The sequence below is a fragment of the Ascaphus truei genome, chromosome 3 (genome assembly GCF_040206685.1).
Source record: "Ascaphus truei isolate aAscTru1 chromosome 3, aAscTru1.hap1, whole genome shotgun sequence".
In the NCBI taxonomy this organism is placed as follows: Eukaryota; Metazoa; Chordata; class Amphibia; order Anura; family Ascaphidae; genus Ascaphus; species Ascaphus truei.
Window position 1 is genome coordinate 119,207,861 of NC_134485.1, and position 109,238 is coordinate 119,317,098.

At 46.1% G+C, this 109,238-nt stretch overlaps 1 protein-coding gene across 7 annotated transcripts; it reads left to right on the forward strand.

Moving 5' to 3' along the window:
- The first annotated feature begins 1,498 nt into the window (after positions 1 to 1,498).
- LOC142489152 (patatin-like phospholipase domain-containing protein 6) lies at positions 1,499 to 63,583 on the forward strand. Of its 7 annotated transcripts, XM_075589415.1 has the most exons (35): positions 1,499 to 1,583; positions 3,034 to 3,103; positions 3,545 to 3,623; positions 5,584 to 5,636; positions 24,549 to 24,586; positions 24,875 to 25,012; positions 25,219 to 25,378; positions 26,919 to 26,999; positions 28,504 to 28,632; positions 28,949 to 29,029; positions 29,347 to 29,434; positions 29,539 to 29,628; positions 30,871 to 30,962; positions 31,106 to 31,210; positions 31,552 to 31,629; positions 31,852 to 32,054; positions 38,870 to 39,001; positions 39,527 to 39,650; positions 39,899 to 40,012; positions 52,715 to 52,790; positions 53,060 to 53,170; positions 53,301 to 53,364; positions 54,000 to 54,168; positions 54,938 to 55,120; positions 55,414 to 55,532; positions 55,872 to 56,028; positions 56,325 to 56,441; positions 56,684 to 56,753; positions 57,919 to 58,035; positions 58,322 to 58,470; positions 58,775 to 58,927; positions 60,672 to 60,788; positions 61,013 to 61,106; positions 61,630 to 61,691; positions 63,271 to 63,583. In XM_075589415.1, exons 2-35 carry the CDS (start codon positions 3,092 to 3,094, stop codon positions 63,334 to 63,336), a joined length of 3,621 nt encoding a protein of 1,206 aa, XP_075445530.1. In that variant the 5' UTR covers positions 1,499 to 1,583; positions 3,034 to 3,091; the 3' UTR covers positions 63,337 to 63,583. The 7 variants fall into 7 exon arrangements, 6 of the variants coding, with proteins under 6 accessions (XP_075445530.1, XP_075445533.1, XP_075445531.1 ...); XR_012799808.1 differs by lacking the exon at positions 61,013 to 61,106; XM_075589418.1 differs by lacking the exon at positions 38,870 to 39,001.
- The last annotated feature ends 45,655 nt before the right edge of the window (positions 63,584 to 109,238 follow it).

A 109,238-nucleotide genomic window follows, 5' to 3' on the forward strand; every position in this document is an offset into this window, starting at 1 on the left:
ACTCCTGTTACTAGTTTTAAATACCTGGGCATATGGTTTGACTCCCACTTAACATTCGGGATGCACATTAATACCCTGACAACCAAGACCTATGCCAAACTAGGGGTACTCTACAGGAACAAATCCTCCCTAAGTCTCCTGGTCAGAAAACGTATCGCACAGCAGATGCTAATGCCAATTCTTGACTATGTATATGACTATAGTATACGGCTTGGCACCTCAAACCCACCTTAGCAAACTTGACACCCTCTACAACTCAATTTGTCGTTTTGTTCTCCAATGCAACTATAACACACATAACTGCGAAATGCTCAAAGAACTAGATTGGTCATCACTCGAGTCTAGGCGCAAAGTTCACCTTTCCTGTCTTGCCTTCAAATTCTTTATGGGCAAGCTACCCAGCTACCTGAATAAGCTCCTCACCCCTACCACATGCAGCACCTATCACCTGAGATCAGACTCCAAAAGACTGTTCATTGTCCCAAGGCTCAACAAAGTATCCGGCCGCTCCTCCTTCTCTTACCGTGCACCCCAAAACTGGAACAACCTACCGGAGACTCTTACATCCACCACCAGTTTAAGTCCTTTCAAATCTAAGGCTGTCACACATTTTAATGTGGTCTGTAATTGTTTCATACGCCCATAATACAAATTATCTTTAACAGTGCATGCAATGTCTTGTATATAATGTATACCCTGCTCATTATGTAACTGTATTTGTAAACATGTATTATTTGTCTTAACTCTGTACCCAGGACATACTTGAAAACGAGAGGTAACTCTCAATGTATTACTTCCTGGTAAAATATTTGATAAATAAATAAATAATGGCCGCCTTTGAGTTTCCAACACTCCTTTAGTCAGTATAACAGCAACTACAATGTAATAAAAAATGCACAAATGCGCACCAGGGATTAGTGGAAGGTAATTTATTAAAAATACACAAAAACTGAGGGGATCCAACCAATTCATCTTGGATCACTTGCGCTGACCACAAACACCTTAACTACATTCGTATGCAAATTATCCAGTTTGCAGCTCGAACTGCTGGGAACATTGGCAACAAATTATCACAAAAAGTAAAGTGTTGCAAAAACCTTGCACTGCTTGCAAAGGATGCTTTAAAACTCATTAAACATGGCAATAAGATTTTAATTAAAAAAAATGCAAAAAGAATGCTCTAATACTACATAACTAGTTTTATTAAATGATTTCTCGTGTTTTGCTGCTTCAATGTATTTACTGTAGTTACATTTCTGTGTCAGGTTGCTTGCCTGCAAGTTTTATCTACATACTGTAGAGATGTCTCAGTTGGATTTTCGAGCACTGTTTGGATGGCACTGCAGTAGCTAGCACTCAATTGGTTTACTATCCTCATGTGTCGCTGTGTCTCATTGTTCATTTTTTTTTTAGTTTTTTTTAATCTTGATTCAACACCTTTCACTCTTTATTAACAATGTATGGGTTCACAATCACACAGAGCATTCCTCTACACTTACTTGAGGTCATGTGTCGTGATGTCATTAATGACATGTGACACCAAGATGGCAGCCACCTCTAATTAACAATAACACAGTACTAGTGTGAGTATAAAAGGGAGCATTTTCTCCCACCACTTTAGATGCTTGATAACGGGCAGTTTTTGGCATGAAATGTTGAGGATCATGCACCAGGTTGTCAGCATTTCTTTATTTGTAGTACGTCTTGTACTGTTATTTCACTGCAAGCTGATATATATATATTATCACCTTGAGTAATAGTTCATTTTTCATATTTTTTTTCAAGATTTGTTCCTTTTTATATTACTTATAGGGAACTCTGTGATGTTGCATCTTATTTCTTATATTTAATGTATCTAACTGACAAATTAGAAAGGTGTGTGTACTGTACAGTATGTATTACTTTTCACTAGGGAACCATGTTTCTGAATTATGCCAGTTTTTAATTGCACTGAATTACAGATCACATTATGCGTCATTCAGTTAACCCTTTAGGCACTTTCACATATTTCATTAATTAGTTCACAGGACAATAAGACATAATATGCATTTAGTATAGGTACCTGCTGAAATGGCATTTACCTTGACGGGGTTTGCAGTCTTTAATAATTTTGCAATCAAAAGTTCACTCCTTTTGTTATTAGAGTTGGAATCAAAATTTAGAATTTAAAAAAAGAAAATTGCAAGCCAATTTGGGAGGAGCCCAGGATTTTGTATTTGTTATATCTCTGTCTATCTCTCGCCCTTGTCTATCCACTACTGGAAAACTCCTCCACAACTATACACATAAACAAAATCCTAAAGCAGGGAGGTGTGTGTGTGTGTGTGTGTGTGTGTGTGTGTGTGTGTGTGTGTGTGCACACTTCCACAAGGAGGAAGATGAAATGCTCTGCAGGGGAGATGGGTAGAAAAATGCTCAGAGGAGAGAAGGGGTACATTGTCCTGTGAAATCACACACACCCCTCCCCCCCCCCCCCCCACATTAAATGGCCACATTTAAGTTATTTTTAAAGCAGTGGGTGGAGCAACCTGGCTGCCAGAGAAAACATATTTTGTCCTTAGGCAAAGAGGGCTGTCTTGTAATCTCTGCCACTCCTAATATGGCTGGAAATCCATGCCCAGCACTCAGTGATGATGTAATTAGGAGGTGCTGGTGCTTAATTACAGATAGAGAAGGTCAGCAAAGGTGAAAAGTGCTATGCTGGGGAGAAGTGGCAATGCTCTTCATGAAAGGGAGTTGGAACAGTGTTGTGTGGAGGGAGGGAGGACGGACATGCAATGCTCTGCAGGTGGAAATAGAAGCAGTGCTTTGTTGGGAAGAAATGAGGACCAGTGCTCTGCAGGGGGAGGATGACAGAGTAATGGTCTGCATTTGTTGACTAGGAGGATAAATGCTTTGTAAATGAGGTTGTGCAATGCTCTGCAGTAAGGGAGAAGGACAAATGCTCTGCAGAGATGGAGATGGAGCAATGCTCTCCAAGGATGGAGAAGGTGCAATGCTCTGTATGATTGTAAAATGCTGTTCTCTCCTCAGGGCTGGTCCCATGACACAGGAGGGAGGGATCATGGAGGAGGTGAGGACCTAGCCGAACATGACGTCTCAGGTAACTGAAGGGAGTATTCCAGGGCAGTATCAGAGCAGGTAGAGCTCCCTGCATAAGGGATATCAGCTTCATTGGGTGCTAGCTCCTCGTGGGTGGGATTCCAAGGGAGTTTCTGGTTCAGTGGGTGGAGGTTAACTGCGTAGATTGTAATACAGACATTGGGAGGGTGGAGTTATCAGGGGAAATAGCCAAACGGATCAGACAGATGAGTCCAAGTGGGGTGGGGCTAGTGAAAGGGGGGAAGGGTTATTAACACAATTCAGAAGGGAGCAGGGTTAGTGGAAGAGGGAGTGAAGTTAGTGGGAAGAGTGGGGCTAGTAAAAAAGGTACTAATGGGGGAGCGGTTTAATGAAAGGAGCCAGAAGAGGGAAGCCGGGGAAGGAGGCACTAAAGGGATGTGTCCCTTCCTAACCCGTCCCTTTTTTTCGCTCCCTCCCTTAGGTCATAGGGCTCTTGGCTGTGGGTGCAGTCTGTGTCATTTACCTCATTCTGTGGGTCGTACGAAGGGGGAAAATAATGGGTGAGTCACATGACCCCCCCCCCCCCCCCACACGGAATTTGTCTCCTCTGAATTACCCCAACCTCTGTATTACCACCCTTCTTATTACACCCCATACTGTGTATACCCCCCTCCATACCCCAGGCTCTAGATTTCCACCTCTATTGCCAAGGCTTTGTATCTACCCCCTCTATGCTCTGTTTTTACCCCTCCTTGTATTGTATGTCTTTATTTATATAGCGCCAAACGTGTACTCAGCGCTTCACAAAGAATACAGTACAGGGAATTATAATAATATAATAAGTACAGCAAAAATCAGACAATAGGAAAGGAAATCCCTGCCCCAAAGAGCTTACAATCTAAGAGGTTTGAGGGGAAACTTACAGAGACAGCAGGTGAGGGAATAAGTGCTGTAGATGGGTGTGCTTGGCCACAATGGGTGGTATAAGTGACTGTGGGACAGTAGCCATGAGTGCAGGCTTTTGGGATGCTTGATTTGTGGGGCATGTTTTAAGGTTAGTCAGTGTTAAATGAAATGGCTAATACCATTTACAGGGGAAGAGATGGCAGGGAGGCATGGGTAAGATCAGGTGTGTATGTCTGGACTCAGGCTTAGGGGAGATCCCCAGCAGCAGGAAGGAGTAGATAGAGGGTGTGAATAGAGGATTTGTGTGGGTGTTTATTTAGGGGTAAAGAAGTTGTTGGGAGTGAGGTGTATAAATAATGGTGGAGTGGGGAAGATGGAGAGAACAGAAATGTTCACCAAGGAGTGAGGAAACAGTAAACAGAAAATGCAATAGGGAGGGCATAGTGAGGAACAGGAGGAGAGACTGACCAGTTATTGGAGGATAGGAAGAGTACAAATAATCACAGCTTTAAGAAAGTAAAGTTCTCACAGTTGTAAAGATGTTGTGTTGAGCTCAGATCCTCCTCAATCTTCACCTCCAATTTCAACTCCAAGATTAACTCTGCTACACACTTAAATGTTACACTTTGAAGTTACACAGCCGTATGGCTCACAGCCAAAGTATCCTGCCTTAAGTATGCTAAAACACAGCCACATTGACTAATAATTAAGGGAGGGGTCTGCCTAATCAACAGCCACACCAAATTGTTAATTACATTTTAGGAACTTGCAAATTGATAGTAGAATCCAGTTCACACATACTAATATTAATACATTTTAAAATCCTTATTACCATATGCTGTGTATTTACCACTTATTGCCCCAATCTCTGTACTGTATATACCCCTACTTTTTTACGGAATTGGCGGCAACCCAGTCTGTGCCAGCATTTAGCCGCAGGTGGACTCCCTTCGCCGCTGGACCCTCCTTCGCCGGCCACTTCTACTATAAGGTCAATTTTAGGGCAGGGGGTTAGTTTTAGGGTTTTTATCGGTTAGAGTATGGGGTTAAGGTTTTTGGAGTAGGGGGTAGCGTTAGTATTAGGTGGTTTTAGGGTAATGTTTAAGATTAGTGACTTACCGACTAAATGGCTGAGTGTCCTGGCAGCGGTCATTTGGTGGTGGCGAAACGACTGCGACCAAATGTGTTGGACTAGGCTGTGCATTTACCACGGTATAGACCTAAACTTTGTATATAAACCCTTTATTGCCACTCCAAAACAAAATATCTATCTATCTTAGTTAAGTTATGGTGGGTAAAACAAGTGACAAAAACCCTCCACAGCAAAGCATATAGCAAATGGAAATATTACAGTATGCTCATTGCATGTCTTAGACAGGTCTTGGGACATGCAACTGAGCATACAGTAATATTTCCTCCTATCTATCTATTCTATCTCTCTATCTATCTATCTATCTATCTATCTATCTATCTATCTATCTATCTATCTATCTATCTATCTATCTATCTATCTATCTATCTATCCCCCTTTTATTACCCCAGGCACTCTATTTGCCTTTTTTTGTGGCCCTAGCTGGGGGAATTTACCTTCTGGGATAATTTTCTTGCCCCCAGACCCGCCCTTACCAGACACTAAGCGGATGCGAGCCCAGAACATTCAGCACAAGGTAAGATAGCTGTGTGTGCTATATGGATAGATAACTGTGTGCATTTGTTATACTAGTTATGTGTAGTATAGAAGTCGACACTCTCTTTCAGTAAAAACAGATATTCTTTATTCCCTAATAACAAAAAAGCCTACTCAGTTGTCTACACACATAGCCAGAGCTAGAAGAGAAAGATCAGCACAAAGTTTCGGGGGTGATTCCCCGCCCCCCCTTTCCACGTCCTTTAAAAACAAAATGCCGGCTTAACATCACAGCACTATATACAATCCACAGGGATGTCATCGGTGATGTCCGTAATGACGTTTACTAAATAATTTGCATATAATATACAAACAATATATTAAAGTAACATTTGGGGGATGGAAAGTAATCGCAAAGGCATATGAGCAATGCAACAGACAGTCCTGATTATGTACAGACCTTTTGTTATCCATTAAGGGGACTGTGAGGGCATAATTGACAAGAGGAACAATAGGTAGTTCAGGAGAGATGAAGCAATATGTGGCTGCACTGTAAATGAGGGATATCGGAGAGGGGTTAGGTAAGATCCACTGAAGCAAGAGAACCATTTATCTGAACCAGACTGGTATTTCCACATGTTTTTAGTACCAGGACCTGCAACAGTGATACAGTATATCCCTACATATTGAAATGTCTTATGATAGGTGTATCCTTGTTTTTTAAACCTATGTCGTTTTTACGCTTATATAGCCTCTGTTTCAATGGATTTGGTTTGGTCTGTCCCACATATGCTTTCCAAACAGGGCATTTTAGCATATAAATTACGTGATGAGTATCCTGTGTAGCAAAATCTCTTATGGGGATCCTCTGACCATTAAGTGGATGTGACACAGTGTCCCCTTTAATAACACTGTTACATTGTCCAAAACGTCCACGGTGGAAGGTACGCACTGGGTACCTCATGTATGTCTTCTTTCACAAGTCTAACCTGATAGTTGGTGGTCTTTTATATGGAAATAGAGATGTATCTTTAAATAGTCCTCCAAATTCAGTCATTTTGCAAGATTTTTTTTTTTTTTTTTTAATTTAGCATATTATGTCTCTTACTATTTTTGAGTGTGCATTAAAGGTGCTAACAAATGCAATCCTCCCAGTGTTTTTATTATCTTTTCTTCTTGATTGAGTTAGCGACGCATTTGTAGTCATAAGTTTATCTTTAGCTAGTAGTAGTAGTAGTAGTAGTAGTAGTAGTAGTAGATTCCTCTCATACCCTGTAGCTAAGAATCTGTTAATTCTCCGTAGTCTCATTAGCTGGCTGTAGGAAATGTTAGAGATCATGTGTCTGGGATTGAAACGTGTAGTCATCAGCAAATTATTGTGATTGGTAAAGATCAGTTTCTATCTTCTTACCATTTTTAATTACAAATCGTCTAAGAATTATATTTCATTTGTAATATGCTCTCCTATACATTTAATGGATGCAGTGGATTGCAGGTTTCATTCATATTAGAAGTTCATCCTCTCCTAGGGTGACCAGATTTTGAAATGAAAAACCGGGACACAAAAAAAAATGATTAATACAAAAACTGGATATTACTAACAAATGAATATTATAATGATATTTATCTAATAGTGTCACCATTGATGCTGTATTATTCATTCTACCTCTTCCCATTCTCTCTCTACCTTCTCCCCCAGAAGGGCCGCCAACAGAAATCATCAGAAATCATGCCCCCCCCCCCTAAAAATATCTACTCGCTACCTAGCCCCGCCCTTAAAAAAAATGGAATAAATTCCCAGAAAGAACTAATAACAGGATTCGTTTTTTACATAACAGTCTATTTATTGTATTACACTTATACTGTACTACAATTAGTCCTTGTTACATAGTTACGTGTGTGTGTGTGTGTGTGTGTGTGTCAGATGACCTCACTAATCGGGGAAAAAAAGGCAGATGTGAATGACTTTCTGTACCCATTAACCAGTGCCTTGATGCCTCCTCTTCACAATTTCTAAGGCTAAGGACCCGCGTGGCCGCTGGCCACCAGCTCCTTTCCTCCAGTCTGGAGGTCCCCGCTGGCTCCTTCCGACGTGGCTGACTGCGTGCTGTCCCGTGTTTGTTGAGGGGGTTACGGCCTCACTGTCTCTCCCCGAGACGGGGGGGAGGGGAGGGCTGTGACATCCGCACCCCCCGAGGGACCGCACAGCTGGAGAGAGACATTATCCCCTGTCATGGCCGCGCTCCCTACCCGTCTTGGCCACACACCCCCCGCGCTGAAAAAAGTCAGCTGCAGACCGCAGATCGCGGTGCAGTGACTTGCACGTGCCGCCGGGAAGCAGGGCGGCCAGCCGGCGCGTGCAGCGGGGTTTCGGCCTAAAGCAGCAATCCCGCCTGGGATCTTGCCTGATCCGCAGTCCCTCAAGGTACTATACTGGAGGGGAGGGGTTCCTTACCTGTCTTCCGATGTCTCCCGTGTAAAACTTGAGAGTCAGATCTGGAAGAAAGCAATATAGGTTATTTCGGTGTAGGTATACGGCAGTTAAGATAAGACAGGGAGAGAGAGTGGGTGACAGAGAGAGAGACACACAGTGAGAGTGACAGAGACGGTGACAGACAGGGTGACAGAGAGAGAGAGTGTGACAGTGAGAGATAGAGTGGCCGACAGAGAGTGTGTGGGCGCGACAGAGAGTGTGTGGGCGCGACAGAGAGTGTGTGGGCGCGACAGAGAGTGTGGGCGCGACAGAGAGTGGTGTGGCGCGACAGAGAGTGTGTGGGCGCGACAGAGAGTGTGTGGGGCGCACAGAGTGTTGTGGGCGCGACAGAGAGTGTGTGGGCGCGACAGAGAGTGTGTGGGCGCGACAGAGAGTGTGTGGGCGCGACAGAGAGTGTGTGGGCGCGACAGAGAGTGTGTGAGCGCGACAGAGAGTGTGTGGGCGCGACAGAGAGTGTGTGGGCGCGACAGAGAGTGTGTGGGCGCGACAGAGAGTGTGTGGGCGCGACAGAGAGTGTGTGGGCGCGACAGAGAGTGTGTGGCGCGACAGAGAGTGTGTGGGCGCGACAGAGAGTGTGTGGGCGCGACAGAGAGTGTGTGGGCGCGACAGAGAGTGTGTGGGCGCGACAGAGAGAGAGAGAGGGCGCGACAGAGAGAGAGAGAGGGCGCGACAGAGAGAGAGAGGGCGCGACAGAGAGAGAGAGAGAGAGGGCGCGACAGAGAGAGAGAGAGGCGCGACAGAGAGAGAGAGAGAGGGCGCGACAGAGAGAGAGAGAGGGCGCGACAGAGAGAGAGAGAGAGGGCGCGACAGAGAGAGAGAGAGAGGGCGCGACAGAGAGAGAGAGAGAGGGCGCGACAGAGAGAGAGAGAGAGGGCGCGACAGAGAGAGAGAGAGAGGGCGCGACAGAGAGAGAGAGAGAGGGCGCGACAGAGAGAGAGAGAGAGGGCGCGACAGAGACAGAGAGAGAGAGGGCGCGACAGAGACAGAGAGAGAGAGGGCGCGACAGAGACAGAGAGAGAGAGGGCGCGACAGAGACAGAGAGAGAGAGAGAGAGAGAGTGCGTGACAGAGAGAGAGAGAGAGGGCGCGACAAAGAGAGAGAGAGGGCGCGACAAAGAGAGAGAGAGAGGGCGCGACAGAGAGAGAGAGAGTGGGTGACAGAGAGAGAGAGAGAGAGAGAAAGTGGGTGACAGAGAGAGTGCGTGACAGAGAGAGAGAGAGAGAGAGAGTGGGTGAGAGAGAGAGAGAGTGGGTGAGAGAGAGAGAGAGAGAGAGAGAGAGAGAGAGAGAGTGGGGTGACAGAGAGAGAGAGAGAGAGAGTGTGAGTGTGGGTGACAGAGAGAGAGAGAGAGAGAAGTGGGTGACAGAGAGAGTGCGTGACAGAGAGAGAGAGTGGGTGAGAGAGAGAGTGCGTGACAGAGAGAGTGCGTGACGAGAGAGAGAGAGAGAGAGAGTGGTGAGAGAGAGAGAGAGTGGGTGAGAGAGAGAGAGAGAGAGAGAGAGAGAGAGAGAGAGTGGGTGACAGAGAGAGAGAGAGAGAGAGTGTGAGTGTGGGTGACAGAGAGAGAGAGAGAGAGAGTGGTGACAGAGAGAGAGAGAGAGTGGTGACAGAGAGAGAGAGAGAGAGTGGGTGAGAGAGAGAGAGAGAGAGAGAGAGAGAGAGAGAGAGTGGGTGACAGACAGAGAGAGAGAGAGAGTGGGTGACAGACAGAGAGAGAGAGAGAGAGAGAGAGAGAGAGAGAGTGGGTGGGTGACAGAGAGAGAGAGAGAGAGTGGGTGACAGAGAGAGAGAGAGAGTGGGTGACAGAGAGAGAGAGAGAGAGAGAGAGGGTGACAGAGAGAGAGAGAGAGTGGGTGACAGAGAGAGAGTGACAGAGAGAGATAGAGTGGGTGACACACAGAGAGGGAGAGTGGGTGACACAGAGAGAGAGAGTGAGAGAGAGTGAGAGAGAGAGGGTGACACAGAGAGAGAGAGGGTGACACAGAGAGAGAGAGAGTGGGTGACAGAGAGAGAGAGTGGGTGACAGAGAGAGAGAGAGAGAGAGAGAGAGAGAGGGTGACAGAGAGAGAGAGAGTGGGTGACAGAGAGAGAGTGACAGAGAGAGATAGAGTGGGTGACACACAGAGAGAGAGAGTGGGTGACACAGAGAGAGAGAGTGAGAGAGAGTGAGAGAGAGAGGGTGACACAGAGAGAGAGAGGGTGACACAGAGAGAGAGAGAGTGGGTGACAGAGAGAGAGAGTGGGTGACAGAGAGAGAGAGAGAGAGAGAGAGAGAGAGAGAGAGAGTGGGTGACAGAGAGAGAGTGGATGTGGGGTGGTTGACTGACTGACACTTGGGTGGGTGGGTGGCTGACTGACGGGTGGGTGGGTGACTGGGTTGGTGTCTGTAGTCTCACACACTGTTTCACACACACACACACACACACACACACACACACACACACACACACACACACACACACACACACACACACACACAACACTGGAGGGGGGCAGTCACACGCACACACAGACACCCGGAGGGGGGCAGTCACACACAGACACACACACACACACACACAGTCACATCACACACACAGTCACATCACACACACAGAGACACACACACACACACAGAAAATTATATAAAAAAATTATTGACATTAATTATAATTAAATAAAAAATGAAAGTATTACTTAAAATGAAGACATTCCTCATTGTCATTCCTGACCTGCCCTTGAGGCTTGTTTATATAATATAAAAATTTGCAAAATAAATAGCAGGGGAAATCAGAAATAGGGTTGTGTATTATTATAAATATATATGTTGCTACTTATACTTACACTCCTCTTACAGTACTTATTGTACAGACTGTGTCACGTGTGCAGCAGCTGTGCCTGTGAGCAGCTCCAGAGTGTCTGACACATCATCTCCTGTGCTCCTCGTGGCAGTCACTGTCACAGGTCAGTGACATCACTGTCATCCCATCCTATGAATAACTGCGTCCCCCTCACCCCCCACCCGACATCCGTCCAATCCCCTGTGGTCCTGCTGAGCTGCTCCCATCCTCCTCATCAAATGGTCACCAATCTCCTGCACCGTTATTCCCTGGTGGTGTGGTGTGGACCGTGTGGTGTGCTCTGCTATTACTCCGCCTCCGCCCCCCGGCATCCTCACCCAATCCCCTGCGGCCCAGCACTCTACTATGAAGGAGTATGCCGGGGGCGGGGCATTGTAGACTGCCGGTTGGCCCGCAGGGGATTGGTTGAAAGATGTCAGGGGCGGAACTTTTGACAAAGTCCCACCCACGGCATCCTTCAACCAATCCCCTGCGGCCCGGCCAGCATTTTACCAAAGCCCCGCCCCCGCATACTCCTTCAACCAATCCTATGCGGCCCAGCAACAGACATAGCATTTTCTATGTCTAAAGCCCAACCCCCCGGCAGCATTCTATTCTACAACTGAAAAAACTCCACCAGCTGAGTCCCGCATCCTCCTCGCGCAGCTCCACCGCTGCAGACTTGCGCACCGCCGCCCGCTCCACATGTAAATACCGGGACAAGGGCAACACCTGGGACATTTCCGGGACGGACCGGCAACCGGGACAGTAATGAAAAAACGGGACTGTCCCGGCAAAACCGGGACAACCTGTTCACCCTATCCTCTCCATATTAAAAACACACCCTGTTAACTTTGGGTGTGGTGATAGGTTGCACGCCTGCTCTGTGAACTCCTTGCTGACTCTGCCTTTCCCCTTAACCTAGGGATTCCCTAAGCTGCAGGAATACATGTTTTATCCCTGTGCCACATTCTCTTTTCTGGGCTGTGCTGAAGCAGGGTATCCTAGGGGTGAGTCGCGCTGTTTTCAAGGGGAGGTATTGCCGGGACAATGTGCCTGTATGTGTCCGAGAATCGGGCATGATTCCCGGGTACATTTATGGGGCATGACAACTCCGGACCCCAACCACCAACCGGTTCCTCCGCAAATCCCCCTTCAAATTCATACCCTAGCAATCCCTGCTTGATTGCATGCCCAGAAAGGGAAAAACACAAACAAATATTTTATTACAGACGGTACATTGGAATGGTACAATGTTACTGGACCCAAGAGCTAACTCTCTTGAACCCTTATACACGGAACAGGGGTAACCAAAACGGGCTTGACCTTTTATTAAAGAGCCTGGTTACCCCCTCCTGTCACAGCGATCGCTGCGGACAGACCCCTCTGTAGCTCAGTCTTAGCTTCTTGCTCTTTAACAAACTGTTCATGGAGGAGATCATAGTCATACTTGGCACTTCGCAATGCATCTTCAACCTGGCTCAAGGAATCGTCAACCTTTTGCTCATCTTTTTCCTTTGTTGTCTCCTTTTGAATCCACGCCTTCATCACTAGAGATTCGGCCATTCCCAGGACGATTCCGCCAGTCCCTATAGGCTGCAGAACATCTCGTCTCCCTTCTGAATTACAATTTCTTGATTTCACAGGCTGATCATTAACCGTTTCTGTTACTTCCGCTGTCAGTTGCAAACTTCTTTTGTTTTTACTCTTTTTTTTTTTTTGTTTTGGTAGGCTCTGATGCATGAGCATTTCCTTGCTCGTTGGAGACAATCTTCCTCATCAAGGCATGACCATTAGCAGGTCCTAACACTACCTGATTAAAATTCTCATTTACCTCCTATGTTTGGAGGGAGAATAATCACATTGGATCTGTCCAAACCCAGTAACATGAAAAAGAACTGCTAACTTGGAAAGTGGGGAGGGGCGAGCTTAAACCCTGGGGGGAGGGGCCACTAACCTCCAAACAGCTGAGACCAGCTGGAAAAAAGTTTATAAACAAACAGAGTCCCACCAAGCTCAAGAAACCCCAAAACATACTGTGATGGTAAGGGGTAACCAGGCTCTCAAAGGTTAAGCCCATTTTTGGTTACCCCTGATCCAAGTATAAGGGTTCAAGAGAGTTAGCTCTTGTGCTCAGTAACAATGTATGCTTCAACTGTACTTTGCGTAAATAAAGTATTTTTTGTGTTTTTACCTTTCCAGGCATGCCAGCGAGCAGGGATTGCTAGGGGATGAGTTTCAAGGGGGCTTTTGTGGAGGAATTGTTGTCGGAATGTGCCTAGGTAGTCCAGGACCGGAGTTGTCGGTTCCCCATAAAATTACCTAGGAATCATGCCTGATTCCCTGATACATGTAGGCACATTGTCCCGGCAATATCTCCCCTTAAACGCAAGCGTGATTCACCACTCGGGTTCCCTGCTTCACCATTGCTCAGAAAGGTGAATGGGGCACAGGGGTGAATAAGTGTCCCTGAAGCAGAGGGTATCCCTAGGTTAAGGGGGTACCCCAGCTAGTGTCCAGGTGACCCAGAACCTGTATTGGGTTTGTGATGTGCCCCAACTGTAGATAAGGTTGTGGAGGGACTCTGAGTCCAGACTAAGTCTCAAAAGATAGTGTACAGGGAATAAGGCTGATAGGAATATAGAACATCTTTCTTATTCTATTCCCCATACCCAGAGACTTAGGAGTGTATTAACCATGCTTTATTAATATACTGTAATGTGCTGGGACTTTTGGAACCGATGCCCAAACAGACTGCCAGGGCTAACCCATAGGTGCCACCAAGTCTGCTAGACATCGGAGTTCAAAGTAGCTAGAGATGCCAACGGTGTGAAAGCCATTTGGGTAGCAGGGAAGGGCTCAAGTACCCAGGTCTTGGGAAAAATAGCAGTTGTCCGGGCTGCCATTTGCTCTGCCAGACCTAGTGGAGCCTGACCCAGTGGGTGGCATTGAGATAGACAGGGACGGAGGTGGCAACCTTGCGCATGTCACTTGGCAATTTCATATTTCCCGCAAACCCGGCTTTTCATACTGGCTTGGCTCTGATTGGCTGCTGAGAAAGTTCCCACACAATGATTGGCTGCTGAGTTCCATGAATGAAATTCAGAATACTATAAAGAATGTCTGAGCCAATGACATTGAGATTCCAAGTAGTAAAGGCACGGGCAGGCTTTTTAAATGTTGCTGTTGCGCGAATAGCAGAGCAATCGGCTTCGTTTTCAAGCCAGAAAAGCCTGCCTGCCAGATTCTAAGTCCCAACTTTTGTGACCAAGTTCACAAATTGAACGTAGGGGTCATGTTTGGGATTTGATGCCGATTTCGGTTCCAGAGGATCGGTGGTAGCTCATGGTAAAGAAAAGTCCAAGTTCTCAGAATAGAAGGGAGCGGTGGCGTGTGGAACTTCACAACAATTTGGGAACCAGGAGATTCCGGGCCAAGTCCCGGTCAGGATAAAATTCTTATTTAGAGTTCCCTGCATCTAGGAAAGTCTAGTTTTTTTTTACCCCCGACCCCCAGTAAGTGTGTCTTTTGTCTGTATTTGGTGTTCCATTGTGTGTAAGCGATATTGTGCAAATAAACGTTCATTTATTTCATTACCTTGTTTTGCTCATTGAATGATCCCGGTTAAAAAGGTGTAAATTGCCTTGTCTCCCGTTACACGCCTCCCGTGACATGTCTTGATGTGGCTTGCAGGCTTATAACGCTTTGGCCAAAGGATTGAACTGAATTACCCTTTTTCCAGAGAGTACAGCTCAACCCCGTTATAGCGCAGTCCTCGGGGGCCACCCGATCCGACCGCGCTAGAACCGGGGCCGTGCTAATTTAAAAAAAAAAATGGCCGCCGCCCGATCGGGAGGGAGGAAGGAGGGAAGAGGTGGCCGGAAGCCCTACACGTCCCCCAGCTGCGGCCCTCCGAGTCCAGCTGCAGCCTGCTCCTTACCTCCTCCCCCCACCACCGGCATCCACCCCCCTCCACCGGCATCCACTTCCTCCCCCCCCCCCCCCCCGAGTCCCCCACACCTACCAGTCCTCCGCGCCCGCCCTCCACGGCATAATCAGTTTTGGGCTTAGCCCACAAGGCCTCTGAGTTCCATCCTGCTCCTCACTCACCCCCCCTACCGGCATCCACACCAATCACCCCCCCCTACCGACACCCCCCCCTCCCCTACCGACACCCTCCTCCCTATGCCCCCCCCCTCCTCCTCCCGATGCCAGCTCCGCTCCGATCTCAGCAGCCGACACTAAAGGTAGGGAGGGGGACTGGGAGGGGGGTGTGAGTGTGGTGTGAGTGTGGTGTGAGTGTGGTGTGGTGTGAGTGCAGAGTGCTGTGAGTGCAGAGTGCTGTGTGCTGTGAGAGAGTGCTGTGTGCTGTGTGCTGTGTGCTGTGAGAGAGTGTTGTGTGCTGTGTGCTGTGAGAGAGTGTTGTGTGCTGTGTGCTGTGAGAGAGTGTTGTGTGCTGTGTGCTGTGAGCGAGTGTTGTGTGCTGTGAGTGTGCTGTTAGCAGTGTGCAGTGAGAGTGTGTGCAGTGAGAGTGTGTGCAGTGAGAGTGTGTGCAGTGAGAGTGTGTGCAGTGAGAGTGTGTGCAGTGAGAGTGTGTGCAGTGAGAGTGTGTGCAGTGAGAGTGTGTGCAGTGCAAAAAAAAATGTAAATGTTTTTTTTTTTTTTTTAATTTGGGGTCCATGCTCAAACCGCGTTATAGCGGATCGCGCTATAACGGGGTTGAGCTGTATATAGGTATTTCACTGTATTTTTGTCATATTGGATGTAGCATTGGTCATTTATGTATTTTGTTGGGAAAGACAATTAAAAATTATTGACAGAGCTTTATATGGGATTTAATAATATGAGCAGTAAATAATATTTCAAAACAATACACTAAGTGTAGACTTTAAGGGGAAGATCTTGAGCATTGTTTATGGTCATTCCCCACAATAGGAACATTTTCGGATAAGGTTATAAAAAATATTTAAATGTTCGCAAATATAAAAACAAACAAAAATGCTATTACATTACTATTTGGTAATATGGACTAATGGGGGAAAATTATTTTGTGCTAGAAAGATACGAGTATACGTGAATTGATCATTGTTGGCAGTGAGGAAAAGCCATACTGTGTCAATGGATCCAAAAGGACCCATCAACACACTTCGTGGTATTCAAATAGACACAAGCAAAAAAGCTATTAGAGCAGGTTTTCCATGGAGCGACATAGAGGTGAGCTTGATATACTGTAGGAGTGTCATGAGTTTAATGGGTGTAGAATTTGATAGTTATATAGGTTATTTTCTATTACCATTCTTTACACAGGCAATGATATGGTCCATTTTCAATTTGGGCCCTCCTCTTCCTCTTGTCTGAACTGAAACAGAAGAGGGCATCCAAAACCAAATCTAAAATAAAAATGGAAAACTATTAAAACAAAAAAAATGTAGTATAATTCTGTTTAAATTTATTTTGTGAGTTACTAATCATAAAATTCCTTTACCTTTTTTATGATTGATTTTCTTTTGCTATTAATATGTTTTTATTAGGTTTTATTTTTCATTTCCCCTTGACTTTATAAGGTCTCATTATACCTGAAGTAATTATTTTTCAGCACAATTTCCAATAACATAATTAAAAATGCACACATGGGATCATTAATATATTACTTTTTAAGGGCCTTTTTAGTCACCCTTGTACCCACTTCATGTGGTATTGATGTATAAAGTAATTGTACATCAGTTGTGCATAAAATGTACTGGGACGTATTGTACTAATTCTTGTACATCAGGAAATGATTGACTGACTACCCATTTGATGAAAGACCTTGAACAACTGTTTCAAAAAGTGACTAGTCTTAAAGCTGCAGTTGAGTCTTTTTTTTTTTTAATTAATTTTTTTACTTCAATAGTTTCATGTGGGCAATCTCTAATTACCTAAATAACTGTATAGCTGCCGGTCAATTCGTTCTCCATTTGGCAAGATCTTTAGATATGGCATATGTTTTTCTTCTGCTTCTGTCACTGTGGAAGCTCATGAATATTCATGAGCACTTCTGCACTGACATGTGCTAGAGGGAGGGCAGGGCTGACAAAGGGGTGTGCCTGGGCTTGTGACAGGACATGAAGGGACAGTGCCTTAGTAAATGGTTGTTAAAATAGAATACAATAAAATTGGTCTTTCAAAGTTGTTTTTTTTAAAACAGAAAATGCTAAAAGTATTTTTTCTTACTACAGAACTGGTTTATTAAAAAAAAAAACACATGCGGGATATTGACTGAACTACAGCTTTAAAATGCATTGTTCTATCCTGCCAGAGGTCAAAGAATATGTTTGCAACCTATTTGTAAAAATAATCAATCCTCTGTTGTTTGCCTTAGCCATAGAACCATTAGCATGCCAGATAAAGATGAACCCCAATAGTGCGGGTATTCCTGTTGGTCAGGAAGAATTCAAAATAGCTCTTTTTGCGGATGATATACTATTGACGCTCTCAAAACCTCTTACATCCTTCCCTAACCTTTTTCATGATCTATCAGAATTCGTCTCCCTTTCAGGATTAGAATTAGTCATTCCAAATCCATGGCCCTAAACTTAAATCTCCCTAAAGAATTAGTAAAATTACTCCAACTAAATTTCGACTTTAAATGGAACTCGAACCATATTAAATATCTAGGGGTCCAATTAACAAAAGATTACTCGACTTTATACAACGCAAATTTTAAACCCTTTTTCGACCAGATAGCTAAGGATTTAACCACTTGGAATTCATACATAATATCCTGGTTTGGGAGAATAACTACCATTAAAATGAATATTCTACCTAGACTCCTCTTCCAAACTCTCCCGGTTAAAATTTGTCAGAAAGACCTAAATAATATACAGAAGAAAATTTTGAAGTTTGTCTGGCAAAATAGGCGACCCAGAGTTCGTAAAGATATTCTCTATAAATCTAAATCAGAAGGAGGCTTAACTCTCCCGAACTTACAAAACTACTATAGATCCGCACAGCTAGGGCAACTCATTAGCTGGCATTCAAACCCAACCGAGAGGAGGTGGGTTGAGATAGAGGACCTAGTTTGTTCCCCATGTAAAATAAAAAATCTTCTCTGGCTCAACAAAAAGTCAAGACCACCTGAGATCTACAAGAACCCGGTGATATCCTTTGCCTGCAATCTCTGGGACTCCCTCAAAACCAAGTTCCAACTAACCGATTCCCCTTCCCTTATGCAACCACTATTCTTGGACCCCTCCCTTCCTTTTTACACAGGAAACCCGCACTCCCATACCTGGTTTCAAAAAGGACTAGAGTCAATGATATCCTCACCCAAGGGAAAGTCCCCCCATTCGCTTCGCTACAAACAAACCATGATATACCCTCCTCCGAATTCTTCAGATTTCTCCAGGTTAGGCACTATATCCAATCAATTTATATGCCAAGTCAACCCCATGCTTTAACTTTGTATGAGGACGGGTGTCTACACCAACCCCACACAAAGGGCATCATCTCCAGAATATATCACAGTTTATCCTCTATCAAGAACAACCAAACCCCCGATAAATACATGGTTTCCTGGGAAAAGGATCTTAACGTCTGTATAGATCTCGATACCTGGACAGACATCTGGGAAGATGCTTCCAAAAATTCATCATGCGTTGTAATTAAGGAGAATATTTACAAGTTAATATTCAGATTGTATATGACTCCTGCCAGGCTGCACTCTTTTCTCCCAGGCGTTTCCCCTCTGTGCTGGCGCTGTTGTGGTGAAGTGGGGAATATACTGCACATATTCTGGTCATGCCCCAAAATCCAACAAACATGGACGGAAATGTTCACCTTACAGTAATACACAAGATACTAAAAATCTCTGTCCCACACGACCCAGTATATATATATATTACTAGGAAAACCAATGGCAAATATCTCCAAAAAAAAGCTAGAGTAATATCCCAAATTTTAAATGCTACACGGTGTACAATTGCCAAAAACTTTAAACAACCGGCCCCCCCATCCTTAAATCAAATAAACAACAACATTTGGCATATAGTTTATATGGAAAAACTCTCAGCCTATCTGAATGGCTCTACCTCGCAATTCTCTGATATTTGGGCTCCTTGGTTCCGTCATGCAGGTATATCCCCATATATAGACTAGAATACTTTGAACAGAGTGATACTTAAATACATGTGATATTTAAATTGTTGAATACAGTACGATATTGGTACAAATGCTACCCCTCCCCCCCCGATCTCCCTTTTCTCCACTGTTTCATTACCAGTTTATTTGTATTACTGTATCCCCCTTTTTTGTGTGTAGTATGTTATGTTTACCTCATTTTGTATGTTTGAAAATTCTCAATAAAAATTTAAGTAATAAAAAAAATAAAAAAATAATAATCCTTGCTAGAAATTTGGGAAACGATACAAAATAAATTTAGCCTTCACTTGATTTTGTTAACTGAAACATTGCAGAATGAATGTCAACAAGTCACTATTGAAATAAGAGGTTTAGAAATATGTCAAACGTATGATGCCTATTACAAATATTGGTAAAGCTCAACCCCATTATAACGCTGTGCTTGGGATCCAAAGAATCACATCGCGCTATAAGCGGATTGCGTTAGAAATAATGTACAATTGTATGCATTGTACAATAAAGTATTTAAGATTACAAAACGATTATTGGTAAGTATTCATAAATACGAAAATTGGGAGCCACACTTGCATCGCGTTATAAGCAGATTCGCGTTGTAATGGATCGCGTTATAACAGGGTTGAGCTGTATGCATTTGGAGGACTATTTAATGATAAACCTATATTTTCATTTAAAGTGCTGCTATTATTATTATTATTATTATTATTATTATTATTATTATTGTTTAACTATCAAGGATAGACTCGTCAAAAAGCAGACATACTTAAGGTATCTAGTGTGGGTACCTACAGTACTGGTGGGTCTACATTGTGGACACTGTAATAATGTTGTTAAAGGGGACAATAGTGATCAATAGTGCCCTCCCTGTCCACTTAAATGGTACCACAAGATCTGTACATATGATATGCCTTTGCTAATACTTTATTTCCATCTGTTACTTTATTGTGTGTACATTACTGTATATGTAAATAATTGACTCCAGTGGGACTTTGATAGACTGAAAACTTAGCCAGGTAAATGGTAGATGAGGTTTAATGAAGAAAAATGTAAGATTATGCATTTCGGCAAAAAGCATAAACAGGCAATTTACAAATTAAATGGGGATAAATTAGGAGAATCCTTGATGGAGAAGGATTTAGGAGTGCTTGTAGATATCAGGCTTAGCAATAGTGCCCAATGTCATGCAGTAGCTGCAAAGGCAAATAAGATCTTAGCTTGCATTAAACGGGGGATGGATGGGAAGTGAGCATAATTATGTCACTGTATAAAGCATTAGTAATACCACACCTTGAATATGGAGTACAGTTTTGGGCACCACTCCATAAAAAAGACATTATGGAACTAGAAAAAGTGCAGAGAAAAATCACCAAATTAATAAAGGGGATGGCAATTCTGACTTATTGGGAGAGGCTAGCTTATTTAGATTTTTTTACATTAGAAGAGAGGCATCTAAGAGGGGATATAATAACTATATACAAATATATTCAGGGTCAATACAAGGAGGCTTCAAAAGAACTATTCATCCCAAGGGCAGTACAAATGACACGATCATTTCTTAAGGTTGAAGGAAAGGAGATTTCATCAGCAACAAAGAAATGTATTTACAGTAAGGGCAGTTAATGTGGAATTTATTACACACTAGCTGAGAGACCCGGCGTTGCCCGGGATGTAATTTTGGGGGGGCGGACGACAGGGTTGGGCTTCCCCCGGGTGACTGGGTGACTGACTGAATGGGTGGGTGACTGGGTGACTGACTGAATGGGTGGGTGACTGAATGGGTGGGTGACTGACTGAATGGGTGGGTGACTGGGCGACTGACTGAATGGGTGGGTGACTGAGTGGGTGGGTGACTGAGTGGGTGGGTGACTGAGTGGGTGGGTGACTGAGTGGGTGGGTGACTGAGTGGGTGGGTGACTGAGTGGGTGGGTGACTGAGTGGGTGGGTGACTGAGTGGGTGGGTGACTGAGTGGGTGGGTGACTGAGTGGGTGGGTGACTGAGTGGGTGGGTGACTGAGTGGGTGGGTGACTGCGTGAGTGGGTGGGTGACTGAGTGGGTGGGTGACTGAGTGAGTGGGTGGGTGACTGAGTGAGTAGGTGGGTGACTGAGTGAGTGGGTGACTGGGTGAAAGTGAGTGACTGGGTGAAAGTGACTGGGTGGGTGTGTGTGTGGGTGACTGGGTGGGTTGGTGTGTGGGTGACTGGGTGGGTGGGTGTGTGGGTGACTGGGTGGGTGGGTGTGTGGGTGACTGAGTGAGTGGGTGGGTAACTGAGTGAGTGGGTGGGTGACTGAGTGAGTGGGTGGGTGGGTGGGTGACTGAGTGGGTGGGTGACTGAGTGGGTGGGTGACTGAGTGGGTGGGTGAGTGAGTGGGTGACTGGGTGAAAGTGGGTGACTGGGTGAAAGTGACTGGGTGACTGGGTGGGTGTGTGGGTGGGTGTGTGGGTGACTGGGTGGGTGTGTGGTTGACAGTGCGTGGGTGGGAGACGGTGGGTGACTTACCTTGACCCCGTGGCATCTGGCTGAGGCAGGAGGTGAGTTCGGGAAGCTGGCGGGGGGCGGGGGGGCAAGAGTGGCAGGAGGCCCGCGCCGCGCTTACCCTCCGTCTGGGAGCCGGTGCACGTGAGGAGGAGGCCCGCGCCGCGCTTCCCCTCTGTCCGGGAGCCGGCGCACGTGAGGGGGAGTGCAGGAGGCCCGGACCGCGCCACGCTTCCCCTCCGTTCCTCGTTGTGAGTGAGGGGGGGAGGAGCCTGGAGTTTGCTGCTGAGCAGGAGGGCCGCGCTTCCCCTCTTCGGGAGCCGGCGCACGTGAGGGGGAGTGCAGGAGGCCCGGGCCGCGCCACGCTTTTCCTCGTTGTGAGCGAGGGGGGAGGAGCCTGGAGTTTGCTGCTGAGCAGGAGGGCCGCGCTTCCCCTCTCCGGGAGCCGGCGCACGTGAGGGGGAGTGCAGGAGGCCCGCGCCGCGCTTTTCCTCGTTGTGAGGGAGGGGGGAGGAGCCTGGAGTTTGCTGCTGAGCAGGAGGGCCGCGCTTCCCCTTTCCAGGAGCGGCGCACGGTGAGGGTGATGGTGCGGCTGGGGATGTTGCGGTGAGGTGGGGAGGGGGGAGAGAGTGAGGGGCACCGGGAGAGGAGAGGGGGGGGGGGGGTGTGGAAGGTGAGCTGCGGTCCAACTGACAGGGGAGAGTGAGGCCAAGCAGCAGAGAGTGTGTGTGTGTGTGTGTGTGTGTGTGTGTGTGTGTGTGTGTGTGTCGTCACTCCGCCTCAGGCCAATGAGAGGTGTGGGGGCGGGCGGCCCAAGGGACCAATGAGATTTCCCCTAGGGACACAGGAAGATGCAGACAGGCATACAGTGCTTTCACAAATATATAATAAGATGGAGACTGATGACAGATACAATAGATTTCTTGGAGAAAAAAAAAAAAGTTTGTCATCTTTTTAGAAAGGAAAGGTATACAAGGATATACCAAATAAGTAAACATGGGAAGGATGTTGATCCAGGGAGCAATCTAAGAGCCAGTCAGCAAGGAATTTATTTTTCCCCTTACGAGACATGATTGGATTTTTTGTTTGTCTACCTCTGGATCAATAAACAGTACTGTAAATACAAATGTAGGATAAGTATCTGTCATCTAAATTTAGCAAAGTTTGAACTTGGAGGACATATGTCTTTTTTTAACCTCATCTACTATGTAACTATGTAAACGTCAATACTGACATCACCAATGTCATCACTGTCATGGGTACTATATTCGCTGCCTTTTCTTACCTGCATTTTATACAGTGATGTGATTTCAGCAGTTTATGTAGAGCACCTAACAGGGGTGGTGTACTCACGAAACGTTGTTACAAATCTTTTCGTCTAACATTCCAGTTTTGGTTGTGTGTGTAGCCAAATTAATCCGGCTATATTTTAATATTATGGAATAAGGAATATCTGTTTTTATTGAAGAATAATAGAGTGTGGACTGCTGCATAATGTATATGTGTGTGTATGTTACTAGTTGAAGACAGCGGCTGCCATGGCCCCATCCACCTCTTTGCTGAATAAGGGAAAGGGTAATTCTTTTATATGGATAGATAACTGTGTGTGTTACACTGACAGATTACTGTATCTGTGTTTGTCACATACCATTGTGACCACCGGCACCCAAAACATCAGTCAACGTAAAAATAAATCAAAGATTCCACTAGCCACAATAATGCCTGGGTCCTCAAACCTCCAGGTGCTGGATATACAAAAATGCCCAAAGGAGAAAAAAAAAGTATGCTTCTTCCACCTGAGCCTGCTGATAAGGACACACTAGAAGAGCACCACTCAGACCTCCACCTTCAGCTGCAGTTGCACCTACTCTCCTCACAGAATATTTCACCTTGTACTATGAACTTACATGAAAGTACACAGTGGTTTTTGGGGGCGATGGGACCTGCTCCCATTCCAGAGGCCAGAGAGCTCCCAGAACACACACCAAAAAGCAAAAACCATAAAGTTCAAAACGCCTAAAAAATAAAGATTAAATCACACTCAGACATAGAGCACAAAGGAGAGTGTGACTGCCAACACTACTTTTGGGTGAGCAGGACAGTGGCCCTCATATCCACCAACAAACACTCTTCCTGTGTCCTTCGTACCATTCCCACCCCCATGTTCAGCAGGCATATCTCCAAACATCTTTTCCAGTCATCGCTGGGCAATCCCTCCAATTTAAGAGTCCTTCCACTACGGCTCTGCATAGCTCGATGTTCCGTGTCGCCTATTTATCTCGAAAAACTAATAGCGACCGTGGGCCGCACACAATGGCCTGCTCCCGGGCATGAGATGGTAGCTAAGGGAAGAACGGCAGCCGGGACCTCTGTTCATGTGTTCACTACTTCACTATGCTATGATGCTCCCAGAAGGAGCTAGCACAGCAGGCAACAAGTACAAGCAGCCCATTACCATGCCGTACAATAAATCCCAGAGAAGGGCTAGAACCCCTCCCCCTCATATTGTAGGCTGTACAATCCTGAGTGTGAAGCAGTTTACTGTAAGGTCATAAATTTCACGGGACAGAATAAAATGAATATGATACTATACAAATAAATAGAACTTGGGTTCACACTGTAAGCTGCGCCAAAAAAATGTAACTAGGCTGCCCATTATTACTTTATAACATGCATCACCGGTTAAGGGGAGCATGAGCCAATATAATAAACTAAATAGAAAAATAGGACCAAGAAGGGACAATAAAACATACACTGGGGAAAACTGCACTCCTAGTGTATGGGCAAAGTGGGTTTGGCTGAAATTGAGGGTCGAGCCCTGATGGCCCATTCCGCTACAGTGATATACTCTACTTATAGCTGTGTATGTTATACTGGCCCAAATCCATGGAGGTCCGTTATTGACTTAATGAGGCGTTAACCTAAAGTGTGTGTGTGTGTGTGTGTTATACTGATATAATTGTATAGCTGCATGCTTGTGTTACACTGGTTGATAGCTGTTTGTCACACTGTCTCCATTCATTCTCAGCTGAAGAAGAGACAGAAGGTGGTGAGCTTGAAACGGAGGTAAGAAAATTGCATGATTCAGAGGGGGAGTAGATATGAGGCACAGGAGAAGGGCCAGTAGGATGAATAGGAGGAGGGAATAGGCGGCACATGTAGAAGGTAGTAATGGAGGGGGATAGGAGGTGCAGGCATGGTTTGAGGTATTGTAGGGGGAATAGAAGGAGGGAGATATAGGAGGCAGAACAGAGGGATATTGGAGACACGAGGGTGGTGAATAGGAGACGGGTGGAGGGGGAATAGAAACTGTAGGAGGACTGATTACTTTTTTCCCCCCCCCCACCCTCTCAGGATCCGGAGGGGCTTGTGCGATGCTCCCCACATACGGCACACAGCGGCCCCTTCTGCCCTGCTTCTCCACACCCCCTCTGCAGAACATGACACCCCCACACTTCCCCCTGAGGTGCTGTACATGCTGCAGAGCGTTAGGTGAGACCCACTGAGCGTCAGAGCCAGGGAACAGTAGAGCATCACGTAACAGTATCTGTCTCTCCCCACTACCTTCCCTTTTCTCTCCACCATTTCTCTCTCCCCTTTTCCAAATCCACACTTTATGAACCCCCATTCCCCCCTCCATTTCTCCCTCACTCTCCCTCCCCTCGGTCTTTCACTTCTCTCTCCCTCCCTTCCTTTAGAGTGCTGGGTCACTTTGAGAGACCTCTCTTCCTTGCGCTCTGCCAGCACGTGGTGTATGAACATTATGAACCTGGAAGTCTCGTTTTCTGCCCGGGGCAGCCTGACTCCAGTATTTACATTGTCCTGGAGGGGAGGCTGGAGCTGTCACTGACCGACCCCGTGAGACACTATTGTGCTGTCTCTTTTATTGTCTCCCACTTTTTTCCTTTAGCTCTGACTGTCTCTTTTGTCTGTCTCTGGCTGTCTCTGTGTTCTGTTTTTATTTAGACCTGTCTTTTTGTAACTAATTGTTTTACTGCCTGTTTGTGTTTCTTTCATGTCTTTATATTTGTGTCTGTTTTTCTCTCTTGCTACCTCTGGCTGTCTCTTCTCTCTCCTTGGCTGGCTTCCTCTTCTCCTCACTATATCTGTCTTTCTCCTAGGATGGCACAGATTGGTGTATTAAAACTGTCTCTCTCTGGCTGACTTTCATGATGGTACAGAATTGTACTGTGTATGAAGACTCTCCTTCCCTCTCACTGACTCTATCTGGCTGTGTCTTAGGTCTCGGCCATGGTCAGCGCTTACTTGCTGAGCCGCGCTTGCACTTACCTGTGAGCCCCTACAGCCACAATGAGAGCGGCTTTAGTAGGGGCTCGCCTACGCTTCCGCAAGCACGCGGAAGCGTAGGTCTTAGGTAATTTTTAAATTCAAGCGCTTGCCGGAGCGCAGGGCCGGTCACGTGAGCGGTTCGCCCAATGAGGGTGAACCAGCTCCGTGACGTCACTGGCCCGCCCCCGACACGCCCCCTGACGGCGCGCTGACTAAGGCCAGGGAAAGCACCCGCTTTCCCTGAGCCTCAGCACGCCAGCAGGTAACATGGCCGAGGCCTTAGGCTGCGTCCATAGTGGTTCTGACGGGGCGAGCAATATCACTTGCACCAAATTCAAACCAATAGAGGCAATGCGCATGTGCATAGTGAGCACGTGCCAGAACAAACATATGTAGAATAATGAAAGCGCGCATACACCGCGTCCAGGCGCGTGATTTTATAACAGATTTTCAAAATTGTTCTCCCTGCGCGATGGCTGTGTCACAGCTGAGTCACGTAGGCGGGTCAGCCAATGAAGTGGAATCGCTGACGGCCACGCCTCCCTGTCGCCTCCCGATGCCTCCTGCCTTCAGTGCTGGTTTCGGATGTGCGCATCGCCCTAGTGACGTCACGAGGGAGCGCGCACTGCTGGAACCAGTATAATCAAGGCCAAACTTTATTGTCTTTGCCTTGCGACGGCCGGGTCACGTGAGTAGATCACCCAATTAGGGCGAACCAGCTCTGTGACGTCACGGCCACGCCTCCCTGTCGCCTCTGCCTGCAGGACAAAAATCTCCTGCTACAGGTGAGCGTGACGCCGCCCGAACTCACGCACGCATGCATACACCATGTACGCGGCCTTAGGCTGGCACAATAGTATATGAAAGCTGTCTCCTTTCCCTCGCTCTCCCAGGTTGTCTCTCAGGATGGCACAGAGTTGTATATGAATGCTATCTCACTCTCTGCCTCTCTTTCTGGACAGTCTCTCTATCTCTCACTGGCTGTCTCTTTCTCTTCCTGGCTTTCTCACAGGATGGCACAGAATGGTGTATGAAGACTGTCTTTCTCTGTTTCTGTCTCTTTCTCTCTCCCTCTCTCCCTTCCTGACTCTCCCTTTCTGTCTCTCAGGATGGTATAGAGTGGCATATGAAGTCTGTCTGTCCCGGTGATAATGTGCACAGTCTCCTCAGCATCCTGGACGTGCTGACGGTGAGAGGGACACTGGGTAAACACTCGATATTGGGTAAATGCCTGCTCTAGGCAGAGGAGAAGGTCACAAAGAGAGTAAATATTGCTTAGAGGGTTAAAAACTCTGGGGCACATAAAAGGAAAACAAGACTACAGGGTAAATACCCATTTTATAGTGTACATTTTCTAGGATAAATACACATTTTGTGGGTTAAATAACTGCTACATGATGCATAACAAGTATATGTGGTAAATTTCAATTTTCGTAAAACATACTGGACACCTAACAAGCTCCTATTAAACCCCCAAAATACCCACAACATATATATAAGCATAAGTGTTTTCAAGGTAAAAATACCCATTTTGTGAGGCAAATAATGTTTATAGGGTTAATCCTCCTATTTCTTCTGTAAATACCTCTTATATTGGTAAATGCCATTAATAGGGTAAGTCCTCATTCTGAATGTGAACAGAGAAAACTGCAGGTTAGGGGTAAAAATGTATGTTTCAAATGGCATGTACCTATTTTATGGGGTAAATACCGGAATAAGTATATGAAGTGATTGCAGTTTCATGGGGTAAATACCAATATACTTTTATTACCTTCTGACTAATAAGAGTGCAAGCTTTCAGGACCACAAATGTCCCTTTTTCTTTGTGATACACAAAGTTGCATTGAAATTGAAAAAAGGAAAATATAAATTGTTTAGGAATTAGGGTAAGGGTGTGAGGTGTCTGGGCAGATGGTTAGTGTAACACAGCACTGCAAAAAAGGACACGTAAATGGGTAAAGAATTAGTTAAGGTGGGATGTGCACAGAGCATAATGTCTGTATATACAGTAGGAATACCTTATTAAAAAAGGTATACACTATTTACGTATATTTTATAATGAAGCATACATCCTTTCCCCTAATTGAAACCTCTATTCAATGTATCAAAATATGCATCAGTTTGTATTAGCATGTTTTTCTTTCTACGTTCTAATATTCCCCTTCATAATTGTAACTTTCATGTCCTTGATATTATGATTAGGGTTACAAAAGTGTTCCCCACATTTGTATGATGATGAAAATGTGTATTTGCAACCTTATGATACATAGGTTTAGTACCAGTTATAATGGCATAAACACCATTTATATAAGGACAAATTCCATTTTATAGGCTGAACAACCAATTTGTTGGGTAAATAACTATTATCGCTACAGAATATTTCATAGTGTAACTACCTTTTTCTGGGCTAACCAAATACCAATTATAGGGTTAGAGTTAGTACAAGTGTTGTAGCTTAATTACTTAATACAAATATTTTTTTACTGTTGATAGTTTAGAGTGTAAATATCTTTTGTAGAGTTAATACTCCTTTTTCAGGGAAAATTATTTATAATGTTACTATAGGGTTTAAAGGGTAAATACCTGATCAGGCAAAGTAGGTGGAAATATAGAATTATAGGTTAAATACCCTTAATGTGTTATATACCTTTTTGGACACAGGGTATTTCTTAAAGGGACATTTCACTACACAGGGTCACCAGCGGCCATACCGCACAGTGACTGCGCGGGCAGCAGAGAGGAGCATATTGCTACGTTTGCCTGTGGAGGCGTTCTGTGCCATCTTCCAGAAATACCCCCAGAGCCTGGTACGGACGGTGCAGGTGAGAGAGCTCAAGCAGTGCCAGCCTCACCCATACTGTGACACATCTATATATACACACACAACATGCATAGTGCCAGCCTTACCCACACTGCTACATCATCCATATATACACAACCTGGGTAGTGCCAACCTCATCCACACACTACGGTATTAAACCATACATATATACACAGCCCGGGCAGTGCCAGCAACAACTCAACACAAATACATCATTCATATACAGTATACACAGAGTGATCTGTGACAGCCTCCCACACATTGATTTCTTCATTCATATATTACACAGCAGTGCCAGCCTCCTTCTCTCTCTGCAGATCATCGCACTCCGCCTGCAAAGGGTCACCTTCCTCGCTCTCCATCACTATCTGGGTCTGACCAATGAGCTCTTCCAACATGTGAGGCTCTGCCCACTTCTCCCAGGTTCAGAGGTCAAGGATGAGGCGTGTAGGCTCAAAGGCAGTGGGGGTTAAAGAAGTAGGAGGAATCTGTTCTGGGAGGGGACTGTTAGAAGTAGGATGTGTATTTCGGTGAAAAGGGGTCCGTTTGTGAAGGGGAGGGGCCAGTGTGAAGAGTATTGGCCTGTTATAAGTAGGAGGGGCCTATTAGAAAAGGATACCTGTGTGTGGAGGCGTGGCCTCTTAAGAGGGAAGGTTCTTTTAAATGGCGAAGGAGCTTGATAGTCATTGATCCTGCCCTCCTTGTCTCCCCCCAGGTGCCTCAGTCTGAATCCCGCCCTCCTCAAGGTCACCGGCCCCGGCCCCGGCCCCCACGCCTCTCTAGACGTATGACACAAGACCTAGGTGAGACCTCACACCACTCTCTCTGGAGACCAGACCCCCTTTCTAGACCCCTCCACTCGATATGTACATTAGACCCCTCACGCTGCTGCTCCTCCCCCTTCCAGGTGACACAACCCCTCTCCCAGAGGCTCTGCCTCATCGCAGGCGAGCGCCGTCTCTGAGCCGCTATAAGACTGGGCTGGTGGGAAAGTCAGGTGGGTATAATGGGAGAGGGTGAAATCAAGGGGGATGGAGGGGTGCAGGGATCTGCCCCCAGCAGGGTGGTGGGGCAGTGAAATGTTGGTTTATACAGATGATTAGCCAACATTATTACCCATATTAATGTGCCAGTAGTGTAAAGAAAAGGATGACCAGCGGCACGTCATTTCCTGCACGTCAACATGTGTAGCTTTGATGCAGAGCATCACATTGAATGGGTGCAATAATGTTGGCAACATATGTAAATGAAAAGCTCTGTTATGTACCTGGTAGAAATTACCTCACATAGAACAAATACTCCACTACTGGAAAGACAGGGGTGCCCAATGCTACATCAAATTGACAAAACATATATGGTAATAAGTATAAAGTTTAAATACTTCAATAATAATAGTAATTACTTGGTTATTTAGTTAAACCCTTTGGCCAAAGGGTCGTAAGCCTGCATACCAAATGTCAAGTTATAACAAAAATGCAGGTCCTAGCACTAAAACTGTGAACCCTTCCTTTTACCTCTGTATGAGGGAAGCAAGTGAGTCTTGTCCATTCAGCAAAATACCAGAACCTCCCAAGTTAAAAAGGTGGGGAGGGGTGAGCTCTGGGGGGAGGTGCCACCTACCTCCATTTAACTGTTACCAGTCAGAAATTGATTAACACACACACATTCCCAGCTAGCTCAAACTCCCACACCCACTCCACTACTGGGTAGTTATGTTTATACTTTAGCTGAATTACCTGGATTTATTGGGTGACGGTAAATACTTAGGGTTGGGTAAATACCTGCTTTAGGGCAAACACAACTCTTGTTTGTGTCCATAGAATTTTACGAAAATATAAGAACCTCATGGCCAACGTAGTCTTCCCATTTTCCTTTGGGATAATATATTCTGGTTGGGTAAATATCTACTTTTGGGTTAATACTTTGTGGGTAAATTCTTAGTTTTGGATAAATAACAACTGGGAAATGCCTATTTTGGGGTCTTTACAGTGTGAATTTTCCTTTATATGATTGTATTAAATGAATGCTTCTTTGAAGTCCCTTATAGAGGTAATTCTCCCTTTTGGGTTTTTACATAGTGAATTGTTCCTAATGTATTTATATAGATATATTCTCTATTATGCATTTTTTATGGGTGAGTAATCCCTGATGGATTTGTATAGGGTGAATTATCTCTAATGGGTCCTTTATATGGGGAATTCACCCATGCAGTATGCTGTATTGTGTGTTTCTTCTACAGGATTCTGGCGCTCTCTGGACTGTGAGTTAGAAATATCTAATTCACCCGTCTCTCTCCAGGAGGGAGAGATCCCCAGGCCTGCTACCTCTTGGGTATGTTACCCTCTATGGGGCATTTACACTGTAATTACCCCATCCAGGGTCTTTTACAGGGAAATACAAATCTTGTATATATTGGATACATATATCCTGCTTTGGGTTTATTGGATTATTACTCCTCTCTGGGGCTTCTTTAGGGCAATCACCCCTCAGAGTCTGAGGACAGAGGAGACACGGAAGAAAAGATGGAGAGATTGCTAGAAACTGGCAAGAGACAGCTAGCCAAACTACTGGACCTAAAGGTCTATCTATATCTACCTACTGTATAACTGTCTGTCTCTCTGTCTGTCTGTCTGTCTGATCTATCTGTCTGTATCTCTATATTTCTATCTCACTTTGTTTCTGTCTTTCACTCTGTTCCTTTCTTTCCCTTTCTTCTTCTTTCTTGCTCCTTCTTGTTTCTCTGTCATCTATTTTCTTTTGTCCATGCTTTTTTCTTCTCTTTCTATTTCTCTCTCTTCTTCGCACGAAAAGCCCTGTTGAAGCCAGTTTTTATGTAATAGCATCAGATCGGAGCTATCACAATTTATAGAATAAGGGCCTCTGTCTCTCTCTTTCTTTCCCATATCTCCCTCTCTCTTAGTACCCAACTTTGCTGGATAACAGGGTATCTCTACATCATGTGAAGGCTGAGACGGTGATCGCTCAACAGGGAGAGCAGGTGAGAGAGAGAACAGGGTGAGAGGAAGCTCACTATTTAAAAATATGAGTCACTCTCTTTCTCCCCTTTTTCTTTACCTCCTCTTTCTCCCATCCCTCTCTCTCCCTCTCTGTCTCTCTCACCATCCATCTCTCCCTCTCTGTCTCTCTCACCATCCATCTCTACCTCTCTGTCTCTCTCACCATCCATCTCTACCTCTCTCTCTTTCTTTGTCTCTCTCAGGATGTCGGTCTGCACTTTGTGCTTACTGGCTGTCTCCACGTATATCAGGGTGTCTCTGGCCGGGAGGACACCTGTCTCTTTGAGGCTGCCCCTGGTGAGATGGTTGGACAGCTGACAGTTCTCACCGGGGAGCCCCTGATCTTCACTATCAAATCCTTGCGAGACTGCTCCTTCCTGCGGCTCAGCCGCTCTCACTTCTACCAGTCAGTTTCACTGCAGTCTGTTCTCTCTCACTGTTTCACTACTGTCTGTTTTAGTCTTTATCCTTCTTTCTCACCCTCACTTCCATATCTATTTTTCCTTTCCCTAACTTACGTGTATCTCTCTCTCCTTTCTTTTTCTCACCTCTCTTTCTACATAGTCTTGCTCTCGTTTGTGTGAGAGCAGTCCGTGTTGGAGTGTTTGGACAGAAGTTTTTGTGAGCTGTGTCTTTATTTCTGTGTGTTGTGTTTTCTTTCACACTATTGTATTGTAGCTGACTTTTAAGTCGGTTTTAGGGCCATCACAGATAAAGCTGATAACTCCACTGTCCCCCAAATTTGAATGAATTAAAATGCTAATCAGAATGTATGACCTGAAGATTGTTGCCCAAGAGTTTGTGTCAGTGGAAGACTGTGTGTTAGCAAGGGGGGCGGGGGGAAGAAAGATTGTTGCACAGGCCATTGTGTTGTGGAAGCCGGTGGGGAAGATGGTTGTCTGTGAGAATGTAAAATCTGCTTCATGTGTGAATATGAAGATTGGAATTCTCTTAAGTTAAGACGATATGATAAGGGTCACTACATCTCATGCCCCAACATTTCTGTCAGATTTACTGTGAGGAGATGAATTAAGGCCTGAACGACCACTTAGTATTACAGTATTTAGGATGGGGTTCTAAAGGGCATATTTATTAAGTGCTGGTACGAATTATCACACCCATTCCGGCATTAACTCCCGGTTAAGTCTATGGGACTTAATGCCGGGAAGGGTGTAATAACCCATACTGGTACCTGATAAAAGTGCCCCTAAATCTGTGAAGTTATCGGTGTTTTTGTAACAAGTATACATCATATACATGCTCTCTGTAAGAGTCTGAAATAGTAAAGCACGCCTGTTTAAAGACTAGAAAAATGTTGGAGGTCTTTTGGGACGGACTGTAATAGATTTAACAGAAAGTGCTCTATCTCCCAAAAAGTGGTCAGGAGCTGATTGAAGTATTCGTTAAAATAGCCATATTCCGGACACATTCAAATGATAAGAACCACATCGATAATTCCTAGCCATAAGGGATAAACATGCGTCCAGATTAGGGAGAGTGGTAGGGAAAGGGATGCCCTGAAACGAGTCTGGATAACGCAAAAATAGTAGACTGGATTGTCAAAAAGGATATTAACCTCTCTGTCACTGAACTGTGTGGGCCGCGGACCCATTGCAAGGCTGCTCCTCTGATCTTCTTGATCTACACTGAGTCTGACGCTATGACATTTTTAATGCACCAGCGCTGATGTCATAGTGTCAGTGTAGGATAAGGAGATCAGAGCTACTCAGCCACACTATCAAGTTAGAGATTATCTCATACCTATACTTGATTTTATACATGCAATTCCCATCCAGCAACCATACTCGCCAGATCACTATATCAATTAAATCTGATTATAGCCAGAACTGATAGCAGCCAGACGATTTCTGGCAATTATCCAAGATTTATCACAGACTGATATTGTTGATCAGGAGATTTGAACACAATTGCTTGTTAGATCCCTTACACTGTCGATATCTTATGTCAGCTAATACTACCATTGTTTTGGATAAGTGCCATTATCACCATTGTTTTTATTTTTAAGCAACAGTATATAATTATCCTAGCCATGATATATTTTGAGCCATTTGTATTCTTTATACCTGGGTTTACGTACACCGTTTCCTCTATTTTATAAATATTGTATGTCCATTTAGTTAGCAGCATTGATGTTATCCTGATTGAATTAAAATTGTTTTTCTTACACTCTAAAGCATTTTTGCACTGATTAGTAACACACAACCCTTATCTGGGTTGTCTGCAATTGGGACAACACCCATATTAACAGTATGTTTATTAAAGTGCATTCAATAAAACAATTAATTTTAAAGGCAGCCTGACCACCAACTTTTACATCATTGGAAGCAAGTTCAGTCAAGGGCTTAGACTCTCTCTCCCTCTGTTTTTGCTTCAACAACCATTTACTTAGCCCCTTGCACCCTCCACGTATTAATCAGGCTGAGGCAGGAGTTAACTCTCTTCTGTTCATTCAAACATTACTGAAATGTATGTTTTACTAGATTTTAAAAATATACTAGATTAGAAAAATCCAGAATTTGTAGCTACTTGATCAAGTATCAGATCAGTTAGTTTTTATTGGTGTAGGTTTGTTTTAGAGGAATTCAGCTCTTCCAGGAGAATATTTAGAGATGCTGGGACTATTTTTCTCAGCAGGTAGCAGGCATTAGTGCAATAACACTTTAGCCCAGACTCTCTTTCACGGGTGGCTAATCCATTTAGAATGGAGGCTGCTCCTGCTGGCCGTTGTGTGTTTCATGCTGCAACACGCCAGTGTGAGCCATAACGGCTGCTACATACTGTATGTAGACCTACCCATACTTCCTTCACCCTCGATATCTCAGTTAAATGATAATCTTTGTGGTATGCAAAAATGTACTGATGCAGCCACGAGTATCCGAACACTTGCCTTCTGTGACATTTCTGCAGACAGACTAATGGCCCATCGGATTAACACAGCGGGGGTCCCTGGCAGTCCCATTCAAACTGAATGAGAGTGCCAGGGACCCCCGCTGTGTTAATCCGATGGGCCATTAGTCTGTTTGCAGAAATGTCACTGAAATGTTGCAGCATTACTGGGAGATTGCCCCAGATTTTCCAAGGCAAGTGTTCGGATACTCGTGGCTGCATCTGGAACTAGCTTTCTTTCTAGTATTATTGATCAAAATAAGCTGTATAATATAGTTACATAGTAGATGAGGTTTGAAAAAAAGACATATGCCCATCAAGTTCAACATGTGCTACATTTTGACAACAAATCTAAATCCTATATTTATATTTATAGTATTTTCATCTAGAAGAAGGCAAACAAAGAATCCCAGTGAAACATTATCTACTGATGTCTCACAAGGGGAAAAAAAAATATTTCCTTCCCGACTCCAAGAATTGGCAATCAGATTACTCCCTCGATCAACATCCTTCCCATGTTTACTTATTTGGTATATCTCTGTATACCTTTCCTTTCTAAAAAGATGTTCAATCTTTTTTTTTAAGATATGTATTGTATCTGCCATCACAGTCTTCAAGGATAATGAATTCCACATTTTAACTGCCCTTACTGTAAAGAACCTTAGAGCTGTTAAAGTTAGGCATTAGTGGATATTCACTAGAGAGAGCAGTTAGCTGTTAATGAACCTTTGTACTAAGATCATATTTTTTGTGTGTGAACATTTCAGTTCCCAAAAAGTAGTACAAACCTTCATAAAAAGTGTGTAGTATGTATGAAGATTATTGTGTAAATTCATACATATGATCAGGGTTGCCGACAGGGGGGGGGGGGGGGACAACTGGGACAGGTGTCCTGGGCCCTGTGGCTGCAGGGAGCCGGCACTGCAAGTTGGGCCCGACCTCTGGCCAGGCCCGGTTGCTGGTCCTGCTGCCACCAGGCCCTGGCTCTCCCCCAGCTTCAGGCCTCTCCATCACTCTGTCCCATGCCAAGCTTCCAATGCTGGCGCGTGATGGGCTCTCTCTGATGTCAGCGCACCGGAAGTAAGCTTGGCCCAGCTTCCGGTGCGCACCTGAATGAGAGGGAATCCCGGCGTGCGCTGATGTCACAAGCTCGGCGTGGGGTAGAGTGAGGGAGAGGCCTGCAGCTGGGGGAGAGACGGGGCCTTGGGGCGTGAGGACCCGGCAGCCGGGCCTGGCCAGAGGTCGGGCCCAACCTGCAGCATCGGCCAGCCGGGCCCACGACGCCACCAGTCCTGGCCTGACCGAAGGTAAGTCTGTATTTTTTATGTACTGTGGTGGGGGGGAGAGGGGTGTATTTTTACATGTATTGAGGGTGGGTGGGTGTATTTTTTTTTTTATATGTATTGGTGGGAGGGTGTATTTTTATATGTGATGGGTGTGTGTATTTTTATATGAATGGGGGGTGGGTGTCTTTTTATATGTAGTGGGAGTGTATTTTTTTGTGTGTGTTGGGGTGTGGGTGTATTTTTTTAAATTTTTTTATATGTATTGGGGGTGTATTTTTATATGTATTGGGTGGGTGTCTTTTTATATGTTTTGGTAGGGGGGGTGGGTCTATTTTTATATTTATTGGGGGGTTGGGTGTATTTTGTATATGTACTGGGGGGGGTGGGTGTATTTTTATTATTTGTCTGAGATGGGTGTATTTAGGGGGTGGAGTTTTTTGGTATGTATTTTGTGGGGGGGTATCGAGTGAGGATGGGGTAGTTGACGGAAGGTGGGGCGAGTAAGAGGAGAGAGGAGGTGAGGGAGGGAGTGAGGAAAAGAGGGAGTAAGAGTGAGCCGCAGAGGAGAGAAATACATGGGAAGGGGGGGAAACAGAGGGGGCTTGTGAGGTGTGAAATGGGGGTGGGTGTCGCAATACTGCCGACACAGGGGTGGGGGGGAACCACGGACGAAACTCTAGTCCTGTGAAAATAATACATTTTGTTAACCTATATATGGAAACATTAGTGCTGCGTCTAAAACATTTTGGTTGATACATAGTATTTTAATTCTGGCTAACAATATAAACAGACTTTTTAGGATTTAAGCCAGTTTCCACTTGGTGGATGATTTTGCTGTACCTTCTACTTTTTGGTGCAGAAATGAAAAATTGTTTAGTACATTCCATTCCTATTGCCAAGCAAGGTAGATAAGGGAAACTCCTTTATTGGGTGCTCCTAATACTTCCAGTGGTGCTGTGAGACAATCAATAGCATGATGTGAGCAGGGTTCCAATCCCCATAGATATATTAGGCAGTCTTAAACATCTCAGGTTCCATGAAAAAGGAAATGGTGTGGTAACGTATTCCAACTTATCAGGGAGAAAGCCTTCTAACCTGTCCGGTGAGCTTCTACTCCACCTGGCGGTCCCTCTCTGGGCGGGCTTCCAAATTCTCCCGTGACTCCACGTATCCTTAGGGGGCGGCCCCAGTCACTTCTACAGCGCACGGCTCGGCGTGCGCTGTGCTATCAAGCCCCGCCCCCCAGTCCGGCCGGTCCCAGTCCCTACCTTGTCGCGCACCTTTCCCCAGCAGTGCGCGACAGGTTTTCAGGCAGGCAGGGGAATTTGACATTATCCTCCGCGACGGAAGCGTGGCCACGCCCCCCGCCGGTGGTTCAGCCAATAAGGGCGAACCAGCCGCGGGACATCATGGCCACGCCTCCGCAAACCCACAGCCACGCCCCCTCCCATCGCAAAGCTTCCCTCTCCCTTCAGACCGCCTATCCGCGGTGTAGCGCTGTGCACGCGCCGCCCCCCCCCCCCCCCCCCGCCGGGCGCACGTGCCACAGTGAAGACTGGAGACTCAGCCTTAGAGTGTATACTTACACTACCGGCTCAGCCTCCGGTGTGTTGCTTTAGTTGGGGGTGGACCCTGCTCCGTGGCGTGCATCCGTCCCAGTCGTAGAGTCATAGGTAAGGTAGTGGGAAACGAGCACTGCAATCAGGATCAGACTGGGGGCAAAGTGCTATTCAAAAAAAGAACTTTATTGCGGCATACAAGCCAAAGATAAAATTACATGAGGAGGATCCTCCTCATGTAATTTTATCTTTGGCTTGTATGCCGCATTAAAGTTCTTTTTTTGAAAAGCACTTTGCCTCCAGCCTGATCCTGATTGCAGTGCTCGTTTCTCATTACCTTACCTATTGCCAAGCACAATTTAATTCTGTCCTCCAAAATATTTGACTAAATGCAGTTTTGACACTTAAGGTGCACACTGAGAAAATAGCACATACGTTGGCGCTCACAGAAGCACAATTAAACGTGAGATTTCCATGTGTCAAGTTTACGCCCAAAAAGCTATTTGTGATGCTTAATACTTGTGTATAAAAAGTTTCACAACCAGAATTAACCTGGGCTGTAGCTATTATAAAGTAATTTATGTTGAATCTCTAAAATTGAAACTGTGTAAAGATAATGTTATTTGGGAAATAAATGATTATCCGTTTTGAAATATTAATTAAAAATGTACTTTATTAATTAAGTATTTAATGTGTTTTATATTCTGTTTAAAAAAAACTTTTTATTAATTATTTTATACAGCAAGGGGTACAGAAAATAAAGGGGTTAGGACAAGGGGAACAGCATACAAGATCCACCAAAAAATGAAACAATTAGTACAGCACCTTTGTTTCCCAAACTTATACAGACAGTATGTGGATTTGCATAACATTCAAAAGTTGTTTATCGTTTTGTCACGTCTGGATTTGGGTGCTTTCTTGCATATATTTTTATTGTGATATTTTATTTGTTTATTTTGTATTGGGGAAATGGAATACAGAAATCGAGATAGGAGAGGGAGCCAGGCAAGTAAACCACCAGTCCTAACGCTTTTCAGTGTCCTTATCGCAAGGTATGAATGGTCCTTTGCACCTACATTACTGTATGGTCAATAGTCACTTTTTATCCGACTGAACCATCTTCCAGGGGTAATTGGCCTTGCTCAGTAGTCACAAACCCTGAGAACCCATATGATGGTGATTATCCCTTAATTCATGAATCTCAGATCTTGTAAAATGTTTTGACTCTTTGTTTCATAGGGATGCCAGTTTTTCCATTAACATAACCTCGTTGACTACTGTTTATTTATATATGCATTCATTGGTTAACATCTATTAAAAGTCTCTCTTCCTACTTTCTCTCCCCCTTTCTCACCCCTCCCTCTCTTTCTCTAACCTCCTCTTTCTGCCGACTTTCTCCCCTTGCCACCCCCCCCCCCCCCCACCTCTCTTTCGGTCTGTCTTTCCCCTTCTCTCTCCCTCTCTCTCAGGATCCTGCACTTTGACCCCCCAGTCCTCCTCTCGGTGGCTCATTCCGTTGCATGCCTGGTCTCTCCCTTCGTTCGTCAGTTGGATTTTGCTATTGACTGGATAGGGGTAGAGGCCGGGAGAGTTATCTACAGGTAAGGGAGGGGCTAACAGAGGGGGAGAGGCCAATACAGGGAAGACAACACAGGGAGGGGGCTAATACAGGGCAGTAGCAATGGTACCTCTATGACCATTCACTGGCCCACCAATTTTCTGCTTCTCTCCACATGTTTCATCTACCTCTCTTTTCTCTCCAGCCCCTCTCTCTCTCCTTTCTCCTCTGCCCATTATTGCTCTCCTTTCTCCCATGCTCCTTTCTCTTTGTGCCCCTCTCTTCTTTCTCCCCCACACTTCTTGCTCTCTACTTTATGACCCATGCCTCTTTCCCTCCCCCCCCTCTCCCTTCCTCTGTCTCTATTTCTCAAAATCTTCCTCCCCTGTCTATTTCACCATCCCCATCTCTCCCTCTTTCCCCATTGCCCTCTTTCTTCTCCCTACTGTTTGCCATCCCCTCTCTCTCCCTTGTACTCTTTCTCTTCCTCTTTAGCTGCCCTTCTAACTATAACCCACCTCTCTCCCACCCACCCTCTTTATTTTCTCCTCCACTGCTACACCTCCAGACAGGAGGACCCTTCCGATTGTACTTACATTGCCCTGAATGGGCGTCTCCGCTCTGTGATCCAATGCCCGGATGGAAAGACGTGTGTGGTGGGGGAGCATGGACGGGGTGAACTAATTGGAGTGGTGAGACTGGAGGATTCAGGGAGATAATTCCCTTAACCCATTCTCTTACCCTCTCAACCAGTCCCTCATTCTCTCCCCAACCAGCATCTCTCCTTCCACTATTCCCTCAGGTCTGTTCCCTCTCCATTTGTTTCCTTTGTCCTTGACTTATACCCATAGTCCCCCTTAACCCACTGACTTGTTTCCACCTCCCTCCCCGAGACTTGTCTTCCTCTTCCTTTGACCTCTCCCCCCATGCCCCATTCAAGGTGGAGGCTCTGACCCACAGATCAAGAGCTACATCTGTCCATGCTGTGCGAGACTCAGAGCTGGCAAAGTTACCCGAGGGAGCACTGACCTACATCAAGAAAAGATACCCACAGGTAACTGTGACGGTAGAGGCTCAGAGACTAGCATATTAAAGGTTAAGCCTGGTCTCTGGCCCCTATCTATCTGATGGGTATACAGGATTGCCCTGTACACCCATCTAACTGTGGCTCATGTGGCCAGCATTTTATGTGATTAAACCCAGTAATGTATACAGTATGTGTAAATTGAAAGCATAAAAATATGTTTTAAAGCATAGAAAAGAAAAAGATGGCGCTAAATGAGCTTGCAACAATGTAAGTAATGGTAATTATTATCACTATACAAAAGGAATGACGCCTGCTGCTGAGGTATATTGGAAGGGAGTCTTCAATTCCAACACGTATATAAAGAATAGATGACAGGAAAATATATTTCAGCGCATGGGATCAATTTAAGGAGAGAACTTAATGTCCCAGAGGCCAAGGGATTCCAAATGAGGTCTCACTGTAGATGTGTGTAGTACAAACAGTCATTTAATAAAATAAAATCAAAAACAAAAACTTGATAAAACAATTATCCCAGTTGAGTGCAAAAAAATACACCAACACAAAAATGAATATTAAATTAAAAATAAAACATTCATCTTATACTAAGCTTCTAAAAGAACAGGTGCTTGTTACTCTGAAAAGCACCCCTTACTTAAATACATTTGCATGCATAAAAAAAAAAATATGGAATAAAAATATCCTCTTTCTCACAGATATACCACTTCTTTGGCTGGTTGAAGATTTCAAGTGTTTGTATAGTTAACTATACAAACACTTGAAATCTTCAACCAGCCAAAGAAGTGGTATATCTGTGAGAAAGAGGATATTTTTATTCCATATTTTTTTTTTTTTGCGCCAACACTCCTAACATTGTGGACATCACACGATCGACGGGGGATAGCTGGAGTAAGAGATGTGAGGTGGAGTATGCAGATGTAAGACGCAAGAACGCTGAGACACGAAGCCAGCAGCGCCTTTTGGAGGCGCATCACGTGACTGCTAAGACACTTGCGGACAGAGAACTGCACTGGACGGCAGCAGAGGAGGAAGTGGAGCAGCTGGTGGGTCGCAGTATCCTAAGGACATGTGCAGCAAACCACTCGTTTAAGCCGGAGGCAACAAGGAGCAGAGAGGAACTGGTCCCACCTGTAGTATCCCACAGATACTCAGTAAAGGTAACTGCAGCCTGCACCGGGTGAGTGGAGCCAAAATATCTCTCTGCTGAGAGATCAAATACAACTGTGGAAAGTTCTGTGTGAAGAGCCAGCAACACTCCAGGTCAAGGGTTAACACCTGCACATACAGGCATACCCCGGTTTAAGGACACTCACTATAAGTACACTCGCGAGTAAGTACATCTCGCTCAATAGGCAAACGGCAGCTCACGCATGCGCCTGTCAGCACGTCCTGAACAGCAATACCGGCTCCCTACCTGTACTGAAACTGTGCGCAAGCGGGGAGACTATAGAGCCCGTTACAAATGCGTTATTCACATCAGTTATGCACGTATATGACGATTGCAGTACAGTACATGCATCTATAAGTGGGGAAAAGGCAGTGCTTCACTTTAAGTACATTTTCGCTTTACATACATGCTCCGGTCCCATTGCGTACGTTAATGCGGGGTATGCCTGTACTTAACCTGTGTATGCACAGTAGCCCATTCTTTCACTCTGTGAGAGCTGCAAACAGTGTACAAGATATCTCTTTAAGGGATCTGTGTTTCCACTGCTCTCCTACCTCTTCCCTCTTAGGCTAAGGCCCCGCTCCCTCCGTCAGCGCTCCCGCACTGCAGACAGGCGGGGCGCTGACAGACACAGACCGCGATATGCGGTCTGTAGGGAGCCGGAGCGGGAAGTGGGCGGGAGTGGGAGGCTTGAGCGGGAGGGGGGGCGTGGCTTGAGCGGAGGGACCCGCTACTCTTTCCCCCCCCCCCCCCCTTCCTCCACGGCTCGGGCTGGAGCTGCTGATTGAAGGTACAGTAAATAAAGCAACACACACACACACAGGCACTCATACACACACACACACACACACACCCACAGGCACTCATACACACACACACACACGCAGGCACTCATACATACACACACACACAGGCACACACATACACAAACACAGACAGGCACACACATACACAAACACAGATAGGCACTCAGACACACATACACAGACAGGCACTCACGCTGCTTTCACTCCACGCTCCTCCCCGCTCCCCGAAGCCTCTCCTCCTCCCGAAGCCTCCCCTCCTCATTTGCTCACAGCCACACCACGTAACGCGTCGAAGCTAGGGATTACAATTCTCTTGTATCCGCTAGCGGCTGACGCGTCACAGCGTGTAGTGAGCTGTGCAGCCAGGGGGGACCGGGACCGGCTCGGGAGGATTCCCTTGCTGGTGGGGAACGCCCGTGCAGCCGCCGTGCCGCCGGGCGCAGCGGGTCCCAGCCCTTACCCAGCCATATATACTACAAGTACAGAAATATAAAGATTGACTATCCTTTCCACCACTTACACCAACTTATCTCTTATTTTTGTAGCATGCTCTAAACGAAGAAGCTCAGTAGTACTACTTTTTTCGCCCCAATTTTTTTTTACTGCTATATACCATCAGTTTGTTTCATTGACAATATATGTTCATATCATATTCCTTGGAGGCAAATATTTAGTGATCATCTGCATTGGGTTCTGTTAGCAACACCTAGGGGGTTTACAAAGAGGATCTAATAGTCTTCATTGTTCCCCCAGGAAGGAAGTACAGGTTCACCACAGACATCACTAATATTGCAGACATTTTAAATGGTTATATATATATGCATGCAAATGTATGTAAGTAAGGGATGCTTTTCAGAGTAACAAGCGCCTGTTCTTTTAGAAGCTTAGTATAAGATGAATGTTTTATTTTTAATTTAATATTCATTTTTGTGTTGGTGTAATTTTTTGCACCCAGCTGGGATAATTGTTTTATCAAGTTTTTGTTTTGTTTTATTTTATTAAATGACTTGTACTACACACATCTAGAGTAAGACCTCATTTGGAATCCCTTGGCCTCTGAGACATTAAGTTCTCTCCTTAAATTGATCCCATGCGCTGAAATATATTTTGCTGTCATGTTTTAAATCATAGCCAGGGTCTCTGGACATGCAGGTGTCATGAGAGAGAGGATTTGGCCCGGGATAAAAGGGGTTACACCCTATTTGGCCACCCTCTACTCTCACCTGGGAAGCAAGGGGTTAACTGGACTGGGGTGCAGTAATGTGTTTTTGCCTTGCTTTAGCCATCCAACTGTTTATTCCCCTGTATAAATGTATTGTTTCTGTGCCAGTGGCTGCACCACACACACACTGGGGCTTAAGGGGTTAATGAGCTACAGTTTAGGAAAATACAAATATGTGTGGTGTCTTTTCAGAAATATCTGGGCTTCAAAAGGCTTGATTGAAGTTGCGTGTGAAAAGTACAGAAGGGGTTTAGTGTACAGTATGTTAATACCTAATTGGCAGACCAAGGGTATATTGCTGATAGAGACAGCTAGGCCCATGTCTGGAGCATTGGGTGTGAAATCTAGCACCTGTGACAAATGTTCTCTACATACGAGTCCCTGCTTCAAAGGATTTATTGACCAGGGGTTATGGGGGCCTGGGGTGTGGTTACCCAAGGAGATATCAGAATGAGTGACCTTATTAAATATAAGAATACCATGAGATGTCCTCGGCTGAACATGCTAAAAATTACATACAGAGGCGGCACACTTTATTCGAACACGGCTAGAGCCGCAAGCCGCGAGATTTCCCGGCTTTCGTGTTGAATCCCCTCGGCGTGCCGCGCGTCACCGATGCGGGGTCACGCTTTATCGGGAGCGTGCGCGCATGGCGTGCGTGCCCAGGGCTCCCTTCGATGTGGGGGATGGCGGTGGGGGGCTCCGGGGGACCCGGCGGACCCGGAGAGGAGAGGGGGAAGCCCCGATCGGAGGACCGATCCTCCGAGGCTCCGGCGCATGCGCGAGACAATGCAACGCGCGCCCGGTATCTGTCGCGGCCGAGACCGGGTAAATGTTAGAATAAACTCGGCCGCGACAGTATGTGTAACCGGAGGACCGAGCCACAAATAACGATTACAGACACATGATGTCTAGCAGGTCCTAAGAGACAGATATTAATATCTCTCTTAATTTTAGTATTACATGGTAATATTTAGTCTCATTGGGAGCGTCATGTGTGCCAGAATGTATTAATATGTCTCGCGTGCCAGTAAGTATTACTGAACTGAAGTTATGGAGTTATTTAGATAGGAAAAGCAGTTTTTAAACGTCCTTGGGTGGGAGGAGTTTTACTCTGGGGAAAACTGTCAACCTCACCACTGATTTATGTGAGGGGCTGGGTTTAGGTTGTGTTCAATGGGAAATAATTGTATAAGAACCAGGCTCAGCCTATGGGTATTGTCTTTCGTGTCTTTGTGTCATTTTGAGATCGCTGTATGAACTGCTAATCAAGATTCGTGATTATTTCATAATTCCAACTTTAAGTAAGTGCATATTTTGTCTGTTATTTGTATAATCTCGTGTGTTCACCTTTTTCAAGGAATAAATGATATTTTATCATATCTAAGCCTCGTTCAGTTCAACCCAGGTATATTTTTGATTTGTATTATTAATAGCCTGTCACAAAGTTACCGTCACAGGCTTTATTAATAAAACTTGTGGCAGCGGTGGGATTGAACTGGACCTGTATTACAGTGTACTGCGGGACCCTGTAATATAGTGGGAACTCGAAGGTAATTGCGAGTTCCTAAGGCTAAAGATATTGGACACACAGTGTACAACATATAACACAAGATATGGCACCTCCTCAGTGTTCCCCTACTTGTGAGAAGCATTGCCTCCAGTCCCAAAGTGCCGGCCATCCATGTGACTGGAGCCGGGCACCGAGACCGGAGGAGTGCATCAAGTCGGCACGGGGACCAGCAGCCGGCTAGGCTGAGAGAGAGGCGGCGATCGGTGAGCACGAAACCCGGCAGGCTGAGCAAAGATCAACAGCTGCAGTTGCTGTAACCACCAAACTGCCCGGAGAGCAGGGAATGGACCCAGCTCTGGGACGGCAGGGACTTGTGGAGGGAGCGGGTGATCGCGGAGTCCCCGAGAGTTTTACAGCCGGAGAGGTAACGGCCGTTGCGGCGGCCAGCCCATTTTCCCTAGAAGAGCTTTCACTGTTGTCTGCATGGGGAGGGATGTGGTCCCAGGCAGAGCGGAATGAGCTAATGAAGCTGGCGTTGTTCCGACCCACTTACCCCCTCCCTGAGCCCGGCGCTCAAGCAACTCCGTCCTGGACTCAGCAGCCTCTTGTGGGGGTTAGTCCACCGGCGGCGGAAAGGCTCCGGAATGAGCCCGGCGCTCGAGCAACTCCATCTTGGACTCAGCAGCCTCTTGCGGGGGGGTAGTCCACCGGCGGCGGAGAAGCTCCGGCAGAAGCGGCGTTGTTACCACTGCCACAAAGCGGGCCACAATAAAGCCCAATGCCCGAACCGTGCGTGGCCAAGCGAAGAAGCCCCTCAGGGCCAGCACTCATGAGCTGCGAAGAGATGACCCCGTTAGCGGCGGAGAGCGGCGGCCATCCCTCAGATCCCGTGGGCGAACTGGCGGCGGTGGCGGAGAAGAAGCCGCCATTTTTTGGGGGGGACGGTTGGGGTGTGCGGGAGGTGGGTGTTTCACCTTGTTTGGCGGAGTCGGCGGTTCCCAGCGATGACCGGAGCCCCACAATCCACGCCGGCGACCCTGCACCAAAGCCGGGTACCGTTGCGGCAGCTACCCGGGGCTCGCCCGTAGCGGCGACGGCGGCGGAAGAGCTGCGATTCCGGCAAAGTGCCGGAGCCCTTTCCGAGTGGGGGGAGGGACAGGGATTGCGGGAGGGGGTTATTTTACCTGGTTTGACGGGAGCCGTGTTACTCCACAAAGGACTGGGACCCTTGTCCTGCACCGTTTTACCTGTACCAAGCCCGGGCTCTGTTGCGGCAGCGGCCCGTTGCTGCCCGGCCCAGATGATGCCGGCGGCGGCCACTCCAGTCCCCCTGCAATCGGGACCAAGAAAGGCGGCGGTCTCTGCGGGGCCCAGCGAGGTAAGCCAGACCAAGTCGCACACTGACCCTGACTTATTTTTTCCTATGCCTGTACCCTGTTGTTTCACTATAGGGGTGACCGGGGGTGGCAGGAGATAGGGGCACCAGGGGAGGGGAAGGAAGGACAGCTTGTAGGGCAGCCAGGCTTCCCCATTACCTTGGCGGAGCATCAAAGGGACTCTCAGTTAAGAGCCCCCCTGTTGCAGCCTTGCTATGGGCTGGAGGTATCCGGGGCAGTGGCACAGTTAGACCACCCCAGGATCACCTACCAGCCAGGAGCTAAGGTGGGTGCATCTGCACCAGCAACCCTGAGCTCATCCCCGGTAATGGGGAGGCAGTGTCAGGGAGATGGCCTCACTCAGGTGTCCCTAGGATCCAGGTTAGTATTAGCTAGGGAGAAGCGGAGTGAGGGAAGGCTGCAGGTAGGTAGCCAGCACCAGGTCTCAGTGGGAGAAGAAGGGCCAGTGGTAGCCGGGGAGGCAAAGCAGCAGGTATGGCAGCTAGAGTTACCCATTACCCTGGCGGAGCCTCAGGGGGTCTCTCAGATCAGCAACCCCCTGTTGCAGCCTGGCTATGTGCTGGGGGTATCATGGGCAGTGGCAGACTTGTGCCACCCCAGGGATACCTGCCAGCCAAGAGCTAAGGCTGTTGCATCTGGAGAGGTGCCCCTGAGCTCATCACTGGTAAGGGATAGATAAGGTCAGGGAGGTAGGTGCACTCAGGTAGTTCCAGTGTCTGGGTTAGAATTGCCTAGGGGGGAGCGGAGTGCAGGTGGGCTGCAGGGAGGTAAGAAGCAGGAGTCATCAGCAGGGGCTGAGGTGCTGGGCCTAGGGGAGGCTAGGCAGAGAGACACTGTGGAGCAGGGGGAGATAGGAGGTCAGTGGAGTGTCAGGCAGCTGGCAGAAGCTATGGATGGGCCAGGTAGGCAGGAGGTCCCTTGTGCTGACTTACCCGGAGTGACCCCCCTGACAGATTCCCCAGGATTCCCAGAGATGGGGCTGTGGGTAGGTAGGCAGCCAGGAGCAGTAGCCAGGGCTAGGGGGGTAAAGCAGAGGGTTCTGTCCCCAGGGCAGCCAAAGGTAGCTACAGGGAGGAAGGGCAGCACAGTGGAGGGGAGAGGAGTGATACTGGCCCTAGCATCAGTGGTGGTAGCAGGTGCTTGTTTCCTGGCCTTCAGTTTTGAGAGGGCAGGGGCAAAGCACCTGGGTACCAGGAATCCCAGTACAGGATACTGGGAGATTGCCTTGTCCCAGGGGGCACAGGAGAGGGTAGGAGTCAGCACCCCAGGTGGTTTCTAGATTCCAGAAGTGATGCCACTCGGGGTGGGGACTGCCCTAGAGCCAGGGCGGAGAGACAAGGGTATAGCGGAGCAGCTACAGGTGGGCACAGGGCCAGGGCACGTAGGGTCCCTACAGGATAGGGACATAGCTCTTTCCCAGACTTAGTTGACAGGAAAGTGACGGTCTGTGCGTGATAGCTGGTCTCTCGCTGGTGCAGAGACATGCCAGTCTCTGGGCAGTATGCAGCCTGGTGTGAAATCTGGCACCTCTTACAAATGTTCTCTACACACGAGTCCCTGCTTCAAAGGATTTATTGACCAGGGGTTATGGGGGCCAGGGGTGCGGTTACCCAAGGAGATATCAGAATGAGTGACCTTATTAAATATAAGAATACCATGACCTTATTAAATATAAGAATACCATGAGATGTCCTCGCTGAACAGGCTAAAAATTACATATGTGTAACCGGGGGACCGAGCCACAAATAACGATTACAGACACATGATGTTTAGCAGGTCCTAAGAGACAGATATTAATATCTCTCTTAATTTTAGTCTTACACAGTAATATTTAGTCTCATTGGGAGTTTCATGCGTGCCGGAATGTATTAATATGTCTCGCGTGCCAGTAAGTACTACTGAACTGAAGTTATGAAGTTATTTAGATAGGAAAAGCAGTTTTTAAACGTCCTTGGGTGGGAAGAGTTTTACTCTGGGGAAAACTGTCAACCTCACCACTGATTTATGTGAGGGGCTGGGTTTAGGTTGTGTTCAATGGGAAATAATTGTATAAGAACCAGGCTCAGCCTATGGCTATTGTCTTTCGTGTCTTTGTGTCATTCTGAGATCGCTGTATGAACTGCTAATCAAGATTCGTGATTATTTCATAATTCCAACTTTAAGTAAGTGCATATTTTGTCTGTTATTTGTATAATCTCGTGTGTTCACCTTTTTCAAGGAATAAATGATATTTTATCATATCTAAGCCTCGTTCAGTTCAACCCAGGTATATTTTTGGTGTGTATTATTAATAGCCTGTCACAAAGTTACCGTCACAGCAGGGTTGAGAAAAACTTTGTTCACCCCACATTTCTGGAGAAATGGCAATTGTGGACTGGAGGGGGAAGGGTATGTACTCAGTACTGGGGATCTGTGACTCAGAGGGCAGGGTCATTGTTCAGATCAGACTCTAAGGCATCCACCTTCACAGAAAATATCCAGCTTAAACTGGATCCTGAGGTTTTAGGGTGAGTTATTGGCCTATATAGCTCCCTCTGCGATTGGCCAACATATCATCCGTGCTGTGATTAGTCCCATATGCAGCATCCACGCTCTTATTGGTCGCCATCCATTTTACATGATTTCCTATGGAGACAGGAATGTAGAAAAGGGGCGACGATCTCGGTTCCACAGAACTCTTCCTGGCTGGTGTACAGATACACTATGGATTGGACGCCGAGCGAGAGATTTGAACTTGCCTTGCTCAAACTTGCATCCCTGGCTGCCTGCATACTCTAGACTTACTATAGAAGTGGAAGCTACTCCGGGAAAGTCATTGTGGTGGTGGCGCCGGACAACTAACTGATTAGGATTTCCTCGGTATTGTGCTGGTTTGTGAGTGTAAGCTCTGTTATGATTTTGTGCTGCGCTGTTGGCTCTGACCGAAATAAACACCCGTTTATTTGATCTCTTGTGTCCTGTCTGGTGCTTGATTCCATGAAAGTGTCTTGGTCTCCTGTGACCGACTTTTCTGGTGGCAGCGGCGGGATTGTCAGGTTCAGGGCTGAACTACTCAGAGGTAGTTCGGACTGAATAGGTTCTCGACCCTCGAAACCGAAGGGCAGGGTTTCACAGACACTCCGGTCACCCTCAGAGCTTATCCACTACCTCAGTAACATCACAGACTGCCTGATATGGACAATGGTGTCCAGTTACAAGTCAGGGAGCAAAGAATTCATCCTGCTTCGCTACAAAGGGTATGGACTCCCATCAGAGGGCTGCAACAAAAAGGACCTGATACAACACCTGGTCGGGTATGAAGCCCAGCCGTGCTCGGCTCCTGCTGATCCATGTCCCAACCTGGCTGAAGCCTGGCCCCTGACCACAGAGGAAACAAGCAGCTGGAAGGATCCCTGACCCCCGGTGGTCTCCCTACCCTGGCCTCTGAGATTGTGGGAGTTTTAGCGGCATTGGTTCTAGATACCACTTCAAAGATGAAGGTGGTCATGCTAGAGGCACTTTGGGTCAGATCGGCACGACCAACCCCATCCCAGTCCCGCGCCAGCAGCCAGGGCTCTCGGACAAGCCTGCACCCCTGCCTCAGGTACCTCACTTCCTGATTCGATGAGGAGAAGAACACCATCAATGGGTCCATGCGGTCCTTGGAGCACCAGCGCTTCTGGCATAACCTGCCCAAGGCTGACTTGGTCCGATACCTATCCCCTCAGCTAAGCGGGAAGGAGACTATCCGGCAGTGAAGGAGGCACTACCAACCTGATACAAAATCATCCCAGAAACGTACCAGCTCCAGTTCAGGGAATCGGACAAAGGACCCCAGGATTCGTATCTGGATTTTGTATCCTTGTTCACCCAACATGCCAAGAGATGGGGGATCAGATGGTAAGTGAGCACTTTTAAGTCACTATTGGACCTCTTCATAAAGGAGCCGGTCGAAAGATTCACGAGCTGGAAGGGCTGCCCGGTCTGGATGTTGACATTTTGCTGGGTTTGCGATTTTGGCAACTTTGTCTGCGGCTACAAGGCCCCCACCGCTGCCAGGACTGTGAAGCTCACCCCACCAGATGTTCCCGCTACAACCAGGGAGGTAAGCCTGCAAGAATCTGAGCAAAAGGCTACCCCCCCTGAGTGCAAAACCCCCTGCCCAGCTCCGAGCCTCATGGGCTCTGAGGAACGTGCAAGAGACACCTGAAGTCGAGGCTGCTTGTATGCAGAGCAGGAGATTTTAACATGCCTTGCTCCAACTTGCTTCCAGGGCTGCCTGGATACTCTGGACTTACTACAGAAGTGGTAGCTTGATCCCGTGAAAGAGTCCTGGTCTTCTGTGACAGTAACCATCTAAATACCACTACCCACAGGTAAACAGTTGAATACCACCCAAACGCTATAAGCCAACTACCAGCAACCACATTTAACCAGTTAACTACTATTACACCCAGGTAATCAGATAACTACCACCAGCAACAAGTAACCAACTAACTGGTAATCGGTTTGTTGGTTAGTTAGGTAGTTGGTGTGATGGTAGGGGTATCCAGCCACCCATAATAAAGGTGAAGCCCGGATGGCTACCCCAATACCGTGTGTCATGACCACCTCTGCGAGGCTTATTTTGGCCAATGTATGATTTGGTTGTGTAACCCCTTCCAGAAAAGAGCTTAATCACTGTTTAATGTCTGGAAGGGGAAAACTGTATAACTTGGGAACAGGGAATGTAATGAATGTATATGGATAGAAACACACTTTAATCCCTGTAAAATGTATTCCCCATGTTTAAGTGTAGCCTGTTCCCCATGCTGTTAGAAAAGGCAGCCAGCATGTGTAAAAGTTATGTGAAATGATTTCCTTGCAGGCGGACACAGTAATTAAATTACCTGTGCTGTTTGCAAGGGAATATCGGTTCGTGGCAAATGGTGGGCAGAAAAGGGCTGGCTATCCAGTCTGGGGACGGGCTTTCAGCAGGGAGACACTTTGTTCCCCGCAGACCTGCAGGTGCCATCCTAGCGAACGATTTGGGGCTGGCCGGGTGAAGCCGTTGCTGGGACCGAGTCCCACAGCACAATTCCCATAGGTAGCTTTCAAATCTTCCACTACTCAGCCTCTCTGTCACCCAGGGGCTGTCCTGGGCACCTATGCTGATCCCTTCCTCCCATTGGTGCAGCCAGGCAAGCCCCCATCGAACCCGCGCCTGTGATTGGCTGCCCGGTCACGATCTGCGCTGGGATTGGCGGACGCTTTTTGCTCCATGTTGAGCACAGCCAGCAGGGGCTATCTAAGGAGCGTGGCCGGGACAGAGAACCAGACTAGGTGTGGAGACGATTGGAGACACGCTGGTGGACTTCTCAAAAGTGCTTTTTGTAAAAGCTACACAAGCATTGTGCTCAGAGGAGCGCCGGAGAAGCCCGACCAGCGGAGACAGAGTGTGGAGCTGCTCAGAGGCACAGTTGAGCGGGAGATGCAAAAGTGCTTTGGGCTGGTTAGCACTGAGAGAAGCACTGAGAAGCCTGGGACAAGAAGCGGACAGGGTAAGGCTTTGTCCATACTGAAAGTGAGCGGGAGCGCTACATCGCGCAAGCTGTCCTCTCCGGCAATGTGTGGACTGTAGGTTTTTGGAAAGCGAGCGAGGAGTTGGGCGCGGTCATGACGTGGGTGGGCGTGTCAAGGAAGTGTCATGCATGAGAATACGCCTTTAGCAAATAATAAAATGCATAATGCCATGCAATAACAGAAGGAGTTTGCAGAAATATATATACACTGTCATGCATGAGAATGTGCCTTTAGCAAATCATGAAATGTGATGCATTGAAATAAGCATTGTATGCTACACAAATTTTTTTTTAAACAATTATATTCAAATAATGGACAATACATTGATATTTCTGTCATGGTATGAATTAAAGGTTCACGTTTGTAAATCTCAGAAATCAAATTTTCAATAGTTGAGTTGTCCATATTCTCACAGCAAGCACAACTCAACTGACAAAAAGTCATTTGAACAGTATCCAAGCAGAATAGCTTACTACATTTTCATTGGCTGTTAGTTGCTCACATTACCATGTTGTCTCGCTGCAATAACAAGCAAGTTTCTCTCCTCTGCTTTTGGTATGCTTGTATCTCACGTGCACGTGCAAGCTTGCCATGGCCATGCACTTTGGAATACATATGTTTGTTTGTAGCGCGAACTATGTTGCTCGCTCCATATCTTGCACTATGGATGAGGCCTAAGCCTACCTGAAGCAGGCGTCCTGCACCTAGTTGAGGCTAGAGACTTCCCCCCAGACTCCCAGTTGGTGAGTGTATATTGTGTATTGTGTATTTTGTGTTTGCTGGTTCACCAGAATAAACTCGGTTTTATTCATTATTGTGTCCTGTCTGGTGTTTGTGATTCTTGGTAGTAAAAGATGTTAAAATTACTGGTCTCCCGTGACAGTTGGTTTTGTTGTCTTGATGGTAAATTAGCGAATTGATTAATTTGATTGTTAGATGGTTGGTTAGTTTGTTGTTTAGTTGAATGGGCTAGTTTTCTGGTTAATTGATGGATTAGTTATCTAGTTAGTAGACAGGTTATTTATTTTTTTAGTTTTTACCTATCTCCCTTATGCCCCATTCAGGTGGTAACAAGATTGATTCACATTTTAAGCCAGAAAATCCTGGGGAGGCTTCAGCAAAAGCAGGGAAATTACCCAGGTGAGTACCTCCAGCACTGGAGGGGGGAGGTATAGAATCTGGTACCTAAAAAGACCAGCACCTCTCTGACTAGACCGGAATGTAGAGACAGGACTTCTAGCAATGGACAAGTGGATTCAGGTCTGGTACCTCTAGATATGGGCAGTGATGCACAGCATGACACATCTAGGACTGGACAGGGGGTTACAGAGCCTATTACCTCTAGAAGTTTACATTTACTGACCCTCTTTCTCTATCTGTCCCTCTTTCTCTTTCTCTCCCTTTCTCAGATATTGGTAATGCTGTCAGTAATCTTTCCACAGTCTGTGTGTTACCTGTCAGTAATGATGTTCCTCTCACTGCGTTTACCCTGGAGCTCAAACACGCTCTGGATGCCATAGGTAAGACACTCTGCAGGTTTTTGGCAGTGGAGTGACTCTTTGTTGGTATCTGGCAAATAAGGTTAAGGGAGCAATGCTCTGCAGGGTGCGGGCAGGGAAGGGGTTAACTGAGCAACACTGCATTTTTCAGGCCCAACACTGATTCTTACAAGCGACGTCATCAGAGCCCGACTTGGAGCCTCCGCATTGGACAGGTGTGTAAGGGAGAGACTAGAACTATCTCTGTCCATGCTGTGAATACATGTCATTGTGTAGTACTGTGTGTAAGGGGGAGGCAGCACTGCTGCTACTTATGCTGTACATGTACTGGCTATACATGGAGGATGCAGTACTGGTTATGTGAGGTGGAGGCCAGTGCTGCTACCTGCTCTGTACCTATGCTGTGTATACATGGAGGGTGTAGGAGTGTGTCTGTGTGGGTGAGGGGTTGGATGGCACTTCTGCTGTGCGCCCTGTACCTGTTCTATGTATACATGGAGGGTTGTAGTACAGTGTATGTGAGAAGGAGATTGGCACTAATACTGCCTGCACCGTCCCTGTGCTATTTATACATGATTTGTGTGTGTATAAGAGGGAAGCTGGCACTGCCATTGCTCACACTAAACCTGTGCTGTGTGCACATGGAGGGTGTTGCAGTGTATGTGAGGGCAAGGCTGGCACTGCTGCTGCATGTGCTGTATGGAGGGTTTAGCAGTATGTGTGTGAGGCTGGTTCTGCCATATTAAAGCCATTGCCATTGTTTTCAAGATGGCGGCACTCTTGCTCACTCTTGCTTTGGTGACGCCTATGGCCTCCACATAAATGCCACCCCCCATCCTAATCTCCACAGCACACACGAGTGTCAGTTGTCCAGCTGGTTGGCTCATCAGGAAGATCTCCATCGCATCGTCCTGTACCAGACCGAACCCTACCTCACACCCTGGACTGTACGCTCCATCCGCCAGGCAGACTGCATCCTGGTTGTGGCGCTGGGGGAAGGCGGGCCAGCACTGGGGGAGGTGAGGGGGAACTTGGGGGTCGGGGACTGAAAAGGGAAAGGATCAGAGAAGTTCCTTAGATGGGGTTGAAAGAAGTTTCTTAGGGGTGGGGATTAATTAGATAGGGGTGAAGAATATCCTTGGGTTGAGTGTTAATAAAGGTGGTGTAAAGAAGTTTCCTCTAGGGTGTGACCTGAGAACGTAGGGGCTCAGAGAATAACTTCAAGGTGGAGTCTTTTAAAGGAGAGACTGAGAGGGGAGGAGGCACTGGGGTGGGGCTGAGAGAAGTTTCTCAAGGGCATAGTGTTAGGAGGGAGGGAGTGAAACATTCTTCTGGGGTGGAGCCAGAGAAGGAAGAAACTAAGAGAAGATCCGCAGGGGTAGAGAATTATGGAGTGGGGCTGGGAAAAGTTTACAGGGGGCGGATCCTTAGAAGGGAGGGACTGAGAGAAATACCTTGGGGATTGGAGTTTTAGGAAATGTAGGCGAATGGCTCTTTGGGGGAGAGCAAATGGGTAGAAAAGAGAAGAGATTCCTCAGGGATGGAGTTGTGGGTGCTTGGATAGGAACAGTTATGTAGGAGTAGAACAGGGTGGGATGAATAGGAGATGTTTGTTGATTATGGGTCGTCTTTGGGGCGGAGCAGTACATTTGAATCTAAGTGGTTCCTCAAAGGCAGAGGTTCCATGAACAAAGGTTTAATAAGCCTTCTGAGCAGCAGACCCTTTGTAAGGATGGCAAGGGAGTATTTGTCCCCTCCACCCGTGTGATCTTTCACCCCCTGCCCCAGCTTGAACAGTTCCTGGAGCGCTCACCTGTTCGAGCCCTCAAACAGCTGGTCCTCCTGCATCGTGAAAGTGGACCCCCTCCGTCTGGCACAGTGGATTGGCTTAGTTTGAGGACCTGGGTGTCAGGACACTTCCATATTCGTGGGCCACGGAGAGTGTTCACACGGAGAACCCCACACAGAGTGGTAACTACACCCAGAGCACAGGGAGAAAGGTGGAGAGACAAAAGGGACACACGGGGAGATAGAGGTAGAAGACAAATGAGTCAGTCTGCTCTTTCCCTTTCTCCTTTTGCCTTCTATCTCTCTTTTCCCCTCCTTTGCCATTCTCTTTCTCGCCCCATCCTATTTGTCTTCCTCCCTTTCCTCCTCACTTTCCCTCCCCTTCTCACCCTTTCTTTCCTCTTCACCCTCTCTCCCACTTCCCACCTTCTATCCCATTCTCTCTTTCACTCCCCCCTTTCTCTACTTTCTCATAGCGTGAGCTGTACATTAGTGTGCTACCAAAGAGTGCAGACCGTCACAGTGACTTCTCACGTCTCGCCCGCGCTCTCACTGGGAACACCATCGCCCTGGTACTGGGAGGGGGCGGAGCCAGGTGAGAAAGCAGAACTCCTCATTTTTAAGAACATTCTCTCTATAAGAACACCCCCTCTTCTTAAGAACACTAGATCTTTATAAGAACACAAACTCTTTATAAGAACACTCCCCTTTTGATAAGAACACTAATTTCTTCATAAAAGCAATACCTCTTTATGAAAACACATCCTCTTCATGAGAACCCTCTCCTCTTTACGAGAACACCCTCTTTATAAGACCACACCTTTCTTCATAACAACATTCCCCTCTATATTAGAAAACCCGCTCTTTATAAGAACACTCTCCACTTTATCAGAACATCACCTTCATTAGACCCCCCCCCCTTCTCTCTTTGCAGGGGCTTTGCACACATAGGGGTGATAAAGTCACTGGAGGAGGCGGGCATTCCCGTGGACATGGTGGGGGGAACCTCCATGGGAGCATTGGTAGGAGGGATATACGCAGAGGAACGCAGTGCCAGCCGCACCAAACTGAGGGCGAGTAATTGGTCACAGGTGAGTATTACTGCTATGCATTTAAATCCTGAGCCTGGTGGATGTGGCCATCTGATTAGCTGCAGACGGTCGACTTGGAGATGCTGAGACCTGTACATGCGTTTTCCCGCTGTGCACCAAGACTGAGACACCTCTCTCCTTCTCTTCTTCCTTTCTCTCTTTCTGCCTCTCCCTCTTTCTCCCTCAATTGATGACCTCCCTCGTCTGCTCTGGATCTCACTTCTCTCCTTCCTTCTGTCTCAATGTCTCTCCCCCTCCCCTATCTCTCCTCTCTCCTTTTCGCTTTCTCCCCTCAGATGATGACCTCCCTCCCCCGCACAGCCCTGGATCTCACCTATCCCATTACCTCGCTGTTCTCAGGCTCCGCCTTTAACTTCAGCCTGCGCAGTGTCTTCGGGGAACGGCAGATACAGGTAAAGTCTGAAGAAGCCGGGACAAGGTGGCAGAGGATTTGAACTCCTCCTTTTCTAAACCCTGCACCCCCACACTCACCCCTCTAATTTTTTCACTCTCTTACCCTAACCCTCCTCTCTTCCTCACTCTTCATTTCTCTGTCTCCCTTCCTGTCTCTTCCTCTTTCTCTCTCCCCCCCTCCCTTTCTATCTCACTCCCTCCCCCACCACATCTCTATTTCACTCCTTTTCTTTACCTGCAGGACCTGTGGCTGCCATATTTCTGTGTCACAACTGATATCAGTTCTTCTACAATGCGAGTCCACAGAGAAGGTGAGAGATCTGCACTTTTTTTTTTACAGTTTCAAGCCATAACTGGTCCTAGTGGAACATTCCATCCAAAGCATGTTTTATATATTTACAAAGTAAAAGGAAAAAACATATCCGGCGCCTAAAATAATGTAAAACCCATAAGTCACCCTGGTGAATCCTGACCAAATAAAAGTCCAGTCCTCAATATCTAGTCAGTGTCCGGGATAGATTTTGAATGATGTCTCACAGCACATAAAAACAAACACAAAGAACAATCATAGTGCAACACTGACACACATGGCACCACTACACACCAGACCAGAAAGCCTCTTCAGCCACTAAACACAGACAAATAATAACTAAATAACTGGTTCAATTTACAGTAATAGTACAAAATATGTAAAAAATAATTATTTAAAAGACAAACAATTGCCTACAAGCTGCACTTTTGAGCACGCATGCAATATTATTTTGATATCTAGATGTACATGAAGTAATTTTTGATGTATTCTGAGAACTAATAATCTACGTTGCCTTTAGGTCTTGTGCACTGGTATGGATGCTACACTAATCTCTTTTCTCACCTGCTGTTTTTAACATTTGCTAATATTGAATGTAAATAATAAAGAGGAATTTGATGCATGTTTTGAAACCTTTTAGTGAACACAAGGTTCACACCCTACAGGGAATCTCCTTTACAAGAACTTTGAACATAATACTGTGGAAGTGTGTGTGTATCACAGTGACCGATAACTGAGTGTGTCACACTGACATGTTCAGGGCCTCCTACTGAAATATTTGGGCTTAGGACAAATGAAAGGAGCATGGGTAGGGCCCTGGGGATGGGGAGGTTACAGTATACAGTATATGTGCTTAAGGGGATTTGGCCCTGATAGGATGGCGGGATATGGACCCGTGGGGTGGGGGATATGTGTGGGTTTGCTGTGGGAGCAAGAAGGAGGGAGCTGGAAGGAATCGGGCTCACTTTAAGGAAGTTAGGCCAACTTTCTGTATTGGCCAGCCATGCCCCCCAGAACTGTTGGACCTGGGACATTTCTCCCGGCTGCCCCCCCCCACTCCCCCCCTTTGCTGGCCTAGACTATGTTTCTGTCATAGTGACAGAAAGCTGTGTATTATAGTGATAGAGAGCTGTGTGTCACACTGACCGATAGCTGTGCTCCCGTAGGCTGTCTCTGGCGTTATGTGCGTGCCAGCGCTTCCTTTACCCCCTACCTGCCCCCGCTTTGTGACCCCCGGGACTCTCACCTCCTATTGGACGGCTGCTATGTCAATAACTTGCCAGGTAAGTGTGCGGTTAAACAAATGGAGGAGTCTGCATGAGTCTGGGCCCTGATCTCTACCTGACTACCCCCCTTTTCATTTGCTCCTCCCTCTCATCTGTCTGAATCTGACTTTTTTTCTTCCTTTTCTGACCTCCCGCTCTTAACCTTCTCCCTTCCCCACCATCTCTTCCTCTCCCTTTCTCTACTTTCTCCCCCGTCCCTTTCTTTCTCCCCATCTCTCTCAACTCTCTTTTTTTTACCATCCTCTCTGGCTATGACTCTGTCCCTTCTCCTTGCCCATCCCAGCTGATGTTGCCCGCTCCCTCGGTGCCCGCACTGTCCTTGCGGTTGACGTAGGACATCAGGATCAGTGGGACACGTGGAACTACGGGGACAGTCTGTCCGGCTGGTGGTTACTATGGATGCGTCTGAATCCCTGGGGGGTAAAGGTCAAGGTAACTAGCCCTGGAAGTGTCGGACTCGTTATCCTCGTATTCCGGTCCAGTATTAGAGGTAGCAGGTTCTATCTGTATCCTATATGTTTCAATGTAGAGTCCTAGCGGTATCCTCTCCCCATGCCCCTCCTGGCCATACGTGTTTCAGTGTATAGTACCTATGCATCTCAGTATTGAGTCCTAGCATTCTCCTTCGTCCCCACTGTCCTGTTTATGTCAGTGTAGATTCCTAGCAATCCACTTTTCTTAAGTTCCTCCTGTCCTGTGTGCGTTAGTTTATAGTCCTGCGGTCTCCTCTCCTCAGGTCCCTGACATGGCAGAGCTGCAATCCCGCTTGTCCTATGTTTCCTGTGTCCGTCAACTGCAGTCTGTAAAGCTCAGTGGTTATTGTGAGTATCTGAGCCCTCCTGTCCAGCGCTTCAGCACCACCGACTTTCACCGCTTCCAGGAAATCCACGTGAGTCAGAGTTCACTTCCTTCCCCACTTAGCGTGACATCACTTCCTGTTGTTCTTTAATATCACCTCCTCATGTGATGTGACATCACTTCCTCATGTGATGTGACATCACTTCCTGCCTCCTCTGAGCTCACTTCTTGCACATGTCATTTCTACTGCAAGCTTACTTCCTGTGGGCTTAGAGTAATGTACTTTTGGCTACTCTAAACTCACTTTCTGCAATGGCACATCCACTTTTTTTATTTACCATAACCTGTTTTCCAGAATGTTACTTCCTGCCTCTTTGTGTTAACTCCCTTTTGTATTGTTATGTTACTCCATGCCGCTCACTGACTTCACTTCTTGCTTATCATAACCTCACTTCCTGCTATGATGCAACACTACTCCATGCCCAACATAATCTAATTTTTGGCTGCACAGTAACAATACTTTCTGGCTACCATAAGCCTACTTCTTGATGCAGTGCGCTGTAACTTCCTGCTTAGCATAATTTCAGTTTCTGATTGTGTGCTTTCACTTCCTGTCTTCTATAAGCTTGTTTCCTGCTATACCACCAGATCACTTACTATCATTGCCACACTAGGGGTAGCCAGCCTCACATAATAAAGGTGAAGCCCGGCTGGCTGCCCGCCCCAATACCGTGTGTAATGGCCGCCTCTGTGATGCTCATGTTGGCCGGTGTATGTCATGTTTTGTGTAACCCCTTCCAGAAAAGAGCTAATCACTGTGTGTTTTCTGGAAGGGGGAATACTGTATGAATTGGGGAAAGGGGACTGTAGAATAAAAAGCACTTTATTCCCTATGTTACAATGTATTTCCACATACAGTGTAGCAATTCAGCATTGTCCTTTATGTTGTCAGCATTTCTCTGTATACAGTCCCAGTAATTCACTTAGCTGGGCTGTCTGCAGAGAAATTCTGGGTCGTGACAAAGGCTGGGAGCGGCTAAGTGCCTGGACAAATGGTGAACGGGGAAGGGCTGATTATGAGGTCCGGGGGACAGGCTCTCAGCGAGGCAGAGCTTTTGTGCCTCTGAGACGCTGAGGCGCCTACCCAGCGGGAGGTATGGGGCTGGCCAAGGGAACTGTTTCCGGGTCTTGGTCCCGTAGGCACGATTCTGATTGGCCAGTCCAAAGTGGCTAAGCCGCCCCCCTCCTCTGATTGGTGCAGCCAGACGAGCCCCCGTCCTCCGATTGGCTGCACTGACACGATCTGGGCTCTGATTGGTTGGCAGCCTCTGCTCCATGAAAAGTATAGGAGACCAAGGGCTATGTAAGGAGCGCGGCCAATCAGAGCACCAGATGAGTTTTGGAGTCGATCAGAGACACGACTGGCTGGTTTTCCGAAAATGCTATTGGACAAATAGCACTAAGAAGCGGGACAAGAAGCGGTTCAGGGCAAGCCTACTGAAGCAGGCCCCGGCACCTAGTTGAGGCTAGATTCTTTCCCCGCAGGCCCCCAGTTGGTGAGTGTTACATTGTGATTGTGTGCTTTGTGTGTTTGCAGGCTTGCCAAAATAAACTTTTGGTTATTCAACTATGGTGTCCTGTCTGGTGATAGTGATCCCGGTGGTTTCAGTGTTAAAAGTTCTGGTCTCCCGTGACACTCCCTTTTTACTATAACCTCCCGTTCTGTTGGATTGTGATTCAAGCTCATTCTTACAAGTATCCCTTGCCTGCTGCTTTCACACCCAAATGGTACTTTCTGCCACTCTTTGACATCACTTCTTGTGCCTCCTCTTTAGGCTGTGGGCTACGAGTATGGGAAGCTGATATTCACTGAGTGGGGCCGCGGTGATGTCATTGAGAAGATGCTACAGGACCATAGTGCTCCAGAGGATTACCAGCAGCATACAGGAGCAGTGCGTGTGACATCATCACTTACATCTTGCCATAATTGTTTGACATCACTAGACATTACTACCTCACTGCATGACAAAGCTGAAAATTATTACATCGCTGTGTGATATCACAGCTAGAAATTACTGCAGTAATGCATGCCATCACAGCTAGATGTTATTCAATCACTGCATGATCTCACAAGCACACACAGTGACATCACATCTCAGCTCCACTTCTTGCACAGGCCAGAGCAGCACATGGCTTCACCGACCTTGCAGAAATCATCTCACGCATCGAACCTGTGGCTAGCCAACCCTCCCACCTAGAGATCCAGGAAGGTGAGTGCCAAACCGGGGCAAAAAAGGCTCACAGGAGGCTGGGCCAAGCTATCCTCGGTGATGGAGTTTATATACACGTTCTGGACTCTGCCAAGTAATCCTTTGTGGCAGACTATGTTCTTGAGAGGAACACAACACTTTGTGGCAGGGTTTTGTCAGACCTCAAGTAAGTGGCCTTGGTGATACTCATGGGTGGAGATTTTTCTCTTGATTAGTGGGACTGAAAGATCCTCATGGACAGGGGAAAGCAGTTCTCAAAGATTAAGGAAGGTCAAGATTATTATTGTCAATCTTGGGGGTGTAGCCAAATAATTTCTCTTGGGAGGGGAATATGTCAAATTAGTGGTATAGTATAGGCCTTTAAGGCATGGTTTAAATAATAATTGTCAAGCAGGGCCAAGCATCTGTTATGGGCTGAACCTATCCACCCTGGGTGGGTAGGGTTGTGGCAGTCCTGAGGGATCAATCATTCATCAGGAACGGTGCCAGAAGGGAAGTGAAATGGATGTTTATCTCCCAACAGAGGAAGTGACACAGGGCGAAGACAGTGATACATCATCGGGGTGGGATGCAGTCTGTGAAACAGTAAGCGAGCTCCCTTTTGTCTGTGTCACTGAGTCACCCTGTAGGGTGGGGGGAGGGGTGCACACTTTACATGGGACATAGTTCCCTTTCAGTCTATATCACTGTTTCACCCTGTGGTGTGCGGAACAGATTCCATTGGACTTATATGCGTTCTCCCTGTGTCAATGTCACGGGAGACCAGGCATTTACACCTTTATACCAGGATCATACATTGAGCAAAACAGGATAAGTTAAATAAATTGTATATTTATTCGCATGAAAAGGCATACACACAGTGGAACACAAAATACATAAGAAATATACACTGACTGGGGGTCTGGGCTACAAAGCTAACCTTTCCTAGCCTCTGGGCACTCCAAAATATATTTAGAAAATATTTTTACTTTAAATTTCTGAAGCCGGTCTCTTGCTATTTCCCCAAGAGCATCTTGCGGTCGTTTCAAATTTGCCGCTGCTGTTCTGGTGCTTAGAATCTCTCGAACAGTTTGGCTGAGGGATTCATATAGTATTTCTGAGTTCATTCATGAAATACTCCAGCCAATCCCAGCGTGGGAACTTTCTCACCAGCCAATCAGATCGATGCCAGTCTTGTGAAGCCGGGCAAGCACGGATTCTAAATCAGTCAACGGCATGCGCAAGTTTGCCACCTCAGCCACTTGCTATTCAGAAGCCACCTGCTGGGTTAGGCTTCTCCATGTCTGTTGGGGCGAATGGTAGTCCGGAGGACTTCCATTCATCCCAGGACATGGTACATAAGCCTAGCCCTCCTGCCCAAATGGTCTTCACACCTCAAGCATCCTCTGTGGCTTTCATGTCCAGTGTCTGAGTAGACTCACTGGCACCAAGTTTGGTAGCCCAGTAGTCCATCAGAACATTGGATTTGAAAGTCCCAGCTCATAATACGGTGCACAAAGCATATGTGTACTTTAAAACACGTTGTTAATAAAATATACACTTTAAAGCTACCATAAGTCTTCTGCTATGAGAAATAGAATAAAAAGCTGCACTTTATTTCTTACTAGCCATATTCCCCTTACACTATAAAATAGACTTGGACTTTTAAAATCCTCTCTCAACCTTATGTATGGTTGGAGCACCTATACAGGTTCTGGGTGACCTGGGCATGAACTGGGTATCCCCCTTAACCTAGGGACACCTTACATCCCTATGCCCCATTTACCTTTCTGGTCTGTGCTGAAGCAGGGAATCCTAGCGGTGAGTCGCTTAAGAGGTTTCAATGTGTCCGGGAATCCGACCTAATACCTGGGTACATTTTTGGGGTGTCCAGGATCTCTGGACCCTGACTAGCTATGCACATTCTGACAACACTTTCTCTGCAAAACCCCTCCTCCCTGAAACTCATAGCAAAGCAATCTCTGCTTGCTGGCACTCCTGAAAGGGTAAAATCACATCAATTCTTTGTCACATAATTTTACAACATGCATATACAACAGTTAGGCTCAAGAGCTGACACTCCTGAGCCCCAATACATGGATCAGAGGTAACCAAACAGACAACCTTTATTAGTGAGCCAGGTTACCCCCTCACCATCAGTCACCTCTGATTCTGTTTCAATCAGGATGAAGAAAGGACATCACAGATACAAAAGCGGCTTTGGACTAGGACACCACGCCCAGTGTGCTGATCTGTGACATCAAGCATGTAGATCCTGTGTTATTGCTCACTCAGAGCTCTGCAAAGTATTGCTTCATTAACCCCGCCCCATTACACTGTATAATAGAGTATTATTTATATTAACCCGGTGGTGCTTGGGGTAAAAATAAAAAGCTCTATTTTTCTCTGTGTGAGCATGATACAAATTCAGGAATATTTTATTGGTTTGTTCAATAACAGGGTTTGTATGACAATATAATATTAAATATTCAAATACAGCTGTGATTTTTTTATGTATATAGTGTGTGTGTGTGTGTGTGTATGTGTGTATATATCTCAAAATCTGTTTGTCTGTGGGTTTGTGCGCGCTCCCATTGGCTGACTACGAGGCGGGCCTTGGCTCTCATTGGCTGTCACCGAGGCGGGGTGACATCACGTCCCTCCCACCCGTCCGCCCCCACAGTGACTCGCTGCTGAGCAACCCTCCTGCCTGCCCCAACAGTGAGCCGCCGAGCAACCCTCCCGCCCGCCGAGTGAGGGGGACTCTGGGGGGGACCGGAGCTGTGAAGGGGGCGATCGGAGTGAGCCACCACGCAACCCGCCCCCGCAGCGGGTCGTCGCTGACCAACCTGCACGCCCTCCAGTGAGTGACCTGCCAACAACCAAGCCGCCCCCCCCTAAACCACCACCACACAACCCGCCGCCGCCAAGCAACCCCCCGCCCAGCCCCTGCAGTGAGCCGCCGCAAAGCAACCCTCCCGTCCGCCCCTGCAGTGTCCCGCCGCCGAGCAACCCTCCCGCCCCAACAGTGAGCCGCCAGCAACACGCCCACCGGGGGAGAGAGTGAGAGGGACTCAGGGGGGACTGGATCTGTGAACTGGAGGGACTGGAGCTGTGAACAGGGGGGATTGTACCTATCGGGGGGGGGGGGGGACCGGATCCATGTGAACGGGGGAGAGAGAGAAGGAAAGGGGGAGAGGGGAATTGGTGTGGGGAGAGGGGGGAAGCGAAGAGGGTGGGGGAGCGGAGAGAGGGGGGAAGCGAATATTTATAAACATATAAAACATGAAATCCCAGGCAACGCCAGGTATATAAGCTAGTATATATATATATTTTTGCTGCGAGAGAACAATGTACATGAATTCATACATATGTAGCTTGCAGTGTTCTCCCAGTAAATGTCCAAGTCCTTAACCTATTGTAGCATACAGTGGCGGCCGACCTGAGTCTAAATCGGCTAGATCCGCGGCTCTCAGATAATCTCGGTCAGGTGCGTTTTTTTTTTTTTGTCCGGAGTGAATTGCGTTATTTGCGCTCGTGATATTAGCATTTTATTCTCGCTGTCAGCAATACTGCAATGCCGTGTAAAAACTCAGGGGGGCGTTTGCGAGCTGTTGTCTTGGAAGTCTAATACCTTCGCGGTTCAACCTACGTCAGTACACAGTCTGCGTGTACGCACGCAGTAATTGTAAATTTGCATATTTAAAGTATACATGCATTTGAAGTGCTGTGCTGCTGTACAGTACTGCTGCGGCCGAGTTTATTCGAGCATTTGCCCGTTCTCGGCCGCAGCAGTAAACTGGCGCGCGCCGGAGGGTGCCGGGCGCGCGCCGAAGCAGCGGAAGAGCGCTCTCCGATTGGGGCGCTCTCCCTCCCGCTGCCGGGTCCGCCGGGTCCCCCGGAACCCCCTGCCACCGTCCCCCACATCGCGGGACACCAGGGCTCCCTCGGGAGCCCTGGACGCGCGTGCAGGGGGCGCAGGCTCCCGATGACGCGTGACCGCGCGTCGGTGACGCGCGGCACGCCGAGGGGCGGCCACTAGCAAGCCGGGAAATCTCCCGGCTTGCGGAACCGGCCACACTTTAATAAAGTGTGTCGGTAGTGTATGTCTCATTTGAAAATTGTTGAAACGCATAGGCGTGTACAGTACTGTAACAGTGTCACATTTTGGCATGTACAGCGCTCTCCCCTCGCTCAGGATAATTAACTGCACTGCAGGGTATTTCAACTTCTTATCTTCTCTACAATGCAGTACATCTCTCTCACACCATTCCTTTGAACGTGTGTCTGGTTTCAATCACATTCCTGCTTCACAGCAGGTGATTACTACGCATGCGCCTGTAACTTCGCCCACCACTGCTTGCTTGAGTGAGTGACCAAAAAAAAAAAATGTTATTCTTATTTTTTTATTTTTATTTTCTCCACAAGCCTGCAAAAACCATCTTGATACTGTATTACGATATTCAATCTGTGCTGTGGCTTTTGACTGCGACCCTGTGCGTTTGACTGCACATGGTTGATTTGTGTGCTTTTTACTTACTGTATTTGGGGGTGTAGGGATCATATTAATTATGCCTTTTGACATTATGTTCTTAATCCGTCCATAGCCGAGCGTCACCTCACTGCGCCTGCGTGTAATCCTCTTTGAGATGGGAGCTAGCTGATTACTGCGCATAACTCACCCAACACCCCCCTCCACAGTCATTCATTTTCTGAAGCTTGACATTGTGTTCTTAATCCGTCCATAGCCGAGCGTCACCTCACTGCGCCTGCGTGTAATCCTCTTTGAGATGGGAGCTTGCTGATTACTGCGCAGGACTCACCCAACCCCCCCCCCCCCCTTCCAACCCTTTGAGGCTTTGTTCATGGTAACGCTTTGGAAAAATCCCTTCTCGAATTTGATATGTAAATCTGATTTGCACAGCATTGTGAGAATTGAGAGTTAAAAAATTTTTTTTACTGATTCATGTTGTTTTGTCATTCATTCTTTTTCTTTGGTGTACTGTACTGTAGGTGTTAGGGGGGGTTGGCAATGATTAATATTAGCAGGAATGTTAATAAATATTTATTTTACCAGGAACAAAAAAAAAAAATATAAAACTCTTGCCATTGTGTTTTTAATCAGTCTGCAGCAGAGCATCACCTCTCTATGCACCTGTGTGTAATCCTATTTCGGATGGGAGCTACTGTAGTTGATTACTGCGCATGCGCCTGTAACTTCACCCACCATTGCTTGCTTGAGTGAGTGCCCAAAAAAAAAAAGAAATTATTATAATTTTTTAACTGTTATTTTCTTCACAAGCCTGCAAAAACAAACTTGATATTACGATATTCAATCTGTGCTGTAACGTTTGCCTGCACATGGTTGATTTGTGTGCATTTTATGTACTGTTTTTGGGGGTTTTAGGGATCAAATTATTATGATGAACTGCCTTTTGAAATTACTGTACTGTACTGTATGTAATTTCTTTGAACTGCTGCACAGCTACTGTAATCCTTCATGCAGCCCCCTCCCCCACACACACACACAAGGCTCGCTCAAGGTTTTGAAACTCTTTTCGACAGACACCTCCACAGACTTTCTGAAGCTAGTCATTGTGTTTTTAATCCGTCCCTAGCCGAGCTAAAAAGCCTCACTGCGCCTGCGTGTAATCCTCTTTGAGATGGGAGCTAGCTGATTACTGCGCATGACTCGGCCAAACCCCCCCCCCTCCACAGAGTCATTAATTTTCTGAAGCTAGTCATTGTGTTTTTAATCCGTCCCTGGCCGAGCGTCAATCACCTCACTGCGCCTGCATGTAATCCTCTGAGCTAGCTGATTACTGCGCATGACTCACCCAACACCCCCCCCCCCCCCAACCCTTTTAGGCTTTGTTTACGGTAACGCTTTAGAAAATCCCTTCTCGAATTTGAAATGTAAATCTGATTTGCACAGCATTGTGAGAATTGAGAGTTATAGAAACCATTAACTGATTCATTTGTTTTGTCATTCATTCTTTTTCTTTGGTGTACTGTAGGTGTTGGGGGGGAGGGGGGTTGTCAATGATTATGATTAGCAGGAATGTAAATAAATATTTATTTTATTAGGAACCAAAAAATACAAATATAAAAATAATCATGAATAATACATAATGCAGTCTTTATTAAGTTCTTCCGGCAGATTGAAATTGGATAAACATTTAGAAAACATTTATAAAACATGGATAAACATGAATAATGCACATTTATAATAATATTATTTAATAATATATAATTTATAATATATATATATATAGTAATATAATTTTTTCCGTCTTTATCGTCTTCCTCATTCTGTGTACAGTACAGTAGTTCATTGAGAGAGGAGAGGTTTTGTGTACATCATTACTGCTGTTTATATACTGTACACTTGACTGTACAAACAGATTAGACTATACACAAACCCCCCTCTCCCCCAGTCCATCCTTTTTTCCTGAAAAGACAAGAAAACAAAAAATTAGTGCAGTTATGTGCATACTGTATTATGGCATTGTGTGATGTGTAGTACTACTGTAGATGGCTGGTGCTTCTTTTCTCTGGAAAGAAAAAAATTGAGCAGTTAGGTGCATACAGTCCTGTATTATGGCATTGTGTACTGCAGGGGGGCGCAAACTTTTTTCCCTGCGCCCCCCTAACGGCTGTCCCCTCACTCCCGCGCCCCCCCCAACCCCAACTTACCCGCGCTCCGGCGTAATGACGTCACGTTGCCATAGCAACGTGACGTCACATGACCTCGCAGCGTCATTTTGACGCCACATTGCCATGGCGCCGCAGGGAGGAAGCCGCCGGAGCCACGGTAAGTTAGGTTTACAGAGGCCCTGCAGCTCCCCCGGCACTTAATTTAAGTGCCTTCGGGAAGCGCGCGGGGCCTCTGTAAACCCCGCGCCCCCCGTCGGCAGTGTCGCGCCCCCCCTGGGGGTCGCGCCCCACAGTTTGCGCACCGCTGGTGTACTGTATACTGTAGCTACTCCACATTGGACTACAGTAGGCAGTTAGTACTGTCAAACTAGTCTATACTGGAACTACTGTATACTCTGACTACTGTTAAATACTATGTAACCAGATGGCTGGTGCTGCTCTCTCTGGAAAGAAAAAAAATGAGCAGTTACTGTACTGAAGGTGCATACTTTATTATGGCATTATGGCATTGTGTATGCAGTTAGTACTGTCAAACTAGTCTATACTGGAACTACTGTATACTCTGACTATTAGGAAAGAAAAAATCTGTGCCATACTTACCTGTATCATACTGTACTTACAATACTACAGTACAGTACTACTTTCCTGATGTTTGCCCATTACGCACGATCACAATGGGCAACACAGTCGCAATATGGTCAATATATTTATTGCAGCGTTCCACGGTGAGTACATCGTTCCAAAAACTCAGTATGCCTTTCGCCAACTCATCCATTTTGGAGGGTTTCACCACTTTCTGGATATGGTCCTTCAGCTGATGCCAGACCATTTTGATCGGATTGAAGTCTGGCGATCTGTCATTGGAAAAAAAGGACAATTAGTTTAAGAGATACAGTACACAGTAAAAACAGTGGGAAAAATATGAGACATGGTTACCGCACTTACTCCGCTGGCGTCTTCACCCAGTTGATACCGCGCTCAAGGATATGCGCTGTTGACGCGGTGTGCTTCGGATCGTTGTCCTGGTAGAAGCGGTGACCATCCGGGAACTCGCGTGTGATGTATTCCACTATCTCAGGCACAATTTTGTCTTGGAAGAAAGCTTTATTCATGATTCCTATAACAAGAAAAGAAAAGTGCTCAAAAAACTGCATACTAGTACAGTACAGTGCATAAGGCTACGTTATATTTTATATATTTTACCTTCAAAGATGACAATGCATCCTGGTCCACGCCTAGAGATGGCACCCCACACATGCATCTTCACGGGGTGTTTTGGCCGCGGCTTCATAGATATGCGACCTTTTTTGTGGAATGCAAAGATGGCAAATCTCTCCAGCGACACAGTAGACTCGTCCGTGAAGATGCAATCCTGGAAAGTTTCCCCACTGTTGATCCATGCCTGTGCCTGGACCACTCTTTTGATTTTGTTTACGTCCCTTATCATGGGGTACGCTCTGTAATGACAAGGAATAAATAATTTTAGCGGTACAGTACAGTTTCCTAAACAACACTTTTACCTCCTGTACTGTCCAGTACTAACCTCACATGTCCATATTTCCATCCAATTCTGTGTCTCATCTTCTTTATGCTGGTCTCGGATACAGTCAGATTGTGATTTTCCTGCAGAGTGTATTTGACCCTTAATGCACTCTGCTCATCATTCTCCTCACTTATTTTGTCCACCAGAAGAGTTGTCTCCCTACAATGTAAAGAAAAACAATCCGGTAAGTTACAGTGCAGTAGGCCATAAGCACAGCATTACAGTATTACAGCACAGTTCTACAGTATTAATATGCAGCAATATAAAAAATATACTATTGTAATATAAATATACCGAAATAACTAAAATATTATATACAGTATATCTACAGTACACAATATATTGTTCTATTAATATGCAGCAATATAAAAAAAATATATACTGTTGTAATATAAATATACCGAAATAACTAAAATATTAGATACAGTATATCTACAGTACACAATATATTGTTCTATTAATATGCAGCAATATAAAAAATATATATACTGTTGTAATGGAAATATGAATATAAAAAATATATACTATTGTAATATAAATCTACCGAAATAACAAAAATATTAGATACAGTAGATCTACAGTACAATATTTTATATAAAATAAAAAATTAAGTTATATAAATATACTTACGCTTTTGTTACCCTTGTTACCCTTTTGCGTTCTCTGGTTTTCCCATGTGAATGATAGCTCACGGTGGTTGCTGGCACAACGATGCCAGAAGTAGCTAACCAGCGTTGGATAGCAGCAATTCGGAGTCCGCTCGTGTACATCTCCTTAATTCGCATGCTGAGCTCCTTGGAAATCTTTTTAACAGGCATTGCTGCGAGTAGAAAGAAATACAAACACAAAAATGTATATTCGATGTTTAGTCGATGTGTATTCAATGTGCAGTGAATCCGCAAAATGGATGGTATATTTATACGGTAATGACTCACATTAGAGTACGCCCACTTTCAACACCTGTACCTCGTCGCCATGTATAAAAGGTTACACACTGCATAGCCCACCACTCGATGATCTTTATCTGAACTTTCCCTTGTCCGGATACTGCATTATGCCACCTGCTTCCATGGATCAACCCCGATTCTATGGATGCAGGAACCCACTCGCCTCTGCCGTGCCTGTCATGCAGAAAAAGCGAAAGGCGCTTGCCGTTTCCACGCCAAGGCCAAAGCGACAGGCTAAGGCCAATAAAGAAAACCTGCTGACCCCAAAGGCTAAGGGTTTTAATAGACGTCAGCCTTATTATGTCAAGAAGAAATACGGTGATGTACACTACACGCAAAACAAATGGTACCCAACCCATCGAACCCGCAGACCACTTCCATACGCTTCGACGACTCTGCCGCCGCTGTCCCGGAAATCTTCAGCCCGTCTTCTCCACTACTCGTCCTTGACGCTGCCGCCAACCTCTCAGAAACCCACAGGCCATCTTCGCCAGTTCTATTCGACGCCGCTGCCGCTGGTGCCTCTGAAATCCATGGGTCACTTTCTCCTTTGCGCTTAGATGACTCTGCCGCTTCTCGCCCGGAAATCCAGAGGTCACTTTCTCCATCCCTCTTCGACGACGCTGCCGCTTCTCCTCCACCCTACTTCGACGACGCTGCCGCTTCTCTCCATGGAACCCCCATCTCAACCTCCGTAGCACCCATCCATCCAGATGTCCACACGCTATGCACAAGAAGCAGCTCGTTAGACCGGATGCTGAATGGGATAAGTGTGGATATCTTTGGGGACTCTGTTATGCTGACAAAGATAGATCTGCTTCTGGAGACCTTGCTAAATATGGAGCACCGGATGCTACATATGGATTAACGGATGCAAAATATGGATCAACGGATGAATCGACGGATGGAGAAGATAGAGGCTGACATAGCGGGGATACATCATTTGCTCGGTGTTCATGCCCCTGTATCCCCGATGCCGGACCAGGAGGGTGGCATGGATGTGATGAATGGGAGCATCGACCACCTTCCATCCCCAAGCGCACCCCCTCCACCAGAAGATTTAATGTACATGTATGCCGTTGAGGAGGACATGACAACCGCGTCAAGACCACGCCAGGAGACAACACGGCGACCAAGACAGGAGGAAAGCTTCCTCCCAGACAACCTACCCTCACCCACCACCACAAGCACACCCACACCCAGAAGACCTACATTCGCTCGCATCGATACGGTGCCCTACATCACCCTGCGTGATCTGCCCTGGCACTCAGGGAGAAGTATAGGGTGATGAGTGGTTGTGTACCCCACAAGTTTGCCTTGTTAATTTTTAAGCACCATGTGTCCGACTTGTTGTACTGCGACTGGGCCTTCAAAGTGAACTACGAAGGAAATCGCCTAAAAAAGGCGCTTCCAGACAATTTAAGAAAAACCATTCTGGCTGAAATGCGGCGCCTTTATCCAATTACAGATCCTGTAATGAAAGGCGTTCGAGACTGCATTAATGGCGTTTTGCGCCATGCAAGGAATCGGCCATGGATGGACAATGTGGTGGACTTTATGGCTTAATCACGGGAACTGTAAGACCATACTGTTGTGCTGAACTGTGCTGTACATGTTTTGACCTGCTGAACTTAAATAAAGGAGATGTTTTGACCTGCTGTACTGTATTTAACTTCCTGCTTTAACTTGCTGTACACACACACACACACACAGGACTAGAGGATAGAGAGAGAGAACCCAAATTGGCACTCAAGTTCACCCTCTGGTGATAAGTGAATGAATTAAAACATAAACTTTATTAATACCAACATATAAAATAATGGGTGTTAAAACAACGTGCTGCAAGTAAGAAGATCCATAGTACTGACAGCCGTATAGGTTCAGGATCACAAATATTTGTGTGTGTTTGGTAATTCCAGATCACACACACCTGACGAGACAACACAGAAATCCAAGTGTGGACCTGTGTATTAAAAAGGATACTATAGGGTGTGTTCAGGTAGATGTACAAACTACTGGTCACATTAGGCAGAATCTGCATACACCAAGATAAAATTGTGTAAAGTGACTAGTAATGAATGATTGATATATAAACAAATAAACTATATACCAGTGAACTATAAGGTAAGTTGATTGCTCCTCTGTATGATAATGGTGTGCCTTGCACGGTGTCAAAGTGACCTCAGGTAACCTATTGAGCTAGTAGTATGGTGTTCTATATACACATATATAGCATAAGTCAGAGGTATGATACTGCGTTGCAGAGATGGTAATAAACACCTAACCCAGAGGGCACTGACACCTAAGAGTGTACAATAAACATAATATGTTTCAGAGGAGTAAATTATACTGCAGAGTGCACAAAAACAGTGTAACCATAGGGCTGCCATAAAATACAACCATGTGCACTGGCGCAGCCCCCAGGAACTGTGCTATAAACTACTGTTAGTACAGAACACTTGTAGAGGGAGAAAGGGGGTGGCCTGGGAGTAAAGGGGTTACCACTATTTTGCCATCCCCTGACCTCACCCGGGAGTCAAAGGGTTAACTGGGCTAAGACCCAGAACAGTGATTTAACCCCTGTAATGACATGTACATGTGTGTTCCCCTGTTCCATTGTAATGTCTGGTTTAATCAGTGTCTGCATCACACACACTAGAATCCATCCGGGAGCACAAGGGTTAATAGTCCTTTAATGATTATAGCTCTTTGTGAAGTTTTCCTGCCTTTTCAGGCACCATTTTGCAGGTCCCCATTGGCCACCATTAGGGCTCCATGCATTCTAATGGAGAATCTTGTTGTTTTAGTCCTGTTTCCTGTAAAGACCAGCAGGTGGCGTCCGAGAGGGAGAGCGGCGGTTTCCCATTGAAAGTCGATGGGCCCATCAACTTCAATGGAGGTTCCTCGAGGTAACTTTCGAAGAACAAGTTGGCTGCCGTCCAGACCGCAAACCGCAAAGCGGATACATTTTCAATAGGAGAGCTTTGATCAATTACAAGTCAAGGTCAACGTCAAGTGGCGTGGGAATAAACAGTTCTAGGGCCCCTAGGAATAAAATTCTTTTTGCCCCTAGTTTCTAGGCTTCCCCCCACTCGACAACAACCGGGTCCCCAAATCCTGGACCCCTGATAAGGGTCGAACCGAGAAGAACGGGTCGCGCCATAGGCTTTGCCGGCGGTGGCAGAAACGGCTCAGAAAAATGACTAAGTGTGAAATGCTGTATTTTGGTACTACATATCTCCAGTTCCGGAGGGCCCAGCGGATCAAGGTTTGGGGTATCTGCAGTCACTGCTCCGGCATCGCTGCAGAACCATCCTTGACCCTCCTGGACCAACCCGACGGAGTATGGACCCCCTTGAAAGTTCGGGACTTTTCCCATAGACTTCAATGGCGGAGAAACCCCATTGACCTCAATGGCGACAATTAACCATTGAAAGCCTAAGGCGGAGAAGCCCGTTGTTTTCAATGGGGATTTAGTGAAAAACTGAGTTTTCTTTGTTAGCGGAGATTTTTGTATTAAAATAGAAAATGATTTAATGTGCATTTGTGTATCTCCGGTTCCGTAGGTCGTAGCAAGTCGCTTTTTGGACCATGAGAACTGGGAAATTTGGTTCTGCTAGACCCAACAGAACCGGATATTTTAATACGTTTATGTTTAATGTTTAATACTGTGTCCCAAGGTATGGACAAAGACCCAGAGGAGATTCCTTTGCATACCAGGATAGCAGATGGCCCTAGAGGCGACCCAATGTCTAGGACTTAAGTATTGTTCAAAGGGTTTTATCACCCTTCCCGTTTATTTGAGGGCGGAGGAGGCTCAAACCAGAGCAGTTTTTAAGTGTCCCATTTATCACATTCAAACAAAGGTTTTCCTGCTAGAGATCCAGATGGGTAGACTGGCTGGCATTCCATTTGCATATGTGGGGCTACAGAAATGAGACCCCAGAGTTCTACTGCGCCTGTGCCAGCTAGCAGGGGGGCATGTACTAAAATGTGTTCCCCCATCAAAGATTGGCTGGAGGTAATTGAAAACCAATCACAGGTACTTAGGGTTAAGGATAGAGGGGCAAAAGGTTTATAAACTGCTGTTCCCCATATATCCTTTGTCTTCGTTTGCTGATATGGTTACCTGATATCACCTGAATGATTACCTGATTGCTGAAGAGAAATGCTACATCAAACTTCTCATTCCCCAACCCCTAAGTAAGTGTACTTCTTGTCTGTTACTGTATTATTCGTGTGTTCACCTATCCTAAGGAATAAAATCACTTTATTATATCTTAAGCCTCGTTCAGTTCAAACCCAGTTATTTGTGTGTAATATTAATAGACCTGTGTAGGCTATCGTCACAGGCATATTAATAAAACTGGTGGCAGCGCCGGGATTGAACTGGACCTAGATTACAGTATTCTGCGGGGTACTGTGATCTAGTGGGGACTCGATGGTAATTGCGAGTTCCTGTGTCTAAGGATATTGAACACACGTTAGTGCAACAAGTAACACAAGTTGTCACACCACCTCACCTGCTGCGACCCAGAACCATGAGTGAAGCGGAGAGTGTCTATTACCTGAAAACTAGAAGTCAGCTAAAAGACAAGTGCCGTGAATATGGACTGGAATATGTGTACCAGGATGTCGAGGACATGGTTGCCGCAATCACAACTCATGAAGCCGAGCTTGCAGAGTCTCAGGATACGACTCAGCTTGCCCTGGTACAGCCACCCGGAGATCAGGGACTGAACCCAGTGCTGGAGCGGCAGGATCCCAGGGAGGGGCCAAGTGCACCTCCCGGGACAAGTGCAACAAGAGGGGCAACGATGGCTACGGCCACCAGTCCGTTTACCTCTGAAATGTTGGCACTGATTACAACATGGGGAGACCGAGGGACAGCGGAGGAGCGGCTAAAGTTTATCTCAATGGCAGTGAACAGACCCGCTTATTGCCCCCCGGTCCAAACCCGCAAAGATGAACTCCAACTGGACAAGCACAGTCTCACCAGGTACGTGGAAGGCACTGCTCAGATCGACATGTTTTTAAGGAATTTCGAGACATAGTGCCAGCGGTACAAGGTGCTCCCCGAGCATAGGGTTGCACGCTTGGACCCGCTACTCTCCGGCTTGGCTAAGCAGACATTGAAGGCGCTTACAGAGGAGTATGCTGATGACTATGACCACCTGAAAGAACTTTTGCTATTTCAGCACGGTTTTACCCCTGAAGCTTACCGGGGTAAGTTCCGGCTGGAGGAGAGGCACCCTCTGGAGACCTATGTCACTTATGTGACCCGCATGGCTTTGTACGGGTTACACTGGGTGGAGGGCTCTGAGGCCAGGACTTACCAACACCTGCTGGACCTCATCTTTCAGGAGCAGCTCATGCAGCAGTGCCCGCCGGCGGGGAGGGCTTTTGTGTATGATAAAAAGCCCAAGACTTACACTGAGGCGGCGAGGATGGCAGATGACTATGTGGTCAGCCGTTCCCAGATGACCACCAAGGCACCCGCCAAAGCGGCGATCACGCCGGTACCGGCCAAGAAAGCTGTGAGTACCCCCCAGTGGACCCAAAAGCCGCCTGCGGGCAGCGGGTCACCAAAGGCGGGAGAGCTCCGGCATGAGCACCGGTGCTACAATTGCAACAGCACTGGTCACCTCAGACCAGATTGCCCAGAACCCCTGCGTTCCAATGGACTCTATCGAGGGCAACGCACCCCAGCTGCGAAGCCGGTAGCCCACGTGCGGGTGGCTTCCACCAAAGAACCAGGACCGGTTTTGGAAACAACTCCCAGTGAGATGTCCCATGTCACCCCTATCCCTGTTTCATCAGTGCCTACAGCCAGGAGTGGAGGACATCTCAGCGCAGACCTGCAGCAGACGGACGGCCGGAGCAAACATCTCACCCCGGTTACAGTCGGTGACCGGCAAGCAGTCGGCTTGCTTGATTCAGGAGCCGCAGTGACCCTGTTCCGACCTGATATGGTCCGGCCAGAGGAATTGCTCCCAGGCCCTGGGATGCAGATCACTGTGGCCGATGGAGAGCCACGTTTCCTGCAGGTGGCCCGCATCTTTTTGGATTGGGGGGTGGGCAAGGGTGTGCGGGAGGTGGGGGCTTTACCCGGTCTGGATGCTGAAATTCTTTTGGGCAACGATCTGGGACCGATGACTTGCACCTACGACCGTGTGCCCCAGCCCGCTGCAGTGGCAGCGGTTACCCGGAGCCAGACCGCGGCAATGCCGGCGGCGGCCGCTCCAGTCCCCCAGCCTTTGGGACCAACGTTAGCGGAGGGCACAGAGGAGCCCGGGGAGGTAAGCCAGGATCAGTTGCAACCACAGGCTGACTTACTGTTTCCCCTTACCTTGTCCCCTGACAATGACATGACTGGGGGGTGGCCAGACTTAGGAGCCCAGTTTAGGGAGGCAGTGAAGGCAGACCCTACCCTGGCCGGCGTGAGACTTCGGGCGTCCGAATCTCAGGCAGGGGAGGGCACTGAACGCTGCCTATGGCATAAGGGACTCCTATACAGAGAAGAAGGGAACCCGGGGATAGAGAAGGGATTGACCGGTAAGCGACAGCTAGTAGTGCCCCAGGGGTACCGACAGCAATTGTTACGGGTAGCTCACTCTATTCCGTTAGCGGGACATCAGGGGGTCACCAGAACGCGAGCCCGGTTATTGCAGCATTACTACTGGCCGGGGGCATCCCGAGATGCGAGCAATTTTTGCCGCTCTTGTGATGCCTGCCAGCGAGTAGATAAGGCGGGCAACCGTGTGAAGGCACCCCTGAAACTCCTACCGATAATAGGGGAACCCTTCCAGAAGGTAGCGATGGACCTGATAGGACCCCTCATGATTCCTAGCAGGTCAGGGAAGCGCTACATCCTCACGGTGGTGGATTTTGCCACCCGGTACCCTGAGGCGGTAGCGCTTGGCACCATAAGTGCCAAGACAGTGGCAGCAGCTTTGCTGAACATTTTTGCTAGGGTAGGTTTCCCTAGTGAGATCCTAACTGATCAGGGGTCGCAGTTCATGAGTGAACTGTTACATTGTCTCTGGGATGCCTGCGGTGTACAGCACCGGCACACTACCCCTTACCATCCCCAGACAAACGGATTATGTGAGATGTTTAACGGGACCCTGAAGCAGATGCTTCAGACCTTTATAGAGGCAGAGGGGAAAGACTGGGAGATTCACCTGCAGCACTTGCTGTTTGCCTACCAAGATGTACCGCAAGAATCTACAGGCTTCTCCCCTTTCGAGCTACTATATGGCCGCAGGGTACGTGGACCTCTGGACCTATTCCGTGAGGGATGGGAAGGGGAGACTACCGCTACTGATGCTTCAGTGATCCAGTATGTAGTAGATCTCAAAGACCGGTTAGAGATGCTCATGGGGGTGGCCCAGGACCACCTCAGGGCTGCTCAGACCAAGCAAAAGCAATGGTATGACCAGCAGGCCCGTAGCAGAGAATTCATCCCAGGACAGCAGGTACTTGTTCTCAAACCCACTCGGGAGAACAAGCTGATGGCTGCCTGGTCGGGACCGCACTCGGTTATCCGAAAGGTGAATGAGTGCAACTATGTTGTACAGGTAGCAGCTGAGAGGCACAAGACATACCACATCAACATGTTGAAAGAGTGCAGAACACTGAGTATGGGAGCAGTGCTGGCCATTTGTAGCCCACTGCTGGAGGATCCGGCGAGCAATGCTCTGCCTGATCTCCTAGGGGAGGCAAGGCAAGGAAACACTGTAGAGCAGGTAGAGATAGGGGCACAGTTGAGTGCTAGGCAGAAGGGAGACGCCAGGGACATGCTAGCTCAGTATAGTACCCTCTTCACTGACATGCCAGGGACCACACATCTCACCAAACACCCAGTACACACAGGGGACCTGCAGCCTCTGCATAAGCACGCTTATAGAGTGTCAGCAGAGGTCAAGACCAGTATGGAGAGAGAGATTGAGGAGATGCTGACCCTAGGGGTAATTACTCCGTCCCAGAGCCCTTGGGCAAGTCCAGTAGTCCTAGTTCCTAAAAAGGACAAGACCACCAGGTTTTGTGTGGACTACCGGTTGCTCAACGCTGGGACGGTGTCAGATGCTTACCCCATGCCCCGCATGGATGAGTTACTAGATGAACTCACAGGGGCAAAGTATCTGACCACCATGGATTTTAGCAAAGGCTATTGGCAAATCCCACTGACCCTGGAGGCTAGGGAGAAGTCAGCATTCATCACTCCAAGTGGCCTCTATGAGTTCTTAGTGATGCCATTTGGGATGAAGAATGCCCCGGCTACCTTTCAACACCTGGTCAATAGGTTACTGGAAGGGATGCAGAGCTATGCCAGGGCTTACTTAGATGACATTGCTGTCTTTAGTAATTCCTGGGAATCCCACATAGGACATGTAGCTGCGGTGCTGGATAGGACCAGGGAGGCTGGGCTTACCTTAAAACCCACTAAGTGTATGGTAGGGATGGCAGAAGTCCTGTACTTAGGGCACAGGGTGGGTGGAGGGCACCTCAAGCCAGAGCCAGCCAAGGTAGAAGCCATAGTTGAGTGGCCTGTTCCAAAAACCAAGAAACAGGTCATGGCATTTTTGGGCACCGCAGGGTACTATAGGAAATTTGTCCCACAGTACAGCGCCCTGGCCAAACCCCTGACTGATCTGACCAAGAAGCAACTGCCTGTGCTTATTACCTGGTCTCCTGCCTGTGAAACTGCTTTCCAGGCCCTGAAAACTGCGCTTGCTGGAGCCCCTATTCCGGCTGCTCCAGACTATACCAAGCATTTTCTTATACAGACTGATGCCTCAGACTTTGGTGTGGGGGCTGTGTTGAGCCAGGTGGGGGACGACGGCCAAGAGCACCCTGTGGTGTATCTAAGTCGCAAACTGCTCCCCAGGGAAGTGGCTTGGCCATTCTGTGGGCACTCAAAAGCTCCAGCCCTATGTCTATGGGAGGGCTTTCACGGTCATCACAGACCACAACCCCCTGAGTTGGCTACAGAGGGTATCAGGGGAAAATGCCAAACTGCTGAGATGGAGCTTGGCTTTGCAAGAATTTGAATTTACCATTCAACACAAGAAGGGCAGTGAAAACAGCAATGCTGATGGACTTTCACGCCAGGACTATCCCTCTGCGACTGAGTTCATTAATGGTGCCAGCAGTGCCTCACTCCCTGTTAGGACCAGTGGGCCACAGGTCACCCATTAAGAAGGGGAGGTATAGAGGGAGAAAGGGGGTGGCCCGGTATTAAAGGGGTTACCCCCCATTTGGCCATCCCCTGACCTCACCCGGGAGTCAAAGGGTTAACTGGGCTAAGACCCAGAACAGTGATTTAACCCCTGTAATGACATGTACATGTGTATTCCCCTGTACCCCTGTTCCATTGTAATGTCTGGTTTAATCAGTGTCTGCATCACACACACACTAGAATCCATCCGGGAGCACAAGGGTAAATAGTCCTTTAATGATTATAGCTCTTTGTGAAGTTTTCCTGCCTTTTCAGGCACCATTTTGCAGGTCCCCATTGGCCGCCATTAGGGCTCCATGCATTCTAATGGAGCATCTTGTTGTTTAAGTCCTGTTTCCTGTAAAGACCAGCAGGTGGCGTCCGAGAGGGAGAGCGGTGGTTTCCCATTGAAAGTCGATGGGCCCATCGACTTCAATGGAGGTTCCTCGAGGTAACTTTCGAAGAACAAGTTGGCTGCCATCCAGACCGCAAACCGCAAAGCGGATACATTTTCAATAGGAGAGCTTTGATCACTTACAAGTCAAGGTCAACGTCAAGTGGCATGGGAATAAACAGTTCTAGGGCACCTAGGAATAAAATTCTTTTTGCCCCTAGTTCCTAGGCTTCCCCCCACTCGACCACAACCGGGTCCCCAAATCCTGGACCCCCGATAAGGGTCGAACCGAGAAGAACCGGTCGCGCCATAGGCTTTGCCGGCGGCGGCAGAAACGGCTCAGAAAAATGACTAAGTGTGAAATGCTGTATTTTGGTACTCCATATCTCCGGTTCCGGAGGGCCCAGCGGATCAAGGTTTGGGGTATCTGCAGTCACTGCTCCGGCATCGCTTCAGAATCATCATTGACCCTCCTGGACCAAACCGACGGAGTATGGACCCCCTTGAAAGTTCGGGACTTTTCCCATAGACTTCAATGGCGGAGAAACCCCATTGACCTCAATGGCGGCAATTTACCATTGAAAGCCTATGGCGGAGAAGCCCGTTGTTTTCAATGGGGATTTAGTGAAAAGCTGAGATTTCTTTGTTAGCGGAGATTTTTGTATTAAAATAGAAAATGATTTAATGTGCATTTGTGTATCTCCGGTTCCGTAGGTCGTAGCAAGTCGCTTTTTGGACCATATGGTGTCCCAGTTCCGGCTATGAGAACTGGGAAGTTTGGTTCTGCTAGACCCAACAGAACCGGATATTTTAATACGTTTATATTTTATGTTTAATACTGTGTCCCAAGGTATGGACAAAGACCCAGAGGAGATTCCTTTGCATACCAGGATAGCAGATGGCCCTAGAGGCGACCCAATGTCTAGGACTTAAGTATTGTTCAAAGGGTTTTATCACCCTCCCTGTTTATTTGAGGGCAGAGGAGGCTCAAACCAGAGCAGTTTTTAAGTGTCCCATTTATCACATTCCAACAAAGGTTTTCCTGCCAGAGATCCAGATGGGTAGACTGGCTGGCATTCCATTTGCATATGTGGGGCTACAGAAGTGAGACCCCAGAGTTCTACTGCGCCTGTGCCAGCTAGCAGGGGGCATGTACTAAAATGTGTTCCCCCATCAAAGATTGGCTGGAGGTAATTGAAAACCAATCACAGGTACTTAGGGTTAAGGATAGAGGGACAAAAGATTTATAAACTGCTGTTCCCCATATATCCTTTGTCTTCGTTTGCTGATATGGTTACCTGATATCACCTGAATGATTACCTGATTGCTGAAGAGAAATGCTACATCAAACTTCTCATTCCCCAACCCCTAAGTAAGTGTACTTCTTGTCTGTTACTGTATTATTCGTGTGTTCACCTATCCTAAGGAATAAAATCACTTTATTATATCTTAAGCCTCGTTCAGTTCAAACCCAGTTATTTGTGTGTAATATTAATAGACCTGTGTAGGCTATCGTTACAACACTATTCCCATAGAGATCCTCATTCAGAGGCTTATAGTGTCCATCGGGGCACTTCTAGCCTGTATTCTGTAGCACAGGCAGACTGCAGCATACACTCGCGGTCTCTAATATCAATGCGGGTGCAATCCCTAGTCTGCGCATGCACGTGGGAGAAGGAGCCGACGCGCGCGTTTCGCGAGAGCTTTCTCAAGGCGAAACAGTAAGTGTTATATATCAATCAGTCATTACTGGTCACTCTACCCAATTTTATCTTGGTGTATGCAAATTCTGCCTAATGTGACCAGTAGTTTGTACATCTACCTGATCACACCCTATAGTATCCTTTTTAATACACAGGTCCACACTTGGATTTCTGTGTTGTCTCGTCAGGTGTGTGTGATCTGGAATTACCAAACACACACAAATATTTGTGATCCTGAACCTATACGGCTGTCAGTACTATGGATCTACTTACCTGCAGCACGTTGTTTTAACACCCTTAATTTTATATGTTGGTATTAATAAAGTTTATGTTTTAATTCATTCACTTATCACCAGAGGCTGTGCAATAAAGTCCAATAGACCCAAATACCGTGAACCAATTGGGCAGTCTTTAGTATAGGATTCCTATGTCTGATAGATGGATGTTTTGATAGTTGATGGACAGGTAGGGGTGTTTTTCTATTTTGATGTGCTGGTGTCCCTGAAATCACAGAAAAAAACACAGCAGGGCACGCCAATTGCGTGGTATGTTTTGTCAATAGCCCCCTATCTAGAACCCTGAAATCCTACTTACAGGATAAAGGCTCTCCATGTACAGTTGAGAGAATCTGTGCCACACGTACCTGCTCCTTAGATCGTCTCACGGATCCCACGTGGTCTCGTCTGCAGGAGTCCCCTCACTCAGCGATGATATACTCCAAGCTCCCACAGATGTTTGCGTGCGGGAGGGGGGGGGGGTTAGAAGGACGGGGAAGATATGAACAGAACTAGTGTGATAACGTCTGGGGTTTTATTAACATAAAAACAACAAGAAATCGCACTTACAATGTTAAAACTTCTCAAGCACAGCTCTCATTGCCGTCCGCAACCTGTGTGGTTCCAAATGCTGCCAAGGGGAGGATCGCCGCACACCACACTCGATCCCGGAAATCGAAGTGACGTCAGTGGTAGGGCAGACCAGACTCTCCTTGCACTAGGAATTACGGGTGCCCGAACAGCTCAATTCACAAGGCTCCTCCTCCCTACGCGTTTCGTGATGAGTTGTCACTTCCTCAGGGGATAATGGAGCCTAGTGGATAGGCTATTTATATGCCAATCTTAAGTGGAGACCCTCCTACAAAAGGGGATGGACTATCCTTGACAGCTACTGTGAAGATTGAGATAATGTGAGTGGCTATCATCACCTCCATTTTGGCCTAAACCACCATTTTCTGAGTGTTTGCTATATGGATGTATATTTGTCTCATTCGTGAATGAATGAATGAATGAACTGTGAATGTTTGAATCTGCAGAGTATCGCTCCTAGATATAACTAACCCTTTTTAATTCCTACAAGGCAGGCAAGAATTGAAATAGCATTCGTAAGCGATTAGACATTCCTGCTGATCTGAGTTCTTTCTTATCTGACAGCCACAGCACACATACAGGGCTGGACAGAGTAACTCCCTTATGTCACAGGGTTGGGAGGCCCATATTATGGTAAATTATCGATAAGAATATAGCAATGTAAAGCATATATAGGCATCAGCAAATTTATTTTTGCATGTCATCATATCATCATTTATCTATAAGCCAGCCCCCTTAAGGGGTGTATTACTCATTTTGAAATGTATAAAAATGTGATACTAAGCAATATGTTTTCAGAGGCTTGAGTTCTTTCTGAATTCTTGTCTCCCAAATTGTGCCTTGGTACAGATAAACTCATGTGTTACTTTGTTTTGAACCCTTGTCTTATTGATCTTATTTCTAGGCTTTGACAGATGGCGCCCGAATAGGGACCCCAATACCTCGGGACCAGGAGACCCCAGACGGAGCAGCTGCCTACATTACTCAAACGTGCACACTTGGAATAAGGTATGGCTTTATCCTTTTTAACAAAAAAAGCCGTTAGATTAAAGTTTGAGTAATCTGTAGACAGTTTGTTCTTTATGGGCAACCTACCTGAGTGACGGGACACCCTGTATCACGTGAGTTTATCAATATTATACTGATCAGGTATTGTTATTGTTGTTTTTATATTATTGCCATAAACTCAGGTTACACCTTATGCCAAATGGCAGGCCAATTCAGGGCTCAGAAAGTGTAATAGTTAATAAGGTGGAAAGTTTCCTAAGCTTGGGAAGAGAACTATTGTTAAGGAACAGCAGGTAACTATTTTTAAGGCCACTGTTCCTTAACTCTATATTCTACTTATATTATACCAAGTGGTGGGGCACCTTATTGGAACCCGATCGACTGGCGTTGATCGGGGATAGGTCAGATTATACTTTATGCTATATGGCAGGCCAATTCAGGGCTCAGAAGGTATAATACTGCAGATAATAAGGTGGTAAGTCTCAAAAAACTTGTAAAGAGAAGATTTTTTTAAGGAGCAACAGGTGACTATTTTATTTTTTAAGACCACTGCTCCTTAGCTCTATATTCTACCAAGTAGTGGGCACCTTATTGGTACACGATCGACTGGCGTTGATCGTGTAATACAGGAGAATTATGGGGAACCTACATTCTCAGTCGCCGGCGCAGGGTACGTCCCTTGAAATTATGTGTGGACTTTATGGCAATAAAATGTTTTAAAAATGGATATTTAGTGACGCAGAATATATTGAATAAGAAGGAAAGTGAAACATATCAGGCTCTGTTTTAAAAATAACTGCAGCATTATTGGACCCCCCTTTTTTTCTAATCCCCTTTTCCTCATCTCCCTTTCCTCACCCCTTTTTTCCTCTTCCCCCTTTCTCACCCTTTTTCACTGAAAAGGAGTTGCATGTCTGTGAGGCACAGGAGTTGCATGTCTGTGAGACATGGAAGTTAGTTATTAATCTAGGTAGAAATGGCTTGAATTTAAGAATGTTAAAGTAGTTTTTTAGGAATGAATGCATTAATACTGCATGGAAAAAAAAAAAAAGAAGAGGACATCCTCTTTAAATGTTTTTTGTTTGTTTTTATCTTAGAGAGCTCATAGAAACTAGTTTGATGGCATAATAATATACGTCATGGAGTGAAGTGTTTGTGTGTTACTCTGATAGTTAATGTATGTATGCATGTCTTTATTCATATAGCGCCATTAGTGTACATAGCGCTTCACATTGTCACTTGTTGTACTAATCATAAAAATAACAAATAATCTCTTGTAAAAGGGTCATTTAAGTTTAAACCCTTTTGTCAAAGTGTATTAAGCCTGCTGCCATTTACAAGGCATGGCAGTAGCATTTAAAATAAACCTAGGAAGTATTGTATGTTAAAGTCTGTTAGTGTAATATTTAAAAAGAGAATGAAAATTTGGCAGTTGTATAAAGAAGTAATTTCACCCCGACTCAAATATGAATTTGTATTTTTACAGTAGCACATTTTTGTTCCTGGGCGTAGGAAATACTGTGTTACAATATTTAAATGAAGTTTTCAATTTAAATTTTATGTGCTGATTTGGAGGAGTCAGGACTAAAAGCAAGGTATATCTAGAATGCAAAGTTTTAAAAAGTAAATGTTTATTTTTTATTTAAACAAAAAGAAAGAGTCTGATCTTATGGAGTAAGGAAGCTTTATTAAGTTTTACTCTGGCCCACAAGATTAAGATTATGTTGGAGTTTTGTAGAAAGGAGAATGTATGTTGATGGAAGATAAACTCAGAGAACGTGTGTATATGTGTCTGTGTGGGTGTGTGTAAGAAAGATAAGGAATTATAAATATATAGTAAATAAAACAATAAGATTTATGTTTTTATAAGAAGGGTTGCAGAGATGTTTTGTTTTGTTTGTAGTTATCAAGGTTTTTCTGTTCAAACTTATATTAGGAAACTAACGGTTTGTTTTCTTAAATACACTGCTCGTCTGATTGTTGAACAGCAGTTATTTAAAAGAGAGAAGGTTAAAAGCAGCCAAGCGGGCTGGCCCCCCCTCCTCCAGCTTAAGGAAGGTACAAAGACCACGTTCCAGACATGAAAAGTTAACTAGAAGCTGAGAGAAAAAAAAAAATGTTTAAAAGCAGCTTATCGTATGGGGAAAGAGAATGATACTGTAATGTATTTTTTTTGGACTAAGTTTGCAGTGTCAAACAGGTCTGTTTTGGGTTTTTATCTTATTTTTTGTAAAGTTCATTTTGCTCTGTATCAGAGAAATGTGAAATTATGCTTATTTATTGTGCTGTTTTTTTTGTATCTATTTTAGGATAAATACCTCATAGTTTATGAAATGCTTTAGATGGCATAGCTCCCATTATGTAGGAATTATTACAAGAAGGGGTTATAATCCCCACATGCAGTATCCAAATTACCTCTACGCAGAAACCAGTAAACACATTTAAATTCCACTTGTTCTATGTTTTTAATTCTATTTGCTATAATTGTTTCATTAACAATACAATAATATTTAATATGTATTTCCGTATTTGAACAGTGTCAAAAGTATACTCAGTACTTCACAAAGCGTACAATATAAACGAGTAAGCATAAAATCAGATATGAAATAATTTTTCCTATAAAGTTAACTGCATATGTGATGTATTTTTATAACTTTTAACCATTACCTCTCCTTTCCCTCCAAAAGGTGTCTTAATTTGAACCCTGATCTATAGCCTCTCATTTTAAAGAATGCAACTGTAGGCAATCTAGATTTTATTTTTTTTAAAGCAGTAGCTATTGTCAAATTCATGATATATATATATATTTAAATCTCAAGCTGCTGATGTTTTAAATACCATCATTCTTTATGTCGTATGTTGTTCACATGTCATAGGATTTGCATATGAACAAAAGAGAGGATAATTTATATGATTTTCCATTACACACCTGTCTATATGCGGACTCTGCCTATTTTGTTCATTGCAACATTACCTTGTGTGTGTTGTTTTGTTATTTATCCTTGAATATTCCTTGCCGATATGACTCCATTCATATTGTGTTGTGTTTTGGTGCTGTCTACTCATTGCTACACATAGCAACATGTTATTTCATGAATATTCATGTAGAGAGGGATATACACCATCTCTTTACATTTTCCAGCATAACTATTGGATAGCTTTATTTTGAGTCTGTTTGGGAACTAAGAATTATTGTGATGAGCTGCTACTACGCAGTATTTTGTGGTGAAGCTAATTAGCATTGTTAGTATATTATGGTCACTGACCCCTCATGTTCTGATAGGGCTTTGTGTTCATATTAGCATTTTTGTTTACTGTATACTGTCCATTTAGTTCACATGGGGACTCTTTTATTTATGATTTATTAGTTGTCATTTTATGCATTTTGTAAGTTTTTTAGCTAGTAAAAATGTTGTATACATTTTAGTTGTGTTATAGTTAAGTTTATGTGGATATTTCCCATTTGGTCTGTAATAAATTTGATATTAGTGGTATTAGTTATTTAACTGGTACTTTATGTATATTTTACAGTTTACAATGAGTGCAAGCTTTAGGGACTTTTAGTGACAACCCCTTGTCACTTATCAGTGTTCTCTTACGATACTTTCCTATGCACCGTTGATTTCTTTCTTTTGTAAGTTGGTGAGCAAGGTATTTTTGTGTTTATTTTATACGCGGATGCCAAGATAGTGGTGAAAAACAAAAAAATTTGACCTGATACTAAATTATAGTGGCAAAAAGCGCTCTCCTTGTGCTTTTATTAATGAAATGTTTAAGTCTCTCCAAACTTAGGTGCAGCTTATACAGTCTTCCAAGGAGAATACAAAGCAGCATCATCGCAAGAAAAAAGTGCCGGCACCACCGTAAATAGTTAACAAAGATAAAGAATCATCAAGCCAGCGTTTTTTACCAATAGTTAGTGTATCTAGGCACAATAATCCTAGAACATTTAACCACCAAGGAATTAAGACTTCAGGCAAGGCCCGGTCTTAAACAAACAATTTGTTTTTTTCTGAACTCAATATTATCAAGGCCCGGACTTAAATGAACAATTTGTTTTTTCAGGACTCCATATTATTTTTATGCTTTAGAGTGTGTTTTTAAGATGTATGCCCCGCTAGGCAAGATCAGCCTACACCATCCAGATGATGATAAGGGATGATCAGTTTTGAAATATTTGTAATGTTTATTGTTTTATGGTCACATCAGTTTGCAGACAATCATACAATCTTGCACAATGCTGCACAGGTTAATGGGTCACAAGGGAATATATACAATGAATCCCTGCCATACTCTAGTGGCCCCCAATGACGTAAGAGAGAATTACATTTAACCTCTTGAGTAGGGATACCTTACACTAATGCCGAATTTAAAATGATGAAATGTTAATTTGAATTTGTTTACAGGAAACTTTTCTAAACCGAATTCCACTGGTAAATGAGGTTCCTGTAGGTGGAAATTACACTGGGAACAACAATCAATTTATGGGTCAGGTGTCTCCACCAACTAATGAAACTTGTATGAAAATGTATTTATAGCCCTGAACTAAAAATTTACAGGGAGGATGTAGCCTTAATTTTTCAGTTTAATTAAGATAGTAAAAGGTGCTTTCACAAATTCTAGTTTACCTAGGGGAGTGTATTGGCTTTGTGGAAAATGGGCCTACAGAGTATTACCATGTGGTTGGACAGGGTCTTGCTATCTAGGTACAATTGTACCTGCCTTTACAATGACCCACTGGCAGGATCAGGAATAGTAGAGCCACTTCCAACGCACAGGGGTTGAAAAGTAGTCTATGGAAAGAACAATTTTGGGTTTGCTTATTTCCTAATGTAGGAGTTGAGTTGCTATATGACAGGCTCAATGTACTTACGGATGTACTGGATGATGTTCTCAATCATACAACTACATTCATTAATTTACTTAATCAAGAGCAGGTACAGATTAGATTAATGGCCCTACAGAATAGAATGGCTCTGGACTATATTTTAGCGTGTGTGCCCGAGTTAAAGAGCAATGTTATGTTTTTTTAAAGATCAAAGTGGTAAGATTGAGCATGAGGTAGAGAAGATCGCAGAGATACAGGAGAGATTAAGGAAAGGTGGAGATAAGAGGTGTTTTGTTAGGAATTACCATGTTGGTTGGTTTTCTAGAAGCGAAACTGATGGATGGATTTGTCTGTGTGCTTGCAGTTCTGATTGTTTTGTATGTCTGTGTCATATGCAGTAAATCCATACTGCAAAGGTGTGTAACACCCTCTACCCAGGCCATGCCACTGATCACATACAACACTACGGAAGATGCAATCTCAGAAGGAAAAGTCAGTCAGTCCTCCTCAATGGAATACAGATGAAGATGATGGAAGAAAGACCAACCTGGCTGAGATGATAGCCAGCAGCTCTGTGAGTTTCCAGAACTATCAAAGCCATGCAAATTGGGGCCCTCCAGGCCAGTGCAACGCTTCTGAGTTTTTTCTGAATTATCCTTAAAAGACTATGTTTTCAAGAATAAAAAGAGAGGACTGTGAAGATTGAGATAATGTGAGTGGCTATCATCACCTCCATTTTGGCCTAAACCACCATTTTCTGAGTGTTTGCTATATGGATGTATATTTGTCTCATTCGTGAATGAATGAATGAATGAACTGTGAATGTTTGAATCTGCAGAGTATCGCTCCTAGATATAACTAACCCTTTTTAATTCCTACAAGGCAGGCAAGAATTGAAATAGCATTCGTAAGCGATTAGACATTCCTGCTGATCTGAGTTCTTTCTTATCTGACAGCCACAGCACACATACAGGGCTGGACAGAGTAACTCCCTTATGTCACAGGGTTGGGAGGCCCATATTATGGTAAATTATCGATAAGAATATAGCAATGTAAAGCATATATAGGCATCAGCAAATTTATTTTTGCATGTCATCATATCATCATTTATCTATAAGCCAGCCCCCTTAAGGGGTGTATTACTCATTTTGAAATGTATAAAAATGTGATACTAAGCAATATGTTTTCAGAGGCTTGAGTTCTTTCTGAATTCTTGTCTCCCAAATTGTGCCTTGGTACAGATAAACTCATGTGTTACTTTGTTTTGAACCCTTGTCTTATTGATCTTATTTCTAGGCTTTGACACTACACAATAATGAAGACTGCGATCTTATTAAAGGCAGAATGGGATCAAGAGTATTAATAAAGCATACCTAATCAACTGGAAGCCATCAATCGCATATAGATTAGAATAATAGCCTGAATTACTAGTGAATTGATTAATACATAATTCTAAATGCAACATATATGATCAACTATTACTAAAAATCACATAAATGTTAAAAAATAACACCTATAATATAAATTGCATACGAATCTAAAATACATATATGTTTTAAAATAACAATAGCAGATAAAAAAGTTTGTATGTGGTAGACAATATGGTCCACACTAAAACTTATCATAAGGACGTGGATGCCAACACCTATCTGTTGGCATCAAGTCACCACCACTCCCAGTGCCTGCGTAACATCCCGAAAGGACAGGCCCTTAGAATAAGGAGGAATTGTTCAGAAGACTCAATCTATCAGCAGCAGGCTAAGGATTTAAAAACAAAATTTATCGAAAGAGGGTATAACAACCAGGAACTAGACAGAGCTATATTAGAAGTCAATAAAATAGATAGAGCTTCTCTAATATGTACTCAGGATAAGGATAAAGTTCCAAAACCCAAGACACAAGATCAGTTTCCATTCTTTATCACTCAATATAGCGGTCTGGCCCCAGTTATATCTAAGACCTTCAACAAACATTGGGGAATTCTCCGTGAAGATCCAATCCTGAAATCTATTCTCCCAAATAAACCGAAAATTGTCTATAAAAGGGCCAGAAATTTGAAATCTTCCCTGTCCCACAGCTGTCCCATCGATGGCCTTAGAGATCGCCATGTGACATGGCTGAACGATCTAAAGGGGTATTATACATGCACCAATTGCATCGGCTGCAAGCATAGCAAAAAGACCAAAAATTTTAAATCCAATGTCACTGGGGTAAGCTTTGATATAAAAAGTTTTATCAATTGTAGGACCAATTTTTGTGTTTATTTATTAGAATGTCCATGCGGCCTGCAATATGTAGGCCGCACTGGGAGACCCCTCAAAAGACGATTCGCTGAACACGTCTATAATATTAAGAGGGGTCTCGAGACCCACAGCGTCTCCAATCATTTTAAAATACACCATGGCCAGAACCCACAGGGTTTGTTATGTGTAGGAATCGATAACCCCAAACCAAGCTGGCGGGGGGAGACAGACTTAATTTAGTATCCAAACGGGAGAGTTACTGGATCTATGTACTCAAAACACTGTCCCCCCTTGGCCTCAATATCGATTTCGACCTGGCGTCCTTTTTAAAAGATCCATGAATTGGTAGCGCTTTTTTAAAAGATCAGTAAATTAGCTATGCGTTTATACTTTATTGTTCTACAGGTTTTATTGTTCATCTATTATCAGTGTTCATTTCATGTTCATTTAATATTAGTACATAAACTTTTTTATCTGCTATTGTTATTTTAAAACATATATGTATTTTAGATTCGTATGCAATTTATATTATAGGTGTTATTTTTTAACATTTATGTGATTTTTAGTAATAGTTGATCATATATGTTGCATTTAGAATTATGTATCAATCAATTCACTAGTAATTCAGGCTATTATTCTAATCTATATGCGATTGATGGCTTCCAGTTGATTAGGTATGCTTTATTAATACTCTTGATCCCATTCTGCCTTTAATAAGATCGCAGTCTTCATTATTGTGTAGCTGTCAAGGATAGTCCATCCCCTTTTGTAGGAGGGTCTCCACTTAAGATTGGCATATAAATAGCAAATCCACTAGGCTCCATTATCCCCTGAGGAAGTGACAACTCGTCACGAAACGCGTAGGGAGGAGGAGCCTAGTGAATTGAGCTGTTCGGGCACCCGTAATTCCTAGTGCAAGGAGAGTCTGGTCTGCCCTACCACTGACGTCACTTCGATTTCCGGGATCGAGTGCGGTGTGCGGCGATCCTCCCCTTGGCAGCATTTGGAACCACACAGGTTGCGGACGGCAATGAGAGCTGTGCTTGAGAAGTTTTAACATTGTAAGTGCGATTTCTTGTTGTTTTTATGTTAATAAAACCCCAGACGTTATCACACTAGTTCTGTTCATATCTTCCCCGTCCTTCTAACCCCCCCCCCCTCCCGCACGCAAACATCTGTGGGAGCTTGGAGTATATCATCGCTGAGTGAGGGGACTCCTGCAGACGAGACCACGTGGGATCCGTGAGACGATCTAAGGAGCAGGGACGTGTGGCACAGATTCTCTCAACTGTACATGGAGAGCCTTTATCCTGTAAGTAGGATTTCAGGGTTCTAGATAGGGGGCTATTGACAAAACATACCACGCAATTGGCGTGCCCTGCTGTGTTTTTTTCTGTGATTTCAGGGACACCAGCACATCAAAATAGAAAAACACCCCTACCTGTCCATCAACTATCAAAACATCCATCTATCAGACATAGGAATCCTATACTAAAGACTGCCCAATTGGTTCACGGTATTTGGGTCTATTGGACTTTATTGCACAGCGCCTGGGACATTTAATTTGTATGTGTATTTGCTTTATACAGATTTGGAATAGTCTGTTGATTTTTGATCCACAGGCTGCTTTAATGTTTGATTAATTTTTGATCAATTTAAAGTTAATCACTTTATTTTTGGTTATCACTGTTATCACTCTATCACAATCATTTATTGTAGGTCAGCGCTTCATAGAGGGCTTATAATTGTTTGTTTGCACTTATCACCAGAGGGTGAACTTGAGTGCCAATTTGGGTTCTCTCTCTCTATCCTCTAGTATTGTATATATACCCAGAGCACCGTTCACAGATTTACTACATTGTGGCCGCAGCAGGGGCTCCCCTATCATCCCACACACACACAGGACCTGCACAATTCCAGTCCCTGAGGGCCGCAAACAGGCCCGGCTTTCAAGGTTGTCCTGTAAACCGTGCCTGTTTGCGGCCCTCGAGGACTGTAGTTGTGCAGGCCTGACTGACTGTTTTGCACACCATCCCACTGTAAGTGTTTTGACTTGCCGTTCTTTAATAAAGGAGATGTTCCGTTTTGTATATTTTATGAATAAAGATTTTTTTTAATCACAGGTAAGACCATACTGTTGTGCTGAACTGTACTGTACATGTTTTGACCTGCTGTACTTAAATAAAGGAGATGTTCCGTTTTGTATATTTTATGAATAAAGATTTTTTTTTTATAACATGTGAATATGTAAATAAATGTTTTTGTACTTACTCCACCAATAAAAGAACATGTTGATTTGTTTTAAATTGTTCCATTGGCTCCTTTGATGCTGTAACAAAATACAGAGTTTCTAGAATGTACACTACTGTCCAGGCATACTGTACTGTATACTGTACTGTATACTGTAGGCATGCTCAGTATTGCACATCACAAGAGTATTAAAAAAAATAGAAGACACATACTGTACTGTACAGTATGTACTGGTACTGTATACTGTAGAAGACACATAGTGTATGTACTGTAATACATGTAGAATAAATGCATACTTTTTTTTCCGGGTTTATTACACAGTATACTGTATATAAAAAAGTATTGTATGCTGTCCGGTCGGAAAACATCAGGATACTGTTTCAGGTATTCTATCCTACCCTATTCAATAACAACGGCCACTAAACCGGTACGTGGTTTTTTAAATCCGATTCAGCAATGTGCAGACATTGTTACACAAAGAGATATTATCCATCGAAATCCCTCCATTAGCCGATTTCTTTTCTGAGGAAAAACAAAAAGAAAAGTTTTACTGTAATGGTCAGTCCCCTAAAGAAGTTCCCAGCCAGTCCCACCAATAATTGTCTCGGGGGGCGTCTCCTGTTCACATGCGCATGCGCCTACCGTTTCAAGAAGGTTCCAATGCGCATGCGCCTAGCGTTCCACCAATAGTTCAGTATCTGCAGTACTGTAGAAGCTGCTCAGCCAATGATATTGCTTACAGGAGAATCGCTTGACTTTTGAATTGCACCGATATTGATATTGTCAAAATAAAAAAAAAAATCAGAAAATAATACGGCAACAATACTCAACATAGAATTTCCCAATCAGCTGGCGCCGGGCCACTGCCAGTCCAGTATTCTTAATCATACACGTTGATAGTTGGCAGCGGGACTACTACACCTGTAGTCAGCTGATGAGGCTGGAAATCGCTTAGGTACATGCAAGCTTGATCGAAAATGCACGCGAAATCCGGCTCAGGCTTGCTGGACAGACAGCAAGGGTTATCACTGACGGTGGGACCGTTATTGGAAGTCGGTGCTGATGCTGGTGCATTGCTTGGCAGTGACTGTCGTTTCTTAGTTGGTTTTAACACGACCTTTCGCCTTTTGCCGTCTGCATGATCATAGATAAAGGAAAAAGCCGGTGATACACACCAATACCCTCAAATAAATTGGGGATCAATACGATAAAAACATGGATCGCTACATAACCTTTTCCTTATTGCACGCTTCCACACATGAGGAGCTGGCAAAAATTTGTCAAAGTCATAGTTTTCGATAAAATACTGATAAATTTGAACAACTGTTGCCATCTTATCATCTGTTGCATTAATCGCGGCCCATATCAAATACGCGTAAGTTCTGTCGGGTTTTTGGAAAACGGGCTGCACTTGAACACTCATGGTGGCAGGTCTCTGGAGAATAACAGAAACTGGTCTTTGTCTTTCTTTAATATGAAAAGCCTAAATTGATACATTATTATAACCTCTTCCTTCAGTCTCAAGGCCAATTTACAATAGCACACTGTGGTATCTTTTTTAAACGAAACACCTGCAAGTCGACACATTACTGAAGCGCATGCGCATTACAATTCATGAATATCTGCCATCTGGCGGACATGCGAAGAATTGAAACTATTAAATCCGAACCATTCTCAATAAACACATGAACCGCGCATCAACCGCGCATGACCCGTGGCTGAGAACACAACAGGAATGTGGCATGCACCCAGTGAAGTGCGTCGCATTCGAGAAAAAAAACAGGAAAAATGCGGTGATGTTTTAGAATAAAAGGGGCCGCAGCAGTATACATTTTGTTTCCTCAGACATGGTGATATAGTTTTGTTCATTTCTACGCAAGATATGCACTGTGTAACAGGGCACCAGAACTTTTGACACCACAATCACCAGACAGGACACAGTAATTGAATAAACTAAAATTTGTTCTGGTAAGCCAGCAAACACACAAAATACATAAACATGGTGAAACACTCAATAATTCGGGGCATGGGGTCAAGAAACTAGCCTCAACTAGGTGTAGGGGCTGGATTCAGTCGGCTTGCCATGAGCGTCTTCTTCCCCAGCTTCTCGGTGCTTTCTCTGCTATTTCACACAAAGCACTTTTGAATCTCCCACCATCCATGTCTCCGATCATCTTGAAGTTGTTCTGGCTTCCCCGGCTTCTCTGGTGCTTCTCCGTCAACCACAGTACTATTTCCTGCAGAGCACTTTTGAAAAGCCATCCAGCCGTGTCTCTGATCGACTCCAGAGATGTTCTGGTTCTCTGATCGTCCGCGCTCCTTACATTGCCCTCGGTTGCTATTCTTAATGAAGAGCAGGAGCCGCCAGCCAATCAGAGTGCAGATAATGATGGTGCAGTCAATCAGAGAACGAGGGCTTGCCCAGCTGCACCAATCAGAGGAGGGGGCCGGCTTAAATACTCAGGACCTCTCCTTAATGATAGAGCTGCTGGCAAGCAGCAAATTAGAACTTGTCAATGGGAATCGTGCCTCCGGGGCTCAGACCTGGCAAACGGTTCCCTTGGTCAGCCCTATACCACCCGCTGGGTAGGGGCCTCAGTGTCTGTGGGGAACAAAGGCTTTACCACACTGAGAGCCTGTCTCCGAACCTGGTAATTAGCTCACCATTTGTCCCGGTACTCAGCCGCCCCCAGCCTTTTGTCACGACCCGGCATTACTCTGTAGACAGCACCGCTAAGTGAATTACTGGCGCTGCACACAGAGAAATGCCACAAACACAACAGACATTTTCCTGGCTTGCTAACTGTATGGGGGAATATACTAACACAGGGAATAAAGTGCTTTTATGCATATACAATCCCCGGTCCCCAAAATCTACAGTTTTCCCCCCTTCCAGATATCACACAGGTATTAGCTCTTTTCTGAAAGGGGTTACACAAAACATTACATACACCGTCCAAAATGAGCCTCACAGAAGTGGCCAATACACATGGTATTGGGGCAGCCAGCCAGCCTTCACCTTTATTATGTGAGGCTGGCTAACCCTACCGTCACAAACTGTTTATAGAGAAATACAAATATGCACTTTTTTTACCCGAGAATAAATGCTCACCATTTAATCAAAAGTACTTATTTACCAGTAAACCTCAGTTTGATCTCCAGAGTTAAACGAGTGTCAAATAGCGGGGACATTACTACACAATAGCTTTTATATACAATGTATGAGAACAGACAGGTTTATTTGTAGCTACGTGTATCTACATATAGCATAACATTGTGTGAAACTATGAAGATATGGTAGCAGATCATGAACTTACATGCACCAATATAGAAAATGTGTTAATCTATATTGACACACCAAGTACTTATGCAGGTACATAGGTGTAAGGCTGTGAACCCGCTGCGGCTGGCGGGGTGCGTGGCCGCGAACCACCAGACCCGTTCGAATGGTCCTCGCTGCCTCCTTCCGGCAGGGCTGACTACGTACTGTGACGCGTCAGCCGGCCGATGCTGCAAGAATCTTGTGAATTTCGGCGCTGACGTGTCACGTGGTACGCGAGTCAGGCAATGGGGAGGAGGGGAGTGGAGGAGCTAGATGGTAGGCGCCTTGGGCGGGGAGCAGGGAAGGAGCTGCGGGTTAAATTGTGTAAGTGTGTATGTATGTGTGTGTGTATGTGTGTGTATATGTGTTTGTGTATATGTATATATATGTGTGTGTGTGTGTGTGTGTGTGTGTATGTGTATGTGTATGTGTATGTGTATGTGTGTGGGTGGGGGGGTGGACGGCACCACGACCAGATCCCGCCCCCCTCCCTGCCACTCCCGCCTCCCTCCCACTCCGGCTCCCTACAGACCGCATATCGCGGTCTGTGTCTGTCAGCACCCCGCCTGTCTGCAGTGCGGGCGCGCTGACTGAGGGAGCGGGGCCTTAGCCTAAGCCTCTTTAGTGTTCTATTGAGATCTGTATCCGGTTCTGCTAATACTATCTTATAGCATATTTTATTATCTAATAGCGTATTTTAGTGATTTATTTGGTGGCTCTTAAAAGAGCCTTTGTTTGCTGTCTGGAAGCTGCAGGTCTAAGCTCTCCCTTCTGATCCTGCGAGCCAGCTGGATATCTTTTGGCATGATGGTGACCCTCTTGGCGTGGAGAGCACACAGGTTGGTGTCCACGAAGAGCCCCACCAGATAAGCCTCGCTGGCCTCCTGCAGAGCCATGACTGCTGATTTCTGGAAGCGCAGATCAGTCTTGAAGTCTTGGGCGATCTCCCGGACCAGGCACTGGATGGCAGCTTGTGGATGAGCAGCTCAGTGGATTTCTGATAGCGGTTGATCTCCCTGAGGGCCACAGTACCTGGCCGGTACTAGTGAGGCTTCTTCACTCCACCGCTGGCCAGCACACTTTTTCTGGCAGCTTTAGTCTATAGCTACTTACAGAGAGCCTTCCCTCCGGTAGATTTCCAGGTGGTCTGCCTGGTCCAGGTCAAAATGTTCCATGACTGTTTTCAAACAAGTGACTTCAGAAATATAAGGTCGGGTGTCATGGGAGAGGGGGTTTGGCCCAGTATTAAAGGGGTTACACCCCATTTGGCCACCCCCTGCTCTCATCTGGGAGGCGAGGGGTTAACTGGAATGATGTCCAGTACTGTAGTTATGCCCCTGCTTCAGCACCAACTGTGTATCCCCCGGTGAATATGTATTGTTCCCATTCCAGTGTCTGCACCAACACATACACTGGGATCTATGCGGGAGGGAAAGGGTTAATGTTAATTCTGTGTTAATGGCCCTATGTCCCTTTTCCCGCCTTGGCAGGCTCCATTTTGCAATTTCTCCATAGGTTGCCATTGGGGCTCAATACAATCCTATGGAGATTCCGGCGATTTGGGCCCGTTTCCGTAGAAGACCTGCAGGTGGCGCTCGAGAGGAGGAGCGGCGGTTCCCCATTGAAAGTGAATGGAGTAATGCATTTCAATGGGGATTCCTCGAAGCCGACCTCTGGAGACGAGCTGGCAGCCTGCCAGACCGCAAAACCGCAAGAGAGGCAACATTGTCAAAAAAGAGCTTTGATCACGCAATTGGCATGGGAACTAGGGCCTCAGTCAAGTTCACGGCCAATTGGCGTGGGAACTTCTGTTCTAGGGCACCTAGAAATAAAAATCCTTTTGCCCCTAGATGTTAGGAACCCCCTCACTTGACCCCAACAGGGTCCGATCAGTAATGGCGGCGAGAAAGGGTCGCGCCGGCCAGGAGGGTCCTACCATTGACCGTAATGGCGGAGAAAGCCGCATGGCTTTGAAACGGCTAAGTCAGAATGAGCAGAAACATGGAACCTATAACTCCGGTTCTGTTCAACCTAGAGGGCTGAAATTCGGTCAGCATGTAGTCCTAGTTCCGGCAGGATTGCATGGCAAATATCGACCCTCTCGGGGCAACAGAACGGAGTCAGGGTAATTGCAAAGTTTGGGTTTCTGCCATTGACTTGCATGGCAGAAAAAAAGCCACTTTTGTAATGTGCATTTAAACTGTATTTTTGTATCTCCGGTTCTGGAGATCGTGGAAGGCTGATATTTGGCCACTATGGCAAGGGTCCTCCGGCATGAGGACCTGGCAAATTTCAGCCCACTCAGACCCACAGAACGGATTATTTTAATATGTGTAGATATTAAAGAATGTATTGTAATTTTGGGTCTGGTAAAAGCCCGGGAAGGCTAGAGCCCATATGGTATGTTAATGCTCAGGGGGGAGACAAGTGGTCTACAATAAACCCCCTGATCAAAGGCTCCCCCACCCTGCTTGAACAAAACAGAGGGTACTTGGGATAAGTGTTGTGTTTCACACCTTGGGACAAAAGTTTTCCTGTCCCAAGCAGACTTTCAGACGCCGGTCTGTGGGAGGGGGCTAGGGAAATGAGCCCCTGTGGACAGGTATGACTTTGCATCTCAAGTGAGGTGGCAAAGGGTCATTGGGTGGAGGTAATTGATCTCCAATGCCTGACACCCTCTGTGAACGTATAGGGCTGGAATCCCATATAAACCAGTGTAAATCCTATACCCATTGTCTTTCGTGACTTTCGTGATGTCTTCATTTGAACCTATATTGCTGAATGAATTGCCAATCCTGTACCTTATTGCTTCATTGTCCAACCCTTAAGTAAGTGTCCATTTCTTGTCTGTTATTTGTATCATCTTGTGTGTTCTCCTTCTTTAAGGAATAAACTATATTTATTATATCTAAGTCGTGTTCAATTCAACCCAGATATTTGGTGTATATTATACCCTGTCACAAGTTACCGTGACATTGGGATTATACCAAAATCGGCTGGCGGTTCAAAAACAAAATGCAGAAATCCAATTAAAGCGAATAAACTGGTTGCTACGCTCACGCAGCGTGAAACTGCAAAGCAGCAGACTGGCCACGTCACATGAGCGGATCAGCCAATGAGGGTGAACCGCTCATGGCAACACCTCAGCCACGCCTCCACCATGCCCCACTGTCTCCTCTGCTTGTCCCCTGCCTGCAGTTCACCATGCCGCTCCGCGGCATAGCGAGGATGACATCACCCGATCGCGCTGCCGCCCCGTCGGAGCAGGTTTAATCACGGAGAAGCTGCAGTGCTGGGTTTTGTAGACTGCAGATTGCTGTGATTGGCTGCATTGTGACCCGTCCCTCACTCTGATTGGCTCTTTGAAAACCGTTGGAATTTTCAAAAATCCCGCCCAAGGCTGACATCGTCCTTATAGGTGATTTCCCCACTGCCTAACCTGTGAGTAAATAACTATTCCATCAGGATCGCTGCACTTTATTTCTACGAGGGAGGAGGATACTAGAGGTTATTATCAGTGGATGTAGAGGATTCATACTGTCCTACTTTTTCCCTACCCCACCTCCTCTCCCTGGATATCGTTTTACTTGGACATGCTCCCCCCTGTTCTCTCCCCTTGATCCACACTGATCACACAGACAGTTTCTTTCCATCTGCCCTAGAGTGCATGGCAGCTTTCTGTATTGTGCACCTTTGGCTACTAACCTACCCTACTCCTGGCAGTAAGACCTGGTAGAATCAGGCTGCCAGTAGTCAACATGGGGTTTTCCCCCTCCTTGGTGCAACACTTGAATGACAGTGGGAGGCGGTGACATCAGGCCAGAGCATGACCAATCATGGGACAGACCTGGTGCCCTTCTCCTAGCTGTACTTAAGGGCAGTGCAGCCCCAAATTTAGCAGTGCCTCTTCCTACTTGAGGGAGGCAGGGATCACGCAGGATTGCCTAGAGATTGGCCTACCCTGTTCCTCTTCCCCTTGGGGGACAGTGAGTAATAACCTATACCTTTTGTCCTGCTAGAGGGCCAGGGAAGAGCCAGGACAGCTTCAGGGTCTCTGACCTGTAGTGGTAGCCTAGGGACCATCCTCAAGTTGACCACCCCAGAGATTGCAGTGGCCAGAGACCTGCCTTGTTCCCTGTACTGCACAGACCAAGAGAATAATCCGTTCGTGTTTGATATACCTCCGCCTAGTGTGTGATCTTACTGGGGGGAGAGGTGATAGTTCTACTGTAGGAGATCATCTTCACCTATCTGGAGCCTACAGTAGATGGAGGCGCTGCACTGGTAGAGAACCATATGTGGTAATGTACCCCAGAAACCTGATCCTGTGTCCCTACTACCATCGGTGGACGACTCAACCCTCCTGTTACAAGCAGGTATCATTAGGCTGACCATACGTCCCGGTTTAAATAGGACAGTGCCGTTTTTTTCATATTTCCCGACCGTCCCGTCTTTTTAATAAAAATTTCAATTTTGTCCCGTTTTGTGCAGCCCGCGATGGCCCCCTCCCCTTCTTGGGTAGAGAAGGAGCAGGCTCCAGCGGTGTGATGCGCTCCCCTTCCTCCCCCAACGAACCCGCTCCAGCACATGTGGGACGCGCGCGCTCCCTCCCCTCCGAGCCCGCTCCAGCATGTGGTACGCGCGCGCTCCCTCCAATCCGAGCCTGCTCCAGCACATGTGGGACGCGCGCGCTCCCTCCCCTCCGAGCCCGCTCCAGCACGTGGTACGCGCGCGCTCCCTCCAATCCGAGCCTGCTCCAGCACATGTGGGACGCACGCGCTCCCTCCCCTCCAAGCCCGCTCCTGCAGCTCCCCCCCTCCTGGCTCCCGCCACCACCGCCGCAATCTGGTAGGAGGAAGGGAGGGGGGGAGATGTTCGGGGGGTTGTAGCGAGGATTTGTATTTGGTTTCCTCCTGTTTGTTTGATGCTCAGTTATCAGTGTCACCTTTGTCCCCAGCTATTTCTTCTGTCATTATTGACCTCACCTGATTCTCGACTCTACAGTATAACCTGACAGACACTGTTGAGGCACATGGGGGAGAAGCTTTTGAGGAGGGTAGCATGTGGGAGAGAAGTTGATGAGAAGGGAAACGTGGTGAGAAGCTGGTGAGGAAGAAATCATGTGGGGAGGAGCTGGTAGAGCATGTGGAGAGAGGCACATGGGGAGAAGCTGGTGGGGAGAGGAGCATGTAGGTGAGAGACAGGTGGAGAGGAGAGTTTGGGGGGGGTGAAAGGGGAGAAGCAGGTGAGGAGTGGAGCATGTGTGGAAGAAGCAGGTGAGGAGAGGGAGCGTGTAAAATCGAGAAATATTCTGTTTATTATGTTTACTTTATTGTACTAAGAAACTGAAAACAAGGATTAAAAAAAAATTGCCATTTTTTAAGATGTGTGGAAAAAATCGAGTTCTTGAGGTTTATTTTTCAGGACTCTAGCACTGCATCACATAACGCTCCCAGATCAAGAGGGGTTTGTGCCTCCTTTTGATTTTAGAAGCTGTTTAAGTAATCTCATTTCTGTGATTGTTTAAAGCGGCGATCGTGGTGTGTACCCCCCCCCCCCTCCCCTACCCCACACTCCAGCCCACTCCACCCCACCGGCAGTAGATATTCAGAGTTGAGTGCAAATAGCCGCACGGCTATTCACAGTTGAGTGCAAATAGCCGCACGGCTATTCGCACTCAGTAGAAAATAAAATGGAAAAAAATAAACATCCCAGCCAGGAATCGAACCCAGGTCCACTATTCTAATGGCCTGGAGCATAAAAACTGAGCTATAAGACTTTATGATGCTTTTCTAGTGAATAAAGGCATAGAAACCTACTGACATTACAGTGTTCATAGCAGCTCGGCTATTCGCACTCAGTTAAGTTGAGTGCAAATAGCCGAACGGCTATTCGCACTCAGTAGAAAATAAAATGGAAAAAAATAAACATCCCAGCCAGGAATCGAACCCTGGTCCACTCTGCTAATGGCCTGGAGCATAACCACTGAGCTATAAGACTTTATGATGCTTTTCTAGTGATAAAGGCATAGAAACCTACTGACATTACGGTGTTCATAACAGCTCGGCTATTCGCACTCAGTAGAAAATAAAATGGAAATAAAAGACAGAACACTCCCCTATTGATATTCTATACCCTCTGCATCTGTAATCAGCGCGGCTTTAGGCTGAGTCCCCAGTCAGCACTGTGACACGCGCCCGGTGGGGGGGCGGCGCATGCACAGCGCTAGTCCGCGATCTGCGGTCTGAGGGGAGAAAGAAAGTTTGTGACGGGAGGGGGTGTGCCGGTAGGTTTGCGGGGGCGTGGCCATGACGTCCCGCGGCTGGTTCGCCCTCATTGGCTGAACCGCCGGCGGGGGCGTGGCCACGCCTCCGTCACAAATGCCAATCTCAAACTCTCAAAGCCTGAGAGGGAGCGTGGCGTGCTGGCACACGAGCGCTGCGCCCTGCTCGGCCGTGAAATTTGTGGCTAGGTGCACGCTCATCGGGGGGCGCGGCCACAACGGCACTGAGCTGGTTCGCCCTCATTAGGTGAACCGCTTACATGACGCGCTTGGAGGCGGCAAATTCAATTTTGCTTGCTCTGCAAGCGTCTCAAGTCCCGATGCTCACCCTGCCAGACACATAAGGCCTCGGCCAGGGTTCCTGCTAGCGTGCGGAGGCGCGCTGAGGCTCAGGGAAAGCGGGTGCTTTCCCTGGCCTTAGACAGCGCGCCGTCCGGGGGTGCGTCGGGGGCGTGTCGGCGGGCGGGCCAGGGACGTCACAGAGCTGGTTCGCCCTCATTCGGCGAACCGCTCATGTGACCGTACCTGCGCACCGGCAAGTGGGGAAATGTAAAATTTCCCTAAGACCTACGCTTCCGCAAGCGCGCAGAAGCATAGGCGAGCCCCTACTAAAGCCGCTCTCATTGCGGCTGTAGGGGCTCAGTGCCGAGCGGAAGCGCGCCTCCGCCCGCAAGCACTAAACATGGACGCGGCCTTATGCAATAATGATGTATACCAATTATAAACTGGGTTACGATATATGTGCTGTACACCATTGATCTTAATCAGGGCCGCCAACAGCGGGGGAGAAAGGGTACTGGCGTCCCTGGCCCCGTGGGTCACGCGCGGCCGGTCGCCTGTTAATTAAAAAAAATAAGAAATGACTGCAAAAAAAATCGCGTTGTCTACCTGTGGTAGCGCCGGAAGTAGTCTGGGTTAAGCTTCCGGCACGCCGGCGTCAGAGGGAGCCCCGTTTCGCGTGGGACCTGCATTGCGAGACAGGTGCTTCATGGCCGGTGTCAACTGCTCTGACCCCCCCCCCCCATCGGGCCAGCATCAGCCCCACCCCCGCAGCACACTGGTCCGCGCGTGAGCAGTGGCGTGATGCCTGCAGCGAGGCTGGCGGCAACTGCTGTGACCAGCCACCGGGCCCCCTGCTGCACCGCCACACCCCCCCCTCTGCACCGCCACCCCTCCCCCCGCATGACAGGGCTGTCCCGTCACCCCCCGCAGCCGCTACACAACCCACGCAGCCGCGGGAAACCCCCGTGGGTTATTTTTTTAATATTTATTTTAAACATCCCCAAAAATCAGACTTACCAGCAGGGGAGGGGGGGGTGCGGCGTGAGGGTGCTTGTGGGTGGTGGCGGCGGTACTGGGGGTGGGGGAACAATGCTGCGGGTGGGGGGGGGCGGCAGTACGGGGGTTTCCCGCGGCTGCGTGGGTTGTCTAGCGGCTGCGGGGGGTGACGGGACAGCCCTGTCATGCGGGGGGAGGGGTGGCGGTGCAGTGGGGGGCCCGGTGGCTGGTCACATCAGTTGCCGCCAGCCCCGCTGCAGGGATCACGCCACTGCTCACGCGCGCACCAGTGTGCTGTGGGGGTGGGGCTGATGCTGGCCCGATGGGGGGGGGGTCAGAGCAGTTGACACCGGCCATGAAGCACCTGTCTCGCGATGCAGGTCCCACGTGAAACAACATGTTTAGTGCTTGCGGGCGGAGGCGCGCTTCCGCTCGGCACTGAGCCCCTACAGCCGCAATGAGAGCGGCTTTAGTAGGGGCTCGCCTACGCTTCTGCGCGCTTGCGGAAGCGTAGGTCTTAGGGAAATTTTACATTTCCCTGCTTGCCGGCGCGCAGGTCCGGTCACATGAGCGGTTCGCCGAATGAGGGCGAACCAGCTCCGTGACGTCACTGGCCCGCCCGCCGACACGCCCCCGGACGGCGCGCTGTCTAAGGCCAGGGAAAGCACCCGCTTTCCCTGAGCCTCAGCGCGCCTCCGCACGCTAGCAGGAACCCTGGCCGAGGCCTTATGTGTCTGGCCAGGGTGAGCATCAGGGCTTCAGACGCTTGCAGAGCAAGCAAAATTGAATTTGCCGCCTCCAAGCGCGTCACGTAAGCGGTTCACCTAATGAGGGCGAACCAGCTCAGTGCCGTTGTGGCCGCGCTCCCCGATGAGCGTGCAACTAGCCACAAATTGCACGGCCGAGCAGGGCGCAGCGCTCGTGTGCCAGCACGCCATGCTCCCTGTCAGGCTTTGAGAGTTTGAGATTGGCATTTGTGACGGAGGCGTGGCCACGCCCCCGCCGGCGGTTCAGCCAATGAGGGCGAACCAGCCGCGGGACGTCATGGCCACGCCCCCGCAAACCTACCGCCACACCCCCTCCCGTCACAAACTTTCTCCCCTCAGACCGCAGATCGCGGACTAGCGCTGTGAATGCGCAGCCCCCCCGCCGGGCGCGTGTCACAGTGCTGACTGGGGACTCAGCCTAAAGCCGCGCTGATTACAGATGCAGGGGGTATAGAATATCAATAGGGGAGTGTTCTGTCTTTTTTTTTTTTTCATTTAATTTCCTACTGAGTGCGAATAGCCGTGCGGCTATTTGCACTCAACTTAACTGAGTGCGAATAGCCGAGCTGCTATGAACACTGTAATTTCACTAGGCTTCTATGCCTTTATTCACTAGAAAAGCATCATAAAGTCTTATAGCTCAGTGGTTATGCTCCAGGCCATTAGCAGAGTGGACCAGGGTTTGATTCCTTACTGGGATGTTTATTTTTTTCCATTTTATTTTCTACTGAGTGCGAATAGCCGTGCGGCTATTTGCACTCAACTGTGAATATCCACTGCCCACCCCACCTCCACCACCCCAGTGCACAAACTGAGGGGACAGCATCATTGCATCCACTGAGAAGATAAGTTATTACTGGGTAATACATTTTTTTATTTTAAATTCAATTAAAAGGGGGTTTCCACAGTTTGATTTTTGGGGTTGTGACCCCATATTACTGATTATTACAAGGAGTGTACCCCCATTCCCACTGCACTGAGCATTCTATGTGCTGAAGTAGGGGGGTTCTTCATGGGGGGGGGGGGGGAGGAAATGCCCCGTTTTTGTCTAAATGAAATATGGTCAGCCTAGGTATCATGCACTACACCTACAGTAAAGGCCAGATCTCCCAGAGGGTGGGGGAAACATCGTTACATATTATGAGGGTTTTCCATTTCCAGATCATTGCTTCAATGTGACTTTATTCGTTTTAATCTTCTTATAATGTTTAAATTGTTTTATAAACCACAAGAAAAATAAACTAAGATCTGAAAAGCGCGGGTCATTTCCTTCATGTAAATACCTGCAGTTCACCACACGGTGGCAGTGCTGCTCTATAAATGGGCCTTCCCTATATGTATGTGTGATCATATCTTTTCCTAACGTGGTTCTTTGGCTTCCATCTAATGCTCCAGTCACATTACTTTTCTATGAACCATAATACCAAGTCTGTATATTTATATTCACAATCTGTTATACATGAAGCACAAATGCAATACTACATATTATATTTTTTATTTTCAGAATAAAGTTGTACATCGGTTTGTGATGTTAGAGTAATATAACAAGCCTGAAAAGTGACCTGTATTTAAAAATGTCTATTAAATGTATTCTCATGTATTATTTATTATTTGTTTAAATATATAATTGTTTATGAAATATTAACATTAAAATGTAAATACACATTTAAGGAAAATCTGAACTGTATATTTAGGTATATTTAGGTAGAGTTCTTTGTTCTCAGTAAAAAAAAAAATATTAGCCTTTTAGTTTGACTATTCAACTATGCATTACATTTTGCTATGTTCTTGTCTCAATTTTCCAATGTTTATGTATCTGTCACCAATTAGGCAGACCTAGATAGGGTATATTTCCATTGTTTCAATGTGTTTTTTGTTATAATCAAAATATTTATTTTCTCATACTTGTATTCACCTTTTCAGTGTTTATCATATAGCCCCTTTCTTTTTTAAACTATACTTTGCTCATTTATCCTGTATAAATCAGTTAATGAATTATAACTACAACAGAAGAGAGGTTCTCCCAAAAGCTGCACTCGATATCTTATTTTGAATAATAAGAATTCACTTTTAAGAATTGTTAAAACTTTGTCATACTGTTAATAGAGATTGGGCGAATATGTTGAAATCTGTTTCCCGGATTTTAGCCGATGTTACCCCCCCAAAATCATTTTTTGGTGTAAAATCCGAAAACGTATTTGGCCAGTTTCAATCAACAGATCGATAGAATCCAATCCGCGGGTTCAGCAATCCATTGGCTGTTTAAGAATTCGCTAACGGATTGCTGAATCCATGGATTGGATTCTACAAATCCATCCACGGGTTTCGGAATCCGCGAAGTATATTGTAATAATAATAAAAAATAGTCCTTTTTGACATTGATCCACTGAAATCCGAGGACCAAAGGAACCGGACGATCTGTTGATCCAAATTCGCAAAAACAATTCACCCATTTCTAACTCTTAATATGAACAAACATTAAAAATGTACATGCAACTCTTTACTTTTAAGTGGTGAAGAGAAAAAAAGAGGAATTCTCTTAATGTCCTAGAAGTATGTGATGTATATGTCAGCCTCTCACATCGTTGTGGAGGCATTTTGGCCCACTCTTCTTTACAACGTTGCTTCAGTTCATTGAGGTTTTTGGGCATTTGTTTATGCACAGCTCTCTTAAGGTCCTGCCACAGCATTTCAATCGGGTTGAGGTCTGTATTTCGACTGGGCCATTGCAACACCTTCTTTTTCAGCCATTCTGTTGTAGATCTGCTGATGTGCTTGGGATCATTGTCTTGTTGCACGACCCAATTTCGGCCAAGCTTTAGCTGTCGGACAGATGGCCTCACATTTGACTCTAGAATACTTTGGTATACAGAGGAGTTCATGGTCGACTCAATAACTGCAAGGTTCCCAGGTCTTGTGGCTGCAAAACAATCCCAAATCATCACCACTCCACAACCGTGCTTGACAGTTGGTATGAGGTGTTCGTGTTGATATGCTGTGTTTGGTTTTCGCCAAACGTGGCGCTGTGCATTATGGCCAAACATCTCCACTTTGGTCTCGTCTGTCCAAAGAACATTGTTCCAGAAGTCTTGTGGTTTGTTCAGATGCAACTTTGCAAACCTAAGCCATGCTGCCATGTCCTTTGTAGAGAGAAGAGGCTTTCTCCTGGCAACCCTTCCAAACAAACCATACTTGTTCAGTCTTTTTCTAATTGTACTGTCATGAACTTTAACATTTAACCTGCTAACTGAGGCCTGTAGAGTCTGAGATGTAACTCTTGGGCTTTTTGAAATTTCTCCGAGCATTGCACGGTCTGACCTTGAGGTGAATTTGCTGGGACGTCCACTCCTGGAAAGATTGGCAAGTGTCTTGAATGTTTTCCACTTTTGAATAATCTTTCTCACTGTAGAATGATGGACTTTAAATTGTTTGGAAATTGTCTCATAACCCTTCCCAGATTGATGGGCAGCAACAATTGCTTCTCTAAGATCATTGCTGATGTCTTTCCTCCTTGGCATTGTGTTAACACACACCTGAAAGCTCCAAACCAGCAAACTGCTAAAACTTCGGCTTTTATAGAAGTGGTCACATTTGCTGATGATCAATTAATCAAGGGCATTTGATTAGCAGCACCTGTCTGTTACTTAGCATCTTAATTCCTATGGAAGCAGTCAGACTGTACTTAGTATTCCACACATAGCGTCTCCATTTTGGCTTTATTTTTGTTAAATAAATCATGACACGATGTAATATGTCATGTGTTGTTCATCTGAGGTTGTATTTACCTAATTTTAAGACCTGCTAAGGAACAGATGATTGTTATTATGTCCTGATATGTAAAACCATAGAATTCAAAGACGGTGTACTTTCTTTTCACACAACTATATATATACACACACACACACACACACACACACACACACACACACACACACACACACACACACACACACGCCATTATTTTAAGAAATCACTCAGTGTATACCTCGGAATACCCATGTCATGGCGCGGGATTGCTTCCAACCGTTCCGCCTTAAGACGCGAGTACAGGCGAGTGCATAAAATGGCATTTTAGTGTTCTGGTTTTTAAACACCTGAAATTGACAGTAGCACAGTAGCAAAGTACTGTACACATTACAATTCATTAATTTCATTGCATTTAATTGCACACAATCCATGAAATTCAAACAAAGCAACCGCGATAAACACGTGTGCCTGGGGTGATTTGCCGCGTTCATGCCGTGTGGAGTACAGCAGCGCACACGAAAAAACGGCGCCGTGATTTCTTAAAATAATGGCCGCTATATATGTATGTATATATATGTATGTGCAGTGTTCGACAAATCACCCAAAAATCTACTCGCCCAACCAAAAAATCTACTCGCCACTGTGTCCCACCCCTAGTCCTGCCCCCAACCCTAGTCCCGCCCACAACCCCGCTTTAAAATAAAATATATAAATAAAATACATTTAATAAATTCCTAGTCAGAACAACATTCGTTTTTGACATAAATGTATTTATTGTATTACATTATACTACAATTCGTCCTTGTTACGTGTGTGTGTGTGTAAATGTCAGATCTAGAAATAAAAGTCAGGTGTGAATGACTAGTTTCCTGAACCCCTTAACCAGTGTCTGGACGTTCCCGCTTCACAATATCTAGAGCAGCAATCCCGCCTGGGATCTTACCTGATCCACAGTCCCTCAATGTCCAGGTACGCGCATTCCCGCAATGTCATACATTGGAGGGGAGGTTTTCCCTACCTGTCTTCTGGGTTAGGGGGGGTTCCGATGTCTTCCATGTGAAGCTTGAGTCAGATCTGGAAGAAAGCAGTATAGGGCA

Bases quoted from the DNA above. Each gene is read 5' to 3' on its own strand.
- LOC142489152 (XM_075589415.1), top strand. The intron at 54,169-54,937 runs GTGAGGGGGAAC...CCCCTGCCCCAG, and splicing joins GCGGGCCAGCACTGGGGGAG to CTTGAACAGTTCCTGGAGCG. The intron at 55,121-55,413 runs GTAACTACACCC...ACTTTCTCATAG, and splicing joins GGAGAACCCCACACAGAGTG to CGTGAGCTGTACATTAGTGT.